At 47.8% G+C, this 110,010-nt stretch overlaps 2 protein-coding genes and 1 pseudogene across 2 annotated transcripts; 2 read left to right on the forward strand and 1 right to left on the reverse strand.

Moving 5' to 3' along the window:
- Positions 1 to 18,895: 18,895 nt before the first annotated feature.
- LOC119536559 lies at positions 18,896 to 23,372 on the forward strand (annotated as a pseudogene).
- Positions 23,373 to 27,073: 3,701 nt separating this feature from the next.
- LOC119536560 (translation initiation factor IF-2-like) lies at positions 27,074 to 29,202 on the reverse strand. Its single transcript, XM_037839421.1, has 4 exons — positions 28,851 to 29,202; positions 28,546 to 28,688; positions 28,388 to 28,486; positions 27,074 to 27,292 (listed from the first exon to the last, which is right to left on the reverse strand). The coding sequence occupies exons 1-4, from the start codon at positions 29,200 to 29,202 to the stop codon at positions 27,074 to 27,076; spliced, it is 813 nt and encodes a 270-aa protein (XP_037695349.1).
- Positions 29,013 to 106,511, forward strand: CPT1A (carnitine palmitoyltransferase 1A). The gene is made up of 19 exons (XM_037838500.1): positions 29,013 to 29,064; positions 55,426 to 55,577; positions 57,893 to 58,032; positions 62,899 to 63,070; positions 64,660 to 64,761; positions 65,981 to 66,118; positions 66,852 to 66,929; positions 72,470 to 72,577; positions 75,689 to 75,776; positions 81,217 to 81,412; positions 83,613 to 83,801; positions 87,855 to 87,960; positions 92,433 to 92,549; positions 93,489 to 93,653; positions 100,384 to 100,518; positions 102,385 to 102,537; positions 103,226 to 103,339; positions 103,579 to 103,671; positions 104,405 to 106,511. The coding sequence occupies exons 2-19, from the start codon at positions 55,437 to 55,439 to the stop codon at positions 104,489 to 104,491; spliced, it is 2,322 nt and encodes a 773-aa protein (XP_037694428.1). The 5' UTR covers positions 29,013 to 29,064; positions 55,426 to 55,436; the 3' UTR covers positions 104,492 to 106,511.
- Positions 106,512 to 110,010: the final 3,499 nt, after the last annotated feature.

Genomic DNA, 110,010 nt, shown 5'->3' on the forward strand with positions numbered 1-110,010 from the left:
GAGCCTCGTCACTGTCGCCTGTCAAATGGGGGACTACCAGCCCCCACCCTGCCCCGGGTGGCTGTGAGAACCTGGTGACAGGTAATGGCCACAAGTAGTAAGTGCTCTGTTAGCAGTCACCATTGTTTTGACCCAGAAAGAAACATCACTACCGTCATCTGCAGCACGATTTGGGGGTGTGCCTCTAAAACCTCACTACCAGTGTGGAGCTGGCGACATTTTACTCCTTTCCAAAACTGGACCAGATAATGACTCCGGTCACTTGGCTGAAAAAGCAAATAGGCAGAGATGGAGCCAGGCCGATATCTTTACAAAGTATAATTGCTCTCTCTCGGGCTCCTGACGGCAGATGTGTTATCCACAGGTCTCCGGAGAGTCACGTTCCGTGTTGCCCCCCGGCGAGCACATGTCCCCTGCCTCAAGCAGCACCAAGACTGTCTCTTACATCCCAGCTGGCTGGTGGCATAGCTCGGCCAGGATCCTCTGTCCCTTTCACAGGAACACTTTGCTCAGTGAGGCAGCGTGGGCTGCACTGGGACTAACCTGCCGGCCTCCCCCAGGGGCCTCCAGACACCTGCCAGCCTCGCCCCGCCTGGACCCGGCCGCCAGTCCCTCCCACGTGACCTTGCCCAGCTACAGGCGCCCGGTGGTGCCCTGTCCCATGTGCTCCTGGGGTCTGCAGAGCTCGGCTCCCACCTGGGGGATCAGGGGGAGCCTGAAGCAGGCCATTGTCCTCCCTACCCCAAAGCCTCCAGTGGGCAGGGGCAGAGGCGGTGCCACCAAGGGAGCCAGAGCCAGATGGCGGGGAGGCCCCGAAGGCTGGGGGCTGCCGCTCAACCCCCTTTCCATGTCTCATCTCATTAGTCTTCACAGCAACCTTAATCCCATTTTACAGAAAAGGAAACTGAGGCTTGGCGTCTTCATGTGACCTCTCAAGGGTCAAAGGTCTCAGGGTCAGAACAAGACTTGAGCTCCTACCCCCTGTGCAGACCCAGGGGAGGATGGGGCATTTGGGGTTCCAGCCATGAGCAGAGCCAAGATGGGGAGCAAGACGAGGAGGGCAGGGCCTAGAGCCTGGAGGTGGGGAGCAGGACCCAGGGGTGGAGCACGGAGGGGTGGAAAGTAATGCGGCCGTGCAGGCTTCCCCTCTAGAGATATTTCATAATAACAGGATAAATACGCAGCCATTTAGTGAGCTCTCAGTCCCCGGCAGGCGCTGTTCTAAGAACCTTGCATGCGTTAGCTCATGCAATCATCACAGCATGTTCCACAGAAGGTTCTAGTATGACTTACACTCTGCAGATGGGAAAACCAGCTCTGAGAGTTTCAGTGATTTGCTGGAGGGTGCACAGCTGGTTCGTGACCAGGGCAGAACTCAAAGGGTCAGACTGGCCGCCCTGACTCTCGAGCTGCCCTCGTCTCATTCCCCTCGGGGTGCACACCTCCTGGCGCCGTCCACAACGTCAGCGGGTGTGGATCTGTGTGTCCCCAGGCTCCTCCCCCACCCAGGAGGTGGCCACATCTGCCCAGCACCTATGACAACACCTGGCCCTGGCAGCGCTCCGTGAACTGTCACTGAATGAATGAATGCCTCATTCGGAATCCTTAATTCAAGGTGGCTGGTGGGCCCGGGTTGGTCCCCGGCGAGGGCTGGAGTGGTTCGGGTGGGACAGTGGAGGCTGCGCAGCGGTGCCGGGTGAGATGGCGGCCCAGGAGTCGGGGGGCAGCGATTGGGTCCCACATGTCCGCAGGAACCCTTGTAAGACGGCGGCAGCATTAAACATGTAAATGGTTATATGGCTCTGCAGGTGGATGCAGTGTCGGCTAAAGGGGTCACGGAAGGCAGCTGTGCTGGTTCCCGCAGGCCCCTCACCAGCTCCCCAGCCCCGTGAGCCTCTCCCTCTGCTCCTTGCTCCTGGGACCTCCAGAGGTCAGGACAGGACAGCAGCTGCTAAAGGTGCTGCTTGCCACGTCTCCACCCCTCAGGGCCCCAAACTCCTGGGTCCACAGGCCACTTCCACTGGCCGTTGAGGTGGGGCACAGGCCTGCGATGCTTGAGGGAGATAAGCCGGGCACACCTGGAAGGCTGGTGCCCTTCAGCCCACTTCCTGCTCAGCGCCATGGCCCTGGGACGTCTCTGCCTGGCCGAGCTAGGCAGGGACCACCGGAGGTGCCAAACCCCAGGCTGCCTCATGCTCCCAAGAGGTGGCACCTGGCTGCTGCTTTCTTTCCTCCTGGTGGTCGTTGGCCCGGACGTGGGCATGTGGCTGATGGGAGAAGTGCAGGGCTGGCAGCACCCTTCTCCACTCGTTTCTGCTGCTGATCTCTGAGGGACAAGGTTCCCTTTGCCAAGGGGTCTTTTTAAAGTAAAAGCCCTTTGCATGGGGGGCTGCCCTGGAGTGAAAAGAGTAGGGGGTGGGGTCCATGTCCTGATTCAACAGCCTAAGGAGCAGCTTTGCTGCCAGGCCTGGGCACTCCTCGGCCCGTGTGAACAGACACCCAGAGCCGGGACGGGCGCGTGAGCTGGTGGAGCCGCGATGCGGGCAGCCGCTGAGGTTTGTTGTGAGCCTGCGCCGCATTAGACACGGGGAGAAGCCCGTCGCGTGAGCTGACCCTCATACTGCCCACTGACAGAGCTACCCAGGAAGGGACTGAATCCCAGAGAGCTTAAGTAACTCACCCCTGGTTGTGGTAAGGGGCAGACCCGAGCGTCACCTTCAGGATGTCTCGTCCCGGCGGCACTTGGGAGCCGGCTGCTGGATTCGTCAGGATAGAACACACCATTCTGCCATAATAAGTAAACCCTGAATCCACGGGGGCTTTACCCAGTAGGGGTGTACGTCTCGCTCACGGAAAACCTGGTACAAATTAGGCAGCCCTCGTCTGTCCTGTTTCCATGGACACCTGGGAAAAGTGGGCTGAGTCGCCCCAACAGGGGTGAGGCACTGGGGAATCCCAGGGGATGTTTTCAAGCACGAGGCTTCAGGGACCTGATCTCAGTCCCGTGGCCTCACCTTAGCTGCAAGGGATGCTGGGAGGTGCCGTTTACCTGGCAAAGGAATGACACTGCGTCTGCCGCATGCAGGAGCTTCTAAAAGCTCCCAAAAAATATTCTGATTCATTTTGTCTGGGGTGAGATCCAGAGAGGTGGTGGGATTTTTTTTCTTAAGTTCCCCAGGTGATTCTGACATCTGTGGCCGGGGTTGAGACGCTCAGCTTGCAAAGGCCACTCTCCCCCAGGGGTCAGGGAAGGCTTCTTGGGGCTGAAGGTTTGGGATAAATAAGGAAGAGGGTGGGTTTCTACAAACCACTGAGCTGTTAAAAGCAGAGTCTCTGTCAGCCCTGGTTGGTTGAACCCCACTTCTACCGCCTGCTCCCTGTGGGGCCCTGAGCATGTTTGTGACTTTGGCCTCAGTTTCCCTATCTGAAAAGTGGGGGGACCAATGGTACCCACTTTGTGGGGTTGCTGGAAGCCACGAAAATGGCTTAGAACGTGCCTGGCCCTGGGGAGGGGTATCGGGGTTGGACACCGCTGTCAGCAGCGTCGTGGTGGAAGTGACGAATTACTGCCATCCAGAACATTCTCTTCTTACAGGTGCCCTTAGGTCAAGCCCACAAATGGAAACTCACGGAGAGACGTGATTTGCTGCCCCTTTAAGGGCAGATGCTATTGACTTGTCAAACCATACCTTGAAACTAAAACTGGCATTTCAACTGATAAGGAAGGTTTTCTTTAAGAAAACCTTCCAAATCTCTGAAGGAACCAGAGGACGTGGTGTCCTGTGGGGCTGGCCATGGGCCGCACCTGGACACCATGCTGATGCCAACCATCCTTCCTTCTGCACACACCCCAGGACCTCCTGGGGCTCAGCTCTGGGGACAGGACCTCCTGCACCTCGGGGTGTCTCCCTGGCCACGTCTGAATGTTCCAGTCGGACCAAAACGTCCCAGGACACTCAAAGAGAAGGTTCTCCAAAGTGGGATTTCAGGCCATGGTCAAGGCCAGATTTGAGGTTGGGGCCACGACCCCTGGAATGACCCAGAATGACCCCATAGTGACCCCGGCCATGACTCCACCTGCTCCTACCTCCCCAATCATCGTTATTTTTTTTTATCAGCCAGGTATTTTTCATTATAGACTTTTAAGGGACTTTCTATTATGGAAGCAGAGAGAACAGACTTGGGGACCCTGCTGCCATCACCCAGTATCAGAAGTTTTCAACATCCTCCCATTTTTAGTTCATCGCCCCCAGACCTCACTGTTATTAATATTTTTTTTATTCTGGTAACGTCTACACAACCTAAAATTTCCCATTTTAACCACTTTTGAGTATAGGAGTCAGTGGCGTTAGTCATGTTCACATCGGGCTCCCGTCACCACCGTCCGTCCCCGACACTTTCCCATTGCCCCCCACGGAGACTCCGCACCCGAGAAGCACCAACTCCCCTTTCCCCACCCCCAGCCCCACCCCCTGGTAACCCATATTCTAATTTCAGACTCCATAAATTTGCATATGCTAATTATTTCTTATCAGTGAAATCATACACTATTTGTCCTTCTGTGTCTGGCTTGTTTCACGCAACGTGATGTCTTTGAGGTTCATGTGGTTGTGCGGATCAGAACTTCCATCCTGTTCATGGCTGCGTGATACTCCACTCTGTGGATGGACCAAGTCTTGTTTCTCCCGCCACCTGCCGATGGCCACGTGGGCCATGTCCGCCTTTCGGCTGTCATCGTCTATAAGGCCACGATGCCCACGGCCCCAGCGTGTGCTGGGTGCTCACCTGGAGCCACTCGCCCCACCAAGGGCATTGCGGGCTCACAGCCTGGACCCCTTTCCAAGCCCCGGGACCCATGACCAGAGAAGACCCAGCTGCACCCTGACTGGGGATCTTGCCTCTCTGAGCCTCAGTTTCCCCATCAGCCAAGCAGGGTACAGGGTGCAGGACCTGGCCCACTGAGGTGCCCCGCAGCCTCGGCCATGAGTCTCATTATCCAGGAAGGCAGCGCCAGCCCTCCCCGGGCTCTCACGACACTGCGGCAACACCTCGGCGTACCTGTCCCGTGGTCACCTGTGTCTTTCTCCCAGCCCCGGCTGCATCCCTCTGGCAGTGGGGTGTGATGCCAAGGACCCCCGGGTTTAGTGTCCGGAGCCCCCGGTTCCCGCCCTGGCTTCAGCAGGTGCTGGTTGGGAATGTGACCTGGTGCAGGGGGTGAGTTGTGCCCCCTAAATGATACATCCGTGTCCTGACCCTGGCCCGTGACCTTTGTAAAAAGAGGATCTTGTTGCAGGTGTGATTAAAGGACCTTGGGATGTGGTCGTCCTGGGTCTAGGGTGGACCCTGAGTCCAAAGGCTGGAGTTGCTAGAAGAAGAGGGGAGGACACACGGGGATGACGGCCATGTGGGGGCAGAGGCAGGGGCGGGAAAGACGCAGCTGCGAGCCAAGGACACCCGAGGCTCCCAGAAGCCAGAGGATGCCAGGAGAGGTCCCCCCTGGAGCTTCCAGAGGGTGCAGCCGACTGACACCTTCATTTCAGACTCCAGGCCTCCCGAGCTGTGAGGGAATAAATCGTTTTAAGACACCCGGTCTGGGCTGCTTTGTGGAAGCCACGGGAGGCTCATCCACGTGGGGACAGACCTGGATCCTTCGTGGCATCTATTTCCTCACATGTAAAATGGAGCAACGTCCACCACTGCTCAGAGTTGGTGCGCAGATCGAATGAAACCATGCACGCTCGAGTGCCCAGCAAATGGTAAAGCCCTGGCCCCACGTTCCCTTTCCTGGGGGCAGCCCAGCTCCAGGGGTCTACTCTGCCCCCCGACCCCCACACGGCGCCTGGTGGGACCGTCCATCTCACAAGTCCTTGCTGGGACCCTGGGTTGTGCCAAGGCCTATGCTGGGGACGCTGCGCTGAGCTGGGCAGCCTTCGACAAATTAGTAAACAAGAAAATCACAGGCAGTTGGCCCCTCGCCATGGAAATGACATTGACACGGACCCCTGGTGTGTGACGAGCCAGGGTCTGCCAGTTTCCTGGGGCTGCCGTCACAAAGTGCCACATGCTGGGGGGCGTATGGTGACAGTCCTTTATTCTCACCCAGTCCTGGAGGCCAGATCCAAAACCAAGGTGTGGGCAGGGCCACACGCCCTCCTGGGAGCCGGCTGGTGGAGTCGTCAGGCTAGGCTACGCCGTGCTGCCGTAACAAGTAGACCCTGAGCCCACAGGGGCTGAACCCATAGGGGAGGCTCCTCCCGCCTCCTCCAGCTCCTGGTGGCTGCCGGCCAGACCTGGGCACCCCTTAGCTTGTGGATGTGTCCCTCCAGTGTCAGCCTCTGTCACCCTGTGGCCGTCTCCCCATGTCTGCCTGTGTCCCAAATTCCTCATCTCATAAGGACCCCGTCTTCTTGGATTACAACCCACCATGATCCAGTTTGGCCTCATCTTAACTAATCATGTCTTCCAAGACCCTATTTCCAAATAAGGGCACATTCACAGGGCCGTAAGAGTCAACGTGGACTTGATGCAAATACATTTTGACATGTTTCATACTGAATTCTCCTTTTAGGGCATCATCTGAGTAAACTTCTGGGCCCCATGTAACACAGAATGGGTGCTACACATTAAGTCCGTGTAGCACCCAGGGGCTCCCAGCTCCTAGGGATGCGCAGGCTTTGCACCCCAAAAAATATGTGTTGGATGAACCGTATCCCAGCTGGGACAGAGGCAAAGATTGGGGGACATTTGTCCTCTGAGTTTGCATTTGGGGAGAAGAGGCTCAGGGTGGAGGCATCTGCCCTTTTCCGCGTCGTCTGATCTCTCCCCACAGCCCCCCAAGTGGAAAGCTGCAAATACTTAAATGGACCTCCAAGCTCTACCCAATACTGGGATCCCTGAGAGGCATATCTGAGGTCTCCAGGGGGCTCGGCTGAGGCCAGACCCCAAGCTGCAGCAGCCTGGAGGGTGTGGGGCCCACCACAGCCTGCCCAACAGGGCCCACCCACACACCTCCCCTGCAGGGAGCCGAGTCTCCACACCCCAGGGTCCTCTATCAGACCAAAAGATCAGGGGGTGGGGTGAGCCACGGGATGACCACGTTCGGGGTCAAGTTGTGCCCCCCAAAAAGACATGTTCACATCCTGACCCCGGTCCCGTGCACCTGCCATTTGGAAATGGGGTCACGGCAGGTGGCATTGACATGAGGTCCTGCTGGAGTGGACGGGCCCTTGATCCTGTAGGACTGGTGCCCTTGTGAGAAGAGACTTGGACAGACGGACACAGAGGAGGAGGACGTTTGAGGACGGGCAGAGCCTGGAGCGGTGTGTCCCCATGCCAAGGCTCGCCCAGGACGGCCACCAACACCAGAAGCCGGAAGAGGAAGGAAGGGGCCTCCCCTGCAGTTTTTTGGAGCGAGCACGGCCTGCCCTCACCTGATTTTAGACTCCTGTTCTCCAGAGTGTGAGACAATCCATGTCCATTGTTGTAAGCCCCCCAGTTTGTGGTACTTTGTTCCTGCAGCCCAAGGACGATAAGGCAACCCCTGGAAGCCCATTGTTGACTCAACCTCAAGCCCAGGCCTCAAGCCCATTGTGCTCCACACAGGCCTCTGCCATGGCCTTGACCCAGGGGTGGTGCATTTTCCATAGAAGGCCACATCGGGGTTCTAGAGAACCGGTCCACATCCACCCTGCCGGCCTGCACCCCTCTCATGGCTGCCGAATGAGAGCTTGCTGAAGTCGCAACGGGCCAGCCCGACACAGCTCTGAGGCCCGGCCGCCATCCTGTGCACGTTCGCTGTGGTCCGGGGCTCTGCGCCACCTTGGGCCTTGGTCACCAGTCCGAGCTTCCAGAAAGGAATAACTTTGGGTGGGAATAAGCCTAAATCCTCTCTTGCATCCAACACCCCAGGAGCCAGCTGAGAGCAAGCAAGGAATTACGGCGAAGGGCTCTGTGTCTCCCATCCTATCTGGGAAACCAGGCCGGTGCCAGGGGCTGGGTAATGAGAGCCCAAAAGGGCAGCCAAGCGTGCTTGCAGAAGTCATCTTCTGTCCCCCCAGCTGGCGCTCCCTGCCACCAAGCCCAGCCACACCTTCTGGTAACCCAGCCCACGTCTGGAGCCCTCCCCTCGCCTCCATCCTCTGGCACCTCTTTGAACCGGTCACCCCGTTCTGCCATATTTCCCTTCCTGGTATCTGTCCCCGTCACCCCACAGTGTTTCAGTTCACACCGGGGTGACTGAAAAGTCCGGGTCGGTCTCCCTGTGCCTCACCCCACCCCACCCCGCTCCAGCTTCGGCCAGGGCTGCTCACCCACTCACGACCCCTCCAAGTCTTTTTTTTTTAAACAATCAGTAGAAATTGTGTGTGCTACTGAAGTTAAGTTGGTATCAAAGCAAACGAGCTTCTTACAGATTTAGGATATCAAATTTAAGCTGCATGGTAACCATAAAGAAAATATCGGAGAATATGCAAACTCACAAAGAGGGAAGGGGGAGCACAGGTTACCAGGGATGAGGGGCAGGGACGATGTTCATCCAAAATGTGAGGATTTCTGTTTGGGGTGGAGGGAAAGTTCTAGAAACGGATGATGGCGAGGGTGCTGCAACATTGTGGATGAGCTAAATCCCACTGAATGATGCTTGGGAGGAGGAGGGTTTGGAGGGTACATGTTGTCTAGGTTCCCATAATTTACAAAAGACAAAGAAAGGGAAACTAAAAGAAAAAAACGACAATTTTACCCCATTAATGATATTGGATGGAATCTAAGAATGAAGGAAAAAAGGTATAAAAGGACATTATTTAGAGCTAAGAAAAAATTGGAATATATATATTGATAGAGCTTTATATCAATGTTAAATTTTTTGAACTTGACAACCGCACTTAAAGTTATTATGTAAGTGAATATCCTTGTTTGTCGGAAATGTACATGGAAGTATTATGTATTCAAGGAGTATGATGTGTGTAGCCTGATTTCAAATGTTCAGAGGATGAGAGATAGATAGATAGATAGATAGATAGATAGATAGATAGATAGATAGATAAAAGAGACAGAAAGAAAGGGAGGGAGGCAGGGAGGAAGGAAAGAAAGAAGGAAGGAAGGAGGGAAGGAAGGAAGGAAGGAAGGAAGGAAGGAAGGAATGGAAGGGAGAGAGGGAGGGAGGGAGGAAAAGAAAGAAAAAGAAGGAGCAAAGACAGCAAAATGTTAAAACTGGTATACTGGGTATCTTGTGGGGTGGGTGGGATTATGTTGGAATTCTCTGAATGGGTTTATATTATTTTTGCAACTATCTTGTAAGTTTGAAATTATTTCAAAATAAGAAGTCTTAAAAAATAAAAAAAAATAAAAGCTACCCACTCCTGCCTCTCCCCAAATCACACCCGGTGCCACCAGCTACCCGGCCACCGTTGGAGCATGGACCAATCTTCAGGGTCCAGCAGAGCTGGGTTTGGTCCCAGACCCTGTCGTTCACCTGCCATGTGAACTTGAGCCGGTACTTGACCTTCTCTAAGCCCCAGCACCACACCTGGGGAGCAGCGGGGTCCTGGCAGGTAAGGCCCCTGGGAGGCTGAAAGGAGCTCTTGCAGACGGATGGCCTCGTGGGCCCCAGCAGCTGTGGGGTGGGCCTCAGTTCCCCTCCCGCTGCGCTGTGCACTGCCCCGCAGCTTAGCCCAGGGCGCCCGCCCCAGCCACACCATCCTCCTTCTTTCCCACCTCCACTGAGAGCTGCAAGAGGCCAGGCGTCGTGCCCAGAACGTTACATGGTGTGCCAGTTTGAATGTATTATGTCCGCCCAAAGGCCATTCTCTTTGATGTAATCTTGTGTGGGCAGATGGTATCACTCTTGATTAGATTGTAATTCTTTGAGTGTTTCCATGGAGATGTGCCCCACCCAGCTGTGGGTGATGACTCTGATTGGATAATTTCCATGGAGGTGTTGGCCCACCCATTGGGTGGGTCTGAATTAAATTACTGGGGCACTATGTAGGATCAGACAGAAGGAGCGAGCTGCTACAGCCAAGAGGGACACTTTGAAGAAAGCACAGGAGCTACAGATGAGAGACATTTTGAAGACAGCCGTTGAAAGCAGACTCTTGCTCCAGAGAAGCTAAGAGAGGACAAATACTCCAAGTGCAACTTATGACATTTTTGAGGAACTGCAGCCTAGAGAGGAACATCCTGGGAGAAAGCCATTTTGAAACCAGAACTTTGGAGCAGACGCCAGCCACGTGCCTTCCCAGCTAACAGAGGTTTTCCGGACACCATTGGCCATCCTCCAGCGAAGGTACCCTATTGCCGAAGTGTTACCTTGGACACTTTATGGCCTTAAGGCTGTAACTGTGTAACCAAATAAACCTCCTTTTATAAAAGCCAATTCATTTCTGGTGTTTTGCATTCTGGCAGCATTAGCAAACTAGAACACATGGGTTCTTGCATTTAATCCCCCAGATAATCCCAACAGTATCAGTCAGGGCTCTCCAGAGGAACAGAACTCACAGGAGATAGATAGATATGTGCATGGAGGTCCCTGCCTTGCCGAGTTGAAGAGAGTCCAAGCAACGTGCTCAGCCCACTCGCCTTGGTGGGGACGTCTCCAGGGTCCCGCAGGATGGGGGTGGCTGAGGAGAGCTCCTAGTTGCCCCCGTGCCCTGCTCTGAGCTGGCTGCCACAGAAACTCAGTCCTTTCAGATCCCAGGGAAGAGGCAATCCCATTCACTGTTAAGATTTGCTCTCTTTCAGAAGCACCTTTCTAAGTACAGCTAGCCCTATCACCCAGGCAGAAAAATCTGAACCATGTTTGAAGAACTGGCTCCTTTTGCATGAAAACAACTCAGCTTTTTGGAAAGAAAATCAAGTGGGAAGTGAATGTCCTACCTGGCAAGCCTTGTGAAGAGGATTTGGCAAATTGCCTCAAAACTCTTGACGTGTACAACCTTTGATCCTGTCATTTCAGTTCTAGGAATTGTCGTAAGAAAAGAATCAGATAGAGAAATATGTCTGTGCAAGCAGGCTTATCTTAGCTGGGGCAATAAACAGCAAAAAAAAAAAAAAAAAAAAAAAAAGTCAGGGGGGAGGCAAACATAAATGTCCCATAGTAAAGGAATGTCCAAATAAATTACAAGGTCAGAAACTAAGGGGTAGTTATCAAAGTGCAGATGGAGGGTGGGCTTGGGAGGAGTCGCTTTGGGAGGTGACAAATGATGTTCATCGTGTTGCTTGTGCTTTCACAGGTGTATATGATAGTCAAAACTGATCCGATGCTCCTTTTTAAATATGTGCAGTTTATTGTATGTCAATTATATCTCAATAAAGCTATTTAGGAAAAGCCAGGCAGTCATTCAAAACCATGCTTTAAAAATGCTTTAAAAATACTGAATGGGAGGGAAAATGGTGATAAACAAAATTAAGTGAAGGGGAAGGGGGAGTGATCCCATACAGCCTTTTTTTGGAGATCATCTGGCCCTGGGCAGCAAAATTTGAAGTGGCCCTCCCCTGGGACCCAGCAGTTTCATACCTAGGTGTTATCTTAGAGAGACTCCAAGCAATCAACCCCAAAGAATCATCTAGACTCCACAGTTCCCTCCAAGGCCAGTGCCCTTTGCCTCCCGGGGCCTCCAACCACACCGGCTGGTTGGACCAGCCAAGCCTCTTCCCACCCTAAGATTGGTGACCGGCGCTTAAGATCTGTGAAATTCCTTGGCTCACTTCACTCAGGTCTCTGAGCTAATGTCACCTCCTCATGATGGGACTCCTTGACCACCTTATCTAAATACATCATGCCCCAGAGGGCTGGGACATGTGGCCTTCTGAAGAAACAGAAAATTGATGCTTATCTCACATCCTATACCAGAATAAAATCCGAATGGGTCAAAGTTCTAAACGTAAACCCTGAGAGTCTAGAAGTGGGGAGAATTCCTTCATAATCCTGGACCGGGGACAGTTTTAACTATGACTCAAAATTCTGAAGCCAAAAAGAATAATACATTTGACTACAGAAAAATAATATGCATTAAACAACAACAACAAAGCCAAAAGACATGATGGTTAGTCATCAGGGAAATACAAATCAAAACCACCCGATAGCATTTCACACCCCCTAGGATGTCTATAATCAAAAAGCCGGATAATGACAAGTGTTGGTGAGGATGTGAAGAAATTAGAAGCCTCATACACTGCTGGTGGGAATGTAAAGTGGTTCAACTGCTGTGGGACAGAGACTGATCAAAAGATTAAACACAGAGTTACCATATGATCCAGCAATTCCACTCCTAGAGAACTGAAAACACGATGTTCACATGAAAGCTTGTACACAAATGTGCATGGCAACATTATTTGTAATAGCCAAAAAAAAAGGAAACAACCCAAACGTCCATCAACTGAAGAATGGACAAGCAAAATGTGGTCTATCCATATAAAGGAACAATATTTGGCAATAAAAAGGAATGAAATACCAATACATGCTGCCACATAGATGAATCTGTAGACATTATGCTCAGTGAAAGAAGCCAGTCACAAAGGGCCACAGACTGTACGATCCCATTCATATGAAATGTCCAGAATGGGCTGAAATCCTAGAGACAGAAAGTAGATTAGTGATTGCCCAAGGCTGGGAGAGTTGGGGGTAGGGTGGGGATGAGGAGTGGCTGCTCAAGGGTCTGGGGTTTCTTTCTTTTTTTTTTAAATTAAATTTTATTGAGATATTTTCACATACCATGCAGTCATACAAAGTGTACATTCATTTGTTCAGAGTACCATTACATAGTTGTGCATACATCACCAAAATTAATTTTTGAACATTTCATTACCACACAAACACAAATAATAAGAAAAAAAATTAAAGTGAGAAAGAACAATTAAAGTAAAAAAGAACACTGGGTACCTTTTTTTTTTTTTTTTTGCCCCCATTTTTCTACTCATTCATCCATACACTGGACAAAGGGCAGTGTGGTCCATATGGCTTTCCCAATCACATTGTCACCCCTCATAAGCTACATTTTTATACAATCATCTTCAAGATTCAAGGGTTCTGGGTTGTAGTTTGATAGTTTCAGGTATTTACTGCTAGCTATTCCAAGTCATTAGAACCTAAAAAGGGTTGTCTATATTGTGCGTAAGAGTGCCCACCAGAGTGACCTCTCGGCTCCTTTTGGAATCTCTCTGCCACTGAAGCTTATTTCCTTTCCTTTCATATCAGCCTTTTGGTCAAGAAGATGTTCTCCGTCCCACGATGCCAGGTCTACATTCCTCCCCGGGAGTCATATTCCACGTTGAGCCTGGGGTTTCTTTGGAAGTCATGAAAAATGCTCTACAATTGACTATGGTGATGGTAGCACAACTCTGTGACCAACCTAAAAGCATTTGAAGTATATATGTTTAGATGGATGAATTTTATGATACATGAGTTATATCTCAATAAAGCTATTTTTAAAAGACACTCTGGTAAAAAAAAATCAGCTTAATAGAAATATAAGCAAAGGGTGTGAGTAGTATACGGAAAAGGAAATACAAATTGCCCTCAATTTTATAAGAAAAAGATGCACAGACTTACTCATAATAAAAGAAATGCAAGAAAATGAAAGAACAAAAGAAAGAATGGAGAAAAAAATCAAAAAAATCTAAAAGGATCTCAGGGATACAATAGATAAAATAAAACGTCCAAATTTAAGACTCATTGGTGTCCCAGAAGGGGAAGGGGAGGGTAAAGGTCTAGAAAGAGTATTCAAAGAAATTGTTGGGGGAAACTTCCCAAACCTTATATACAATATAGGTACACAAAGCATAAATGCTCAGCAAACTCCAAAGAGAATAAATCCAAATAAACCCACTCTGAGACATATTCTGATCAGACTCTCAAATACTGAAGAGAGGGAGCAAGTTCTGAAAGGAGCAAGAGAAAAGCAATTCACCACATACAAAGGAAACAACATAAGATAAGATTAAGTAGTGACTACTCAGCAACAACCATGGGGGGAAGAAGGCAGTGGCATGACATATCTAAAATTCTGAGAGAGAAAAATTTCCAACCAAGAATACTTTATCCAGCAAAACTCTCCTTCAGATTTGAGGGAGAGCTTAAATTTTTCACAGACAAACAAATGCTGAGAGATTTTGCCAATAAAAGACCTGCCCTACTTCAGATACTAAAGGGAGCCCTACTGACAGAGAAACAAAGGAGAAAGAGCTATAGAGAATTTTAACAGACATATTTAGAACCTTACATTCCAAATCACCAGGACACTCATTTTTCTCTAGTGATCACGGATCTTTCTCCAGAATGGACCATATGCTGGGACATAAAACGAGCCTCAATAAATTGAAAAAAAAAAAAAAAGAAAGAAAGAAAAAGAAAAGAAAAGCAATTGAACATATTCAAAGCACAGTCTCTGACCACTATGGAATACAAATAGAAGTCAATAATTTTTGAATGTAACTTCACTATTTACTACCTACATAATATAAAATACACAAACTCTAATGACAAATCAGTGGTTTTGAATTCAATGTAAAATATGTAATTTCCAACAAGAACTATATCAAGGTGGGGGAATGGAGGAGTATAGGTACATAGTTTATGTGTCCGATTGAAATTAAGTTGGTATCAAAGAAAAACAAGATTGTTATGGATTTAAGAGTTTAATTTTAAGCCCCACAGTAAACACAAAGAAATTATCAGAGAATATGACCATAGAGATGAAAAGTAGAGTTTGGGTTAAGAGAAATGGGGGAAGGAACAATGGGGAGTTAAGAAATGAGTGTAGGGTTGCTGTTTGAGGTGAAGGGAAATTTCTAGTAACAATATTCTAAATGTTCTAGTATAACATTCTAAATGTGATTAATCCCACTAATGGAATGCTAGGGAGGGGGTGGAATGGGAAGATTTAGGATGTATACATGTTTCCACAATTGAAAAAAAAAAGAGTCTAAATAGATGACAATTGAATGCCAAGGATGATCCTGGATGGGATCTGCGGATGGAGGACAGGAGGCTCAAAGGGACACAGTTGAGACATAAGGAAAAAAAAGGAAATATAGAATGTAAGCTTTGTATCATTGTTGAATCTCTTGTACTTCTTAGCTGTGTTTAATGGGATTGCATAAAAGAATGTTGTTGTTCATGGGAAGTGTATATGTGAATTATAGTGTATGCTCAAGGATGTGTGCAGCTTGCTCTCATATGTTCAGAAGACAGAGCAATAGATGATGGATGATAGACAGGGAGGGAGGGAGGGAGGGAAGGAAATTGCGGTGTGACAACATGTTGAAGTTAGTGGATTGGGGTATCAGGGGGGTCAGAGAATGCTGGAGTTGTGTGTATGGGGTTTGTATTGTTTTTGCAACTGTTTCTATAACTTTGAATTTATTTCAAAATAAAATGTAAAAAAAAAAAAGAAATGCAAATTAAAAGTACACTAATACAAAAAAAAATTCAAAATAATCCATGGGGGGGTGGTGTATATGATAGTTAAAGGAGAGTATAGATGAAACAGTGATCATAGATTGATGGCTATTGTAGCTGGGTGATGTGTATTCTACTTTTGAGTATATTTGAAATGTTGCATAATAAAAAGATTTTAAAACACACACACAAATGTGCACTAATATAATTAAATTTTTCACTTCTCAGACTGAGGAAAAAACAACATGCTGACACACACTATTGGTGAGCACATGTGAAACCACTTTCTCACACTTGACTGGTGAACATGCAAGCTGGGACAGCCACCCTGGGGGATAAGTGGGGGACTTATGTCAACTCTGTCAGTGCACATGGCCTTGACCCAGCAATCACAGTTCCGAGAATCCATCCTACGGACCTCTTGACCTGAAGACAGAGAAACTGACGTGTGGCTGTTATTCTATGCAAACATTATTTAGGGACACAATAGACTGAAAACACCCAGTGCCCTAGGGGTAAAATAAATTATGGTGCAATACAACATGTGCTGAACACTGTGCAACCCTAAACAACAAATAAAGCCAAACAAGGAAGCTTTCTGTGTTCTGGCAGGAAAATAGTGCCAAGACATACAAATACCCAAAGAATTAAAAGCAGGGACTCAAACAGATGTCTGCAAGCCACCGTTCATAGCAGCCTTATCCACAACAGCCACAAGCTGGGAACAACCCAAGCGTCCATCAACAGATGAATGGATAAACCAACTGTAGTTTATCCATATAATGGGATATTATTCAACCATAAAAGGGAATGAAGTTGTGATCAAGTCTACGATGTAAATGAACCCTGAAGACAGCAGGTTGAGTGAAATAAGCCAGACACTAAAGGACAAATATTGTATGATTTCACTTGTGAGAAATAACTAGAATAAGCAAATTCATAGAGAGAGAAAGTAGATTACAGTTACCAGGGACTGGAGCGGGGGCGAGGTGTGTAAAGAGGAGTTAATGCTTAATGGATACAGAGTTTCTGCTTAGGGTGATGAAAAAGTTTTGGTAATGGATTGTGCCGGTTTGAATGTATTGTGTCCCCCAAATGCCATTATCTTTGTGGTCTTGTGGGACAGACGTTTTGGTGCTGGTTAGATTTGCTTGGAATGTGCCCCACCCAGCTGTGGGTGGTGACTTCTGTGGGATACTCCTATGGAGGTGTGACCCCACCCATTCAGGGTGGGCCTTGATCAGTGGAGCCATATAAAACATGCTGACTCAAAGAGACTGAATGGAGTGCAGCTGTGAGTGACGTTTTGAAGAAGAGCAAGCTTGCTAGAGAGGAATGTCCTGGGAGAAAGCCATTTTGAAACCAGAACTTTGGAGCAGACGCCAGCCACGTGCCTTCCCAGCTAACAGAGGTTTTCCGGACGCCATTTGCCATCCTCCAGTGAAGGTACCTGATTACTGATGTGTTACCTTGGACACTTTATGGCCTTAAGACTGTAACTGTATAGACAAATAAACCCCCTTTTTATAAAAGCCAGTCCATCTCTGGTGTTTTGCATTCCGCAGCATTAGCAAACTAGAACGGGATAGTGGTGATAGTAGCACACCATTGTGAATGTAATTGAAACATCTAACCATAAACTTGAAAGTAAAGAGGAAAGTTTTATGTTACATGATGTTCCCATAATAAATTTCTTTAAAAAAGACACAGTAACAAGTGTTGGTGAGAATGTTGAGAAATTAGAAACCGCAGACATTGCAGGAGGGAATGTGACACGGTGCAGCCACTTTGGAAAACAGCCTGGCAGTTCCTCAAAAGGGTAAACATGGAGTTTCCATATGACTCAGAAATTCCACTCCTAGGAATATACCCAAGACAATCGAAAACATACGTCCACAAAAAAGTTGTGTGCAAATGTTCATGACAGCATTATTCACAATAATCCCGAAGTGTAAATAACCCAAATGCCTATCAACCAATGAATAAAATGTGGTACATCCATACAATGGAATATTAAAAAAAAGTGAAATACTGACACATATTACAGCATGAATAAACCTAGAAAACACTGTGCTAAGGGAATAAACAAAATGTGGTCTATCCATATAATTGATAAAAAGCCATAAAAAGGAATGAAGTTCTGATACATGCAATCACACGGTTGAGCATGAAATCATTCATTGAGTGAAATAAGCCAGATACTACCGGACAAATCCTGTATGTTTCTACTTATATGAACTATCTAAAATAAGCAAAGCATAGAGACGGAAAGTAGATTAGAGATGACCAGGGGCCAGGGGGAGGAAAGAAGGTGACGTTATTGCTTAATGGGTTTCTGTTTGGGGAGATGAAAAGGTTTGGGTTATGGAGGCTGGTGATAGCAGCACCATACTGTGAACACAATCAACAGAATTTTACTATCCAGTACACTTAAAAGGTTAAAATGGGGAAATGTAAGTTATATATATATATGACCACAATAAAATTTAAAAAAAGATATAGGTAAGTAGAAAATCGGCAGGTGCAGAGCTGGGGTCTATACCATGCTTCCGTTTTACACAAGAAAGGGGGAAACCATACAGATGTAGCCATGGTTGCTTGCATATTCATAAGTAAATTCTGGAAGGCTACACAAGAAACTCAGATGGGGCAGGGGTGGAGGGACACTGCCCCTAGGACACTTTTCAATGTTGACTTGACTTTTGAGCCATATTAACGATTCAAACATATTCCCCATTTCAAAAGTACAATGCCCCTCCTCACCCACCTCCCGCACAGGTTCTCCTCGCACTGGTGGCTCCTGAGAAAACCGACACTGGAATGAATGGCTGATCAGAGAAAACTTGGACATGACAGAGAATGTTTGAAATAAATGAGGGTGCATCCAAACAGTGGACGGTCACAAAGCAGTTTTGAAGGAGGAGATCAGCAGAGACTGAGGTGATTTCAGAAACACAATATTAGTTGAGGGGAGGGGGTGGGAAGGAGCAAGTTCCAGAACTATATATAAAACCCAATCTATGGTATGTGAATATATCTCAATAAAATGAAGATTTAAAAAATAAATAAATAAAAAGGAATAGCTATATAAAAGAAAAAAAAAAAAAACCCCAATCTGATTTACATAAAAGAGATCCCTAAAATAAAACCACGTGTTTCTAGATGTACGTAAACTATGTAAAATGTGGAAAAGTTTCAAAGAATATATACCAGATTACAAATTGTGGGTCCCTCCAGAAAGGGAAGATGGAAGAGGAGGGGGAAGGAACAATAAATTGTTCCAATTTATTCCCAAGAGGAAGACTTTACCACTTGGGAAAATTCATCAGTGAGACTCAGAAGCGCAGAAAGGCCTGAAGGTCCCAGGACTCCCATTTTATAAAGCGCACAGGAAAAAAAATAGGCAGAAAGTAGCGCTCAGAAAGCCTGAAGGGGGGCGGAGGAGGTGGCTATAACAGGAACCCGGGCAGAAAGGCTGTGGGGTGAGGGCAAACCCCAAAGATGAAGGTGAAGATGCTGAGCAGGAACCTGGACAACTACGTTCGGGCAACAAAGTTGGACTAACAGAGAGTTCCAAGAAACTATGATCCTGCCTTACATCCTTTTGAGATCCCACGAGAATATGTAAGAGCTTTAAATGCTACCAAACTGGAACAGGTATTTGCAAAACCATTCCTTGCTTCCCTGGATGGTCACCGAGATGGAGCCAACTGCTTGGCAAAGCATCCAAAGAGCCTGGCTACAGTCCTTTCTGGGGCATGTGATGGAGACGTTAAAATTTGGAATTTGACTAAACGAAAATGTATCCATACAATACGAGCACATGAAGGTTCTGTACGAGGCACATGTACTCGCTTTTGTGGAAATTCCTTTTTTTACTATTGGTGATGACAAAACTGTGAAGCACTGGAAAATGGATGGACCAGGCCATGGAGAAGCCGAGGAGCTGTTGCATACGGTTTTAGGAAAGACAGTGTATACCGGAATTGATCATCACTGGAAAGAAGCAAGTGGACATTTGGGATGAACAGAGGAGCAGCGCATCGTAAAAGAAGCTCATCATGAACATTCGTCTGTGGAAAGCTAATGCTTCTGACAAGTTGGGTGTGCTTACATCACGAGAAAAAGCAGCCAAGGATTATAATCAGAATTTGAAGGAGAAATTTCAACATCATGAAAGAAGCTCATCGACAAAAGGAAGTGAATCGTCGTAAACATAGCAACCCTGTATCTGTGCCACACATAGTGTCAGTTGTGAAATAATATTTGGTATTCCTGCCAATCCTAATGTATAATTGTGTTATATTTGGGTGTGTAAACTCTACAAATAAACGTAATGGCTCCAGTTTATTGTCAGACATTCCAGTTTTAGTCTCATTGCCCATTCTAGCCACCCTGAAAAACTTTCCTTACAGGTGACCCGGTTGCCAGGACTATCCAACATTTTATACTTGGATCTGCTTTCTTATTTCATTAAAGAGTATAATACTTGCAAACTAGCTTAATTTTTGCTGTCAGAAATTGCAGTTATGCTTTCTCTCTGATCTATCTATTATATAGTAGACACTACGTGTGTGAATTTACATTTAAGACCAACATCTCTTTGTTACTCTTAATATTAGATTGGATAATGATTGCTGTGATTCTTTAGAATCTGTGATTCCACTTAACATTTAGAACTATGTCAAAACTTTTTTCAAGTGAATTTATTTTATGTGCTTTATATATTTAATTTTTCGAGACTTTAAAGATGATTAGCCTGCATTTATAAACTTTTATATATAATTATAATTTGTGGTCAAGATAATAAAACATCCTTTTCCTCAGCATTGAAAAAAAAATAAGACTGAAGGGGGTCATGTCAACATGCTGATTGCGCAGTGAGAGTCCAAGCAAATGTTTAAAGTGTTGTTATTCTTCTTATGATTCCATTTCCATGTTTCCTGCTCTTAAAATGAATAGGCATTGATTTGGTAATTTAAGAAGTTAGTTACTGGGGGGCCTAGGCAGCCACCCCCGCGCCGGGCCGGGCCTCCTCGCGCCCCCGCGGCCGCTGACCCGACGGGGCGGGCCGGGGGCGCGCGGCTTGGCGCCGCAGTGTAGACCGCGCGGGCCCGGGAGCAGCAAGCCGCGCGCCGCGTCCAGAGAGCGCAGGCGACGAGGGAACGCGCGCTGCTCTCCGCCTGGGGTCTCCGGACGTCGGCGCCGCCGCGGGGAAGGCCAGGCCGGTCCCTCTGACAGTCTAACTCCGCCTCCGCCGTCCGGGCCGACCTTGACCTCGTTAATCCCCTCTTGCCCACCCGACCCCGGCTGACCCCGGCTGACCCGGGCACACCAGCCCCCCACCCCACCCCGGCCCGCGGTGGGCGCCCAGAGGACCCCGGGCGCGCGGGGAGAAGGCGCGGGGAAGCCGGGGCGCCCCTTCCCCACCTGCCGCCCACTCCCTGGGGAGCGCTGCAGCGCCCGCGCGTGCCACCGCGCTTCCTGCGGGGAACACCCCGATTCCCGGGAGCCGGGCGGCTGGCTGCTCCTAGCGGCCCCGGGGGCCGCCCTCCTCCCGCCTCCCTCCACGCCGGGGCCGCGGGGGCCGCCGCTTCCTCCTCCCCAGTTGCTCCGCTTGCGGCAGAAGCAAGGAAACCGCGGCTGATCTGGCGGCCGAGGAGCCAGTTGCCCTCCGTAAGTTTCAGCGGACCCCGCTGTGCCCTCGGAAACGGGGCTCTCATCAGGCAGCTCAGGGTCTGGAGAGGGGGCGGGAGACCCCCTTCAGACCTTGTAAAAGACAGTGGGGGTGGTGGGGAGGCCTCGGAGGGAGGGATTTTCAATGAACCCCTTGGAGCGGGATCTTGCAGGCTGGTGGGTGGAACTTTCCAGGAGGGCAAGGAGGCAGCTATGGAGGGGCATTTCAAGGTTAAGGTCTGCTCTGGGGCGAGCAGGTGGGCAGGGACAAGTACGTGGTGGAAGCTCTGCACCCCAGAACCCCCGTCACCCCCCACCCCAGAACCCCCGTCACCCCTCCCTGCCCCCAGCAGGCCACTGGGGACCTGAGGCCTCAGGAAAAGGTGTAAGAAGCTGAGGGCACCCAGCCGCTGGTGACAGGATAAACAACAGGGTCTGCTTTGCAATGAAGTATTATTTGGTGATTCTGATCCCTGCTACAACCTGGATGAACCTTGAAAACATTGTGTTAAGGGAAAGAAGTCAGTGACGAGAAACCACATATTGTAGATTCCATTTAGATGAAATGTCCAGAGCAGGGAAGTCCCTAGAGACAGAAGGAAGTTGGTGGTTACCAGGGGCTGGGAGTGGGCAATGGGAGGGACTGCAAGTGGGTACCGGTGTCTGCTTTAGGGCAAAATGTTTAGGGAGAATGTTCCGGAATTGGGTCGAGTTGACGGTTGCACAATTCTGAGACTATACTAAAAACCAATGAATTGTATACTTTACATAGGTGAATTTTTATGGTGTGTGAATTATTGCTTAATAGAGAGAGAGAGGAAGAGAGAGGAGGCTGTGGCCAGACTCCCCCGCGTGAATCCTACCCCGTTGTCACTGTTGCCCCATTTTGCAGCGGAGGAAACTTCACTTGCTCCAGGCTTCACTCCTTCCAGGGAATCAGAATGGGTCTGATGTGCCCCGTCGTCCCCCCTGGCACCCAGCACAGGGCGTGCAGGGCCCAAAGACAAGAGCAAGTGAGCAAAATTCCTTCCAGGTGGAGGGCGAAGGGAGGTAGGGCCGGCCACATGGGCGCTCGAGACACAGGATGCATCAGAAGCGTGCAGTCACAGAAGGTGACTTAGTGGGGACAGGAGCACAGTTTGGGCTTCCTGCAGGAGACAAGGGGAGAAGGGGGAGGGCCAGAGGGGAGGGGCCTGGTGGAGCTGCACATTAATGAACATTTGCTGAATGAATGAGTGAGGGAATGAATCATATGAGTGACACCAGGGCTGGATTCAGATCTTTTGGAGTCCTGTGTGCTAAAACATTTATGGAGACTTCCCTTACATATCATTGGAAAGAAAAATACCCAAGAGAACTCCATCAAAGTTCTGATTGTTTCCTTACTGGCAATTTGACACTTTCAAATCCATGCCAGTTAGTTGCTTGGGCTCATGGGCACCCTCCCCCCCACTCTTTGCCACCCTCCTAGCATCGCTACCAGAACAGGAGTGGTGGTTTGGACCAACAGACAGGGGCCTCGGGCCAGCTGATGCCCCAGCATCTGAACGTCTCAGTCCTCTGACAGGTGCACTTCTCCGGCCTGTGAGATGATTCCGTTCCTAAGAGGGAGCCGGGGTCGCTTTCGAGACCCCCTCCCTCTACCACACCTGGCTGGCCCACTGAGATGCTCCCCGGTGAAGTCAGCTCTCACAAATGCATCTTGCTGTCACACACCACACGTGTCAGAGTTAACTTTCAGAAAGTGAAAACATGATTCTCCAACGCAAAATGAGCACGTGGCAAAGATTTCCACCTAGTGATGCCCACCCCCCCAAGAAGACCAGGGGCAGGTGGGACAGATCACTGGTTAATGTCCTACGGAAAACCATTACCTTGGGGAATACTTTTTTTCTCCCCCTGGAAATCATTTGCATTTTTACTGGATCCAAATTACAAGTTAAATGTAACTTCGTGGAGTCTGAGGCGCACCCAGTGGTCAGTAGCAACTCAAAGATGCCCCATCCCCCAAGACTGAGCTTATTCTTGGAGGGGCCTGTTAGAAACGGGCCAGTGTAACAAGACAAGGGTGGTGAGGGTGTTGCCTTATTTCCAAGGTTGGATAATTTTTTCTTAGCCTGGCATGGCAGATGTCTGCAAATGGGCTTTTGAAGCTCCATGACACCTTGAAATTATTCACTGTTATTTATGTGTGTACTGGTTTGTATATTATATCCCCCAGAAAAAGCCATGTTCTTTGATGCAATATTGTGGGGGCAGACATATTAGTGGGGATTAAGTTGGAACTTTTGGATTAGGTTGTTTCCATGGAAATGTGCGCCACCCAACTGTGGGTGATAATTCTGATTGGATAATTTACATGGCGGTGTGGCCCCACCCATTTAGCATGGGCCTTGATTAGTTTACTGGAGCACCATATAAGCTCAGACAGAAGGAGCGAGCTTGCTACAGCCAAGAGGGACACTTTGAAGAAAGCACAGGAGCTGCAAATGAGAGACACTGTGAAGATGGCCGTTGAAAGCAGACTCTTGCTCCGGAAAAGCTAAGAGAGAACAAACACCCCAAGAGTAACTGAGTGACATTTTTGAGAAGCTGCAGCCTAGAGAGGAAAGTCCTGGGAGAAAGCCATGTTGAAACCAGAACTTTGGAGCAGACGCCAGCCATGTGCCTGCCCAGCTGACAGAGGTTTTCCGGACGCCATTGGCCATCCTCCAGTGAAGGTACCCGATTGCTGATGCCTTACCTTGGACACTTTATGGCCTTAAGACTGTAACTGTGTAACCAGATAAACCCCCTTTATAAAAGCCAGTCCATCTCTGGTGTTTTGCATTCCGGCAGTATTAGCAAACCAGAACAATGTGGATGTGGGGTGTGTGCATTTTTCTGGGGAAGGGTTTCTTAGCTGTTATCAGGGTTTCCAAGGGTCAGTGACCCCCAAAAGTTTAAAAACTATTGACCGGAAGTGGGACCTGCCTCTCTCTCCTTCTCCCTCCTCCTCTACCTCCCAAGAGGGAGAATTTGCAATTCAACAAGAAGCCTTCTGGCAATGCTACTCTCTCTTTGGGTAGGTGGGCATCTGCTAAAATGAGGTTCGGGAAGGTCACCTCGTCCTGCCTTCAAGGTCCCCAGTTGAGGCTGCCAACACTGCAGTCAGGGATGAGGCTGGGCTGCGATGGGCAAGCAGAGATATCAGCTTCCAGCTGCATCTGCAAAGTGCTCACCTGCTCTGAACCCAGCGCCCTGCTCTGGCCTCAGCAAGAAGCAGCAGGTCCAGGCTCTCCAGGTGGGTTGGGCTGGTGGGGCCTCAGAGGTGATCTGGGGTCTGAGTAGGTGGTAGTGGTGACCCCTGAACTATTTCAGCTGTTTCAGAAGGCCTTAAAGAGGTTCCACATTTTTCTGAGATTAACTTGTACGAATCACGATGTCCAGCTTTATTGCTTTTTGCTGGACAGACCTCAGGCCTTGGCAAAGCCTGCCCTTCCAGATGAGCAGCTACTGAAGGAAAGAATGGCTAGCGTGCTCCAAAGGGCAATTGTGCGTTTCTGTTTAATAACCGAGAACGTGTTATTCCCCCATCAAATGTACATCTTTTACAAACAAAGCTTCTGAAAACATAAGCCTTGTGGAGGGGAAAATCATAACCAGAGCTAACACTTAGATAGCACCTACTGCATACTGGGGACTGATCTAAGGACTTCCCATCACTTACCTGTGGAACTCCCATTAGGACTCTACCTGGAGGCTTTATTACTTTCTCCCATTTTACAGATGAGGAAACTGAGGCACAAAAGCAGTTACGATCACCCAGCTAGTGAATGGCAGAGTTGGGCCGTCTGGCTCTGGAATCCAAGCTTCTAAGCACTAGAATCACAGCTTCTCCAAAAAACTGAAAGGTGGGGGTGGGGGGGGGGGGAGAGGGAGGGACAGAGAGAGAGAGAGAGAAAGAAAACTGTGATGAGAAGTTTGTTCAACATCCTTATGTTTCAAGTGAGGAAACTGAGGCCCAGATGCTGCAGGGAAACGCCCTCCAGATGGCCAGAAGCAGACCCGGTGCAGACCCTGTGGACCCCGGATTCCCAGGCCATAGCTCCCGCCTCTCGCTGCGATGCCTTCCCAGGAAAGCAAACTCCTCCCAAACTTCCTTGCACCTGAAATGGGCCCTCAGGGTGCTGGGAACCCCAAGGTGCAGAAGAAACAAGAGTGGTGTCCCTATCCTGGAGGGCTGTAAGAGGACGGGGGTGGGGGGGAGAAAGTGGAAAGTGGGAGGGGAGGGAGGGGGAGGACAGCTGTTCGGCAGCGGTGGCCTCCGCTCAGGCCTGAGGCCCCGCTTCCCCCCCCAGGGCTCTGGTCCCCGCTCTGACTCTCCTCTCCACCGCTGCTGCCCCCCCAGGCAACCCCGGGGCCAGGCCTTATCACCTCCTCTTCATTGCACTTGGGCTCACCCTGGGCCTGGCCACCCACAGTCAGTGCCACACCTCTGAGCCTTTTTCATTTTAATTTTTAACGTTGAGCAATGACATACCTATAGTAAAGGGCATGGAGCGCATAATCTTACACCTACAGATCGGTGGATTTTCCCAGTCCCCCGCCCAGCACCCCTGCAGGCTTCCGCATGCATTTGTCAGACAATGTCCGTCACTGCGGGTTAGTTTTGCTTGTCCTTGAACTTATGTTATTGAAATTATATGATATTTATATATATCTGCATGTGTGTCTTTCTTTTGCTTAACATAAGGTCTGCGTCATTGTGTGTATCGGTCATTTGTTCTTTTTTGTTGCTGTTTATTTTTACATGGTAGGGAGAAGCCACAATTTAACCATTCTATTGTTTACGGATGTTTCCTTTTTTTTTTTTTTTTTGTTTGTTTGGCAGTTTGAATAAAACTCCATAAACATCTAAACATTCCCGGTGTGGATGTGTCGGGTCATAGGGCAGTGCTATTCAATTAAGTACACATTTGTTGCCGCCATGAAATCCTTCCATTGGCACATTCTCTGTGCTTGCACCTCATTTTGTCCTCACCAGACCCCAATGATGCTGGCTGAGCAAATATTGTCACCGCCCTGACGTGGAACTGTGGTTGTTTACTCAGGGCCTACAGGGGCTCAAGGTTCAAGTTCAGAGGGGCTCAGGCTTTGGAAAGGAGAGGGAAGCACAGAACTCTGAGATTACAACCCTGCCCCTCCTGGGACCTGGCTGCTGAGCACCAACACGCTCACACGCGTTTGGATCAGAACTTGCTGGGAGCTGCCAGCAAGAAATGAGGCTGGTGAGATCCGAGAGGGGCTGAGCTGTGTTCTTGGCAGGCCAGTTGGGCGTTTACATGTTTTGTCTTACAATTGTTCCTCTATTTTCGGTGTGACGGTGGCATTGTGGGCACGTTTTAAAAAAAGAAACTTTATCTTTTAGAGATACATAATGTGTGGAATTTGTGGACAGAACACTAGGACTCTTGGGTTAGCTTTAAAATAACCAGGGGGGTGGGAAATAGTGATGGGTCATGTGGAATCCGAATTTGAGTTGTGTGGGGCTTTATTACACTCTACTCATTCCCTTCATCTATGTTTGAAGTTTTCCATAAAAAGGCGTTTTTAGAGTAAAGACAAGTTCCCCCGTGATAATAAAAACATTACATGAATTAAAAGAAAAAGTTTCCTTTAACTACAGAACACAGCTGCTACAGAATTAGACTCAAAATGAGGAAGAATTTGTAAAAACTGAGCTTGAAAAACATGATTCTAGCTTCTGAGGCACGCACGGGGATGTTTTTGGCCGGGAGGGAACTCAGGCTGGGGCTCGGAGCTCCCCAGGGGCTCGGTCCCCTCGCCCCCAGCCCCGCGGCCGGGCTCCCGGGAGGCTGCAGACCTACCTGCCCAGCAGAGCCGCGGCGTGGCGGCGGGAGGGGTCACTCTGCCCAGGTGCGCCCTGCGCGCGGGTCCCCGCCCCTGCCCACGCCAGGCCTGCAGGTGGGGCCCAGGTGGCGCGCGGGGAGGGGCGCACGGTCAAGGCCGCAGGGCCCGGGACAGACTGGGCGTGGGCCGATCCCAGCAGCGCGAGCGACGGGAGAGGGCGCCAGGGAAGAGGCGACCTTGGAGCGGGGACCTGCAGACGTCGGGGTTCCTGAGAGAGGAGGGGAGGACACCTGAGGTGAAGGTGACGCCCCAGCTTCCGAGGCGCGCGCCGGGAAGGCCCACGTGCAGGGAGAGGCGCGCAGGTGAGCTCTGGCCCAGCCCCAAGGGGAGTGAAATGGGCGGGGGTCTGGGGGCCTGAGATTCCTCCGGGCCAGCAGGGAGGATGAAATCCCCTATTGCCAACCTCAAAGAAACGCAATTCGAGATAAGGAGAGATCATTTGTCCTTCTGGATTGGCAGAAATTTTAAAAACCGATAATAGCCTGTGCTGGCGAGCTCGCCGCGCTCCCACGCGTGGGTGGGAGTGGATGTTGGTAAGTTTTTCCGGAGGGCAGCTTGGCAAGTGGCATCCAAATGTCACGTGCTTGCTCTTTAGCCTGGATTCTGAGATTTATTCTGCAGAGAGAAACAGGCGCCCCAAGACGGAGTCGGTGGCCGATGCACCTCTATTTATACGCGCCAGGGTGGAAAAGGGGCGCGACGTGTCCTTCGGTGCCCAGTTAAGTGAATCAGCACATTCGTCCAATGCAATGCTGTGCAGCCTGAAAGACAGGGGGTGACCAGGGCTCCTCCACCGAGAACTGTGACCACGACCTAAGCCGAGTGAAAAAAACAGTCACCAAAGTCACCGATCCTCTGACTGCTCGAGAACAATGAGCCTGGGGCATCATTGTGGGATGGCTGGGGCGGGGACCCAGAGGGAACTTTCATTTTCTCTTTTAAACCCTTCTGCCGGCGACAACCAGCAAGTACTATAAAGAGCAAACAAAGCGTGGGTTTTTCATAACCAAAACGGGTGATTGACTTTTGGGGAGGGTCGGGTATTTGTTCGTAAAACTGGTGCCTTTATGGAGCACTTGCTGTTTGCACGGGCGCCGGCTGGAGTGTGGAGAGCACTAATAGCAAAGATGGGGTGAGAAGGGAGGCTCTCCCGGCGGGAAGCGCGGAGCCCCCCCTCCCTGTTCTCTCTGCCCCCCCGGAACCCCCCGCGGCGTCCCCGCCGCAGGCGCCCTTGGCTCCCGGCCCCTCTCCCCGGCTCAGGGGGCGGCACAAGGGGACGCTCGGCCACTCTGCCCCGGATTCGAGAGAGGCCAGAGCTGCCCTTTGCTGGCCCCCACTTCGTTCCCGCGCTGGAATAATTACTTTAGCAAATCTCCCTCAAGTCCCGCAAGGGGGGATTTTTACCCCAGCTAGAGGAGGGGAAGGCTCGGAGCGGTGACCCCGGATTCTAACCGGCGTCTGTTCCCGCGAGCCCCGGTGCCTCCGGATCGCGACCGCTGACACCTGGCGGGATACCGCCGCGAAGTGGGGCGGGGGGCTCTGGAGTCGGCCCTGGGCCCTACGTCGCACCCACCACTTCTTAGCTGTGTGGGGTCCTGGCGAGTTCGGGATCGATCCTCGGGCCTGGCCTCGTCTTTTGCAGAAAGGGGTGGGGGGATGGCAGCATCCACCTGTTTGGGTGTGGGGTCAACCGGGCGGATGATGGCTGGAAGTGGGGAGCGCGCGCCAGGCCCCGGGCTAAGCTCTTAAGGGCACGGCCGTAATGAGCTGGCCCATTTTACGGAGGAGGAAACTGAGGCTCGAAGAGCGAGGAGTCTCGTCCTGGGCCGCATCTCGCGGGCGCGCTTCCAAGCCTCAGTTTCCTCACTCGAGCGGCGCCCCTGGGTCCCCGCCCCGCCCGCGGCCCCGCCCCGCGCAGGCCCCGCCCGCGCCCGCCCGCGCCGCCGCGGGGCCCGCTCCGCCAATCGCCGCGGCCGGCGTCGGATGCGCTCGGCCTTGCTAGCCGCCCCATCGCCCCCGGCGCCCGCTAGCTCGCTCAGTCCGCCGCTGCCGCCGCCGCCGCTCCTCGGGTCGCTCGCTCGGTAAGGCCCGGGCCGAGGCCGCGCGCCGCGGGGAGGGCGAGGGCGAGAGCGGGCGCCGCCCTGCGGGCTGCGGCTTGGCGGGGGGCCCGGGGGGTGCGGGGCGCTGCCGGAGCCGGGGGCATGGAGGGGGACCCCCATTGTTCCCCTCAGACGGCGGGGTTCTCGGAGAGCGCCCAACTGGGGTGGGGGGGCTCCCCTCTTCCAGTAGTGGATTGGGTCTGGGGTCCCCCGAGGGTCGCTCAGCCCGCGAAGCGGTCCCGTGCGGCAGCCGGAGGGATGCTTGGCTCTGCGGACCTGCTAGGGCGCCTCCGGCCCGGGGCCAGTGGGGCCGCCGGCGCCGTCTCCCCCCACAACCCAAGCTGTACTCCCAACCCCCCGCAGTGAATTAGGTCTGGGGGTCCGACCCGGCGTGGGTTAATCTGCGGGCCGGTCCCTGCGGGAACCGAGGGATGCCGGGTCCTCGGTACTTGGCAGGTCGCCTCCGGCCCGGGGTCAGCTGAGGACCGCGGTTGCCCTCCCTCCCCTCCTCCCTCCCCTCCTCCGGCCCCAGGGTGGTTGGATCTGGGGGCGCGTCCGCGGACCGTCCGGTGTGGCATCCTGAGCGCTGCGCTCGCAACTTGGCGGGGCGCCGCCGACCTCTTCTCCCCTCACCCATCTCCCTTCCCCATTACTCCCGACGAGTGGATTGGGGCTGGGGGCTCCGCACTGGGGTCGGTCAGCCCGCGGACTGCCCTGTGCGGCAGCGGGAGGGATGCACTGGGGACTTGCCCAGGCGCCGCCGACCCCTTCCCCGCGCCTGTCCCCGCAGGGCAGCCGGGGGACACGCCCTGACCGCGGGGACTCCCGGCGCGGTCCCAGCGCCCGTCGCAAAAGTGACGGGCAGGGGTCTCTGCTCGCGAGCGCCCTCCCCGGTGCGGCTCTGGGTCCAGGACAGGTGGGCGCGGAGAGCCCACCCAAGGTCGCTCCGGGTCTCCGAGGCGGCCGGGCCGGGAGGAGCCGGGATGTGTCACGTGGCCAGGCCTCGGAGAACTTGGCCTTGGCGTGGGGCGCGGCGGGTGCAGCCTCGGAGCCCCGACGGCGCGGTCAGGGCCGTCTGCGAACGTCACACTCTCACCGCCCGGGAGGCTCGGGTCCCGTCCCCCCCGCTTTCCCCAAATCGGTGCTGCTTTAGTCGCAACCATCTCAGCTGGCGAAAAACCAGTGTCTTTAGTTTTGTTTGGAAAGGGTCTTTATAATGTAAATCCGTAAGGAAGCAAAGATGAAGGCTGGATTTTGCCTTTTTTTTTTTTTTTTTTAAACTGAGTTAAAAATCCCAAGTAATTACCACCGTTGACTACAAAGCAAGCAGTATCACCAACGCGGGACAGGCCTTCAGTTTCTCTGTGCTGCACGTATTAAAATATTCAACGATAGATTTAGAAGGAAACTGGTACCTTTGTAAGTTACTGAGTAAAATGAAAATCAGTTTAACCTTTTGAAATGTGTATTTTGTTACACCATTTTTTTTTCCCACAGGCGTCCGGTTTCTGGTCATTCCAGATATTCCAGCATGTTTCTCTCTTTCCAAACCACAAACCAGATGAATAAAAAAATGGCTGAAGGGCACTGGTCTTTTATTTATGCCAGCAAGCATCAGCCTCCTCTCCAAATTATTTAATGTGATTCTTGCAGAGTGAATTAGACATAAATATGATGCTAGTGGCCCAGGCCAATGTCTAGTTGTAAACTGAGCTCAAGAAGGCTTGTGTCTTTGGAAGTGTTGTGAGTTTTTAGTGTGAACTGAATTTAGCATTCAGGGTGAGTTCTTTTGGTTGTTTTTTGCCTCTGAACGCCTGTGGGCTCTTTTTCTCATGTAAATTACTGGTTTCCTTCCAATGAAGCCTGGCTAGACTTGACCTTGCTACAGTGAACTCCATTTCAACAGTTGTTAAGAGAAAAGGGGCCAACTTGAGGAGCGCACATACTTTGTATCAAAATGGCAGAAATTGGCATCAAACTCTGGCCAAAATAACCTTTCGAATCTGTGCTGAAACTCGCCCCCCAAGCCAGGGAGGAGGAGAAAGAAACAAAGCGAGCGGCTCTTTGCGCCCCCGCTGCGCTCGGCCCTGCCCAGTGGTCGCGGAACGGCCAGCTGCCGGGGGCCGCGGGGTCCCGGGGCCCGAGTCTGCGCTTGCCCAGCCCAGGCCCCGCTTCCCCATTCATAAAAACATGACCGACTTTTACTGGAGGGGATGGTTTGCGCTTGGCACTTTCACACGTTCCTTGGGCTCGTGTGGGGAGCGGTGCCAGCGCTTCCAGTTGGCTGGATGCGGCGTGGTATGTGCCACGAGAAGCACCGCAACCTTAACTGCCCCCAACGTTGCGCATTTGCACAGCCCAGCCTTTGCCTCGGAGAGGTGTGTTTTGCATCTTGTCTGTGGTCTGGGTGGCACCGGCCGTGCCAGCGAGCGCTCTCCGGAAGCGTCTCCCCGGGCGCAGCCGGTGGAACAGGATCTGCGCGCCCGGGAGGGACCGGCCCGCCTAGGGGCGGGGCTCCCGCCGGCGACCTTTCCCCTACTTTTTTGCAGCCGTCACGTGACGCCTGCGGGGGAGGGCGGGGCCGCGGGAGCTGCGGCTGCTGGCGCTGGTGTCCTTGGCGAGGACGCGCGCGGGCTCTGCGCGGCGGTTGAAAATGCAGCTTCAACCCTAATTGCGGTGGCAGGGGAGAGGCGGAAATGAGCGCGCGCACAGGCCCAGGGGTGCTTCTGCCCTTCGCTGGTTGACGTTTTCCCTTTGTTGGAAAAAATGTTTAGTCACTCTGCAGGCTTATATTATTGGGCAGGCCAGAGTTCCATCGCTTGCTGGAAACTTGAGTTCCGGGCCGGCTGTTGTTTTAAGAATGGAACTGCTGCTCGAGATCGTGTGTTTTTATTTTTTTTCAAAGAGTGTTTAAGAGATGATCCGATGCTTTTAAGAGGCCTCCCCTTTCTTAGAATGTCCTCTGCCTGCCTGGAACTTTCCCTGCTCTTTAAGAAGAAAAAAATTAAACATTAAAAACAGGTCATGCAAATGGGAAAACAGAGAAGGAGACTGTCGCCCCTCGGCTCCCCGCCCCGATGTCACCATTATTTCTGTGATCTTGCTAGAAACTCTAGGAGATAGAGGCTGTGTTTTAAAAAATCGGTCACTAACACCAACTGAGGAATACTTTCTGCTTTTTGTCTTCTGGTATTTTGTTGCCTTTTGAAAAGTTCACCTTTTACCCCATGCAAATACCAGGTGGACTTTGGGTCCCCAGCAGGCAGGGGCCATGGCCAGCTGGACCTCGCTGGGTCCCGTGACAGTGGGCCTCAGTTCTGAGTACATGTCCCCTTGGTCTCTCCTTTCTGTGAGCTGCTCCTTCACCCAGGAATGTTTTTGGAAGTTAATGATTGAAAGAAGCTGTGCTGCTGTGTGAGCTGTGACTTCCAGGGAGGACAGGACCCTACAGCCACCATGGATGGCTGGGAAGTAGGGTGGTTACTGCTGTCTCCGAAGGGCTGTCGACTAGCCGTCGGACCTCGTGTTCTTTAGGTACCAAGGAAAGGAATCTTCGGACTTCTGATGCTGGGGTGTGGCACTGCGGTTCACCCACCCAGCCCGGGACCCCGAGGGTCATCCTGGAGTCTTCCCGGCCCCCCAAACCTCCCCGTGCAGTCAGAGCTGAGTCCTGAATCGCTCTCGGATTTGCCTTCCTCTCGGTTTCCGTGACCCAGAGCCGACACTCAGATGCCTGTTGACCGAATGACAGGGCATTTTAGGGGCCTCTCTCCCTTGGATGGCTGCAGCCTCTCAATGCAGAGGGGGGCCCCTTGGGGCAGGGTTGGTCGTTTGCGTCACGGGAAGTTCATAGCAGGAAAGCAGAGGAAGCCGTGGCGTCCCTCACCACAGTCCAAGGTCCTTCCTGCTTACGGTGGCTGAGGACTTCCGCATTCCTTCTGCACATGGGGCTGCCCTCATGCTCACACTTGCTCTACTGGGTGACCCCGTCTTCTCCTGCCAGCGATGGCTCCCCCCTGGGGTCCTGCACATACCGCACATTATGTCATGATCCATTGTACTTGTCTGTCTCTCCCGATCATGTGTAAGCTCCATGAGGACAGGGACGTAGGCTCCTGAGGAGCCAAATGGGGACAATTCCATCCCTCTAGAATCGCCTCCCATTTAAAAAGTAATACGTGTTTGTATTAAAAGCAAACACAAAATAATCCTCTCTTTCAGAAATTGTTGTAGGCTATAATTCAAATTTTGCTGTTTATGAACTAATTTTTCACTTATAAAAAGCATTTATCACTGGTTTTCCAATGGCAGCTCCTCTAGTGCCCTGGAAAAGATTTAATATACAAAGATTTGATTTGGTTTCTTCTCTAAAAACACATACTATTGTGCCATGGGCGGTAAAGTATGCTAAAGATAAATGCACGAAATTATTGAAAATTGAGTGTCAAAGTTAGAAGACTGGCTCAGAGTCCCCAACTGGGAGGGAGGGAAATCGACGTTGCTGGAGGATTCTCTGGGCTGCACGTGGCTATGGTGAGGAAGGTGTAAAGAATGTGCACCTGTGTTACAGCCTGGGGTGGGTGGGATGGTTCACCTGCACTCTCTCCTTCAATTTAGGGGAGCTGGAATGTGCAGTATAATGAAAATCTTGGCTGGTTGTTGTTCCCAGATCCTGGGAGATAACCTCCACTTCTTTAAAATTCTCAGTGGTAGGCATATTTTTGGTACTTGTGGGCCCAGGACTTTGATATTGAGCAGTAAAAGACTTAAATTGGAATTTGCTGTATTTTTACAGAATCTCAGCAGGTGGGACTTGTGTCATTTTCAAGAGTTGTAGTCAAAAGTACAACGATTCAGAATTTCCTTTTTATCCTAACTTGACCCATCAGATTTATCCCGTAAAAGTGCATGATAAATGTTCCTGCAAGAAATTAACTGCGTGGCCAATTTAAATAGTGCAAAGTTGAATGCTCAGTCCTGAATTTGAGAAACAACCTGTAGTAAATGAACCTTTCTTGTTCACGAAACCTTCCCCAAAACATCAAGTGGATTTTGCGTCTCATGTTCTTGCGTCTAAGGTATTTCCAATCAGGTTAGTGAAATACTATTTATTTCTATTTGTGTGCACATTTAATTAAAAAGTACAAGAGCAGTTACAGAGAGTGACATCATCCAGTAAATAGGACATGGTTCCCAGGGGGCAGAGATGCTCTGGCTCCCCCAAACGTCTACTGGAGGGAGCTTTCTTTTTTTCTTCCCGTTAGCACTAACTTTTTGCCTATACCTAACTTCTCACCCCACCCACCAGCATAAGATCAGTAGAGAGTGAGAAGGAACCCCAAAAAGCAGGCACCCCGCTGCATGTGCTGGTTTCAAGGAACCCCACTGCATATGCTGGTTTCAGGGACCCCCCTGAGCTGGGGGTGCCCTTTCAGAACCTTCTTGGCACTTTCCTCGACATAGTTTGGGTGGCAGTGCAGAAGCCACCGCCTGGGTGTCACCTTCCAAGACATGCATGGACCGTCCCGGGCCTTTGTTATCCAGGCAGCAAATAATGTGTCGTGGCCGATGGCTGCTCTGTCGTCCACCATGGAGGATGCTCGCCCCGCCCTTGGTGTGTTCTCCCAGGAGTTTTTCCAGGGGAGGGGGCTGGTGAGCCCACCCGGCCTCAGGCTTTCTTCCCATCGCTGGGACCCGTGGGTAGAGGGCAGTCCCCAAAGGAGTTTCGGGTGTGGTGCTTGTGCAGGGGTCACCTGTCCCCTCCGTTGGTAGCTTCTCCCCACGGATTTCCAGCACCACTGCTGACTGCTAGAGGAGGTGGGCTGCTGGCAGCTGCGTTTAAGACAAAATTAATTCATTTACTTATTTTTAATTGTGGTTAAGACTCACAGAAATCCATTTAACCATTGTAAGTGGACAGTTCTTTGACATTAAGTATATTGACAATATTGGGGAGCTTCCACCATGATCTATTTCCAATCTCTTTTCATCATCTTAAACCAAATCTCATACTTATTTAGCACTAACCCCCCAATCTCCCCTCCCACGTCCTCTGATTACCACTATTCTGCTTTCTGTGTCTATGAATTTGCTGATTCTAAGTGTTTCATGTAAGAGAAATCATACGATATTTGACCTTTTGTGTCTGGCTGTTTTCACTGGACGTAACGTCTTCAAGGTTCATCCATGGGGTAGCTTGTACCAGCACGTCACTTTTTCTTAACGGCTGAATAAAATTCCATTGAATGGGTAGAACACATTTGTTTCTCTATTCGTCGATGGACCCTTGGGTTGCTTCCAGAATTTGACTATCGTGAATTATGCTGCAGTGAACATTGGTGTACAAATATCTGTCTGAGTCTCTGCTTTCATTTCTTCTGGTTATATACCCAGGAGTGGGATTGCTGGGTCATATGGTAATTCTATGTTAAATTTTCTGAGCAACTTCCAAGCTGTTTTCCACAGTGGCTGCACCATTTTGCATTCCCACCAACAATACCCGAGAGTTCCTATTTCTCCACATCCTTGCCAGCACTTGTCATTTTTTGTTTTTTAAATAGTAGCCATCCTAGTGGGTGTGAAGTGGTATCTCATGTTTTGTTTTTTTGAATTTTTTAAATGCAATTTTACTGAGATATATTCACACACCATATAATCCATTCAAAGTATACAGTCACTGGCTCACAGTATCATCATATAGTTGTGCATTCATCACCATAATCGATTTTAGAACATTTTCATTACTCCCGGAAAAATAATAAAAATAAAAAAAAATCAAAAAGAACACCCAAAACATCCCATATCCCTTAGCCTCCTTATTATTTATATATTTTTTTTATCTTTGTCTTATTACTCATCCACCCATTCACTGGATCCAGGGAGTGTCAGTCGCAAGGTATTCACAATCACACGGTAAGACAATAAAAGTTGTATAGTTATACAGTCATCACTGAGAATCAAGTTGGATTATAGTTCAACAGTTTCAGGTATTTCCTTCTAGGTGTTCTAATACACTAGAAACTAAAACAGAATACATATGTAACGCATAAGAATAACCTCCAGAATGATCTCTCGACTCTATTTGAAATCTGTTAGCCATTGAAACTTTGTTTTGTTACATTTCTTTTCCATCTTTTTATCAAGAAGGCTTTCTCAATTCCATGATGCCAGGGTCAGGCTCATCCCTAGGAGTCATGTCCCACGTTGCCAGGGGGACTTACATCCCTGAAGGTCATGGCCCATGTAGGGGGCTGGGTTGGGTAGTGAGTCATTTTCCCTTTGCTTTTAAAAATAATTTTATCCCATAGGTACATATCTCCAAACACAAAACTGTTTAGTATTGATTCTTTCTGAATTTTATAAAAATTGCATCGTGTTGTAAAAGGTCTTCTTTGATGTGATATTTTCCCCACTCAGGATTGTTTTTCTAAGATTCATCCATATTCTTCAAAGCAGTTTTAATTTGTTATTTGTCATAGCTGAATAATATTCTGCTTTGCCAATATAACAAAACATTTATCCATTCTATCAATGGATATCTGACTTATTTCCAGCCTTTTTTCTATATCAAGTAATTATGTATGAATATTTATGTATACGTCCCTTTGCATGCATTTCTCCAGGGTTTATACAAGTAGACTGTTCAATTGCAAGATTTGCACTTACTTGGCATTAAAGGGAATGCCAGCTTGTTTTCCAAAGTGGTTGTTCAAGTTTAAACTGCCACCCGTGATGGACTAAGATATCCACTGAATCTCAATCTCATCTATACTTGAAATTATAAGGCATTTAAATTATGGCAATCTGGTGGGCAATAAATGGTACATTATTGTTGTCTTAATTTGCACTGCATAGATTAATGAGGGTACACCTTTGTTTCGTGTTTACTTTTCCATTAGTATTTCCTGTTAAATGTTATGCCTTTTCATTTATTTTGGCCATTGTATTGATAGTTTGTCTATCTTTTGGTTATACATTTGCAAAATCTCTTTATTGTTTGTCGGAGAGGTGTAAATATGTTAAGTTTGTGGCTTTTCTTATCACATATTATAGTCACTATCTTTTTTTTAAATGCAGTTTTATTGAGATATAGCTACATACCATACAATCATCCATGGTGTACAATCACCTGTTCACAGTTGTGTGTTCATCACCCCAATCTATTTTTGAACTTTTTCCTTATACCAGAAAGAATCAGAATAAGAATAAAAATTAAAAATAAAAAAGAACACCCAAGTCATCCCCACCATCCCACCCTGATAACACAGGCTACCAGAAGGTAGAAAGAGGGTAGAGATCAGACATTTGATGCTGAAGGACTACAGTGTATTCAGCAGGATTGATTGTATAGATCCAGAAATAAATAGCATAATATTGTGTGATGGTAGCACAATATTGTAAGTATATGCAACAAAAATGTCTGTGAGTAAAGCTGAAAGAGGTGGGATAGGGGAATGTATGACACCAGAGGTAAAGATAGATGATGAAGACTGTGACTGTATAACTTGGCAAAAACTGGAGTGGCCAATGACTGTTACTAAATGTACAAATATCAAAATGTTTTTACATGTGGGAGAACAAATGAATGTCAGCCATGCAAAGTGTTGAAAGAGGGATGGTATTTGGGAAAAAAACATAATCAAAGCAGACTGGAGTCTATGGTCAACAGTAACATTGTAATATGCTTCCATTAAATGTAACAAAGGCAATATACCAAAGCTAAATGTATATGAGAGGGGGATATAGGGGAGGAATATGGGATTCTTGGTAGTGGTGTGGTTTTCTGTCCTTACTAATATATTGTATTTTATGACAGTTTATTTTTCTTTTTATTGTTATCTGTTTTATTATTCACCAAAAAAAAAAAAAAAAACACACTTTTTTCATAGTAATCAGTATGGTCAAGTGCTGACTGTAGTGATAAATGTACAACTATGTGATGATACTGTGAACAACTGATTGTACACTGTGGATAGTTGTATGTTATGTGAATTTATCTCTATAAAATTATAGGAAAAAATATAAATGGGGGTAAAAATGCTGGAGAAAACATGGAGAGAGGGATGTACCTATCTACTAAGGCAGAATGCTGTAGCCTTTCTGGGGGTCACTGTGGTGGTTCCACAGGAAGCTAAGTATGTGGGGGCCATGAGGTCCTGCAGCCTCATTATGGGGTGTGTACTTGGAAGATCTGAGAGCAGAGACATGAATGGAAATTTGCACATTGGTGTTTATGGAGGCAGTATTCATGATTGGCAGTGGGTGGAGGTGGCCTAAGAGTACACTGACGAACAGAATGGTGAACTGTGGTGTATGCAGGCAATGGAATATTGAGCAACTACAAGAGGGAGTGAAGTTGTGAGACACACAAGGAGGTGAATGGATCCTCTAGACAGCATTTTGAGTGAAGTACGCCAGAAACAAAGGCAGGCACTGTAATGCCTCACTGATATGGACTAACTACAACGTGTAAACTCAGAATTGAATCTTAGAGCACAGCCTAACAGGGAAATGATTATTGTAATGGTCGCTGGATTGTAAGCTCTTACAGCAGTCAAATTTATTCCTGAATTGTAATGGCTACCTCCAAACTCTGAGATGTTGATCCCCTGGTGTATAACCTGATTGGTCTCTGGAACACTGGGTTTCTGTGTGACACCTGGGACTCGGAGCAAGAGCTCAGCAGATATGAATGTCAATATTAATGCACATAGCAAATGTTTCAAAAAAAAAAAAAAAAAAAGCTGAAAAAGAGCCCAGACTTCAATTAGAGAGATGAATGAAGCAGACCTGGTTAAGACTAGAGCAAATTGGGCCAAAGGGTAAAGGTTGAAACTGGGTGTTAAAACTTCAACTTCCATATGAGACCAAGGGAAGACTTGTTTATTTAGTGTAGGATCTATATTTTCTAACAATATAACTTCTACTGTCGGTTGGTTCAAACACCACGATTGCATGGAACTTTGAATAGGAAGTGAGATATGGTAGGTCTGTATAGGTTAGAGTGAAATAGCAACACATTCCAAAGTAATTTGGGTGGAGAATAAAAATATATATTTGGGGCCCCCCTGAGGAGCTGGGGGAGGATGTGGAGGTGTTGGACTTCCTCAGCTGGATTGTTGCTGATGTTCTCACAAACACTGGGGACTGACGGCTTGATGTCCTGAGCCCTCTGTCTTGGGGCTTGCCCCTAGAAAGCTTGTTGCTGCAGGGGAGAGACTAAACCTGCTTGTAATTGTGCCTAAGAGTCTCCTCCGAGTACCTCTTTGTTGCTCAGATGTGGCCCTCTCTCTCTCTAACTGAGCCTTCTCGACAGGTGAACTCGCTGCCCTCCCCCCTACGTGGGACCCAACTCCCAGGGGTGTAAATCTCCCTGGCAACGCAGGATATGACTCCCGGGGATGAATCTGGACCCAGCACCGTGGAATTGAGAACATCTTCTTGACCAAAAGGGGGATGCAAAATGAGGCGAAATAAAGTTTCAGTGGCTGAGAGATTTCAAATGGAGTCGAGAGGTCACTCTGGTGGACATTCTTATACACTATATAGATAACACGTCTTAGGTTTTAATGTATTGGAATAGCTAGAAGTAAATACCTGAAACGACCAAACTCCAACCCAGTAGCCTTGACTCTTGAAGATGATTGTGTAACAATGTAGATTACAAGGGGTAACAGTGTGATTGTGAAAACCTTGTGGATCGCACTCCCTTTATCCAGTGTATGGATGGATGAGTAGACAAATGGGGGCAAAAACTCATGTTTTTTTAAAAATTCAGTTTTATTGAGATATATTCACACAGCCTACAGTCATCCACAGTGTACAATCAGTTGTTCACAGTACCATCATGTAGTTGTACATTCACCACCACAATGAATTTTTGAACATTTTCATTACTCAAAAAAATGAAAACAAAAATACAAATACAAGTAAAGAACACCCAAAACATCCCATTTCCCCCACCCCCACCCATTATTCATTTACTTTTTGTCCTCATTTATCTACTCGTTTGTCCATATACTGGATAAAGGGAGTGAGAACCACACATTTTTCACAATCACACGGTCACGCTGTAAACTACAGAGTTATACAACCGTCTTCAAGAATCAAGGCTACTGGGTTGCAGTTCAACAATTTCAGGTATTTCCTTCTGGCTATTCCAACACACTAAAAACTAGAAAGGGATAGCTATATAATGCGTAACAGTAACCTCCAAAGTGACCTCTTGAGTCTTATTTGAAATCTCTCAGCCACTGAAACTTTATTTGGTTTCATTTCTCTTTCCCCTTTTGGTCAAGAAGTTTTTCTCAATCCCACGATGCTGGGTCCCGGTTCATCTGTAGGAGTCATTTCCCATGTTGCCAGGGAGATTTACACCCCTGGGAGTCATGTCCCACGTAGTGGGGTGGGCAGTGAGTTTACGTGCCGAGTGGGCTTAAGAGAGAAAAAGAGGCTCATTGTGGTTTTAACTTGCATTTCTTTAATGGCTAATGATGTTAAGCATCATATGATAACATAATATGATAATATGATAACACAATATGATAACATAATCTTATGATAACAATGATGCTGAGCATCATAAGTATATGTTGATCATATACTTACTGGCCATTTGAATATCTTCTTTGGAGAAATGTCTGTGCAAATCCTTGGCCCATTTTTAAATTGGGTTGTTTGTATTTTTATTGTTGAGTTGTAGGAGTTCTTAATATGTTCTGGATATTAAATATCAGCTGGATTTCAATAGAAAGCAGAGCTTGCTGCTGCGTTCAAGTGAATTGGACAACTCGAGCTGGAAGACTGGAGCATACAAATAGTTTTAGAGTTGGCACTGGTTGTATTTGTAGTTACTGTAGTTTTATTGCCAGCTGAAATCTCATCGTTTTGGTTACAACCGTGACCTAATTTTCTATCCATGTTGCAAATTTAGGAATCTCAAGAGGGACATTTTAGGTAGTGCTTCTACCTACCCTTGGCAGGTGAGAACGTGAGTTTTGGAGCCCTGGGTCTGAGTCCAGCTCTGCTCTTTGCCGGCTGTGACCTTGGGCAAGTTTCTTGACATTCCAGCTCAGTTTTCTCATTAGTAATTTGGTAATAGCATTAGTAGCCATTTCATTGGGTTCTCACGGGAATTGAATGAGCTAATGCAGACAAAATACAGATCACGTTATACAGCATATGCCAAGGAATTTGGTGAAAGGAAGGTTCTCTGTGATCTTTATTAAAACCCCCCAAATAAATCTGTGTGCCATAGCTCTTGTCCTTTCTACCTGTTTATCTCCCGCTCTCCCACATCTTCAAATGCAAGGACAGAGACTTCTGACAACGTGGAATTTATTTACCTTTCTATTGCCCCAGAGACTGTTTTCTTGGAAACCCACAGCTGGTTGCAAGCTGTATTGCTTGACTTGTAGGGCAGAGGTGATTTCCACACCTTGATATTCCCGGGCCTGGTTGGAAATTGGCCGCGCGCTTTGCATGGGTGTGAACTTTTACCTCCTTCCCTGCGGCTGCACCGGTCCCAGCACCTGGCCTGGGAGGGTGGGAGGAGGCCGCGGGCTCTCGCTGTGGGAGGACCGTGTCCCCACCTTCTCGGAGGACACGAGGCCGGATTTATGGAGGCCTTTCTGGATTGTGGCCAGTTTTAGAATTTACAGACCACTGACCTCTGAGGTGAGTGATTCTTGGTTAAGGGGAATCACTTGTGGGGAAAGAGGAGACGGGAACACAGAAAACAAAGGGCAGAGTAATTAGTTGGCCAAGGATTTGGGGGGAGGCCTTGGGAAAAGCTATTAAAATTGAGGTAATGCTAAAATTGAATAAGGTGCTTGTGCATTTTTTTCCCCAACACGTTATTTTAACGTCCAATGTTGGAGAAGTCTTGAGGTCCTTGTGGTTTCATTCAGAGAATTAGTTGAGGATTCCTGTCCTTGAAAAGCTCACAATTTACTTTGGGAGATTGAAACAAATGACTTACAAATAAATGTGACTTGCTAGCAAGTGCAGGTAAAATTGCCAAATGTGACTTGTAGGCTCCCATGGGGGGCTGAGCCGAGTAGGTCCCTGGAAGAGATGGTCTTTAAGCTAAGGGTGAAGAAAGGAGGATTTGGAACTTGGAAAGGAGCCAAGGGCACCCCGGCCACGAGCTGGAGATAGCAAGCACCCCTGGGTGTGGGCCGGTGGGCTTGGCCCGACTGGAGGAGTGATGGGGATTGAGGTTGGGAAGGAAGGGAGGACAATCCTGTGATAGATGCCTGGGGATGTGAATTTAAAAATGTTGTCATAAATAGGCCATTGTTGTCGAGCGTCTTATTCTGAATCTTGGTGTTTTTCCAAGAGCGGATTAATGTAAGATGCTTAAGTGCTCGGGTGCAAACCTCAGCGACGAGTGTCCCTCCTCTAGGAGCCCCCAGAATCCCGGAAGCAGCAGCAGCGCAGGTGACGCATCAGCGGCTCTCAGGCTCAGCACCCCAGGTGGGTTCTGGGGGTGCCCTCCACCTGCTCGGCCCCCCACCTCGAGTCTGTTCAGAAGGTCAGCGCCGCCCTTCCTGCCGCCAGGTCAGCATTGCAGAAGTGGGGTCTTTGGTGTGAGTGAAAATGAGCAGGTCTGGAGCCCCCCGACAACGCCGGGGGCCTTGGACATGCAGGGGGCTTGCTTTGGGTGTGCAGTGGACAGCATCTGGTGGGGAGTGGGCTGTTGCCAAAGCAACCAGCTCCGGTTTAGCCCTCGGTGTGCACACCGAGAATTGGCCTCACATCAGGAACGAGCTCAGGGGTCCCGGTCCTGGGACAGCCCGGCCAGACCTGCTGCAGGCAGCCCCGGCAGCCCCCCTGCCCCGAGGTGCCACCTCGGTTACTGTGTCCCCGCTCATTCGGACCTGTCATCTGAAGATGCAGAACGCGTGGTCAGTGAGGCCTCGAGAGCATGTGTGTGACAGAGGAGAGAAGCTGGTCTCTTTACATCCATCCCTCCTTTCTTGTTTCTTCTTTCCGGGATTCTTTTCCCCTTCTCTTTCCTGTCGTCTCCTCTAGCTGCGACGGAGCCAAGGGCGCGGGTGCAGGCTCTGCTGGAGCAGTTGGGATCCCCCAGTGACATGCGGAAGCTCTGTCCCCAGGGACACACCTCTCTCCACCAGGGCTGGGGTGTCACTCGGGAGACCGAGGCACAGAAGAGAGGGACCAAAAATGCAAAAATAGGCAGCCCCCTGGGAGAGCCGTGGTTGAAAGATGGGCAGGTGTCTTCAGAAGTCTGTGGGGTGAGGAGCTGGGTCAGAAGAAGGAGAGCCGGGAGGGAGGTGAAGCCAAAGGCTCTGCGCTCACCTGGGTGGGCTGTAATGTGCACCCAGGCGGGGGCTGCGGGAGGGTGGTGCATGGCGGAGCCAGCCTGCCTTTCAGAGTAAGAGTCCACCTGGGGGAGGGCAGTGGATGGGGGAGCCAGCCTGCCTTTCAGAGTAAGAGTCTGCCTGGGGGGTGAGCAAGGGGAGCCCAGCTCTAGGCCTGGGAGGCAGGTGGTGCTCACCCTGTGATGGTAGAGCTGGGAGGAGGTGGGTGGGCAGGTGGGAGAGAAGCTGAGATCAGGTTTTGGGTGGTGGTGTTTCGGTGTCAGTGGGAACACGCCTGCAGCCTGCAGTTGTGTGTGCACATTGCAGCGGGGATGGGTGGGCGAGCTCAGGGCCAGCAGAGCGAGGGGCAGTGGGTGGGTGGGTGGGACGTGTTGACAGTCCTGGTGGCCACGTGCAGAAAGAAGGAGAACCCGGAAGTGAGCCGGGCCGGGGCAGGCTAACAGTTTAGTTGTCACTGCCTGTGGTTTGTAGCGGAGCCCCTGCCAGCCCCAGGAGGCCAGAGAGACGGGCACCTGCCTTCCTGACCTTTGGGGCCCGCTGTGCCCTTTGCCATGGATCCCTGTTGCAGCCTCTACGAGGCTGACGGACGAAGCAAAGAGGCTCTGGGCAGCGGTGGCATCTGGCCATCTGGAGCAGTGCAGCCGGCTGGTCCCCGGGGGCTCTCCTTTCCCTGTGGGTGGGGGTTTCCAGCTGTGCTGGCCGAGAGGATGTGACAGCAGCATCCAGCTGGGTGGAATGCGCCTCTGGGACTCCAGGGAGAAGGAACCAGAAAGGAGAGTTGGTGGCAGAGCTTGCAGAGTGCCACTTATCCCCTGCCACCCTCGGCCGCCTGCCCTCCTGGAGGGGGTTGGCAGCACGAAGGCCCGGGGAGCTGGGGGGCTCAGGCTGACACGGAAGGGCTCCTCCACCCAGCCCTGTTCTGGTGGAGAAAGGACACATTCTTGACTCAAGGAGATGGCTGGCAGAGGATGGGCGGCGTGGGCCGACATGGTGGCCGCTCAGGGGAGTCCCGGCCAGTGCACTGACGGGACTCCCCGTGGAGGGAAGTGTCCCCTCTCTCAGCCCCCATGCAGGGGTGCAGGGCTGGCCCTTCTCCGAGAGGGTGGTGGCCAGGCCGAGGGGAGCGGAGGGGTCAGAGCCCCTCTGGGAAATCTGCATCGGGAGCCCCGAGGAGACGGCAGTGGGCAGTGGGCTTCCGCGAGGGCAGAGAAGGCCAGATGTGCACACTGGGAGCGAGCTGGACCCTGGAGAGGACCCTGTCCTGGAAGTGGCTGTGGCCTCCAGCACACATCTCGTTTTCTGAGGACACGTTCCCAAAAATTGAGGCATCCCATCCTTACAAGTCGGAGGCCATAGCACCTCCTTGCTTCCAAGAGAGGCAAAGTGAAAACAAGCTCCCGAGCCTTGGCCCGGCCGGACCTGGGGACGAGGCAGGGTCTCTCCCAGCACTGGGGCCAGCAGGGACAGCCATGGGGAATGGTGTGGGCGCGTGCCCAGAATGCAGTGTAGACAAAAGGCAAGTTGCAGAAAGGTGAATGTGGTACGATAGTGTCTGTGTGAACTTACAGTACTGCGTGCTGCTTGGACATACAGGTCTGTACGGGAAACTCTAACCCAGGGCAGTTGTTATGTCTGGGGAGGGGGAGAGAGGAGAAGGGGGTCAGGAGGCAGGGCGGGAGGGGGTGCTCTGAAGTCAAAACGGCAAACCGTTAATGTCTGTTCATTCCCGGAGAGGGCACGTAGGCGATATTCTGTACTTACCTGTGTTCATAGGATCTCATAATTTAAAATATTTAGAACAGGCAACAGCCTTGCGATGTGGTAAGCCAGGCCCACCGGGGCTTTCATGAGGCTCTTTGGGGGTCCTCAAATTCATTAGTAACCTGCGTGTTGGGTGCCCCCCAAGCTCCACGCCCCTCCGGCCCTGGGTGCTGTGCGTCCGCCTCGCCAGTCCCGGCCGGGGTGGTCTGTGCCAAGGCAGACGCGGGTGCCAGCCGCGGGGTGGACGCACCGAGAGGCCCCCAGCCCGGGTCAGCGCTGTAGCCGGCCGATCCGATGGAGCTGCAGGCGTGTCGGTGCCCGGGCTCACACTGTGCTCTGTGGGTGAGGGTCAGAGTGGAACCATCCGGCCAGTGGCTGCCCCTCTCCCACCCTGGTTTCCTGGCCCTGGAGCCCCCTGGGAGGCCGGGGTGGGGTGCATGGCTCTGTCTATTGACTTCCTGTGCTGCGTGTTCCTATGAAGAAAAGGTTTTTGGTTGTGGAGAAGATCAGCTCCCCCAAGCCCAGGGTCAGGAAGGGGCCAAGTGGGAAGGGGCGGGAGCCAGACTGGGGGCTTTGCTTTCCGGGCTGCACCATCGACTTCATAAATTACTCTGGCTGTTGTTTCTGGGTGATCAGAAGTGGGAGAGGCCGGGGGGTGCTGGCAAGCTGCATCCCCACCGACCTGGGTGAAAGGCGGGGAGCTGGAGGTGGATCCTGTGTGCTCGTGGGGTGGTGGAAGTGGGGCAGTCTGGGGGAGGTAAGGAGTGTGTCCGTCCACCCACAGAGGAAACACCTGGAGGGAGGGAGGTTGCTTGGGGCAAGGCAGTGGGCGCTGGGCCCTGATGTGCAGGCCTCCCTCCTCTTTTACTTTTTCTTTCTTTTTTTCGACCCAGTTATGTGTTGGTTGGTCAAGCAGATGGTGATTACTGAGACATTTCCACATTGTATGTGAAAGGCGTTGGAGCCCCTTGGGTGTAGTGTATGGTTGGTAGGGTGGTGGCTGGTTGGTAGGTGTGGTGGCCGGTTGGCGGGTATGATGGCTGGTTGGTGGAGGTGATGGCTGGTTGGTGGGTGTGATGGCCGGTTGGCGGGTGTGATGGCCGGTTGGCGGAGGTGGTGGCTGTTGGCGGGTGTGATGGCCGGTTGGCGTGTGTGGTGGCCGGTTGGCGGGTGTGGTGGCCGGTTGGCATGTGTGGTGGCCGGTTGGCGGGTGTGGTGGCTGGTTGGCAGGTGTGTGGCTGGTTGGCGGAGGTGGTGGCCGGTTGCTGGAGGTGGTGGCCGGTTGGCGGGTGTGATGGCCGGTTGGCGGAGGTGGTGGCCGGTTGGCGTGTGTGGTGGCCGGTTGGCGGGTGTGGTGGCCGGTTGGCATGTGTGGTGGCCGGTTGGCGGGTGTGGTGGCTGGTTGGCAGAGGTGGTGGCCGGTTGGCAGGTGTGTGGCCGGTTGGCGGAGGTGGTGGCCGGTTGCTGGAGGTGGTGGCCGGTTGGCGGGTGTGTGGCCGGTTGGCGGAGGTGGTGGCTGGTTGGGCATTGATGGCTGGTCGGTGGGGGTGATTGCCACTTGGCGTGGGGTGAAAGGGTGGAATATGAGCGTTTCCTAGCAGGCAGACATTGAGGAGCCCTTGAAATGGCTGGGGAGCTTTACAAAGTGCTCCCCAAGTGTGAGAAATTTAGTGATTATTGCAGTGGGCAAATGTTTTATTTCCTTAAATGTATTTTTAAAAATTATTGGGGAAGGTTTCAAATATATACAGAAGAAGGGGGGCCAGCATAATGGACCCCCATACAGCCATTATCCAACTTCACCAGTTCACCAAGGTACACCTCTTGTCCATCTGTCCTCCCCACCCCAGATAATTTTTCAAGCAAATCCCAGAAGCTATAAAATTACAATTGTAAATATTTCAGTATATGTCACTAAAAGGTAGGAATTCTTTAAAAAAAATAACCATGATACTGTTATGCCTGCTTTAATTTCTGTGGTGCTAAAACAAATACCATAGAGTGGTTTTTCTTAACAGCAGGCATGCGTTGGCTCACGGGTTCCGAGGCTGGAAGGCTGGCTCCTACTGGGTCAGTGTCTTCTGGCTGGCAGACAATCTTTGGGTTCCTTCCTTGGCTTTTCTGTCGCGATGTCCTCTCCTTTCTCTTCTGGGTTCTGTTGACCTCTGGCTCCCAGCTTCTCCCATGACTTCCTTTCTGTGTCCCATTTCCTTTGCTAGAAGGACTTTAGCCGTATTGGATCGAGTCCCAGCCTCGTTCGGTCTGGGCACACCTTGGCTAATAACATCTTTAAAGGTCCTGTTTACAAAGGGGTTCACACCCACAGGGCCAGGGTTGAGGTCTGAGCATGCCATTGTGGGGGGCATGAGTCAATCCCAGCCACACCTGAAAATATTGAACAGGAATTCCTTAATGTCATCAGATAACAACTGAACGATCTCCGTGTATACCAAGCACTACGGTGGACGTGTTGGGGAGAAAGCAGGAATAGCTCCCCAACACCTCCCCCCAGAATCATACACTTGAGGTGCAAATGTTTAGGTGCATAAATGTTAAGTAAGACAACACTTCAATTCTCTTAAGCAGTATTTTTTTTACAACTTTATTGAGATATACACACCTTACAATTCCCCCTTTTAAAGTGCTCTGTTCGGTGGTTTTCACTTTATTTGCAGAAATGTGGACAGCCATCACCACTATCAATTTTAGGATATTTTCATTGCCCCAAAAAGAAATCTTGTACCCTTGAGCGATCAGCTCCCCAATCTTCCCATCTCACCCCCAGCTTTCCATCCCTGTGATTTGCCGATGCTGGGCTTTTCAGATAAATAGAATTGTGCAGCATGTGGTCTTTAGCGACTGGTTCTTTCACTCAGCATTGTGCTTTCAAGGTTCATCCACTTTGTAGCATTTGTCAGAACTTCATTCCTTTTTATTTCTGAATAATGTTCTGTTGTAGGGTAGACCACATTGTATTAGTCATAAATTATGAACATTTATTTTGTGTGTTTTTTTTATTTTGGCTATGATGAATAATGCTGCTATGAACATTCATGTTCATGTTTTTGTATGGACCTATATATATATATATTTTTTTTTAATGCAATTTTACTGAGATACACTCACACACTTAACACAACCATCCAAAGTGTACAGCGAGTTGTTCACAGTATCATCACATAGTTGTGCATTCATCACCACCATCAATTTTTTTGTTTTTGATCATATTTTTTTATTGTTGAATGTAACATATATACATAGAAGTGATAACTTTCCAAGTGTAATTTAACAGTTAGTTAGAGCAAATTTCAAAAAATATTTGTTCCGGTTTGCTAATGCTGCCTTATGCAAAATACCAGAGATGGATTGGCTTTTATAAAGGGGGTTTATTTGGTTACACAGTTACAGTCTTAAGGCCATAAAGTGTCCAAGGTAACACATCAGCAATCAGGTACCTTCACTGGAGGATGGCCAATGGCGTCCGGAAAACCTCTGTTAGCTGGGAAGGCACGTGGCTGGCATCTGCTCCAAGCTCTGGTTTCAAAATCACTTTCTCCTAGGACGTTCCTCTCTAGGCTGCAGCTCCTCAGAAATGTCACTCTTAGTTGCTCTTGGGGCATTTGTCCTTTCTTAGCTTCTCCGGAGCAAAAGTCTGCTTTCAAAGGCCGTCTGCAAAATGTCTCTGTAAGATGCAGCTTCTCTCTCCACTCCTGTGCGTTCTTCAAAGTGTCCCTCTTGGCTGTAGCAAGCTCGCTCCTTCTGTCTGAGTTTATATAGTGCTCCAGTAAACTAGTCAAGGCCCATGCTAAATGGGCGGGGCCATACCGCCATGGAAATTATCCAGAGTTATCACTGTGAGAATGAAATTAAGTTTAGCTTTCACACAGGACAGGTGTGCCTAGCAGGGTGGGGCAGTTAAGGAATTGGTAGAAGGTTAAAAAGACAAACTGCAATCCACAGTCAGTCCCCCTGCTTATCCTCCCACTATCCACAGTCAGTCCCCCTGCTTATCCACCCACTATCTACTATCCTTGCAGGGTGGAGCCTCAAAATAGAGGTTCTCAAAATAGCCTCATAACTTGTTACCAAACTAGCCCAGACTGGCTCTAAAGAGGCCTGGGCATAACCATTATAGTCAGGGGTGGGGATTTGTTCTAAGGGTTCCTAATGTTGCAAATTTGCTCCAGAAACCTATTTCAAATGTTTCCAATTTGGACGGGCTGCATGTTTCAAATTTGTGCCGGCTAGTTAGGCTTGTCGAATAGAATGTAACCTCTGGAGTATCCAGCCAATGGAGAAACAGGGGAGGGACTTGCGGTTAGGTTTAGGGAATAAATACTGCTGGGTCTATTGTTCTGCGCGCCAACCCCCATATTTGGTTGGGCGCCCGTTCTTGCAAGACCGTGAATGAATTCTTTTCTTCTCCACAATCGGGTGAGCGTTTATTCCTTTTAGGAATAGTGGTTGTTTCTCACATCACCTGCAGTTGGGTGGGTCACATCTCCATGGAAACACTCAAGGAACTACAATCTAATTGACACTAATACCTCTGCCCACACAAGATTGCATGAAAGATAATGGCATTTTGGGGGACATAATACAAACTGGCACAATATTGTAGGTTACAAGTCCATAGTTTCAGTTATTTCCTTATTATTAACTAGTAGATATATAGGAAATTTCCAAAGTTGATATGAGTTATAGTACCGTAGTTTCAGCTGTTTCCTTATTGTGAAATATAACATACATACAAAAAGGTAGAGCTTTCAAATTAAAATTTAACAAGTAGCTATAGAACAAATTTCAAAGGATGGCATGTATTACAGTCCCACCTTTTCAGTTCTTTCCTTCTAGCTATTCTAATACCCTAGCAACTGAGAAAAAGAAAATTATATCCAGATTCAGTATTCATAATTCTTTGTTAAATTCCATCTTGTCTGTTGCTACCCCTTCCTTTATTTAATCACTTTCCCGATCTTCAGGGATGTCTAGGCAGTGACTACCTTAACCTGTTCATGTTGAAAAGGGGTGTTGTGCTGGTTTGGATGTTTTTTGTCTCCCAAGACACCATGTTCTTTAATGCAGTCTTGTGGGGGCAGATGTATTAGTGTTGATTAGGTTGGAACCTTTTGTTCGAGTGTTTCCATGGAGATGTGACTCACCCAACTGTGAGTGGCACCTTTGATTAGGGTGTGGCCTCTTGATTAAACGTTTTCATGGAAATGTGGCCCTGCCCATTCAGGATGGGTCTTTGATTAGTTTACCTGAACCCTATAAGAGCTCAAACAGAAGGAGCTCAGTGTAGCTGCAACTTAGACATTTTGAAGACGGCTTTGGAAAGCTGACGCTGATGTTTTGGAGAGTGCCATTTTGAAACACAACCTGGGAGCAAGCAGATATCAGCCAAGTGCCTTCCCAGATGACAGAGGTTTTCCAGATGCCATCGGCATTCGTCAGTGAGGGTACCCTATTGTTAATGCCCTTGTTAGGACATTTTCATGGCCTTCAACTGTAAATTTGTAACCAAATAAACCCCCCTTATAAAAGCCAATCCATTTCTGCTATTTTGCAAAATGGCAGCATTAACAAACCACAAAAAGTGTCAACTTTATGAGGAAAGGGGACACATTTAATTGATGTTCTTGAAGAGGCTATTGCCTCTGGGTTTAGGGACTTAGCTGGCATAGGAGCACTCTAAAGGATTTAGGTCTCTGAATAATGAACTTAGTGAGTGAAACTTTTGTAGAGTCCCAGGTAGGGATCCGGGTATTCTTTAAGGTTTTCGGGACAACTGTTGATTTGGGCTTATCATACTGGGGTCATTTGGCATATCTAGGTGAAGTTTGCCCACGAGTAACCTCCAGGACAGCCTCTTGACTCTATTTGAATTCTCTTAGCTACTGTCACCTTATTTTGTTGCCTTTCTTGGACCTATGTTTTTAGTTCTTTTGGAAATACACCTAGGAGTGGAGTTGCTGGGGCTTGTGGTGATTCCGTTTAACCTTTTAAGGAACTGCCGGGCTGTTTTCCGAGGCGGCTGCACCGTTTCCTTCCCACCAGCGCTGGCTGCGACTCTGGGTCTCCACATCCTCTCCAGCACTCGTTAGCGTCTCTCTGCTTGGTTCAGCCATCCCAGGGTGCGTGAGGTGGCCTCTCATGGTTGGATTGGCATTTCCTGGTGACAACCCTAGGCAGTGTTCTCAGTATCTTCACGGCCGGGATCGAACATGGGATTTACGCTCATTAGTTTTGCACGGGGAGCTTTAGAAGCCCTTGTCGTCCAATTCACTAATTCCTTCTCATGGAGGGAAGAAGGAGAGGCTGGTTTGGGGCAGCCCAGCTCAGCCACTGCAAAATCAGGAAAACTCCTCGTCCACTTCAGGGGTATTTAGGACTCCTGAGCCGATCAAAACCAGCCAATCCCTAGTTAAATTCAGATAGTTCTGACAAGGGTATTTTATTTCCTGGGAAAGGAACTGTGTGTTTCCCTAAAAGAGGTTAGATTCCTGAGCCAGCGTGGGATGCATGCCTTTAGGCAGAATTGGCTACAAACACTACATTTAATCTACTGCCCTAGAAAGATCTCTTGAGTCACTTAAAATGTAGGCAGGCACACAGTTCTATTTATCCTGATGCAAACGGCACCCAGTTCTTATCTGTAATGCCTGCCTGGTGGGCTGCGGCTGCGGCAACTCAGGGGGTGCAGGGCCGCCCTTGTGGGTTTGGAATCAGAAGGCTCTGGGAGGCTGAGGCTTAACCTGGAGACGCTGGGGCAATCTTGGAGCCACACGGGTCTCTTTTTGAGAAATGGATTCAGGGCTGTTTGTGCCGATACCCTCCCAATGTTACACATTTATCTGTGAGAAGTATTTGTCCGGAGATCTTGCAGCTTTCAAACAGGATTCATTTCTTCAAAATCAACCAGGCAGTGGAAGTTGGCTCAGCGCCTGCTGAATTGCACACAGATGTTGTAGAATGTTTTGCCAAATGCTCTGAGCTAAGGTTCTGTAGAATGGAAGGTAGTTTGCAGACTTTCTCTTTCCTTTCAAAGCCACCACGGCAAAGCTGTCAAGTTCTGAGTGCTGAGAGTTCCCAGATACCACCCCAGCCCACCAGTCCTCACCCCCAGCCCAGTGCTCCATCTGGCCAGGTAGCTCCACCTGGATGTCCCTGGTCGCATTTCAGGTGGAGCTGAAATGGATCCACCTGTGAATTCTCAACTTCCCTCCTCTCCATCTCTCCCCGCACCGAGACTGGCCCGTGTTGGTAAATGGCTCCGGCCTTGGTGCCTCTGAAATGTGTCTCGAGTCAGCCATGCTCCCTGTCCCACCCGTCCCCCGTTCTGGGCGGGCCCTGTCCACTCTCCCCGAAGCCTGTCTCAGCCCCTCGCTGGTCTTGCTTCTCCTCAACTTGTTCACACTCCATCCTGCAGCCCAAGTAGTCTTCACTAAAACACAAGTAGTGACCAGGACCCCTTCTTCCTTAAAGCCCGTGGATGCTCCTCCTTCTCCCGCAGCTCAGAGCCCAGCCGGCTCCCACCCCAGCGCCTGCCCTTGCCCACTGGGCCTGGCCGAGCTCCTTTTCCTACCTGCAGGTCCCCTCCCAGGTACGTCGCTGTGCCGGGAAGGCTTGCTGTCTGCTCTTCCTGGGCTGGTCCCTCTCCTGGGACTCAGTGTCACCTGGAGGCCCCCCTTGGCACCCCCTCTTCTTTCTGTGACCTTATTTGTTGTTCAAGCATCATTTGTTTGCTTGTTCCCCTTCTGCCTCCCTGTCTAAGCTGCAGGAGGGCAGAGGCACCATCTAGCAGTCTGGCTTCCCCACTGCTGGCACGTAGGAGGCAGTCAGTAAATGCTTGCTGAATGAATGAATGAATGAATGAAATGCTTGCTGAATGAATGAATGAAAGTTAGGTGCCTTTCAAGGACCTGCTCACAGAGTCGTTTATCAGGTTTGATTAGCTGAAGATGCCTTTGACTTTTGGAACCGGATGTCTGTGAAAGCAACAGATGTCAATGGTTCCCACAACTGGCAGTCAGTGGGCTCATATGGGTAAAAACAAAAGATCACACGATGAGAGTATGCCGATACACACACACACAATTTTGGATTTTAATTATGATTCTTGAGATTTATTTTCCCTCTTCTCTTGATGCATGTAGTACTGTCTTAGTTCTCTAGCTGCTAAGACAAATACACGGGGTTGGCTTAACGACAGGAGTTTAATTGGCTTACTGTTTCAGAGACTAGAAAGCTTGCTGCCTCCGGGGGTCAGTACCTTCTGGCTGGCTGGTGGTCTTTGGGGATCCTTGGCTTTCCCATCACCGTGGCCATGCACCTGGCTTTTCCTTTCTCTTCCGGATTCCATTGACAGTTCAGCTTCTGACTGCTCCCTGGAGTTCTGTGTGGACTTTTCTATCAGGCCTCCCTCCAGTAATAGGATTAAGAGCCATGATGATTCACTTGGGCCATGCATTACCTCATCAAAAGGTCCTATATATAGTCATGCCTCAGAGAAATTGCGGATTTGGTTCCAGACCATCGTAATAAAGCAAATATCACAATAAAGCGAATATGGCAATAAAGTGAGTCACTTGAATTTTTTTGGTTTCCCAGTGCATTTAAAAGTTATGTCTACACAATAATGTAGTCTATTAAGTGTGCGATAATGTTATGTCTAAAACAATTAAATTGTGACACAGAGACATTGAAGTGAGCACATGCTGTTGAAAAAATGGTGCCATTAGACTTGCTTGATGCAGGATTTCCCCAAACCTTCAATTTGTAAAAAATGCAGTATCTGCAAAGCACAATAAAATGAGGTATTCCTGTACAATGGGTTCATAAACACAGGAATGGATTAAGATTAAAAACACATTTTTTTTTTGGAGTGGATGCTGTTTTAGTTTCCTAGGCTGCTTAAAGAAAAATATCATGACATGGGTCGGCTTTAAAGAATGGGAATTTATTAGGTTGCAGTTGGAGGCTGTGAGAGTGTCCGGTTCAAGGCATCCTCAGGGCGATGCTTTCTTCCCAGATAGCAGCTGCTGGCGATCCTTGGCTCCTCTGCCACACGGCGGGGTCTGCTGGTCTCTCCCTTCTCCTCTGGGTTTCCTTGCTTTCAGCTTCTTGCTTCCATGGCTTTCTCTCTGTCTGGATTTCATTCTCTTATAAAGGACTCCAGTAATAGGATTAAGACCCATCCTGATTGAGGTGGGCCACACCTTAACTGAAGTAGTATATCATGTAAAGGTCCTACTTAAAATGGGTCCACGGACCCACGGAATGGATTAGATTTAAGAACATGCTTTTCTGGGAGTGCATCGCTCCAAACCACCACAGGTACCTGACAAGGACTTCCTGGCAAACTGTCTAGGAAGGGGTGGTGAGTGGGGGAACTGGCTCCCGGGGGACGAGGGGGAGGCCGTGCTGGGGAGAAGGTGGTTGTGGTCTTCGGGGGTGCTAGGGTGGGCGTTATGTCGAAGGAGTGCAGATGAAACGACTGGAGCAAAGACGAATGGGAGACAGAATATTCCGCAGATGTCCACAGCAGTTGTGGTGAAGTGTTTTCAGTGCCAGGCGGGGGAAGCCACCCAGAAGGGACTGTGCTTGGAGTTGAGCTAAAATGCTCTGGCAGAATTTTTGAGGCACGTTTGACTTCAGTCAGACTCGGGTAGCTGAGGGGAAGGCTCTGATCTGCCCCATTCACCGACTCTTAAGGGTTCGGCACATCTGGTTTCCAGACTCCTGTGGTGTATCCGAGAGCCTAAAACGGTTTCTCAGAACGGCCACCACACAAGTGCCAGAGGGGAAGCGTTTGGTCCAGTGTTCAGCATCCCCACCTGAAGACTGGGAGTTGAGGGCCCTGTGGTCTCCTTTGAGGACCCCCTGGATTTCTCCCCTGCCGGCCTCGTGGGGGCTGCTAGCCGGCAGGTGTGGTTCCCTGGCACGGCCGGGGGTCCCGGAGGCTGGGCAGGGGGTGAGGGGCATCCACGGGTCTGGCCTCCCCTCACCCCGCACCCCAGGCCCTCTAAGCACAAAGCAGTGAGAGCACATTTCACCCCAGACAGGCGAGAATGGGTGCAAAGAGCAGGGACAGAATTGAGTCTGTTCATGAAAAATACGAAATCTCTTAGGAGGACAAACTGAAATTCAGAATGAGCTCAATTTCTGTATAAGGAATTTTCTAACGCCTGGTAGAACGTTCTACTCTGTTACATGTTTCTCCTTTCCTTCCCAGGTACACTGAAGATGGCAGAAGCTCACCAAGCCGTGGCCTTCCAGTTCACGGTCACTCCTGATGGAATCGACCTGCGGTTGAGCCACGAAGCTCTCAAGCAAATCTATCTCTCCGGTCTTCATTCCTGGAAAAAGAAGTTCATCCGATTCAAGGTTTTCAGATGTTTGTTTAACCTACCCAGTCTTTGCCTTCACAGCCAAGAACGGTTCTCTATAGGTCGTGGAAGTAGAAGTATTTTGGGGTGGTGTTTGGCATGTGGTTTCTGTTTCTGTGGTACTTAAAGCTTATGAAACACGTTCACCTATGTAGGCTCAATGGATTGAGGAGGTTCTGGGAGATGGGGTACACATGCTTAGAAATCGGGGCTCAGAGAGGACAGCAGGAGAAGACAGAGTAAAGACAAGAGTCCACGTCTTCTGCTGTGAGCCCAGTGTCCTTCACTGTAGAAAAGGACTTTTTCCCAAGTCCATAAAACTTCAGCAGTTATTATTTCATAAGCATCTTGCTGATAAAATGTCAAGGCACTGAAAAAATGCCCATGTCAATTCACATGCAGTTGACTTCACTGTGTGTTCTCAGCACTCCTCACCTGAAGCAGTGGACATTTATTTGCTCTTTTAGCCTAAGAGTTTTACATTTGATTCTTGTTTTTAATTTACTTTGGCAATCACAGAAGGAATGAATGCATGTTTGGCAAGTTCAACCAAATGGAGGTGCAGCTGGAAAAGTGGACGTGTCCCACGCTCCAGGGTGGCTACCGTGCAGTGTGTGTCATCTGGTTTTCCTTTTCAGGGGTAGCAGAGGTGTGGAGGGCTGGTGGGCAAGCCCCCGGGGCTCCTGGGGCTCAGCAGGTGGAGCCCATCCCTTTTGCCGCTCCCCAGTCCTTACATCCACAGCCGGGGAGGGGGGCACCACCTGCTGGGGAGAACCTGGGAGACCAGGGCTGAGCTCTGCCCATTCGGCTGTCCTCCCTCCAGCAGATCTAGGAAAGGAGAGATTTGGGGCAGGGGGTCACCCCCCACACACACAACACACACACACTTCAGCCCAGGGGATATGTTCTCCTTGGAGTATTTTAAAGACCTTGTGGTTCAGCTGAGGAGGCGAGACGTGCAAATATACGGTCAATAGCACGTGACCACGTGACATCTGTTGGTTATTAGGGGACAGTGTGTGGCTCAGGGGGCAGGCAAACTGCTTTCCGTGGTGTGGTTCCCACGGGGAGGGCATCACAAACGGGAGACGTTTTATCAGGAACCTCCCTTCGCCTCCCTTCCTTTCTTCTTTTTTTTTTTTCTAATCTTAATTTATCAAATAAATTAAAAAATTTTTTTCAAACAAAATAAAGCAAAAGAATACGGAAAACAAATATCCTGAAATAACTTCATTGCTTCCAGTATGCTCCTACCATACCCGAAGAGAATCAATGAACCATGGTCATTGCTGAGCATTCTCATATCGTTATGATTACCCTCAATATCTTATCTGTTCTTATTAGGTTATTGTTGGATCTTACTAGATCTTCTATTTATTTATTTTATTTTATGTTCTTTTTTTTTTTTTTAAGGAGATTTTTTGCTTCCTAGAGCACCAAAAGATCCCCTTTGTTTAAACTCTCTTTTTCCTACCTCTTCCAATCATTGGGAATCCAATAGGATTAACATCCAGGGCTGTAAGTGTCTCCAAAAAGTGGGCAGAGAAAGGGACTTTGATGGTGTTTTGTGCCGTTGTCCTGGTCAAATCAGCATCCTCTGAAGGTGGCTTTAGGGGACAAGAATCCCCCCCCGCAACTGGAAATGTTCAAGCATACCCAAAAATAAGATACTAGATTAAGTCCCCCCACCCCCCACCCCCACTGTTACCTTCCAGCTTCAACAATTATCCACCTTTTGCCAGGTTTATCTTGTTTCATGATCCCCCCCCAAAACACACACACACTTTTTATTTTTTGCTGGAGTCTTTTAGAGCCTGTGAGTGTCCTGTGAAAGCCTTGGGGTCGAGCAGGCATCTTGGTTGAGGAGAGGCGAGGGGTGGCTTTGGCGTGGGGGTCCGGGCATCCCAGGTGGCAGCGGCGGAGGGAGAGGTCTTTGTGAGAACTCCAGGACCCACCCACAGCCGTGGGTGTCGTGGGGGGCTGACATGGAGCCCAGGGACTCTGTACGTTAACTAGTCCCTCAGGGATTCCAAAGCCACAGGGTGCTCTGTGGAACTCCGGAGTTTCCTGGCCCAGAAGTAGAGAAAGGGAAGGAACTGGGAAAAGGTCAGAACTGTGCTGGGAGATGAGCTCTCTGGGGAAGGTTTCCAGCTGGTGACGGCAGGCTCACTTCGCCGTCGTGTTGCCAGCCACCTTCTCCCCCATCTCTGACGGTCGCAGGATTGCAGAGCTGTGTGGTTAGTGGGGGGTTCCCTTTCGCCGTGGGGCTTGGAGGTGCAGGCCATCGCTCACGGCACGTGTGTTTGTTTGCAGAATGGGATCATCACCGGCGTGTACCCGGCCAGTCCGTCCAGCTGGCTTATCGTGGTGGTGGGCGTGATGTCAACCATGTACGCCAAAGTGGACCCCTCCTTGGGAATCATTGCAAAAATCAATCAGACCCTCGACCGGACGTAAGTGATCCCATCAACCCTCCCATTATCTCAGACGTTACCGAGATTTTTTATTGCCAATGTTTTAAATAGCTTTGCAGATGTAATGACTGAAAACCACCTGCTCTAGATTTGATGGGAAGCTCTTGCTGGCTGTTCTCATCTTCCTTCCTTCCCGTCTTCTGGGCTGGGTGGGCTCAGGCTCCCCGGAGTTCAGGCCGCCTGCTTGTCTGCACACCAGGGGTGAGCACGTGCCGGTGGCCTGGGACCCTGCAGGAAGGTGTCAGAGCGTGAGGCTGTGGCACACGGGGGCCGTGCACTGAGCCCGGCCAGCGGGGTCCTCAAGGGAATTTCTCCTCACAGAAGTGGTTCCCAACCCAGACACGTCTTTGCATTTTGAGTCCATCCTAGAGCTGACTGTGACCCTTGGAGGTGATGACCTTGGGGTACTCTGGGGAGGTCTCAGGCCCTTCGATCCTGTCAGAGGGGTTTAAAAGCCCTGCAGGAACTCCCCACTCTCTCCTCTTGGAATTTTAGATTTTTTTCAGGAGCTTGTAGCAGACTCTCTTTGTCCCAAGTCGTGGCCCGGAGGTGCCTTGGGGTCTGCGTTTTCCTCCACGCAGGTTCCTGGGGCCTGGGGTTTTGTGCAGCTCGGGGCTGGTGTCCTTTAGTCCACGGGGTTCCAGGGGAGCCCCGGATGCAGGTGTAGGCTAGTCTACCGTGCTCAGCCGGCAGCTGCAGCCATCTCCCACATCAGGGTCTCCATCGTATCCGGGAGGAAACATCCACAGAGGGCCAGTTTCCTGCCCAGGGTCATGGAAAGTGGAGCTGGGAAAGCTGGAATTCCAACCCAGCCTGGCCAGCTCCACAGTCTGTGCGTCCTCAGGACACTTCTAACCTCCCTCAGAGAACCTTCCATAGACATACATAAAACAAACACTGCTGTTTATTGACGTTTGAGTGGACAGACAGTGGAACACAGCGACGCCTCCGTACCTGCTTTGCACCTGTGAGCTGCATGTGACCACACATTTTAATTTTCTAGTTTGAAAGTACTTCAGCCTTTTGAAATGTCCGTGGCTACGCCACGTCAAATGTTCGATTCCATCTCTTTGGCGTTTGGTTCTGCTCACAAACCTTTTAGGTACAGACTAGAGAGATAATGCCTGAGCCCTTGCTCTAGAACCCAGCTTTGTTTTCCAGGCCAGGAGGTGCGTATGGAGGTGAAGTCAGATGTGTGTGTGTCGGGGGCGGGGGGTGGGTTTGCATAATCAGAGCGGGGTGTGTCCGTGCATTCCCTGGGCCCCAGTATCATGGCCAAGCTAAACAGTGGTGGTGCCCAGCTTTATAACCTAAGCCTGCTTGTTGTTTGTATTTACACATTATGTGGTCTGAAAGGAATAAACTAGTACAGTGTGGCATAAGGTAAAACCCACTGCTAGTGACTCAGCTGGATTCTGATGACTCTAAATAAACAATTAATCAGGTTTAACTTAACGATGTGAATGTGGCCATGAGATGCACATACAGGTGTAATAGGTGTCCCTAACCCCAGAACCTCATTTTGCAGAGAAGCCCCCAAGACACGCGGTTTACCGAGAGCCCTTGCACCCTCGGGTTGGCTGAAGGACTCTGGCTGGTGCCTTTATTAGCGTCTGCGAGGAGCTGTATCGAAATCCTCCATGTTTTCTTGGCTTCGTACTGGGCCTGGAAGCCCATCAGCCTCGGGGTGGCTGGGGACTGGGAAAGCTGGGGCAGACCTGGGGCTTGGGGCCCCCTGCTCCCCTCTCCTCTCTTCCGTCAGGTCCAGCGGAGTTGCAGTCCGCGCAGCCGCGGACAGAGCTGGCCGCCACACTTGGGGCCCTGTGCTAGTCCTGCGTACTTTTCAGACTGTCGCGGGTGTGACACAGCTTTTTAATTTACTCTCTAATGTACGTTGAGTTTTAAAACTGGATTACGTTTAGAAGTATTGACTATTTAAAGCCCTTTATAATCTGGGTCTTTATAAGATTTACTTCTCTGTCCTTTTGAACCTTTTGCTGTAAACTGGGTCAACCCCGGCCCAAATTTAGAACGGCAGGTTAGGGGTCAGCCCCTTCCAGCTCCAAGGGCCACCGGGGACTGTCCTCCTGCAAAGGATCTGCAAAAGATCTGTCCTCCTGCAAAGGATCTGCAAAAGATCTGTCCTCCTGCAAAGGATCTCCTATAGTCCTGGGGAGCTGCTCTCAAAAAGGGCAGTCACATGTGGCCCCGGGGAGCCACTCTCTCTGTCCTTTCCCAGCAGCTTATTAATGGATGTGTTTTTTAAACGAAAGCTTTTTTTGGCTAATGCTGCTTTTTCTTAAATGTAATTTTATTGAGATATATTCACATACCAGATACTCATCCAAACTGTAGTGATTCACAGTACCATCCTATAGTTGTGCATTCATCACCACAATCAATTTTTTTTGTGATTTTTTAAAATTCAGTTTTATTGAGATATATTCACATACTATGCAATCATCCATGGTGTGCAATCAACTGTTCATAGTACCATCATATAGTTGCACACACAATCAATTTTTGAACATTTTCATTACTCCCCAAAAAATAAAAATAAGAATAAAAATTAAAAAAAAAAGAGCATCCAAAACATCCCATCCTCCATCCCCTCTATTATGCATTTATTTTTTGTCCCCATTTTTCTACTCATCTGTCCAGACACTGGATAAAGAGAATGTGAACCACAAGGTTTTCACAATCACATGGTCACACCGTGTAAGCTACAGTGTTATACAATCGTCTTCAAGAATCAAGGCTACTGGGTTGCAGTTCAACAGTTTCAGATATTCCCTTCTAGCTATCCCAATACACTAAAAACTAAACAGGGATATCTATATAATGCATAAGAATAACCTCCAGAATGACTTCTCGACTCCATTTGAGATCTCTTAGCCACTGAAACTTTATTTTGTTTCATTTCTCATCCCTCTTTTGCTTAAGGAGATTTTCTCAATCCCACAGTGCTGGGTCCAGGCTCATCCCCAGGAGTCATCTCCCATGTTGCCAGGGAGATTTACACCCCTGGGAGTCATGTCCCACGTAGAGGGGAGGGCTAATGCTTCTTGTATCAAGTTTCCTGTATGTATATATATAAAAAAAAATATAAATATATAAAAAAATACTGAGCCTGTTGTTCTTAGTTTATGTTAAAGTACTGTTGGAGTTTTGTGGGCATGTCTTTTTTCTTCAGTACTTAAAAATATAAAATGGAGATGGTCCAAATGAAAGTTTCAGAAGTCCATAAATCTAAATTTGCTTGTAGATTAGATTATCAGAAAAGGACATACAAGTTTAAAGGGGAGACTGCAGTGAAACTTGAAAGCAAAATTTGCAGGATATGGAAAGATGTAAGTTTTGAAACAAAAGTTATTTTACCTTAGAGATATTTGTTTCCATGTCACATAAATATTATAAAATGTTAAACTGGTGATTTTATATAAATGTTGGAGATGCCTTTAGTTTATGCATTGGCTGTTCTAATCATTTGAAGCACATTTAAATTTTTTAAATTTTTTTATTTTTTGTTGAGATTGTTCACATACCATACAATTGTCCAAAGATCCAAAGTGTATAATCAGTTGCCCCTGGTACCATCATACAGCTGTGCATTAACCACCACAATTAATTTTTTTTTCAATTTTTAGAATATTTTCATTACTCCAGAAAAGAAATAAAGACAAAAAAAAGGAAACTCCAATCCTTCCATACCCCTAACCACCCCAGCTCCATTATTGATTCATAGTATTGGTATAGTACATTTGTTACCTGTTGATGAAAGCATGTTAAAATACTATTAACTGTAGTATATAGTTTGCAATAGGTGTATTTATTTTTCCTATATGCTTCTCTATTATTATCTTCTAGTTATAGTGTCATACATTTGTTCTAGTTCATAAAAGAGATTTCTAATATTTGTGCAATTAATCATGGACATTGCCCACCACAAGGTTCACTGTTTATACATTCCCATCTTTTAACCTCCAGCTTTCCTTCTGGTGACATATGTGACTCTGAGCTTATCCTTTCCACCACATTCAGACACCATTCAGCACTGTTAGTTATTCTCAACGTGTGAAAAAAACTTTTTGCAGTCTGTAAAACACCTAAATCAGAAACAAAGCAACAAAGAAGTACGAGCGACTGCATTTCTTCTCATTTTTAAAATACATAAAATACTGTAAAATACATCCTTTCCCATAGCAATTGAAAACATTTTCTGTAGTCATGTTTATCATCCAAATGATCATTTACATGATCAACTTGTTCACTTTTGATGATAACTATTCCTATCTACATAAAAAACAAGCTTTCTTGGGGGGTATAAATAGTTGAAATAATAATGTTTTGCTAAATTGAGCTTCCTATGAGGAATTGCAAAATGCAAAGATATGTTTGTGGCGGGGGTGAGGAGCAGGGGAGGTGGCACATAAAGGGCCCGCAGTGGCCGTGAGCCCCCAGTTGAGAATGGTGTGGATCTGGGGTGTCTTCCTCGTGGGCAGATAACCTCAAAGCGTCGCCCCTGTCGTCATCCTCCATCCCTGCAGGGAATGGCACACTCTCCCTCCCTGCACAGATGAAGCTCAATTTATCTTCAAGATCACCAAAGACCACCGGAGCAGACCAGCTCGTTCCGAGGGCGGAGGGGACATGCAGGGCTCTCTGGGCAGGGTGGGATGACCGGCACGAGGCCGTCCTCTTGGCATGGCCGCCTCCACCATGGAGCGTGCCCCCCATCTCTTGTCCCCCACGCTCTCCTTCACCTGTGCCTTGTCCACGTGTGGCTGCTCTCGCTGCCCCTTTGCCGCGCTCACGCCCGTGCCACTTGTCCGTTTGTCTCGGCAGGGGCTGCATGTCCAGCCAGATGAAGAACGTGGTCAGCGGGATCCTTTTCAGCACGGGCTTGTGGGTGGGCCTCATCTTCCTGATGCGCTACACCCTGAAGGTGCTGCTCTCCTACCACGGATGGATGTTCGCCCAGCACGGCAAGATAAGCCCGGCCACCAAAATCTGGATGGTAAGGGGACCCCGTGCCTGCTTTTGAAACGAGGAGACTGTGTGACCCCTCCTCGGACACTTGCTTTGTGGCTCTGGCATGGCCCTTTAACTGCCCGATAGGCTTGGTTCACCATGGCGCCTACATTTGGGCCAAAGTGCGTTTATTTTCTTTAACGATGCTGGGACGTTCTGAACTTTTTATACTGAATGCTCTGCTAGGTTTGTAATTCGGTGATCTGTAAAATAACAGTGCCGTCCGGCCGCTCTGTAGCATTTCTGACCGACTCGGAACTGGGTGCCGTGTGGTTCCCCGTGGCTGACCCATCTAACTGGGGTGTCCGTGACTCAGCTGAGCGTCTAGCATGCTCCACTAACCCTCCTTGACCCTGGGCCCGAGGTCACCTGTCTAAACTAAATAGCTTTGTCTTGTACAGGGATGTTTGTCTGAGTTCCATTATTTAAAGGTTTTATGAGCTCGGGTTTTCTAAAAATAAAGCGTCCAAGGTAGGGATCGTCTCAGGATTTCTGGGGCCCCTGAAAACCCTGGCAGTGTGTCTGTACCTCTGTCCGTTTGTAGTGGTCGCCTTGAGTCCAACCTAGTTCTCTGGATCCAGCCGTTGTGACAAAATATTTAACTTTGTTAGCCCCTGTTTGGTTATATGGTCTAAATGACTTTTAATGACTCTGATGAGAATTGGAGGTTTTTCTTGAAACTGTTTTTCCCATATGGGATATTTCATGGTTTTAGCAGCGTAAGTGAAGTGAGCTGCTAGTAATCGTGATGGGCCCTGTTGGCTGCTCAGCGCTCCATGCCGTTCCATGTGGGCACCAGGCAGTGGTGCCCATGAGCGGGCAGGGGGCGAGCCAGCTGTGTGGGGTGCCCCCACTGGGCCCCAGTCCACCGCACAGCCCTGGAAGTCTACTCTTCTCCAAACCAGTGTCCCGCTGTTGCGGGGATATAAAATTTCTGATTTCCAGGGAAACTGAATTTTACAGCTAGAAGAGATTCAGAACTTGTTTCCCGTGCTTCTAGCATCCGGTGGCACTGCCTGCGGCGGAGTTCATGGCTCATTTAGTGCTGAGACCCATCTCCCTGGCACTGTGTTTCCATCAATGCCATTTTCCACCTGCCCTGCTGTGAGCCGTGGGCTTTCTCTGTGGTCTGCTCAGCCTGCGAGGACAAGTCATTAACCAGGCTTGGGTCATTCCAGCCTCAGGAGACAGTGGTGGGCAAGTGTGTGCTGTCCACCAGGCTCGACCGAGATGGAAGGGACCATGTGGCTTCCTACGCGGTGGCTCGAGGCCCAGGAGCCTCAGCTCAGACCCTGCTCCTGTCCTGGAGCCTCGAGTGTCACTCCCCCATGGCCAGGCAGCAGTGGATCTCTCTGTGCCCGCTCTGTCTCAAGGCATCATCAGGCCTAGGCTGTCTTCAGCGTGGCCGTGTTTGTCAGAGCCTGCAGCTGTAGGGGTGGAAGACGGGCTCAGGGGAAATGAATCACCCCCAGAAAATCAGTAAATGATTGGCAAATCGTGTGCAGTTGAGCACTGGCTTCTGACCTTTAGCATGGCCTTGTCTTTTAAAATGTACCCTTTTTTTTTTTTTTTAAGGCTATGGTGAAGGTGTTTTCAGGCCGAAAGCCCATGCTGTACAGCTTCCAGACATCCCTGCCGCGCCTGCCCGTTCCAGCCGTCAAGGAAACCGTGAGCAGGGTACGTGGGGCTCCAGCCCCCACTGGGGCGCCTGCTCAGAAAATGCCACTAGTCCTTTTGATTAAGAAAGGTTCATGTCTTAATGATGAATCTAAACTAATGTACCGTCACTGGGCTATATTCTCTCCGCGGTGGACCTTGTAGGGTTGTATGGGAAACTTTTTTTTTTTTTTTTTTTTAATTTCCCTGATATCTCAGTGCATCGCAGGTGTTTTTAAAAACTACGTCAGGTTTGATAGGGAAAATGCTTGGCGAATGTTCTTGGTCTGATCGGTGAGGTCTTGAGACAGCTACTGAGTGTCCCTCGGCCGGCCCTGGGACAGCGGACAGTGGGAGTGGCCCTTGGCCCCAGTGTCCATCTTGGCAGAGACTGCCTATTGACACCCCCTGCCCCCCTATCTCAAAGTGGGTGCCCTGGTGGCAAGGCACGGGGCCAAAGATGGAGTACAAGACCTGTCCTCGGGGCAGCCGCTTTTCTCATTTATCCCAAATGGAAACCCCGTCCCCATTAGCAGTCACTCTCTGTTCCCCCTCACCCAGCCCCCACAGCCACTCACTGCTCTCTGTCTCTGTGGCTTTGCTTATTCTGGACATTGCCTGTAAACAGCATCTTCCAGCATGTGGTTGCTTTTGGCTGGCTTCTTTCACTCAGCATGATGTCTTCAAGCTTCATCCAAGTTCCTGTTAACGGATGCAGTGTTTGTCAGGGGTGGGGGGCTGAAAATCCTGACCCCAGCCCGCCGGCCATGGCCTGTCAGCCTGACCATCGCCATCCCCCACTGGTGCTCGGGCCGCCGCCTTATGGCCCCCACAGCGCTTGGCTCTCAGCTGCACCACCCCATCTCATCGTCACCATCTTAGGTCAATTGAGAATAGAATTTTTAAAAAATCAAATAATGGAAACAAGTCATATTGAAATTTTCTCATTAACCAGTGGCGATCTTGACGCTCTAGAATTTACTTTGGTGATTTTGTGGTGATGCGGGATTTGGGGAGCTCTTTTTGGCCAATAAAGGATGAAAACATATAATTGTTGAATTATTGGTGACCTAAGACATCATTTGCCTCGGGAGTTAGTTAACCTAAGGACTAATTGAGCCCACTTGGGGAAGATTGTAAAATCTTTACATATGTAAACTTTTTCCCTGGGCAGACATAAGACAATGATGGGGTTTGGTCAAATTGTTTTAACATTGCCCCCTCCATCCTTTAATCCCAGTATCTGGAATCAGTGAGGCCTCTTATGAAGGAAGACGACTTTAAACGGATGACAGTGCTTGCCCAAGATTTTGCTGTCAATCTCGGACCCAAACTACAGTGGTATTTGAAGCTGAAATCCTGGTGGGCTACAAATTACGTAAGTATACATGCAGGCTATTTTTCTTGACGATTTATCGCCCCTATGAAAATATGAATTGTTTGGAGCTGGGATAACAGAGCTGATCTTACGGTTAAGATTGGCCAAAATCACAATTAGAGCCCAGATGCCTTCTGCTGAGTGGCTTTACCTGCTGGCAGGGCAGTGCTCAAGGAGGGGAATTTGCTTTCTCTCCTGGGCAGGATGCTCCTCGTTTAGTTTGGGAATCCTGCTGGTCTCTTCATCAGAACCTTGTGTTGAGTTATTTCTCCTGTGGTTGTGTTGTCAGCCGTCTGCTCTTGTCCTCTCTTTTGCTTCCTTTTGAGCCCACGGACATCAGGCTTTGAGCTCACTGGGTCTGGGAGGCTGCTGGTGGCTGTGGCACAGGGTAGACCCTCTATGGAGCAATTTTTGAGTTGGTTATAAAATCAAATCGGTTTTTTTAAAAATTAGTGAAACATTTATTGCTTATTCTCCATTTCACCTTTTTTTTAACCATCCATAAATTAAAAGTGATATGTCTTCTATCTACGTCTCGACTTTAAAAATGAAATCTGTACAGTTCTTGCATTCTATCTAGATGTGGCCCCAGTAGATGCTGGAATGATGGCGTAACACACCAGATAGAAAGCACGGGATGTTCTTTGCCAGGCGGCTCCTGTCCTGCTGTTGGGTGACTCTTCTGCGTCTTTAAGCCTGTTGTCTGTCTGTCTCTCCTGTTTGCCCCTGACAGGTGAGTGACTGGTGGGAGGAGTACATCTACCTCCGAGGGCGCGGCCCGCTGATGGTCAACAGCAATTACTACACCATGGTGAGTCCGTGCGTCCGGCCTGGTGTCCGCTGGGGACACAGGTGTGACAGGGTGTGTGCCCTGCGGAGGTGGCGTCCTCCCCGCCCTCCCTGCAGCCCGGGAAACTCTTGGTCCTGGTTCATGCCCCAGGGATGAGGGAGTCTGGGACCTGCTCTCCACACCACAGAACCACCCGGAAGGTCCTTGGGTCTTTGTGCCTAAGCTCAAGGGCTCTGAGCTATTGCAGTGAAATTTGGATTGCAAAAATACACTCATGGCACACAGGAATTCCTCCTTCTACATGGCTCTAAACCTCTGCTTTCATCAGTTAGGATGTGACTCAAGCCCCCCGGTGGCTTTGGGCTCATATCCCTGCATCTCCAGGATCTTAGGGACAGTGGGGTGGCCAATGGGCTGCCGTGCTCAGCCTCGTCTTCCTTTCCCCAAGATGCCAAGAGGCCCGTGCAGTGCATTTAGTTTTCACGTCTCTTTGGTCTTTGCTTTGGAAACACTGATGTTTTTGTAACATGTAAGCCATTAATTGGTTAGAGGGCCCCCTCAATTTGGGTTCTGGGCCACTGTTGAAAAACTTGTGACTCGAATTCTTTCTCTTTCCCTTTCTTTCTTTCTTCACTTCCTTTTATTATCTTCTACTTCTTATTTTTCTTTGTCATTTGCTTTTTCTTTCTTTGTTCTCCCTTTTACTTTCCTGTCTTCATTTCCTTTTTTCCTTTAGAGACAATCTGCAACTTACAGAAAAATTGCAAGTGTAGGACATAGCACTTTTTTCCCCTGAACCATTTGAAAGCCATGCTCCGGACGCCCTTCCGCCCCCAAACACCTTAGCATGCGTTTTCTCCAGACACAGGCACTCTCCCGCATGACTGGGAAGTTAGGCTGTCCCGTTACTGTCCCTGCCCTGCAGTCCTCGGGCCCCAGAAAAGAGCACCCGGTTCTGCATCCTGCGTGCCTTTAGTTGCCTTGTTGCTTTAATCTCCCCGTTCTGCTCTTGTCTTCCTGGACTTTTATGCCCCGACACTCGTGAGGTTTGTGAGCCAGTTATTTTGCTGACTGCCTCTCGGCTCGGGTTTGTCTGTTTCCTCCTGACGAGACCCAGTGTGTGTGTCGCTTTTGTGGGAACATCACAGAGGTGACCTCTCGCTGCGTCCCGCCTTCTGCATCCTTCCCAGCGGCCCGTGATGGGTACTTCACACCGACGCCCTGAGTTAAGGCGGCAGGTGCCACGGCGGGTGCCAGCTTCTCCACCGGGAAGCTAGTTTTTCCCCTTGGATTTCATAAGTATTTTGGCGGGGTGATAGTTTGAAACAATGTCAATATGCTGTTCCTCTTGAGACTCTCAGTTTATTCAATTTATTAATTCATATCAGTAAGAACTCATGGTTTCCTGTTTTATTCAGTGGGCTAAAATCCAGTTCTGTCATTTATTTGGGTGCTCAGTTTGGGCTGGATTTGGCCAGTGGGAGCTCCTGCAAATGGCTTCTTTTCCGTTATATTCTTTTTCTTTTCCTTTTTTTCCTTTCTTTTTGTTCTTCTCGCTTTGTCCTTTTGATGCATCCCCCTTGTTCTTTGAGTACTTTATTCTTTTCTGGCACAAGATGTTCTGGGCTTATCTTGTACCTTCCCTGCTGGGTGACGCTCACGGGCTGTTCCCCTCAGTCCCGGCTGTCACCCAGGGCTCCCGCTGCCTTTGTTATCAGTTAAAGTGATCATCTCTTTCTGCCCACCGCGTACTCTGTCCTGTTTTAAATTATCTTTGGTGGGCTCGGGCAGTTTCACAGGTTTCCATTTAGTTGGCGTGCCCAGTTAGTTCAGGCTGAAGGATGAACTCCCACGCCTTCTGTTTACAGTACCGCGTAGGGGAAGTCTTGCCCCGTCAGACATGGAACCCATCCCAAAAATGTGTGCAGAGAAAGGAGGTGCAACCTCTCAACATAAAGTCTGTTCAAACATTCCAGTTTCTACCTGGATCTTCAGCTTAATCCCATCAGCCATTGCACCCCCACACCCACCCAGTCTGACTGCAGCCCCCACTCGGGCTTCACCCACAGGTCTGGAGTCACGATGCTTGGGACTCGGGGTCCGAGACCCCCAGGAAAGTCTCTTCTCCACCCCTGGAACTTTTACCCACATGTGTACATATGGCGTTCGGTCCCCAGCTGGGGTCAGGCCCCTTTGATCTTGATTAATTTATGAGGACCATTGCCCCCTGTTGTGTGAGGTTGGGTTCTCATTGTCATCTTTTGTCTTCAGGCTTTAAAAATTCCTCTAAGCCAGGGTAAATACAGCAGATTTGTTCAGGGCCCTTCAGTATTGGGGGACCAGCAAGGGCTCCCCTTGGTCTACCCATCCTCTCATAGTACCACGTTAAGCCCTTTCTTTTGACCCCATAAATGTCCACTTCATGAGTCCCATTTCTTAATAGCCATTTAAAGGTTTCCACTAGTCCCTTGATTCTCCCTTTTGTCATTCCCCAGTCTCTTGTGAATCGTTCTAATTTTCCTAGTTATATGTTGTTTCAGCAGAATTTTCCCTTTGGAAAAATTTTCCCTCTGCTGCCACAGCCCAGGCCAGCCAAGGAGTCTAGGAATCAGCTCCAATCGCCTCCTTTACTTTCATTTTAGCTGTTACAGAGAGCAGGAACCCAAGGATTGTGTATTTAGCTTGTTTCTTATTGTTTCACATTTCCTTGTGTATCGGAACTGAACCTATCATCTCTAAACCCCAGTGGCAACTTCTGCCCCCGATGACTGATCTCAGTGCAGCTGCAGCTTGTACCATTGGTGACCCAGTGGCTCTCAGGAATCAAGGATTTGTCAAGCCCTGCCTTCTCTTTTTCTTTTTCCCAAATCATGCATAAGTCATGCTTCAGTAGTGAGGGCCATTCTACAAACTCCACTTCTGGTGTCAGCTCTGGGCAGGGGTCTCCTAGACCACCCTCAGGTTGGGTCAGTGACTCCCTGGAAGGACTCACAGACTCAGAGAAGCTGTTCTCACGATTCTGGCTTATTACAGCAAAAGGATACAGATGAAAATCAGCAATAGGAAATGGCAGGGCCCAGCCGTCCTTGGCCACTGGAGTCGTGTGGACAGCACTTAATTCTCCAAGAAATGACGAGTGACCACACGCTCGGGGTAACGGGGAAGGTCCCCCCAGCCTCGGTGTCCGAGCTTGGCTGGCCATGAGGGCCTGCTCGGCTGACCTCAGTGCCCCCACCCTCCAGCCACACAGCTGAGCCCCTTGGCCGAGTCCCCACCGGAAGTCACATTCTTTGCATGAATTAATCTGGTCTGGCCCCAGGCGTACAAAGACAGCTCTTATCAAGGAAGGACTGTCCAGGGGCTAAGAGGTCACCCCTAGGAGCCAGGCAGGGGCCAGGGGTTTAGAGGTCACCCCCAGGAGCCAGGTGGGGCCAGACATGTAGGTTTTGGACAGCCCAGATCTGCTCGCTTGACATTTTACTCCAAACTTCTGATTCCAGTCCAACTACAGGGTTCGTTCTTGTTTTCTCTCCCTGACAGCAAGATACCTGGTTCCTGTCATCCTTTACGTGTGTATTTATTTGCTCACTCCCCTGTATGAAATCTGTCTCCCATTGCTGCTGCCACCCCTTTCCCCGTTTGGATGCCTTCTTGCCACTCCTGAGCCTGGTCACCCTGCCATGGGCTGCCCATCCTGTGCCAATGCCCTTCTCCCTCCTCAAGCTCTGTCCCCTTGTCCCAGTCCTTTGCCTTATATAGACGCACTTCTGGGCCACACACAAGCCCCTTCCTTGCCCCTCTCGGGCTCCGATATGTCCTGCTGGCCACCCCCCTCGAGGGGGTGGCTCCCCACCCGCACGGTGCCCCTTGCCCAGCGCCCTGCTGTGCGATGTCCCCCTGCCTGGGTCAGCTCCAGGCTCTGCCCCTCCTGGGGTCTCCAGAACCCAGCTGTCCAGAAAGAGAAGGAAAGAGGTGGAGGAAACGTTTCTTCTTTTTAAAATTTCTTCTTCTCATGTTGCACTATTTTTTACAATCACTTTTTACCGAGCATAATCTTTATTTTTTCCCTCCTCACTTCCTTTTTTTGTTTCTCTCAATTTTGGTTTCCCACTTTCCCCCATGCCCCATCCCTTCTCCCTACACTCTTCCCTTCCTTTTTAAAAATTTTAGTGGCTTATTAGGCAGAAAACAAACTTTTCAGGATCTGTCTTCATGTTTTAGCCCCTCTCTTCAAATAACAGAAAACCCATCTCAACTGGTTTGAGCAGTAGGGCGCTCGTGGTCTCCCCTAAACCCAGCCTGGGGGTCGGGCCGCTCCTGGGGGCTCCCTCGATTTCCACGCCTCCCGGGGTTCAGGTCTGCATCTGGGAAAGGGCTGCAGAGTTGTGGGTTTGCATCCGGGCAGACTGGGGTCAGGGGAGGGCACGTGCACCCCAACCCACGGCTGACACTCGGGGACTAACGAGGGTGTCCTGGAGTCGTGGGAGAGGCCAGGCACCACACCAGCTGGGGATGCCCGGCCCCGAGGAGTGGGCAGCAGGGGCTGAGCCACGCTCTCCCACCTGCCAGGCACGGAGACTTGGCAAAATTTAGTCCGGGTGTGTGTCTGCCTCTTCCTGGCATGGAAAATGCAGACGCGTGGAGGTGTGTCTCAGAATTTAGAAAGCTGCAAGCCCCTGCTGTAAGCTGGATTCAACCTTTGGTTCTTTCTCATTTACAAGACTTCCTAATTGTCTAATTGCTCCTGATTTTTTTTCTGCTTTTCTTTTTACAGGTTGTATGAGGATAGTTGGCGGGTGTGTGTGTGTGTGTGCGCTCTGTATCTTTTTTTTATTCCTTTTGTTTATCGAAATACATAAATAATTTACTTTTTGTTCTATAGTTTTTTAGAATGTTTATGTCTTTTTTAATATCTTTTCTTATTATAGAAGTTATAGGTTTATAGAAAAATCTTGCAGAAAATTTGGAGTTCTCATACCACCCTCCCCATTATTAAAATCTTGCGTTAGTGTGCTACCTTTGTTTCAATTGATTAAACGATATTATTATAATTATACTATTAACTATGGTCCATAGTTTACATTAGGGTTCACTGTTTGTGTTGTACAGTCCTATGCTTTCTAAAAAAAATTTGTTCTGGTAACATATATATAACTGAAAATTTCCCCTTGGAATCACATTAAAATATTTAATTCATGGGTATTAATTATGTCCGCAATGCTGTGCTACCATCACCACCATCCATCAACAACACTCTCCCATCACTTCAAACAAATTCTGTACCAATTAAGCATTCCCTCCCCAGTCCCTGCCCCCAGCCCCTAGTAACTTGTACCAAGTTTCGGGTTCTATGAATTTGCTGGATCTTTAACAGCTTAAGAATTATTTAGGGCCGTGGCTCTAAAATGTTAACAGGATACACCTGACACAAGTACAGAAAATTACGTTTCCGTTTATTTTCCTGGAGAGCAGAATGTGCTAACTGCATGGCGTGCTCTGCGTGTGTTTAAATGAACTTCTCCCCGTTAACGGTCTCCGCCCTGGTGCCTTCCCTTTTCCAGGACTTCCTGTACGTCTTGCCAACACACCTGCAGGCGGCCCGGGCAGGCAATGCCATCCACGCCATCCTGCTGTACAGGCGCAAACTGGATCGCGAGGAAATCAAGCCTGTAAGTCGATTGGCTGCTTCTTAAAAAACTCCTTTCCTAAAAGCTGTCTTGAAGTGTAACTGACATACAGCAAACCACGTGTTTGATCCATTCTGACTTACATGGATATATATGTCAGCATGCAGGGAAGACACGGAACAGATCTGTCACCCCACCGGTTTCCTCGTGCCCCTTTGTAATTCCTCCCTCCCTCCCCGCTCCCCCATGATGCCTGATCTGCTGTCACCCCAGATTAATTTGCATTTTCCAGAGTGTCATAGACATGGAATCATTTTTTTTAATCTTCATTTTATTGAGATATATTCACATACCACGCAGTCATACAAAACAAATCGTACTTTCGATTGTTTACAGTACCATTACATAGTTGTACATTCATCACCTAAATCAATCCCTGACACCTTCATTAGCACACACACAAAAATAACAAGAATAATAATTAAAGTGGAAAAGAGCAATTGAAGTAAAAAAGAACACTGGGTACCTTTGTCTGTTTGTTTCCTTCCCCTATTTTTCTACTCATCCATCCATAAACTAGACAAAGTGGAGTGTGGTCCTTATGGCTTTCCCAATCCCACTGTCACCCCTCATAAGCTACATTTTTATACAGTTGTCTTCGAGATTCATGGGTTCTGGGTTGTAGTTTGATAGTTTCAGGTATCTACCACCAGCTACCCCAATTCTTTAGAACCTAAAAAGGGTTCTCTAAATTGTGCATAAGAGTGCCCACCAGAGTGACCTCTCGGCTCCTTTTGGAATCTCTCTGCCACTGAAGCTTATTTCATTTCCTTTCACATCCCCCTTTTGGTCAAGAAGATGTTCTCCACCCCACGATGCCAGATCTACATTCCTCCCCGGGAGTCGTATTCCACGTTGCCAGGGAGATTCACTCCCCTGGGTGTCTGATCCCACGTAGGGGGGAGGGCAGTGATTTCACCTTTCAAGTTGGCTTAGCCAGAGAGAGAGGGCCACATCTGAGCAACAAAGAGGCATTCGGGAGGAGTCTCTTAGGCACAATTATAGGGAGGCCTAGCCTCTCCTTTGCAGCAACCATCTTCCCAAGGGTAAAACCTATGGTAGAGGGCTCAACCCATCAAACCACCAGTCCCCTATGTCTGTGGTCATGTTAGCAACCATCGAGGTGGGGTAGGCAAATCCCCTGCATTCTCCACAGGCTCCTCAAGGGGGCACTACATATTTTTTTGCTTGTTTTTTTTTTTTTTTTTTAACTTTTTTTTCCTTTTTAAACCAACTGTATGAAAAAAAAAATTAAAAAAAAAAAAATACAATAAAAGAACATTTCAAAGAGACCATGACAAGGGAGTAAGAAAAAGACAAGTAACCTAAGATAACTGCTTTACTTCCAACCTGTTCCTACTTTACCCCAAGAAAGTTACCTAATATAGCAACATTTCTGTGAACTTGTTCCTACTATATCCATCAGAAATTAACAGACCATAGTCATTCCTGGGCATCCCCAGAATGCATGCCTTTCTTTGCCTGGCATCTTTCATGCAGCGTTATTGTTCTGAGATTTATTTTTCCTTGTGTATCCTAAATGGATATACAGCTGTTGTACTTTAGTTCTGTAATTTGCCGTTTGAGGAAACCCTTGTTGCTTCTTCTTTTCTTAAAAAATTGATTACACTCGCAATATTATTCTGTCATCATCACCAATCATTAGCAACACTTTTCCTCACCCCAAATAGGATCTCTACCCATTCAGCAATAACTCCCCACCCTGCCCCCTAGTCTAGCCCCTGGTAACCTGTAGTCTACTTTCTGTCTGTGAATTTGCTTATTGGAGGTATTTCATATGAGTGAAAATCATACAGTATCTGTCCCTGTGTGCCTGGCTTATTTCACTCATTGTGATGTCTTCAAACTTCACCCACATTGTAGCATGGATCAGAACTTCAGTCCTTTTTCTGGCTGAGTAATATTCTATTGTATGGATAGACCACATTTTGTTGATTCATCTGTTGATGGACACTTGGGAGGCTTCCATTTTTTGGCTATTATGAATAATGCTGCTATGAACACTGGTGTGCAAACATCTGTTCATGTCCCTGAGTTCAGTTCTTTTGGACATCTGCCTGGTGGTAGAATTGCTGGGTCACATGGTGATTCTCTGCTTAACTTGCCCAAGAACCACCAGCAGCTGCACCATTTTACATTCCCACCAACGATGCACAAAGTTTCCTATTTCTCTGCATCCTTGGCACACCGGTTATTTTCTGTTTTTTAAATAATGGCCATCCTTGTGGATGTGAACAGGGTATCTCATTTTCATCTTGATTTGTATTTCCCTCATGGCTAATGAGGTTGAGCATCTTTGCAGGTGCTTATTGGCCATTTGTATATCTTTTTTCAAGAAATGTCTGTTCAAATCCTTTGCCCATTTTAAAATTGGGTTGTTTGTCTCTTTTGTTGTTGATGTATGATTTGCAACTATTTTCTCCCATTCTGTAGGTTGTCTTTTCACATTCTTGATAATGCCTTTGATGCACAAAAGTTTTGTAATTTTGATATAACCAATCTACCTGTTTTTGGTTGTTGTTGCTTTTGGTATATTTTGCCTAATACAAGGTCCTGAAGATTTCCCCATGTTTTCTTCTATGAGCTTTATGATTTTAGCTCTTCTATTTAGTTCTTTGATACATTTTGAGTTAATTTTTGTATATGGTATGAGGAAGGAGTCCAATTTCATTTTTTGCATGTGGGTATCCAGTTTTCTAGCACCGTTTGTTGAAGTGACCCTTGTTTGTTTTAGAAGAAAAAATAATTTTGTTGGTGAGATATTCATAGAAATAAGGTCCTTCTTCCATAAATATTCCTTTGAGTTAGGTATCAGTTTATAAATAATTGATTAGAATGTGCTATTTAGGAAGGAATTGTATAGGAATGACCCCAACATGGTTAAAGTCCCATAATGAAGCATGGTGTCCCAGCGGAACAATTTTTCTTTATACAGTTTGGATAAGATTCAGTTGATCCATGCTGTGTGTACAGAAAACACATCCAGCGTTTACATGTATGATCTTAGTTTGCTCCTCTTCTCCCTGTGGAATTTGTTGTTTGTTTGTTTGTTGAAACATACTTTTATTACAGATTTTTGTTTTGGGATCCACGGTTCCGCTCTGCTCTGCCCAGTGGGAGCGAATGTTCAATACTTCTCGAATCCCAGGAGAGGAAACAGGTGAGTACGGCTCCACAGGGTTCCCTTCAGTCAACCAGCACTTCCGATCCTTGCTCAGAATGATGATGTTTAAGAAGGAGAATGAAGACTATGTTTATGTTTTCTGACCATTCCTCCGATTGTAAGTGACTATTCGTTCCTCCTGAAGAATTTCCTTTCTGTCTTTTAGGCCTAATCAGTGGACTTATTAAGACTCTAATTTCTCTTCATTTAAAGGTTATCTTATAGTGGGCTTTTACAAGGTCTGGTTAGAAATACCCAGTATTTCTTCTTTGGGAGCATTTTGCTTGGGTCCGAATACAGAGCTTATTGTGGAATGAACTCTGCTTTCATGGTCTGGAAACCTGATCCGTGGCCCAGTTGTTCAGTTATCAGCTGCCTACTGGGGACCCACGACACCCTCTTTCTACATAGGGTGGCCCCAAAATTTTATCTTCCAAGCCAAGACACCCTGGAGAATGGAAGGAGGGACAATAGGCAACAGCTAGGACCGTCCCAGGCAAAGCAGGATTTGGGCTATCCCGCCTGCCAGCCTCTGTTTCCTCACTTCCAGTGCGTCTCCCTCTTGGCATGTGGGCAGTGAGATTCTGACCGTCTTGGTTGATGAGCTGGACCCTGTGCTCACCTCCGTGGCCGGCCATAACAAACTCCGTCGCTGCTTTTGAGGCTGATTCTGAAGGGTCCCATGGTTCACAGTATCATCTCCACAGGCAATTTTAGGACATATTCATTACTCCAAAAAAAAAAAAAAAATCCCCAAACATCCCCTACTCCTTCTCTCCTCTATTACTGACCCTTAGCATTAGAGCAGTACATTTGTTACTGTCAGTGAAAGACTATTAAAATATTACTATAACTATAGTCCATAGTTTGCAGTAGGTGCATTGTCCCTTCTATTGCTCTATTATTAACTCCTTGTGATAGTGATGTACATTTGTTCTAGTTCATGAAAGAACATTTTAATATTTTTTCTAACTACATTTGTGTCCATAAAGAATATATATCGTCGTTTTTTGCGTTAAATTTCATTTAACTGGTTATTGATGCATCCGTTTGTTTTGTTTGGTTTTTTACACAGCTTGTTTTTACTCAGTAAAACATTTTAAATTGTAGCCATGTTGATCCCTTAGATCTAATCCGTAACTAAAACTGCCCTATAGTGTTATCCTATCTCAATTAGCCACAGTTTATTGATCAGCTCTCTTCCTTAGGGGCAGATAGATTCTGTCCACTTTTTCCATATTATACGATGCTGCACCCTGGTTGGCTTAAAGAACAGGAACTTAACTGGCTCACGGTTTGGATGCTGAAAGTCTAAAATCCAGGTGTCTCCAGGCCACACCTTCTCTGAAGCCTGTAGCCTGCCAGTGCTGGTGGTCCTCGTCACGTGTCGGATTTCTCTGGCTTCTGCTGACTTCTGATTTCTTCTTTCCTTTACTTGTAAGGACTACGGGCATGTTGGGTGAAGGCTCCCCTCATTCCGCTTGGCCCCACCTTACCTGATAACAACATCTTCAGAGGTTCTTCAAAAGGGTGCACACCCACAGAACCAGAGGGTTAGGACGTGAACATGCCCACTGGGGGGGGGTCCCCAGCAGTACAGAAAAGAGGCTGTGTCCTCCATTTTTGCCAACGCCAGGCTCACCAAGTCAAGCAACTTAATACAACGTTGATTGAACATTTAGGTTTCTTCCTTTGAGAATTTTGTATTCATGTATTTTTCCCATTTTTTTTAAGGGGTTATCTTGTTGTGATTGATTTGTGAGAGGTCCTTTATATTTTTATTTTTTTTTAATTCATTTCATTGAGATACAGTCACATACCATGCAGTCATGCAACACAAATCGTACATTGGATTGCTCACAGTACCATTACATAGTTGTGCATCCATCACCAAAATCAATCCCTGACACCTTCATTACCACACACACAGAAAAGTAACAAGAATAGTAATTAAAATGAAAAAGAGCAATTAAAGTAAAAAAAGAACACTGGGTGCCTTTGTTTGTTTGTTTGTCTGTTTGTTTTGCTTCCCCCATTTTTCTACTCATTCATCCATACACTGGACAAAGGGGAGTGTGGTCCATATGGCTTTCCCAATCACACTGTCACCCCTCATAAGCTACATTTTTATACAATCGTCTTCAAGATTCATGGGTTCTGGGTTGTAGTTTGGTAGTTTCAGGTATTTACTGCTAGCTCTTCCAATTCACTAGAACCCAAAAAGGGTTGTCTAAAGTGTGCGTAAGAGTGCCCACCAGAGTGACCTCTCGGCTCCTTTTGGAATCTCCCTGTCACTGAAGCTTATTTCATTTCCTTTCACATCCCCCTTTTGGTCAAGAAGATGTTCTCCATCTGTGGGAGGTCTTTTAGGGTTACAGATGTATTCTCCAAGTCCACTTGTCTTTCATTTTTTTCTGATGCCTTTTGTCATGCCAAAGTTTTTTATATTAATGTAAATTAGTATTACAATTCTAGGTAACATCAAATTTAGCAATCTTTTCCTTTGGACTTTTTGTGCTTTATTTAAGAAATCTTTCCTCCTCCTTTAAAAAGCTTTTAACTTGCTCATATAGATAGATCTTAAATCCATCTGGAATTGACTTAGTATATATTGCATGAGACAGGTGTCTAATTTCATCTTTCTGCACACTGTTTTAATTTCCTAGGCTGCAAATACCATGAAATGGGTTGTTTTAAACAATGGGAATTTATTTGCTTACAATTTTGAAGCAAGGGAAGTGTCCAAATCAAGGCATCATCAAGGCCATGCTTTCTTCCCAAAGACTGGCTGCCAGCGATCCTGGGCTCCTCTGCCACACGGCAACATCTGCTCCTCTCTCTCTTGTCTTCCCAGTTTCGCTGATTTCAGCATCTTCCGTGGCTTTGTCTCTCTCTCTGAATGCATTCTGTTTATAAAGGACTCTAGTAAGAGTATTAAGACCCATCCTGAATAGGGTGGGTCACACCTTAACTGAAGTAGCCTTATCAAAAGGTTCTCCTTACAAAGGGTCCACACCCACAGGAATGGATTAGATTTAAGAACATGCTTTTCTTGGGTACATACAGCTTCAAACCACCACATGCATGGATCACATATGGAATTAATAGCTCATCCCCCCACTAATTTGTAGCCACCCTTCCCCACTGCCATTATAAACATATCTTTCATTTATGTGTGGGGCTGATTTCTGTTCCAAGAATTTGTCTATGTTGTCCCACTACCAAGCTGTGTAAACTGTATAGTGAATCTCGGTATTTGCTAACACGAATCCTGTCTTTCTCAAGACTGCCTTAGATTTTCCTGCTTTCACATGTAGCTTGGGATTGGCTTGTCAGTCCCGTGGAATTCTGTTGGAATTGCATTGGATGTTTATCCTGGTGGGAAGAGTTGCCATCTTTGCAATATGGAACCTAAACTGTCCACGAGCATGGATTAGTTCTCTGTTTATCTGGGTCTTTTTTTTTTTATCACCAAAGATTTTAATAAAATCTTATAATTTTCTCCGTAAGGATCTTGCACTACATTTGTTAGTATTATTCCAATGTACTATTTTTGTTGCTCCTCTTAAGTATCTTTTTCAAGTTGGTGGCGCCTGGGGTGTTCGAAAGCAAATGCATTTTATAAATTGAGCTTATATCTAGCTAGCAAGTTGACTATATTCTTTTTAACAGAAACAGTTTCTAGATTTTCTTGGATTTTCTGTGGCTAACCCATAGCTGTGGATGACAACTTTGATAGTTCATTTCTAATCCCATTTATATCTTTTTTCTTATTTTATTGCATTGGCCAGGAGATCCAGCGTGGTGTAGAATATGCATAGTCATGCATTCTTTTCATATGTCTCACTTTAAAGGGAAGGTTTCAGATGACTGTTTACTGTAGGTTTCTGGTAGAAACCCTTCAACTGGTTAAAGAAGCTCCTTTCTGTTCCTGATTTGTTAGACACTTAAAAGAAAATAAATCGAGAATGGATATTGGCACACCCCCTGCTTTATCTAGCCAGTACCTTTTCAAGTGTCATTCCCTGGGAAAGTGGGGCAGGACTTTCTCAGAATCTCCAGGCGGGGTTGGGACCCATCGTCTTATGGTTTCTTAGCCTCTTAGCCTCTGTAACACTCAACGTATTTTTAATTCTGCCTTTTATCACGTGTCTGCCTCGTTCAGCCATCACTGTGTGCCACATACCAAATGGCACTTGGGAGGACGTGGTAGGTGTTTGTTGAGTGAATTTACTTGACCATACCTCTATTATGTTTAAGCTTTTTAAGTTTCTTTTTGGGGTGCTGTTCTTGTTTGCTAATACTGCAGAATGCAAAACACCAGAGATGGATTGGCTTTTATAAAAAGGGGGTTTATTTGGCTACACAGTTACAGTCTTAAGGCCATAAAGTGTCCAAGGTAACACATCAGTAATCGGATACCTTCACTGGAGGATGGCCAGTGGCGTCCAGAAAACCTCTGCTAGCTAGGAAAGCATGTGGCTAGTGTCTGCTCCAAAGTTCTGGTTGCAAAATGGCTTTCTCCCAGGACGTTCCTCTCTAGCAAGCTTGCTCCTCTTCAAAACGTCACTCACAGCTGCACTGAGTTCCGTCTCCCTGAGTCAGCACGTTTAAATGGTTCCACTGATCAAGGCCCACCCTGAATGGGTGGAGCCACGCCTCCATGGAAATATCCCATCAGTTATCATCTACAGTGGGGTGGGGCGCATCTCCATGCAAACAACCTAATCCAAAGGTTCCAACTTAATTCCCACTATTATGTCTGCCCCACAAGATTGCATCAAAGATTATGGCTTTTTCTGGGGGACATAATACATTCAAACCAGCACAGGTATATTTGCATTATTTTAAAATTAAATTCAGTTTTATTGAAATATATTCATGTACCATACAATCATCCATGGTGTACAATCAACTGCTCACAGTACCATCATATAGTTATGCATTTGCATTTTGACACACTGTCTTTGTTCAGTGATTTTCCACTTCCCTTCTAAGAACATATTCTAAGTTGCCCTATTGCAATCAAGCAATAAAAAATAACCACACTGTTGAGTGCTTACTTTATCTGAGCAAGTGCTTTATGGACATTGCCTTTCAATTCTTGCACAGCCACACGAGACAAGGGTAACAATTATCGTCTTCATTTTATAGATGAGAAAATCAAGGTTTAGAGAATTTAAGTAATTTGCCCAAGGTCACACTTCCAGTGAGTGACAGAGCTGAACTTAGAACTCGTTTTGTCTGATTCCAAAGCTCTTAACTCCTAGTCTGTACTTCATCCTTTAAAAAGCCCCGAGACAGGAATGCTTTCAGGCGAGTAGAGTAATGCCGAGTAGTACATCGCCTGCCCTTGTGGACGTCGGGAGTGTAATTATTTTGACATCGCTCTGACCACGTCACTCTGCGTGTGTCCCCATTTTGCGCTGTGCCGCAGACACCATCCAGCACATCAGGGACAGCAGGCACATCGTCGTGTACCACAAAGGACGGTACTTCAAGGTCTGGCTCTACCACGACGGCAGGCTGCTGAAACCTCGAGAAATCGAGCAGCAGATGCAGAGGATTCTGGATGACCCGTCGGAGCCGCAGGCTGGAGAAGCGAAGCTGGCGGCACTCACCGCAGGAGAAAGGTGGGCAGCTCCTCCGCCACCGCCGCCGTGGTTTTTAAGAGGTTTTGTAAGCACCTTACGGTTCTCTCCCTTACCCAACAGCCCATGAGGACGGGGGGGTGTTTGTATTGGGGCCTGCAGAGACCCTCGGAACAGGTTCCAGCCCTTGCTGGCTTGGCTTGGCTCCCTGGTTCCACCCTGGCCAGTTGGCCACAGCACTGGGCACGAGGACGGACAGAATTGGGGGGTTTCCTTTGCCATCTGTGGGCGTGATGGGCAGATATGTGTGGAGATGGACACCAGGGGATGTAAGGAATTATGCTTTGTCACGGGGCCGTCAGTATAATGTTGATTAGTTTAGAAAACAAAGAGAGTTTAGCCAGGGCTAGATTTCCTTGCCTCCTCTAAAGATAATCAACAGAGGTATTTGCTTACTCCAGGGCTTCGCTTGTACGAATAGTTACAAAAGGGTTTCTCAGCCTTTGCTCCGTGTACACATTTTGGTTGGGCCCAATGGTTCTTTCTTTGTGGTGGGGGGCTGGCCTGTGCATTGCAGGGTGTTTAGCAGCCCCACCGGCCTCCACCCACTGGAGGCCCCACCCATAACCCCAGCACCAAGCTATAACCACCAGAAATGTCTCCAGACTGCCCAGCGTCCCTGGGGTTAGGACGGCCCCGGGTGAGAATCACCAAGTTAGAGCAATATGCTGGCTGTTACAACAGTGTTCGCATGAAACAGGAGGGGCGGTGAGGCGTAGCCTCTGCACAGGTCAGGAACGGCTTTGCACCGGGTAGGAGAGTGCAAGGGCTGGGTCTCGTGGAGGGCGGCCAGGCTTGCTAGTGGGCAGTGGGCATGCTGAGCCCTGCGGAGTGGCCAGGGTGGCTGGAGCACAGCACCAGGCCTGGGAGGGGGGCAGCAGCCCGCCACCCGGGGTCCCCCTGTGCCCTGTTGCACTTTGGCATGGTTCTGCAAGCTGGCTCCATTCAAGGGATGGCTTTCGACTGGGAAATGCCAGGAGCAGATTGACAATGAGAGATTATTCTGGGGGGCCACTGGGGGGGGGCAGGGGGCCTGGAAGCAAGGAAGCGTCTGCAGTGGATACAGGGAAAGAGGGTGGGGTCTGAGGGGGTTTAAGGAGAATTAGGTTGAGGAAGTTCCAGAATTTTTGAGCTTTCCCCATGGCATGAACTAAGTGGGAGAGAACAGCGATGGTGAGCTGTGTTTTAGGGGAAAAAGAGAGCCACTCCGCCGTGTTGACTTGAGGCGCCTGGGAGGCTGGACTGGGGAGCGGGGTGGGGGGTGGGCACCCTGGGGCCGCCCCCTGACTCATGCAAGGCCCTTCACACAGTGCCAGGTGCACAGCAGCTGCTGTGGAAAGAGGCCAGGGCTGGGTATGTGTTGGGGACCCGTCTTATTTAGGGGGTGGTTGGTGCCCCCAAGGCAGGAAGATGGGGCGGGAGACAGGCCAGTGACCGCTGAGGTTGAAGGGCAGGTAGAGACCGAGGAGCCTGGGAGGAGCCAGGGGGGGCAGGAGGGGATCCCTTGGATCAGACCCCAAAAGGCTCCCCCATCACGCAGTTTCACACTGTTGTTCCCACGGGGGTTGGAGTCCATCTGTCCCAGAAGGTAGCTGAGCCCTGGAGTTGGGCACCCCATCTCTGTGTACCTCAGTTTCCCCAGCTGAAAGAAGGGAGCAGCAGGGCTGCGGTCAGTGAGGGAGAATCGGGAAGGGCTTGGAGCAAGCTGGCGTGCGGACACTTGGTGACCGCCAGCCCGGCACCGACTCTGTCTGGTTTCTGTCAGGTGGGGGGCAGCAAGATGGCAGGGAGGAGGGGGCCGGGAAGAGGGGTTGAGAGCACTTTGCTCTCTGCTGCTCCCAGGCAGCTGTGCTCACGGCGGCTGGTTCTGCCTTCTTGTCACATTCATTCACCCTTTCACTCATTCATCATTAATTGAACGAATATCGTATGCCATGGTTTTTGCTGTGCTCTGGAGCCAATGCGAGTTGACGATCAGGCCCCTGTCTGCACACAGTGTAGTCCAGCCAGCATCGAATCAGATTATCAGATAACTTCAGATGGAGAAGATCGTCACCAGGTGGTTTTCCTTAAACAAATTCCTGAAAAAACATCAAGGTTTTTGCAGATACCACATGCAAGGAGAGGTCGCCAAATTACTACATGTTTAAATGTATTTAACTGCCTTTAATCCTGACTGCAGAGTGCCCTGGGCTAGATGTCGCCAAGCTTATTTTGGGTGTGGAAAAAATAAGCAGTCCCTGGATGCAGTCGAAAAAGCAGCGTTCTTCGTGACGTTAGATGAAACAGAACAAGGATACAGGAAGGAAGACCCAGACACATCCATGGACAGCTATGCAAAGTCTCTCCTGCATGGCAAATGTTTTGACAGGTATTCTAAGTACCTTTTTTTTTTTAATTTAATTTTATTGAGATTGTTCATATACCGTACAGTTATCCAAGGATCCAAAGTGCACAATCATTTGCCCACGGTACCATCAAACAGCTGTGCATCCATCACTGCAATTATTTTTTTTTCAATTTTTACAACATTTTCATTATTACAGAAAAGAAATAAAGACAAAAAAAGAAAACTCAAATCCTCCCATACCCCTAACCATCCCCCCTCCATTATTGACTCATAGTATTGGTAGAGTTCATTTGTTACTATTGATGAAAGAATGTTAACACACTACTAACTGTAGTACATAGTTTGAAATAGGTATATATTTTTCCCTATATACGCCTCTATTATTAACTTCTCATTATAGTGTCATACATTTGCTCTCGTTCGAGATCTCAAATATTTGTCCAGTTAATCACAGACATTGTCCACCACAAGATTCACTGTTTCATACATTCCCATCTTTTAACATCCAGCTTTCCTTCTGGTGACATATGTGACTCTGAGCTTACCCTTTCCACCACTTTCACACACCATTCAGCACTGTTAGTTATTCTCACAATAATGTGCAACCATCACCTCTGTCCATTTCCAAACACTTAAGTTCAACCTGGTTGAACATTCTGCTTGTAATAAGCAACCACTCTCCATTCTTTAACCTTGTTCTATATCCTGGTAACTTATATTTCATGTCTATCTGTTTACATATTATAATTAGTTCACATCAGTGAGACCATGCAATATTTGTCCTTATGTGTCTGACTCATTTCACTCAATGTAGTGCCCTCAAGATATCTTCATCAATCCGTTTTTTTTTTAGATGGTTTTGTTCACACACCATACTTTCCGTCCTAAGTAAACAATTGATGGTTCCCTGTAGAGTCATATATTTTTGTATTCACCACCATCACTACTATCTATATAAGGACATCTCCATTTCTCACACAAAAAAGGAGGAAAAGTCAAAGAAGATAGACAAAAGAAAAAGAAAAAGAAAGAAAAAAGCAACAAAAGGAAAGATAGAGTTAACCTAAAGTAGAATAAAGGAGTCAGACAACATTACCAATGCCAAGAGTCCCATACCCTCCCTTATATCCCCCTCCTAAAGGTATTTAGCTTTGGTATATTGCCTTTGTTACATTAAAGAAAGTATAATACAATGTTTCTGTTAACTGTAGTCTCCTGTTTGGATTGATTATATTTTCCCCCCATTACCACCTTATTTTTAACACCTTGCAAGGTTGACATTCGTTTGTTCTTCCTCATGTAAAAACATATTTGTACATTTTATCACGATGGTTGAGCACTCTAGGTTTCACTGAGTTATACAGTCCCAGTCTTTATCTTTCCTCTTTCCTTCTGGTGTCCCACATACTCCTAACCTTCCTCTTTCAACCATACTCACAGTCATCTTTGTTCAGTGTACATACATTGCGCTACCATCACCCAAAACTGTGTTCCAAATCTCTCACTCCTGTCTTTTCCTGTCTGTCTGTGGTGCTCCTTTTAGTATTTCCTGTAGAGCAGGTATCTTGTTCACAAACTCAGAATATTTTAAACTCTCCCTCATATTTGAAGGACAGTTTTGCCGGATATAGGATTCTTGGTGGTTTTGCTCTTTCAGTATCTTAAATATATCACACCACTTCCTTCTTGCCTCTATGGTTTCTACTGAGAAATCCACACATAGTCTTATCAAGTTTCCTTTGTATGTGATGGATCACTTTTCTCTTGCTGCTTTCAGGATTCTCTCTTTGTGTTTGACGTTTGATAATCTGATTATTAAGTGTCTTGGTGGTAGGCCTATTCAGATCTGTTCTGTTTGGGGTACACTGCACTTCTTGGATCGGTAATTTTATGTCTTTCATAAGAGATGGGAAATTTTCATTGATTATTTCCTCTGTTATTGCTTCTGCCCCTTTTCCCTTCTCTTCTCCTTCTGGGACACCCATGACACATACATTCATGTGCTTCATGTTGTCATTCAATTCCCTGAGACATTGCTTGTATTTTTCCATTCTTTTCCCTATCTGTTCTTTTGTGTGTAGGATTTCAGTTGTCTCGTTCTCCAGTTCCTGAGTGTTTTCTTCTGCCTCTTGAGATCTGCTGTTGTATGTCTCCATTGTGTTTTTCATCTCTTACGTTGTGCCTTTCATTTCCATAGATTTTGCCAGTTGTTTTTTCAGACTTGATTTCTACCTTATGTTCACCCAGCGTTTTCTTTATAGCCTTCATCTCTCTTGTCATATCTTCCCTGAACTTGTTGATTTGGTTTAGCATATTTCTTTGAAAATCTTTAATAGATTTTTCATTAAGTGAAACAATATCTCAACTGTATCTTGATTGAGGTGTAAGTTTGTTCCTTTGACTGGGCCATGTCTTCATTTTTCATAGTATAATTTGTAGTTTTCTATTGTCTAGGCATCTGGTTTCCTTGGTTACCCCAATCAGATTTTCCCAGACCAGAACGGGTTCAGGTCTCAGAATGGGGTTATATTCAGGGTGTATCTTAGAAGAATGACAGACTTTCCTGTGAGGTTTCCAGTCGCTGTGCTTTTCCTAACCTGCCCAGCAGGTGATGCCTGTCAGCCTGTCACTCCTGACTGGTATAGGGAAGTGTGGCCACTTCAGTTTTTCTTTTGGCTGTTTTCCCCCAGGTCCTGGGGACTGGTTCCAAAGGGAAAGCTGGGCACCACCTTCTTACTCTTAGGGAAGATACACCCCCTAGGGAGTTACCATCTGCATTTGAATTGTCATGTCTCTGACTCTGTTATATCCTCCCCTGTCTGGGTCAGAGCCCTGTGAGCTGAAAATGGCTACAGCTCTCTCCTGAGCCCCTCACATTGAGAGAGAGAAAAAGGGACAGAAGTCCCCCTTTTGGAGCCAGTACACAGCCCCCCAGTTTCACTCATCGGCCAGAGGTAACACCCGGTCTTCTGGGCTCCCCCTCCCAGGACAGATGAGTCTTCTCGTCTTTTAGTCATCACTAAAAGCCTCTGTCTGCTTGTGGGGACTTTGTAGCTTGTATTCAGCAGTCCACTTTTGTTAATTAAATCCCCAGTTGGAGCTGGGCTGAGGAATATTCGCTTGCTGGGAGAGTGCTGCTCTCTATCATAGCAAGGTTGTGCAGCTCAGCCTGCTGTGAAGGAGGGGGCTCCTGGCACAGTTCCGCAATTTTTACTTACAGAATTTATGCTGCGATCTCAGGCATTCCTCCCAATCCAGGTTGGTGTACAATGTGTGGACAGTCACAGTTGTCCCCCAGCAGTTATTCCAAATTATTTACTAGTTGTTCCTGGTTGTTCATTAGTTGTTCCAGGGGACTAACTAAATTCCACTCCTCTCTATGCTGCCATCTTGCCAAGTCTTCCTAAGTGTCTTTTGACGGAGATTAGTTTGCCTGTAAGCTTGGAAGACATTCCACATGGGGCTGACACCCAGCCCTGATCTCCTACACTGTAAGGAATAAGAGGGGCATAAAAATGCAAGTTATAAATGTCCCCTCTCCACCAAAACTCTCTCTCTCACACACACACACACACACACCCTGGTTAAGCAGCAGTCTTGCCTTCTCTGTGCATGACCCCCTTCATTTGGAGACACCAGGGATAACGGGCTGCTGTCACCTGGAAGCAGGTGGGAGAAGGTCGTGGAGAGGGCCTGGGCTTGGAGGTGGCCTGGACGTGGGGTTCGCCCCTGCTTTTGGAGGCTCCTCTGTCTGGGGTGTAGAGTGAGGCCCCGCCCCCTGCACGTGCAGTATGTTCATCTCTCCACCACTTGCCTTCTGCATCCCTCATGTCGCCATAATCGCCTGCTCTCCTTCAAGCCTCCAGGGCATAAACTCTTATCTTGGTGTCTGGGACAGGGAAGAAACAGATGACATTGAATCTTCGTACTTTTAGTCTCTCTGTCCGTACAAATTATCGCCATCTACCGCTGGCTGTTAGAGGGGTGGGTGCTGAGGAACGGAGCCCATTCAGAATGTATTAATTGTTGTCTTCTTAAACACTGATGTTCCGTGAACACTTTGGTCTGCTGCAGGTGGTTTGACAAGTCCTTCACGTTTATCGTCTTCAAAAACGGCAAGATTGGCATGAACGCCGAGCACTCCTGGGCAGACGCCCCGATCGTCGCCCACCTGTGGGAGGTGAGTGTGTGTGCTCCCGACGCCGGGCTGAATTTAAATCTATCACGTTTGTCGGATTACAAAGTATGAATTTTTAACATGTAGTGGAGTTGTATATCAAATTAGAACACAAAACTATAGGCAGTTCTGTCCCCATCATCTACAAGTCGTGACCCTCAAAGGCCACACACCTAACGTCGTCTCTTTGTGGAGCCGAAATGATGAAACGGCAGTCAGCTCTAATGCAGCTGGGGCAGAACGGAAGCTCAATTTTTTCTGAACTAAACCCTCTTGTGTTTGCTAGGTGTCTCCTAGCTTTCTCCTAGCTACCAAGTTTTAGGCCAGATAGAAGCCAGCCTGCTAAAATCTGGGCTTATAAAAATGCAGCAGGCCTTTGCCACTGTTCTAATTCTTAGATTTAACTGGTTATTTACAAAAGAAGTCAAACCTTTGTTGTCCTCTCCCCTCACCCCAGCTTTTTTTTAATTTCAGTTTTATTGAGATTTATATTCATATATCGTATAATCATCTGTGGTGTACAAGTATTCACAGTACCTCATATAGTTTTTTTGTTTTTTTTTTAAACAGAATTATTTTAATAGCATCAAATTGAGATTATCCAAATGGCCATCAAAGTAAACAGGATAAAAATTGTGGAATAATTACTCAATGGAATGCTATGCAGCAATAAAAATTAACAATTTACAATCATTTGCACCTATATAAAGAAGACACAGAAAGTACATATGGTCTTTGTTGTTCCATTAACATAAAATGCAAATGCAGGCAAAATAGTCCGTACTGTTAGCAGTGAGGATAATAATAATTTTGGGCGGCAGGCATCGATAGGAAGGGAACATGCTGAGGACTTATGGTGTATTGACAATGTTCTGTGTTTTTGTTTTGTTTTGTTTTGTTTTTTATTAAATTCAGTTTTATTGAAATACATTCACACACCATACAATCATCCATGATATACAATCCACTGTCCATAGTATGATAACATAGTTATGTGTTCATCACCACAATCTATCTCTGAACATTTTCCTTACATCAGAAAGAACCAGAACAAGAATAAAAAATAAAAGTGAAAAAAAAACACCCAAATCATCCCCCCATCCCACCCCATTTGTCCTTTAGTTTTTATCCCCATTCCTCCACTCATCCATACACTGGTTAAAGGGGGTGTGATCCACAAGGTTTTCACAATCACACTGTCACCTCCTTGTAAGCTACATTGTTATACAGTCATCTTCAAGAGTCAAGGCTACTGGGTTGGAGTTTGGTAGTTTCAGGTATTTACTTCTAGCTATTCCAGTGCATTAAAACCTAAAAAGTGTTATCTATATAGTGCATAAGAATGCCCAGCAGAGTGACCTCTCGACTCCATTTGAAATCTCTCAGCCACTGAAACTTTATTTCGTTTCATTTTGCATCCCCCTCTTGGTCAAGATGTTCTCAATCCCATGATGCTGGGTCCAGATTCATCCCCGGGAGTCATATCCTGCTTTGCCAGGGAGATTTACACCCCTGGGAGTCAGGTCTCACGTAGGGGGGAGGGCAGTGAGTTCACCTGTCGAGGTGGCTTAGCTAGAGAGAGAGAGAGAAAGAGAGAGAGAGAGAGGGCCACATCTGAGCAACAAAGAGGCACTCGCACCCCAGCTTTTTAAAGACACTCTGGAGCATCCCCTGCCTCTTACTTTTGGTTCGTTTTTGTTCAGTACTCTCTGAACTGTTCTGCTTGAAGAATTGAATGAAGGCTTTGCTTCTTTAACTCACCTGCCAGGTTCTTGTTAAAAGAAATTACTAAACTCTAGAATCACCAACAGTGGACTTGACCCAGAAATACCATATTAACTTGTTTTGATGAGACTTGAAATAAGTTTTCTGCAAAGCAGCAAGCCCGTAGAGATTCACACCGAATGCTGACACTGCCCCTGGTGTTTTTATGTTGCTGCTGCTCCAATACCTGAGCAGAATAAAAAGCCTGTAGGGTTGTGGCAGGTGTGGAAGACACTTCTGGGTCACCACAGGGCTGAGGAGCTCACCGTCCCTTATGGGATGGGGCACTGGGTTTGTCCGTCTGAAATTAGATCGGTTGGTAAACCTGTGAGTATATCTTACTGCAATATCTCATTCTTTTTTCTTTAAACTTCTTTGAAGGCTTTGAATGTCAACGTTTCTTTTTACAAAATTGTATCCACTTTTTTTCCCCTAGAGCTAAACAAATTCTAGAACATGCCGTGCCTTCCCTTTCGGGGCCTCTGCACCTGTCTTGCCTCTTCCCGTCCTGCCTTGGCTACCGGCTCCTCTTCCCACAGGTCTCACTGTGACCCCACTTGTTTTAGAAGCACCCCCTCTTCCCTGTCTCCCAAGACAGGGTTAGAAGCATCCGTCACACTTCCTCCAACGCTGTCAGCTCTCTCACCCCTGGTTAGAGTATCCACAAAACCTAACCAACCACTCCTTCAGCCAGGGGAGGTTTTGTATGTCAGAAACAGGATAAAAAGGAAAAACAGCATGTTCCAGCTTTAGGCAATGGTGTGTGTCACTGATACATGGTAGAAAGCTGCCAAGGATCAGAAGCACTCTTAGCTTTTGCCAGTGCCGACCAAAGTTTAGAGACCCTTTCAGCCGAAAACGCCGTGAAGATCCAGCAGCCTTCCCAGCACCTCTGGACGTAGCAACAAGATGCATTTTACATCTCTGTACAGCATCCTGGTCCAGCTTGTCACACCCCACTCCTGGGACTTTCCAAGTAGGAAGTACACAGGAGCTGTTCTTTGATAAATCACAGACAGCCTCATTCATACTGGGCAGATTTGCCAAGTAGCATAATTTATTGGATATTCCAAGTTCAGGTTTATTTTTTTATGTACTCTGGATAAAATAAGGGTAAAGGGATTTGGTCTTAGGCCATCGTGGCCAGTTAGAAGTGGTGGCATTAAGCCGTTACTTCCCAGCTGGCAGGGTGGGCTGTGACCCCAGGGACCCCCAGACTCATCGCTGGTCTAGGAGGTCCAGTCCCAGACTAACACAGCTGCCAGTCAGTTAAAAAAAACTACCCTATTTAGAGCTGTTTGCTCCTGATGTACTCCTGCTGTTAAATGGGCCAGCTGTTCGGGGGCTCTGATGTGGGGCCACACAGTCACGAGCCTGGCTAGGAGGCCATGAACCTTGACCCCATGTAGAAGCCGCGCCGTCAGGCTCCCCGATCCTGGCGCTCCCCGCCCCTCAATCTCCGGCCGTCTTTATCTTGGACATCGTGGTGTCTTTCCATCTCCCCCACTGGAATGTAAGCTCCCAGAGGACAGGCATTCCTTTTCTTAATAAAGAGTCTTTTTATTTTTATACTGAGATACAATTTGTATACCATAAAACCCACCCTTTTAAAGTGTACAATTGGGGGACATTTGGTGTGTTCACTGTTGGTCTACCATCACCACCATCTAGTTCCAGAACTCTCTCATCAGCCCAAATGAAACTCCATATCTGTTACCGCCTCTCCTTTCCCCTCCCCCAGCCTCTGCCACTAACCTGCTGTCTTTCCCTGTGGATTTGCCTTTTCTGGATATTTCATATAAATGAGATCCTGTCATCACATGTGGCCTTCTGTGACTGGTTTCTTTCACTTGGTGTAATGTTGTCAAGGTTCATGCCATCGTAGCATGCATCGGTGCTTTGTTACTTCCTTTTTTTCCTTCAGTCCTTTTCATGGCTGGATGACATTCTACCATATGGACATAACGCATTTTGCTTATCTGTTCATGGGTTGACAGATGTTTGGGGCTATATAGTGTGAATACACTGCTGTGAACACCGTGTGTGGGGTTTCGTGGACACAGGTTTTCATTTCTCCCGGGCATATACTAGGAGCGGGGGTGCTGGGGGCTGCTCTGTTTAGCTGTTGAGGAAGGGCAGCACGTCTTGCCGGTTTTGTTCACGGCATCCTCGGTGTTTGGTGGAGTTGCCAACCCATGGCAGGTGCTCAGAAAATACTTGTGGAATAAACTGCCTTAGATTTACCTGGGGGTTTGGGTCCTGGCTCACTGAGGACCATGAACTTGGACGAGTTCTTTCCCCTCCCGGGGACCCAGGTTTCTCATTGACGCAAATTGGCCTAATAGTTATTACCTCCCAGGCTTCCCGTAAATATCCAATGAGAGCGCATCTGTCTTGCTCCCAGGAGGGAGCCTGGGACCTGGCAAGGGGATCCGAGCAGGTCTGGGGGTGGGTTTGCATCAGACACTCTCTGCTCAAACCCCAGCTCAGCTCCTAAGCCGACGGGGGCCGTCGAGCCAGCGGCTGAACCCTCCAGGCCATGTGTCTCTCATCTCTAAAATGGAGAAAAACCACCTCATCACGCAATACGTTTGTACCGTTAAGTCTATAATCTCTCTGTAAAGAATAAGGATCATCAAGGAATTTTATGTAACCCTCACAAGTGTAATAATCTGCTCTGCATTTTCACGCTCGCCTTCTGTTTCTGGCAGTTCGTGATGGCCACTGACGGCCTGCAGCTCCGCTACACAGACGACGGTCACTGTAAAGGGGACACCAACCCAAGCATCCCGTACCCCACCAGGCTGCAGTGGGAGATCCCTGAAGAAGTAAGTCGGAATTTTTATTTCCTCGGGGAAGGAAATGAATTTAAACGCTTCCATCCTCGTTTTCCAGCTCTGCTTCCTGAGTGCTCAGGAGCTCAGCTGAAGACCACGGAGCCCGAAGTCTGTCATCCCCAGGAGCCCCTGTTACTGGCCCTTGGGAGCCTCAGTAAATATTTCTTCTTCCATCTTCAGCTTTTGCTCTCGTTATCGGTGGGATTTCCAGTGTAACCTTCGCTAAACAGGAAAATTAAAACACAAAGCCAAGTATCATCCCATAGTTTAGAGTTAAAATGCCGTGAATCACTAATTTATCAATTTTAGAACATCGGGTTCCTCCAAAGATTCTCACATGTAGTCCACTTGGCCAGAGTCCACTTGCAAAGGAATTTTAGGGCTGGAAAAGATGAAATCCTGGCTTACCTCGTCCGAGCAGGGTTCCTGGGGCCCAAGAAATAATTTCTGATGTATTAAACTACTGTGTCTAGAGCTGTGGGCTCGTCAGCTGGCGTCTGCTGATCCTGTGGCTTCGGGGCTGCAGGGGCTTTCTGCAGAGAGGTGTGCTCTGGCACGTGGGCTCGGGGTCCTTGAAGCTGACCATTTTATGGAATTGCTTTCTCGGTTGCCACAGCCCAGCAACAGTGGGCTTCACCAAGCAAAACCCGTGACCGCTAGAAACACCCTTTGGGGTCCCATTGGGAACTTCCCTGTGTTCTCACTGCTTGGGACCCCCCACCAGCACTCCTCCGGGGGCTGGCTTCATACCATATCGGGGCTCCCGGATCACCTTTCTGGAAAGAACGAAGAGGAAAACATGAGATGTGTATTTCTAAGTAGCAATTTTGTAGCCCCACTGAAAACTGGCTTCTGATTTTCTTCCGGGTATGTGTCAATACTTGTCTTCTCCTCCATTGAGTGAAAACTTGTTTCCTTCTTTCTCTTAAGTGTCAAGAGGTTATAGAGACTTCCCTGAGCGTCGCGAGTATTCTGGCAAACGATGTCGATTTCCACTCCTTTCCATTCGTCACTTTTGGTAAAGCCGTAATCAAGAAATGCCGAACCAGCCCAGACGCCTTCGTGCAACTCGCCCTCCAGCTGGCTCATTACAGGGTAAGAGCCGCCAGCCTGGCTCTGGTTGCGGGCACTTTGGGGGGGTTCCTAAATGCATACCCAATGGGTGGGAGAGGCCTGGGACCTGGCCCAGGTGAGGGGACTGCCGGCGACAAAAGCACAGCCCAGCTGGTTTGATGGCCTGCTATGGCTCGTGGTCGGAACCGGGCCGGGGTCAGCAGAACCCCCCAGGGCTGTTAATCGCGCCCAGTGATAACACCTGCTGCCACAGGAGTTCTGCTGTGTGCCCCGCACTGGTCTAAGTGCTTTACACACATCCTCCCCACACGCCCCCTCCCTGGGAGGCTCTTGCTACCCCCTGCCCCCATTCCACAGGTGAGGAAGCTGAGGGCAGAGGGCGAGGCGGCTGGCCAGGGTGAGCCCCGAGACGTCACCTCTGAGGTGAAGCCGGGTGGGCGGCCCTCCTCCATACCTGTAGGCTCCCCTTCTGCTGCCGCTGAAGTTAAGAAAATAAGTGTTCCAGTTTGCTAATGCTGCCTTAATACCAGATTATGGATTGGCTTTTATAAAGGTGGTTTATTTGCTTACAAAGTTACAGTCTTAAGGCCGTGAAGTGTCCAAAGTAACACATCAACAATCGGGTACCTTCACTGGAGGATGGCCAATGGTGTCCGGAAAATCTCTGTTAGCTGGGAAGGCATGTGGCTGGCATCTGCTCCAAAGTTCTGGTTTCAAAATGGCTTTCTCCCAGGATGTTTCTCTCTAGGCTTCAGCTCCTCAAAAATGTCACTCTTAGTTGCTCCTGGGGATGTTTGTCCTCTCTTAGCTTCTCTGGAGCAAAAGTCTGCTTTCAAAGACCGTCTCCAAAATGTCTCTGTAAGCTGCAGCTCCTCTCTCAGCTCCTGTGAATTCCTCAAAGTGTCCCCCTTGGCTGTAGCAAGCTTGCTCCTTCTGTCTGAGCTTATATAGTGCTCCAGTGAACTAATCAAGGCCCCTGCTGAATGGGTGGGGCCACACCTCCATGGAAATTAGCTAATCAGAGTTATCACCTACAGTTGGGTGGGTCACATCTCCGTGGAAACACTCAAAGAATTACAACCTAATCAACACTAATATGTCTGCTCACACAAGATTATATCAAAGATAATGGTGTTTTGGGGGACATAATACATTCAAACTGGCACAATAAGCAAATGCAGAAAAGCAAAAGTGGCGATATTGATCCCAGATAAGTTAGAACTCATGGGCCGAAACCACATCAAAGTGGAAGATAATACAATTCTTAAGTACGATTGTGACATAGAAGGACAAATATTACATGGTTGCATTGATGTGAAATAATTAGAATAAACAAATTCATGGAGTCGGAAAGTAGAATACGGGTTACCAGGGGCCGGGGTGGGGTTAAGGAATGGGGATTTAATTTTTAAAAAGTTTAACACCATTGAATTGTATATCCAAAAAGAGGAAGAAGGGAAATTTTAGGATGTATTTAAGTTACCCCTCCCACAAACCCACAGAGCTGCACAACACAATGTAAACAGTGCGCTAAAGTTAATAGCGTAGTTATAATAATTTATTTCATGAACTGTAACAAGGTACCACACTAACAATGCAAAAGTGTTAATAATAGGGAAAACTGAGTGTGTGTGTGTGGGAGGGGGTATATGGGAGCTCTGTACCTGTTGCATGATGTTCCTATACACCTACAGCTGCCCTAATAAAATTTAAAACGTGTTCTTAAAAAAAAAATGATTGTGACAAACAGGAAGCTTTATTTTCCCAAGTAACATCCTTGCTGAAAGGCATAAACCACAAGCAGTTGGAGCAAAGCACAATAAGTGTAGGAGACTTTAACTCAGCTCTTTGTCTTTGGGAGATCAACTGAATAAAAGATAAAATTGAGGTGTCAGGTCTTAGGATGAATAAGACTGAATTTTAGAATTGCCAAGCAAACTTTGTGCATATGAATAAGCAGTGCTGGAACTATAAAAGCAGGGTGATACCTCCGTTATAGGAAAGATTTTACTAAGACAGTACCATGTTCTACAGTAGTATAGTTGGAAATCTCAAGGAAATTCTTATTATTTTCTATGACTGCAATTTAGTAAAACTAACTCAAGGAAAGATGAGTGTGCATGGATGAAAGGAAGAAGTTATCAAGACAAGCAGCTGCTAAACTGGACCTGGTCTAGGTAGGCTCGTGGCTTTGAAGAGCTCGCAGCTGCAGGGATGACAGACGGGAAGGAAGCTGCCCAATTTCTTTCACAGAACTAGGTGATAATTAACCTCAGTGAGCTGCCAGAGCTACTGTGCCAGGTGCTTTGCAAGGACCGACACTCACGACAGCCCTGACCAGGTACCTTTTCTTCTCCAGTTTACACACCAGGTGAAGCATCTTGCCCGAGAGCTAGTAGCTAGTAAGAGGCAAGGCTGAGAATTGCTTGGCAAGCTGGTTCTAGAACCCGTGTCTTTAACCACTATTGTGCTGTTAAACCTGCTAGAAACCACCAAAAGAAGAAAAAAAAAGAAAGCTGTAGACTAGTTCTGCTCATGAAAGTAAGCATAGAAACCTGAAATAAAATATTAGCAAATAGATTCTATCAGTATGGGAAAAGAATAATCACCAGTGATAGAAAAAAGGTTTAGTATTAGTGAGTCCAATGATATGTTACATCATAGAGGAAGCAGATAGTCATCTTAAGAGATACTAAAAAGGCATTCAAAATTTAACATTCATTCCTGGTAACAGTCCTTGGTAAAAGTGCGTGGGAATAGGGGCTGTTTCTTAACATGATAAGCACCATGATGTCTGGAGTAGCCACATATCGCCTAAAGGTGAAAGTGTGGAGGGCCCCATTAAAGCCACAAGGAGAAGGGTGCTTCTGACAGCTCCACTGTTCTGGAATGTTCTTCCATTAAGTGCCGCCAGTGCAGCCTGACAGGGTAATTGCACAAAAGGAGCACCCGAGGGTCAGCTCGGAGTTGCAGGCAGAGCACTTTTACAACCAGGTGCTGCACCCAGAAGGGAGGCCCAGTGCAGAGTTATGCAAAGCCAGTCTCCTCGGGTGACAACAGTGGCTGAGTTGGAAAATACCATGGAGACTAGAAACCAAAACCGCAGTTCCCCGGGCATTCGTTCATTTACAAAGCAGGAAGGTCCTCTGGGAAGAAAGGCCTGGAAGCCACCAAGGAACACAGAAGTTTCCAGGAAGGGAGAGAATGTGCGAATTTGGATAAAAAGACTCAAGATCCTGGAGAGGTGGAAGTTCCCAGCTTACACAGTTAATTGAAACATAGTCAAAGGTCCAAATACATTTTTAAGAAAGGAGCTTGACCAATTGATTTGAAGTTCATCTGGAAGGATTAACATTTGAGAATAACCAGGAACATTCTGAAAAAGAAAAGTAATAAAGTGGCGGTTGGAGCAGTGGAGATTGCTCTTTCAAAGCCTAAAATATAGTGTGATGGTTGGGTTCATGTGTCAACTTGACCAGGTGATGGTGTACAGGTGTCTGGTCAAGCAAGCACTGGCCTAACCGTTACTGCAAGGACATTTGTGGCTGGTTAATAAACCAGAAGGCTGGTTTATTAAATCATCAGTCAATTGGTTGCAGCTGTGACTGATTACATCAACGAAGGGTGTGTCTTCCACAATGAGAGAATTCAATCGGCTGGATTTATCCAATCAGTTGAAGACTTTTAAGGAAGAGAGAGAGAGGACCTTCACTTCTTCTTTGGCTAGCCAGCGAAGCATTTCCTGAGGAGTTCATCGAACAGGAGTTTCCAGTTGCTGCCTGCCCTATAGAATTTGGACTTGTGCATACCCACAGTTGCGTGAGACATTTTTCTTAAATCTTATGTTTACAGATATCTCTCATTGTCTCTGTTTCCCTAGAGAACCCTAACTAATACATATAGAAACTAGAAAATTGTAATTAAAATGGTGTAGTATTGATGCAAAAATAGATCCATGAAATAGTATGTGATAAAAGAGATGTTTAGCCTCAGTGGAGGAACAATAGATGAATAATCAGTAAAGGAAATTGGGAAAACTGGCTAAATCATTCCATTTGGAAAAAAATCAAGACCCCCAATAGAAAAATGGAATCAGAACAGAAATTGATGGTTCACAAGAGAAGAAAAATACAAATGGTCAGTGAGTGTATATAAAAAGTTTAATCTTAGACTAGGAATTTAATAAAAACAAATTAAACAAGATTCGTTTTTTCCCTATGCAACTGGAAAATATGTTTTAATTTTGCGTTGGTGGGTGTGAATGAGAAGGGGTATTTGGATGCAACCGTTGATTCTCAGCATGGCACTGAATTGGAAGAACTTGTGAGAGTGTGAATCACACAGCTGGAAAATTCTGCCAGAAAGGCATAACCTTTTACCCGGCAAATTCTACTTTTATTTATCCATAAAAAAGGACACGTACATGAGGATATATTTAAGCGTGCTCTCTGTAAATATTTGAAGCAATCTAAAAGGTCACCAATACGAAACTTGTTAAATTACGGTATTTTCATACACTGGAACTTATATAACTGTTAAACAATGCCTGTGGCACATTATATGGAAAAGTTTAGTCATAAAACAACATATGAAACTTGATCCTTTATTACAGGGATCTGTAAACTGTGGCCTATGGGCCAAATCTGGTCCTTCGTCTGTTTTTATACAGCCCTTGAGCTAAGAATGGTTTCTACAGTTTTAAATAGGTGGAAAACATCAAAGGAAGGAGAACATTCCAGTATCCATAAATGAAGTTAACCTTTATTAAATAACTAAAATACAAAATGTATACTTTCTCCTTGGGTCCTCCTTCCCCTCCCACTTCTTATAACGAGCCCCTTTGCAAACACCTCTCATCGGAGAGATGGGAGGGATATTTTGTAAATAACCTGGGAACCTACTCTCAAGCCTGTTTGCCGTAGGATAGAGCAGGGCATCTGAGTGTGTCCTGGACACCGTCCGAGGAAAATGTAATTACTGATGTATCAAGGAAAGACGGTTGTAACTTGGTGGGTCTTTGTGCTGGACCCCGAGGGCATGTGGAGACCCTCATCATAGGGAGCCGAGGCTGGAGACAGAGCCGGGCCATCCGCCGGCCCCTTCCAAGCCCCCCTGCCCTGCCATCCACACCCTGGGGCCTGCTCCTTTCTGGGCTTTATGTGCTGGACCCCTGGGAGCCTGCTCCACCAGTACCCGCACCCTGATGTGCTGTCACCCTCTTAGGAAGCGCCCGGCTGCCAAGGAACAGGACGATACTGTTGCCATCACCTGTCACTGTGGCATCCTGGGTTTCCTTCTCTGATGTGTGACACTGTCTTACTCCACCGGGGTCCTTCTGTCCTCCAGGCTGTGTCTTCTCCCTCTCCAGGATGGTGGAGGGCCTGGGTTTCACATCTTGGCGCATGTGGCAAGAGTCCTGCCCACACAGCGCCAGTGTCCCAGCGCAAGCTGCCTGTCCAGCCGGGTGCAGCGGTGCCTGGGCTCCTGCTTGGGGCTCGGGATGTCACAACAGGTGTCTCCTGGGTGCCCTGATGCTCCACCCTGCCCGACACCTGCTCCCAGCCTGACTGACCAGCATCGGGCTGTCGCGGGCTGTCGTCCAGGCTGGCCAGTCCGTCACCCCGGGGTCACAGGACAACCTTCCTCCTATAGCCTGCAGGGTCCATCCTCCTGGACCCCCTCTCTGTCCTTCCAGCTGCTGCTTCCTCCCAGAGCCCTTGCTGTCCCCAGCTCAGCCTCTCTAGGGTCTCCACTCCGGGGGACATGCAGGTTGCCTCCGCTTTTCCCATCCTTCCAGTGCCATCCGGCCCCCGAGGCCAGCGTCTCGGGGCTTCCTGGGGCCTCTGCTCTCTTCCCTCCGCCCCTCCCTTCTGCAGATTCCAGGTCTGTGACAGTCACCCCGTCCCTCCACTCCCTGCCCCCGCACCCCACAGGCAGGCATATCATCTTGGTTCAGCCTAGAGCCCCATTGTGAAAACTCCTCCACTGCCAGGGTCAGCGGGCCTCTGGGCACCCACTCTTCCACTCCCCTAAATTCCCCTTCCACACCTCCTCTCTCCTGACTCCCAGCACCTTCCCCATCCTTACTCCTAGCCGGCCACCTGTCTTCTTTCCTTGAGAAATGGAAGCTTGCAGAAGAGGCCTTCCGTGGGCTCCCCTACCCCAGCGCCTGCCAGCCCCCCCTCGGCTGCTCCCTCCTGCTCTGTCCTTCCTCCTGTCCAGTGAGGGAGGGGAGCCATCCATGCTCCAGGCTCGGGCCGACCCCCGACTTGTGCCCTGAACCCCTTCCCGCTGTCCCGCTCACAAACCCTCCTCTCTCTTGCAGCCCTGGTCTTTCTTTTCCACTGGTGCATTCCCACCATCGTCCAGATCCGAGGGAGTGGCTCCAGTTTATCCCAGATATCTTTAAATAATCCCAGACCGTTGACTGCAGATCTCCTGGTTGTGCACTGTACTCCTAACGTGCAGTCAGGCTTGTGTAACGGGGATTAAAGCCGAGGTGTGTGGAATGCAGGATGCTGTGTGACGCCTCTGTTGCATCTTGAAATGGAAACCCGTGCTGCCCAGCGGCCACGTTCCCTCCCAGCCCTTCCCAAAGCCAAAGTCAATGCCGCCGTCTAACCACGCTGGCTCAAAACCAAAGCCGACCTGAAAGGCAGTGTTTCCTCGTCGAGCTTGGCCGATCGTGTTTTAGGCCTCAGACGGCATCCTCGGTGCCCTGCCTTGTCTTAAAATACCTCTCCTTTCCCAGGACATGGGCAAATTTTGCCTGACGTACGAAGCCTCCATGACCCGGCTCTTCCGTGAGGGCAGGACAGAGACCATTCGTTCCTGCACCACCGAGTCGTGCAGTTTCGTGCGTGCCATGGTGGACCCCACGCAGACGGTAAGGGTGCCCCACAAGCTGAGAAAGCAGCGCACTTCACACGGTCTGAAAAGGAACCTTCAGATGGCCGCTCAGTCCTGTCTAACTCAGTCCCACACACGCCCCTGTGCAGAGGCCGTATTCTGCATTTCCTTTCTTCTACCTCTTGCAAGGGATAAGGAAGCACCACAAGGTAACGGCAGGGCTGTGTGCACAGAGGGGAGCATTGCAGGGCAGTTCTCTGTTGTCGTAGAACAAATTAGATGGTAAATAGGCTCTAAGTCCAAATAATATGCAACTGATGAATAAAGGGGCAGGAAATAGGTGCTGAGGACAAGACCTGAGTCGTTGGAATCTAGGTTAGGAAGTAGCAGCTATTCTACGGAACCTTCTGCCTGAGGTTGCTGAAGCCCAGGCCCAGCACTGGGGCCCCCTGGCTCCGAGCTAGGGTTTTCCGTTCACTGTCTTTTCAATTCTGGCAGTGACCCTGGGCAGTGTTGTCACCTCACACTTTAGATAAGGACTCCATTGAGTTTAGCAAATCGCTGGACGACACAACTAGTAAGTGGCCCTGGGTGGATCCACCTGATGCCAGGCCATGGGTGCTTACTGCCACCTGATGGGGAGATGCCGGCAGAGACCCTCTCCTCTGTGGAGAACCTGCCTCCAGAGAGGCTTCCAGCAACACGGGGAGAGAAATCTGTTGGTGTCATGATAGATGGTGGCTCTAATCTATCATTAGATGCTCTTCCGGTTTGCTAATGCTGCCATTTTGCAAAACACCAGAAATGGATTGGCTTTTATAGAGGGGGTTTATTTGGTTACACAGTTACGTCTTAAGGCCATACAGTGTCCAAGGTAAGTCATCAACAATCGGGTACCTTCACTGGAGGATGGCCAATGGCGTCTGGAAAACCTCTGTTAGCTGGGAAGGCACGTGGCTGGCGTCCGCTTTCTCGTAGGTTGCACTTCAAAATGGCGTTCTCCAAAATGTTGCTCTTGAGGCATTTTGTCCTCTCTTTACTGCAGATCCTCTTCAAAATGTCACTCTCAGTTGCTCTGAGGTCCCTCTGTTTGTGAGCTCTTTTTATAGGACTCCAGTGGACTAATCCAGACCCACCCTGAATGGGCGGGGCCACATTTCCATGGAAACGTTCAATCAAGAGGTCACATCCTAACCAAAGGTGTCACTCACAGTTGGGTGGGTCACATCTCCATGGAAACACTCAATCAGAAAGTTCTAACCTAATAAACACTAATACATCTGCCCCCATAAAATTGCATCAAAGATAATGGCATTTTGGGGGGACATAATACATCCAAACTGGCACAGATGCCTTCAAAAACAGATGTGAAAGCCGGGTCTTGAGTGTGTCAACATCTCATCTCCCTATAGAGACCTTTTGTTTCCCTGATTTTGTGATTCATTTCGTGGAGCCAAAAAGAACCGGAAACAGCCTATTTGGGTTCAGGTTTAAAGCCCCAGAAGTGCTGTTTGAGTCGAGTTGCCAGCCAGACTTCTCACGCACGGCAACACAGCCGGGAAGTGAGAGGGACAGAGCTTCGTTTTCACACAGTGAGAACTTGAGCCTTGTGGAAACTGTCAAAACGGGAGCTTTCCCACCTACATCATGATCTCGTTTGTGTAAGAGGTGAAATAACGCTGGGTGGGCTGCAAGGGGACCCAGCGAGTGCATCTCCAGCTGTGCCCCCTCCGTGGCCTCTGAGCGCCCCGGTGGGCACATGTCTGCGGGAGGGGCAGCTGCCAGGACACAGCTCACCAGCAGAGCCAGGCACTTCCTTTTCCAGCCATGCAGCTAAGCCGAGATCCATCCTGCAGAGCTTGAAATGTCCAGTGCACTTCATTCCCATGGTTTGTTATTTTAGGTTGAGCAGAGGCTGAAATTATTCAAGGTTGCGTCCGAGAAGCACCAGCTGCTGTACCGCCTGGCGATGACCGGCTCTGGGATCGATCGTCATCTCTTCTGCCTCTACGTGGTGTCCAAATACCTGGCCGTGGATTCCCCTTTCCTTAAGGAAGTAAGTCGCCTCTTCTACAGATAGTTCACTCAAGTGCGTTGGCTGACCCAAAACTCAGCGACCAAGTCCAGCCCTGCAAATCAGAATACGCATACAGAGTGGGTCTTTGGGCGTGGCTATAATAAAATGGGAATTTTGAGCTGCAGATTTCTTCAGTGCCCCAGAACACTTTGCTGTCGGATTTATCCTCGTGACTTGATAGATGTAAATAACCTCAAACGCAGATAATTGTAAAAATGTATAAAGATAAGTAGGAAGGGATGAGTCCTGGGTATTTGTTACCTTGGTTTTTAATACAGTTGGTTCGACTGAAAGTTGATAAAATTTAATTTTTAGTCATGGCTGTGTTTAACAACCAACTGGAAAATTCCTGAAACTTGAACAGGCGATTGGCTCCTGGGACCTGGTCTGCAGCACTCTGCCCCCATCCCAAATCTTACTACAAACGCATCTGCCACCATTTTTGTCTGAGACGCTGTTAGCCGCTCTGCATCCTCTCTGCAGATGCATCGCTCCAAACAGCCAGACCTTCAGGGATATAGGCCTTTTGAGTCTGAAACAGTCAAAAGACAGAGTGCAGGTTTTCTCCTCTTTGCAGTGGGGCTTCTCGGTCACAGAAGAACACGGGACTCGGGGAACATGTCATTTGAACATTTCCTGATTCCAGGGTCCTTCTCTCACTCGGTAGGTTTTGTCTGAACCGTGGAGACTGTCCACCAGCCAGACCCCTCAGCAGCAGGTGGAGCTGTTTGACTTGGAGAGAAATCCGGACTACGTGTCCAGCGGAGGGGGCTTTGGACCAGTAAGTGAAGAGGGGCATCACCAAACTAAACACACAGCCCCAAGTCCCAGGGCCGTGCCTGCCCGTCCACCACTCTGCCAGGCCCACCTCAGTTCTGAGGCTACGGTTTGTGTACTGGTACAAAGGAATTCCTGCTGATTTTTCTTATGGGTGCTAGTGACAGACTTGGATTTCAAATAAGTTCCTTTTCACATCCTCTCATTTCCCTGCATTAAGTGTAAACTTATTTTGCTGCACAGGTTGCTGATGATGGCTACGGTGTGTCGTATATTCTCGTGGGAGATAACCTCATCAATTTCCATATATCTTCCAAGTTCTCTTGCCCTGAGACAGTAAGTCCTTTTCCCTAAAGATGGGGTATTATCACTTTTTTTATTTTGAAAAGTGGCACGTCCTTAATTGCATGTAAAACTTCAATTCAGTAATCTACTTTTACTTGGTTTGTACCTTCTAAAAGAAATGAATTTCAAAATCCACTTAACCTAGTTTTAAAGAAATATATCGTATTTGGTTGAAAATGTTTATCTTTGCTGATAGCAGTGGTTTTAAATCTCAAATAACATTGGAGTGCTTTTGTAACACTTTGACTTTCTATAACACATGGAGGGTGGCCCAAAAATAGTGAGCACACATTCAAAAATAGCAATACACTATAGTTGGGGTGGGGACGGAAATGTCCTTTTGTGAATGGAATGAATGACCCCTTCATAATTGGCCACACTTAATCCTTTTCCACATTGTATGGAACCTGACAGTCGATATCAGGTTCACTGTTAAAGAAAAAAAATCGGAATTCATTTACTTGCTGTGTCTGATGTGAGGCTCTAACATTAGGGAAGCCTCCAATGAAACACACACACACACCCCAACAAAACCGGTAACTATGTTACCCTGAACGCCTCTTTAGATTGTGTAAATTAACAGTTAAAACATTCAGTCAAAGATTAGAGACTTGGCCAAAAGGAATTTATTTCTTTGAATTGGATTATGATTGAAAAGGCTAGAAATGTGGGAAGTCCACATTTTAATGTTGCTGTTTTTTAATTTTTTATCTTTAAATGCCAGGATTCGCATCGCTTTGGGAAGCACCTGAGGCAGGCGTTGATGGATATCCTCTCCTTGTTTGGGACCATTTCTAATTCCAAAAAGTAATTCCACTGGAGTGGCCCTGGAGGAAAATGAACTCTTCCAATAAAAACCAAATGAGAACTAGGTATAAATCCTGATGGTAGTTCAGGATGAAAAATTGCCCTTAAAGAACTCAGATGTTTCCCTTCTGTAAAAGGTTTGGTGTTTTTGTTTTTGCCAGAACAGTAGCCTCCACCATGTGAAGTGTAACCTACTGCTTCTAGGTATGTCTTAATAACTCCATGAACATTTGATAAAGTCCCCTCTAAAGTTTTGCATTGGCTTGTATTTATTAAGGGATTAAAATATGTTGAATTACTTAAGGAATTAGTGGAGCTGTGGCTTCGCAAATATTGCAAAAGGAAATGGCACTCTTTCTCAGTGGAGAGCAAACACCTGGCTCGTGAGGGCATCTAACTTTCAGCCTTTGTTGTGTGCAAAGAAGAAAGGGTTGTTCGAGTTGGGGTTGGTAACAATTACAGCTAACCCTCGTGTAATGCACTAACTGAGGATGCTGTGCTTTTGGACACGACATCTTGTTTTCTGCGGGTAGCTCTGTCATAGTTGAGTCTGACAGTCTTATTTTTGCTTCTCCATCTTTTAAGCAGGTAGAATGCCACACCTCTAGTTTTAGAAACCTTACACGTATTCAAACCCAGTGCCTTAAAAACAAAAGGCTCTAGATGCAGAGGAGACCATAGGAAAGATTATTTCTGTCAAGTCTTTATTTCTGCATTGTGGATATACCACTCCCTTCCCAATTTAACTGAGTATGAATGACCCTAAATAAACCTTTTCCCTACCCATAGAAAACAGGGCAGCTTTGCCATGTTTTCCTAATTGGAATGCCTTCCTATCATAATTAAGCAACACTGGCACATATCAGAGATGGGGACCAAGGGTTGAGGGCCAAATATTTTATGTCTAGGGACTTCACTGAAGAATAAAATGCGATATGTGCCTCTGGAGTATGGCTTACCCAAACACATGGTAAGGAGAGCATGGTATTGGCTCCTGAGAAAGGAATAAAACCTGAGGGCAACCGCAGGATGCTCAAGAGAGCCCAGCTCCGTTCTGCCAGGAGGCTCCTGTTGAGGGGTGGCGTGGGGGGTTAGATGGAAGCAACTTGCTTGGTCATCTTTGGAGCTTTGCAGGTGATGGGTGCTAGGTATCAACACAGCCTGTCCTCGCCTTCGGAGTGCCTTTATCAAAAGGGTCTGCCTGACCAAAAAGCAATCATGCACTGAATCGTCTTCAGTATTTAATATGAAAATTAAAGTATCACGGAAGGAAATTCCCACTGCCTCAGAGCTGTAATGACAAGCTTAAAGGTCTTTTTAACTGTGTATTTATTTTGCTGACCACTTTGTTCTCTGCGGGCTCCCCTTCAAGAGTTCTGCACTCCAGTAATAACAAAAACAAGGGCTGAACTTGGGGAGGGGGCCAAGGCGCTGGCTGAAGAGCACATACGTATTTTATTTATGTATATTTTGTAATGTAAAAATTCCACCTAAATGGGCCAAAGATTTTTTTTTTCCTCTTTAAAAACCTTAAGAAATGGAAACAAAAGACAAAAAAACAAAAAACAATCAAACAAAAAATCCAACAGCAGTCACTAAGGCCCCCAGCCGTCTGGGGGCAAGCATGGGTTCCGGTCACCAGCCTGTAGCCGGTGTCATCTGCTCTCAGAGCCGCCTCGGTCATGCACTGCTGACCACGTAACCGATGTGTGTTACCATGTTCGCGCGTGAATTCAAGGGTAGTCGTATTTGGGCCCGCCTCTCAGGTTTCAAATGTAATTGTGAATTAATTGGCGCAACTTCCAATGCAATTTTATACTCCTTAAAAGAAGGGAGATCCGCCAAAAGGGGGAGGTAAGAGTATTATGTATTTAATTTAATTTGGAACAAATCACAGCCTTAGCGGAGCTGTGGTTTGAATTTATCCCGGAATGTCCACTGCATGTAAATACAATATGCTCTCTAGGGTGTAGATCTTGGGAATGTAGAGTGTGAATGTAGGTTATCATGAATAAAAAATTAACCCCGCTCTACTACAGTGTCTGTTTCTGTCTGTTTTGTTATGCGTGATGAAGCCAAGTTGTAAGTCAGGGCCACTTGGTGCGTTCCCTTGCCCCAGTGCCCAGAACGGGGTCTGACACATAGTAGGTGCCCAGTAAACAGCTGTTAAACGAAGACAGGAATTTGACACTGTTCCAGTTTGCTAATGCTGCCATTATGTGAAACACCAGAAATGGACTGGCTTTCATAAAGGGGGTTTACTTGGCTACAAAGTTACAGTCTTAAGGCCATCGTGTCCAAGCTAAGGCGTCAACAATAGGGTACCTTCACTGGAGAAAGGCCATTGGCATCTGGAAGATCTCTGTTATCTGGGAAGGCACATGGCTGGCGTCTTCTTCCTTTGCTTCCAGGTTGTGTCTCAAAATGACTTTCTCTCAGGACATTTTTCTCTAGGCATCTGGGGGTGTTCTCTTAGTTTCTCCCAGGCAAACTCTGGAGTAGCAAAAGTCTACTTTCAATGGCCGTCTCCAAAATGTCACTCTCAGCTGCTCTCCAAAAATTCATTCTTAGCTGCTCTAAGGTCCTTCTGTTTGTGAACTTTCTATAGGGCTCCCGTAATTAAATCAAGACCCACCCTGAATGGGTGGGGCCACACCTCCATGGAACGTTCAATCAAGAGGTCGCTCCCTAATCAAAGGTGTCACTCACAGTTGAGTGAGTCACATCTCCATGGAAACACTCAGTCAGAAGATTCCAATGTAATCAACACTAATATTTCTGCCCCCGCAAGATTGCATTCAAGATAATGTCATTTTGGGGGCCATAATACATCCAAACCGGCACAGACACTCAACAGTTTTTATTGAGGACCTACTACATGTGGAGCACTGCTCTAGCACAGGTTCCAGCCCTCACACAACTCAAATTCTATCCAGAAGAGGCAGGGACCAAGTGAGCCAGCCTGAGGATCTTGTCCCAGTAAGAGAACTGGGGTGGGGGTGGGCAGGGGGTACCTGGCAGGGGAAGGAGGCTGATTCAGAAGGGGTTTGAGCTGAGATCCAAAGGAGGAGCACATGCACATTAAAAAAAAAATTTTTTTTTAGATTGTTCACATACCATACAATTATCCAAAGATCCAAAGTGTACAATCACTTGCCCATGGTTGCATCACACAGCTGTGCATCCATCACCAGTTAATTTTTTTTTCAATTTTTAGAACATTTTCATTACTCCAGAAAAGAAAGAAAAAAAGAAAACTCAAATCCTGCCATACCCCTAACCACCCTTCCCTCCATTATTGACTCATAGTATTGGTATAGTACATTTGTTACTGTTGAAGAAAGAATATTAAAATACTACTAACTGTAGTACATAGTTTGCAATAGGTATATTTTTTCCCTGTATGCCTCTGTATTATTAACTTCTAGTTGTGTTGTCATACATTTGTTCTGGTTCATGGAAGAGATTTCTAATATTTGTACAGTTAATCTTGGACATTGCCCACCACAAGGTTCACTGTTTCATACATTCCCATCTTTTAATCTCCAACTTTCCTTCTGGTTACGTACATGACTCTGAGCCACATTCAGACACCATTCGGCACTGTTAGTTATTCTCACAACATGCTACCATCATCTCTGTTCATTTCCAAACATTGAAGTTCAACCTAGTTGAAAGTTCTGTTCATACTAAGCAACTGCTTCCCATTCTTCAGCCTTGTTCTATATCTTGGTAACTTGTATTTCATGTCTATGAATTTACATATTAAAATTAGTTCCTATCAGTGAGACCCTGCAATATTTGTGCTTATGTGTCTGGCTTATTTCACTCAGTATATTGCCCTCAAGTTTTCACCATCAACCCATTTTTTTTTTTAAGATGGTTTTGTTCACACACCATACATTCCATCCTAAGTAAACAATGGATGGTTCCCTGTATAGTCACATATTTATGTGTTCACCACCCTCAGTACTATCTATATAAGGACATTGTTCTAGTTTGCTAATGCTGCTGGAATGAAAACACCAGAAATGGATGGGCTTTTATAAAGGGGGTTTATTTGGTTACAAAGTTACAGTCTTAAGGCCATAAAGTGTCCAAAGTAATACATCAACAATTGGGTACCTTCACTGGAGGATGGCCAGTGGCATCTGGAAAACCCACATGGGAAGGCATGTGGCTGGCGTCTGCTCTGGAGTTCTGGTTTCAAAATGGCTTTCTCCCAGGATGTTCCTCTCTAGGCTTCAGCTTCTCTCCAAAATGTCACTCTCAGTTGCTCTTGGGAAGTTTGTCCTCTCTTAGCTTCTCTGGAGTAAAAGTCTGCTTTCAAAGACCATCTCCAAAATGTCTCTGTAAACTGCAGTTCCTTTCCCAGCTCCTGTGCATTCTTCAAAGTGTCCCTCTTGGCTGTAGCAAGCTCGCTCCTTCTGTCTGAGCTTATATAGTGCTCCAGTAAACTAATCAAGGCCCGTGCTGAATGGGTGGGGCCACACCTCCATGGAAACCATCCAATCAGAATTATCACCCACAGCTGGGTGGGTCGCATCTCCATGGAAACACTTAAATAATTGCAATCTAATCAAAACTGACATGTCTGCCCATACAATATTACATTAAAGATAATGGCATTTGGGGGGACATAATACATTCAAACCGGCACAGACGTCTACATTTCTTCCACAAAGCAGGAGGAGGAGTCAAAGAAGGTAGAGAGGCAAAAGAAAAAGAAAAAAGAAAGAGAAAGGAAAAAAAAACATGACAGGAAGCAGCAAAGGGAAAGATAACCTTAGATCAAAGAAGAATAAAGAGTCAAACACCACCACCAATGCCAAGAGACTCACATCCCTCCCCTATGCCCCCTTCTTATCTGCATTTACCTTGGTATATTGCCTTTGTTACATTAAAGGAAGCATAATACAATGATTCTGTTAATTATAGTCTCTAGTTTACATTGATTGTATTTTTCCCCCAATATCTCCCTATTTTTAACATGTTGCAAGTTTGACATTCATTTGTTCTCCCTCATGTAAAAACATATTTGTACATTTTATCACAATCGTTGGGCACTCTAGGTTTCACTTGAGTTATACAGACCCAGTCTTTATCTTTCCTCTTTTCTTCTGGTGTCCCACATGCTCCTAACCTTCCTCTTTCAACCATATTCACAGTCATCTTTGTTCAGTGTACTTACATTGCTGTGCTACCATCACCCAAAATTGTGTTCCAAACCTCTCACTCCTGTCTTTTCCTTTCTGTCTGCAGTGCTCCCTTTAGTATTTCCTGTAGAGCAGGTATCTAGTTCTCAAACTCTCTCATTGTCTGTTTGTCAGAGAATATTTTGAACTCTCCCTCATATTTGAAGGACAGTTTTGCGGGATATAAAATTCTTGGTAGGTAGCTTTTTTCTTTCAATATCTTCTTGCCTCCATGGTTTCTGCTGAGAAATCCACACATAGTCTTATTAAGCTTCCTTTGTATGTGATGGATCGCTTTTCTCTTGCTGCTTTCAGGATTCTCTCTTTG

This window comes from Choloepus didactylus, chromosome 6 (assembly GCF_015220235.1).
Source record: "Choloepus didactylus isolate mChoDid1 chromosome 6, mChoDid1.pri, whole genome shotgun sequence".
NCBI lineage: Eukaryota > Metazoa > Chordata > Mammalia > Pilosa > Megalonychidae > Choloepus > Choloepus didactylus.

Bases quoted from the DNA above. Each gene is read 5' to 3' on its own strand.
- CPT1A (XM_037838500.1), top strand. From the start codon at position 55,437: ATGGCAGAAGCTCACCAAGCCGTGGCCTTCCAGTTCACGGTCACTCCT. The intron at 81,413-83,612 runs GTGGGCAGCTCC...TCCTGACTGCAG, and splicing joins GCACTCACCGCAGGAGAAAG to AGTGCCCTGGGCTAGATGTC. The intron at 102,538-103,225 runs GTAAGTCGCCTC...CTCACTCGGTAG, and splicing joins ATTCCCCTTTCCTTAAGGAA to GTTTTGTCTGAACCGTGGAG.
- LOC119536560 (XM_037839421.1), bottom strand. From the start codon at position 29,202: ATGGGGGTCCCCCTCCATGCCCCCGGCTCCGGCAGCGCCCCGCACCCC. The intron at 28,689-28,850 runs GTGAGGAAACTG...CCCCACTTCCAG, and splicing joins GACCCAGGGGCGCCGCTCGA to CCATCATCCGCCCGGTTGAC. The intron at 28,487-28,545 runs GTAGGGCCCAGG...GTATCCCGCCAG, and splicing joins TAAGAAGTGGTGGGTGCGAC to GTGTCAGCGGTCGCGATCCG.